The sequence below is a fragment of the Podarcis vaucheri genome (genome assembly GCF_965113315.1).
Source record: "Podarcis vaucheri genome assembly, chromosome: 6".
Classification (NCBI taxonomy): Eukaryota; Metazoa; Chordata; class Lepidosauria; order Squamata; family Lacertidae; genus Podarcis; species Podarcis vaucheri.
In genome coordinates, this window is record NC_138764.1 from 7853416 (window position 1) to 7997594 (window position 144179).

A 144179-nucleotide genomic window follows, 5' to 3' on the forward strand; every position below is an offset into this window, starting at 1 on the left:
AGACTCTTGAGAGTCCCATGGACTGCAAGAAGATCAAACGCATCCATTCTTAAGGAAATCAGCCCTGAGTGCTCACTGGAAGGACAGATCGTGAAGCTGAGGCTCCCGTACTTTGGCCACCTCATGAGAAGAGGAGACTCCCTGGAGAAGACACTGATGTTGGGAAAGATGGAGGGCACAAGGAGAAGGGGGCGACAGAGGACGAGATGGTTGGATAGTGTTTTCGAGGTTACCAGCATGAGTTTGACCAAACTGCGGGAGGTAGTGGAGGACAGAGGTGCCTGGCATGCTCTGGTCCATGGGGTCACGAAGAGTCGGACACGACTAAACAACTAAACAACAACATCTTTAGTTTGAGGAGGTAGTTTGTGAGAAAGGAAATACGTTTTCTGGTGTAATGAAGAGACTTTCTTCATATAAAGTATAAGTAGGATTCCTAATTCCTTCTGCATTCTGTTTCTTTTACTATCCCTCAAGATTCAGAAACATAGGGAACCAAGTCATGGTTAGATTAGTTTATAAAGATTGGCTGCGTGAGCTGCTGGTCTCCTGCTGTCACGTGCCAAAGATCCATCCCCTGGTCTGTGAGGAGGAGGAGGAAGAGATATTGGAAGAGAAATGGGAGGATGAAGTGATGGTTATGAAGATCAGAAGGAATCTTTAGTGAAGGTGAAAACAATTTATGTAAGACCAAGCGACCAGGGGATGGATGCCACCGATCTATAGATGGGGAGTGTTGATCTTTGGGGATCAGGGAGGCCAGAGAGAATCTGGATCACTGGGATGGGGGGAGGCAGCTCCATGATTCAAGAAGAGTTCAGGGATGGGATGAGGAAGGGAGGAAGGGAGAATAACGCAAGCCACCTGGAGATCCTTGCAGGAAAGATGGGCCATCAATGTAGTAATCAATGAAAAAATTAAGAATTTTTTCTCTTCATTTCTCTTCATTTCTCTTCATTTCTCTTCATTTCTCTTCATTTCTCTTCATTTCTCTTCATTTCTCTTCATTTCTCTTCCAGGCAGCGATAGCAGTGAGGCCAGCAGCTCCAGTACAGCTCTACGCCTCTCCAAGACCCAGTTCTCCCTTCGCTCCAAACCCAAGTATCTAAATAAATAAATAATAGGGATGCGGGTGGCGCTGTGGGTTAAACCACAGAGCCTAGGACTTGCCTATCAGAAGGCTGGCGGTTCGAATCCCCACGACAGAGTGAACTCCCGTTGCTCGGTCCCTGCTCCTGCCAACCTAGCAGTTCAAAAGCACATCAAAGTGCAAGTAGATAAATAGGTACCACTACGGCGGGAAGGTAAAGGGCGTTTCTGTGCGCTGCTCTGGTTCAGAAGCAGCTTAGTCATGCTGGCCACATGACCCGGAAGCTGTTCATGACCGGTCCACCAATAAAGCGAGATGAGCGCTGCAACCCCAGAGTCGGCCACGACTGGACCTAATGGTCAGGAGTCCCTTTACCTTGATATATTTCAAAAACACTGAGTCTCCAGTGTGGTCTCTCGTCACAAGGAAACAGACTTTATAAAGAGGCAACCTTTCAAACTTCTTATAAATGGAAACTGGGGAAAGCCCCCTCCAAAAGAATAGACTGTGCCCAGTGACTAGCTGATCCACATGCCTGTTCAGTTGACGCTCTAGATGCCTACTCAGTTGTTCTCCAAGGCTGTTGAAAGAGAGAATGGCCAGTGTGGCAGGCTGTGCGAGCTGCTGGCCTCCTGCTGTCGTGCCCCTAAAATCCACCCCCTGGTCTGCGAGGAGGAGGAGGAAGAGATATCGGAAGAGAAATGGAATGAGGAAGTAAATGTAATTAAAGAAAGGGAGAATAGCGTAAGCCACCTGGAGATCCTTGAAGGAAAGATGGGTTGTCAACAGAATAAGAAATGGAAAGATTAAAAATATTTTCTCTTCTTCTCTCTTCCGGGCAGCGACAGCAATGAGGCCAGCAACTCCAGCACAGATCTCCCTCCCCACCAAGACCCAGTTCCCCCCTTCCCCACAAACCCAAATAGAAAAATAAAATAAAAATCATCATCATCATTATTATTCTAATCAAGTTCCTTTACAAACATGCTATTCTGTGATCATCCTTTTATCCTAGGCGGTGCTTTTTCCTACGTTTGTGAGCATGAGTGGAAATCCTGAGTCTCGCTGCAGGAGTTGACAGTTTGGCTCCTTCCCTTGTTGTTGCTCCTAGATGGAACTGCGCATGTGCGAAGACAAGACAGAGACTTCCAAACTGGATCAATAAATGTGTCACCCGTTGTCTGAAAACCACTGTCCTAATCACATGCCAGATTGTCTTTTTTGAATGAAATAAAATTCTTTCAAATAGTTTTTTAATGCTGTCTTTTGTCTGTCTTGAGAAGCAATGGAGTGCGCCTCTGGGGGTGAGGTCAAAAGTCAAGCAACGGTGTCAGCAGTCCCAAAGTGACCTCTCCAGGGAGCAAGACTGGGCAGTGTGTCTGCAGGTCCTGGGCTTCCCAGATGACAAGACTCCCTCTCTTGGCTTTGCAGATGTGTCTCCAAGGAAAGCAGAGTTAGGCACCAGTTGGGCTGCAGGAGTTGTCAGAAGGGGTTGTAAACGGCGCCATCCAACCGCCTGAGGGACTCCACTCCAGATTTGTGTAGGCTTTACTCCTTAGCCTTTTCAGCTCCCAAAGATATCCCACAAGGCAAATTAGGATCAGAGTTTTCCTTCTCTTCGATGGGCTATCTTTATAGGTGGATGAGCCCCATCTGCCCCTCACTTCCCTCCACAGCATTGCAGAAACCACCTTCTTGACCACTGGGCCCACGCTTGGTCTTGTCCGCTCAATCTTCTGGAGCCTGTCTTGGCACACAGGGGAAATTCCTGAGCATTTGAGACTCTTTGGCTGCTCTCACCTGGTTTAGGTGGCCAGTCAAACCGTTCCCAGGATGTGGCCTCTGTCACATGCTGACCGTTTCTAGGAGCAAGAGAACAAACTTTTTATTAAAGAATGGAAATGGTTGAATGAATAGTTACAAACTGTAACAAACTGTAAACAGATAAGAACATTGGCAGGATTATTGGAATAACCTGCAGTTGAATAAGATTATCTATTTATAGCAGATGCATAAATGAAGAAATTGAGGTAATTTGGATATGCATAAGATATGGAGAATCAATTTAAAGAACTGCAGAAAGAGGGGGAAGGAAGTCAAGTTTTGAAATGCTAAAATGACTGCAAAATTATTGAAATGTATAAACTTGAAAATCATATTTTTTTATTTTTTTATAATGTTTTTTATTGCGTTTCTTTTCATAGGTTCATACATTCCAGAAAATACAAAAAAAAAAAACAAAGCAAGAAACATTTTTTTTTTAACAAAAAGATACAAAAAAGATTATGAATATGTAATAATTCAACTGTCCATAAATCCCTGTTGGACTTCCCCACACCTTCCAGATCTGCGTTCTTTATATTAAACAATGTCAGCAATTTGTTACCTTGTTTCATACCTTATTGTAACTTTCAATTATTATGTTTCCAAATTCATTATGTTGTAACTCAGTTTTAATACCTTTAAAATAAACATAGTATGTTTGATTCACATTGTCTCTTTTTCTCTTTTATAACTTATTTTACCGTTTACTTAATCATATTGCTATAGCATAACATTTTCTAATCGTGCACTATCTCAAGATTCATACAACTTATAGTATTTTTGCAAATAATCTTTAAATTTTTTCCAATCCACCTCAATTGTTTCTTCGTCCAAATCTCGGATTCTGCCAGTCATTTCGGCTAATTCCATATAGTCCATCAACTGCGTCTGCCATTCCTCCAGCGTGGGTAAATCTTGTGTCTTCCAATGCTTTGCGATGAGTATTCTTGCTGCTGTACTAGCATACATAAACAAAGTTCTGTCCTTCTTTAACACCTTCTGGTCCACCATGCCCAGCAGGAAGGCCTCTGGTTTCTTGGGGAAGGTATACCTAAATACCTTTTTCAATTCATTATATATCATTTCCCAGAAGGCCTTCACTTTTGGACAGGTCCACCAGAGGTGAAAAAAAGTCCCTTCTGCCTCCTTACATTTCCAACATTTGTTGTCAGACAGATGATATATCTTAGCTAACTTGACTGGGGTCATGTACCACCGGTATATCATTTTCATAATATTTTCCTTCAAGGCACTACATGCCGTGAATTTCATTCCGGTGTTCCATAACCTTTCCCAGTCTTCAAACATAATGTTATGTCCAACATCCTGTGCCCATTTTATCATGGCAGATTTAACTGTCTCATCCTGTGTATTCCACTTAAGCAGCAAGTTATACATTCTCGATAGTATCTTAGTCTTTGGTTCTAACAATTCTGTCTCCAATTTCGATTTTTCCACCTGGAAACCAACTTTTTTATCCATTTTAAAAACCTCTTGAATTTGAGCATAATGTAACCAATCTCGCACCTTATTTTTTAATTTATCTTGGCTCTGCAATTTCCATTTGTCTCCAATTCTTTCAATTATTTCCCAATATTTCGGCCAGTAGGCCTCCATATTGGGTCTTTTTCGAGCCTTGGCCTCCTCCTTTTTTTAAAAAAAAAAAAAATTCGCCAAAAATCAGACGTCATCCGTCTCGCTCCCAACTGGAGCCAAAGGACACAGGCCTGGCCAGGACAGCTTTCCAGTTATAGCTTTTGCGGTGATGAGGCATGTGAGCCTCAACTGTCCTGCATCTACTCCAGCTGAGGAATCACACACCTCCTCCCCAAGCTAGCGAGCCCCACCTGGGCTGTGGGTCCTTGCCTTCCGTCCCTCCCAACTGACAGTTGTTAGTTCTGGAATCCTGAGCTTGAGGGGGGGTACATCCCATTTCGCCCCGTGGGACACTCACCACCCCTTAGCCACCTGCCTTTGGCGCTGCAGCAGTGATGGCTTTGGTCCCTGAAAGAGCATGCAAGATCTCTCCCAAATCTCAATACATATTTTGCTCTCCTGGACATCTTGCAAGACTTCAATGAGATCTCACAAGATCTTGCAGAAAATCTCCAATCTGTTTACCTGCAAGCACACACCTTTAATTTTTTTTTCTTATTTAGTACAAATTTCTCAATCTAACAGATTTGCACATAGGATTCTGTATCACATGAAACGGCACATTTGTTTTGTTCTATTGTTACATTATTTGTGGCCTTCTAACACTTTGGGAGAAGCCTTCTCTCCCTTTTCCCTTAAAAAAGGAGGATCTATGCTTTACACTCAGCAGGGAGGCCCATTTAAAAGGAAACATGTAGTTGTTTTGCTGCTGCTTTTTTGTGTTCTCAGGTGTCCAAGTTAGCCTCCTGGCCCTGCTCCTCCACTATACCACAGCAACATCCCCCACTAGGAATCCCTACTTGGGCTTTCATTGGCCATCAGCAATATCCGGTGGAGCCAGGTGGAGAGAAATGCCCCATCTTGCCCATCTTTGGGGTTTCAAGAGGTATAGCCTCTGTGCATGTACAGAATTCATGATTCAGCAAATCTATTAGACCATTGAAAGAGTTATTTCCTCTGATTAAATTACCAAAGGAAGAAAGCAGGATTGGCTTTTCTCCCCAGGGACACAAGGAAGGGGAAGGTGTATGTTTAAGAAATCAAATTCCCCAAGGGCTGAAACTCTGTTCAGCCAGTTAAAAAACCCAAATTCTCTCTGTACAGTGCTTCACATCTGGCGGGCAGGGCTTGTGTGCTTTGCTCATGATCCCTTGGATGTCCTGAGGCTGTTAGAGCAGCAGCCATAAGTATTGGGGCTCTGGGAGTGAGAAATTGTCTCTGAAGGCAAAGAGTAACTGAGGTTCCCTTTTCTCTCCCTTGGAGGCCCTGAACCAGGAGCTGGCCAGTTCAGGGCCTCCATGGGAGAGAAAAGGGGGGCCAGCACTTGTGCTCAAATGAGCTTTCATACACGGTCATCCTGCCCCACACTCACATTCCAAAATATCTGCATGCTCACCTATCCAAGAGGTGGTTGGTCTTGGGCTGGGGGGTCCCAGAAGGCAGAATAAGTTGAGAAGCAAAGCCCAAGAAGTTGGAGGCATCCTCTTCGCATCCACCCAAACCCAATCTAAACAGCTTTGCTCCAGAACCAGCCCCTCCCTTCAGTTCTGTTCAGTTCAGAATGTCAGTTAAGAGGGACCACCTGTATTTTCTTGATTCTTGCCTGAGGTCATAATGGGCATGCACACTGGTATCTGTTTACCTGTAAGCACACACCTTTAGTTTATCTTTTAAAAAATAAGAATAAAATACTAGTTTCTCAGTCTACCAGCTTTGCACAAAACAGCAGCCGTTTTGTGATCCACGGCAGTGAAAACCCCACGTTTTATGGCGCCCCCCCCCAAATGAGGCGTCAGTGCCCTAACCCACAGGTCACTATTTTCCAAAGGTCCAATGTCATCTGATTCACTCCAAAGCAGCACCAAACACCCAGAGAATGCCCCCTGAAACATTGGGGGGGGGGCTTTGAAAACACTACATTTCCCATTGTTAGAGTGGCATACGAAGGATGAACAAGTTAAATCAGTGATGATAGATTGGGCAAGACATGTAGGACATAATATAATGTTTGAGGATTGGGAAAGATTGTGGAAGAAAGGGGTCAAGTTCACTGCATGTACTGTACTAAAGGAAAACATAATGAAAATGATGTATAGATGGTATCCGACCCCAGTTAAATTAGCAAAGATTTATCATAACTGTGATAACCATTGCTGGAAATGTAAAGAAAACGAAGGTACTTTCTATCATATGTGGTGGACCTGCCCCAAGGTGAAAGACTTCTGGGAAAAGATTTATAATGAATTGAAAAAAAATGTTGAAATATACATTTATAAAGAAACCAGAGGCCTTTCTTCTTGGAATAACAGGTTTGGAATTGCCCCCAAAAGATGTTCAATTATACACTGGGCAACAATTTTTTACCTTTTGAATGTTGTCTAGATTTCTACAATTGGTTTAGGGTCTTTTTGCACTGCTGAATCAGGAAATGGCATCCGTTTCTCTCCATCAGGTCAGGTTGTTGTGCTTTGTTGATTTGTAAAAAATCAGATCTTGTGACAAAACCGATTACATTTTGTGGCATTATCAGCTGATTTTTGTCAACACATATCATCCTAAATATGTTTTTAAGAGAAAATAATGTTTTTCCAACAACATCTATTGATTACCTGATAGAAACATCGATTACTGTAAACTGAATGGTGGGCATTGATAAAGGTAAGAACACATAAATTGCACGTTGCTTCACCATTTTTCAAACTTCAGGGCTTGAACTTCCGTTTCTTGGAACTCCTGGAATGCTCAGCGGCAGGGAGGTCTCTCTTCAGAGTCCAACAGTAGTCAGCCATCATGACTGCGTCCCAGCGACCCTGATACCTGGTCTCCATCTCTTTCATGTCCTGATGGAATCTCTCCCCCTGCTCGTCACTCATTGAACCCAGGTTCTCAGGAAACCGGTCCATATGTGAAAATAGGTAGTGCATTTCGACGCTCATGTTGCAGCCCAGGTTTCTGAAAGCAGTCAGCATGTTGTTGACAAGTTCTGCATAGTTTCTGACCTTATTGTTGCTTAGAAAGTTCTTCACTACCAGAACAAATGCCTTCCACGCTTCCAGTTCCATTTCGTTCATTGAGTTTCGGAACTCTGGATCTCTGATGAGCTGACGGATCTGAGGACTGTCAAAGATGCCAGCTTTCAACTTCTCCAAGGTCAATCCTGGCACAAGTGAAGCAGTCACCATCCTTGTCCAGAGCCTTTGGTGAACTGCTTGATTAAGCCGAGCTTGATGTGCAGCGGTGGGAAGAGTATTCTGTCTCTGTCCACCAGAGGGTCGTTGATGATGTTCCTTTCTTTGCAAGGCACCAATTCCTCCCGCAGAGGCCAGTCCTTCTTCGTGTAATGCTGAGCACTGTCCCTACTATCCCACATGCACAGAAAACATGGGTACTTGTTGAAGCCAGACTGTTGTCCCAACAAAAAGTTCACCATCTTCAGGTCAACACAAATAAACCACTTATGCTGACCATAACCAATTTTCTCCAGCACATACTCCACTGCTTCATAGTTCTCCTTCAGTGTAGTCGAGTGAGCCAGGGGTATAGAGGCAAACTGGTTGCCGTTGTGTAGCAGAACACATTTCAGTGATCGCTTGCTGCTGTCAATGAACAGTCTCCAATCTTTGGGTTCTTAGTTGGAACATCAACGGTGGTAACTCCCCGGAAAAAAGGAGAAGAATATTTCCCATATGAAGGAAAGAGCAACGGGACATTATCTGCTTGCAGGAAACGCATGTGACTAGGCTCCACAGGAAAGTGTTAGTCAACCAGAGATGAGGCCAAGAGTTTATATCATCGGACAGAGTCAAGAAAAGAGGAGTGGTGATTTACGCAAAGGAGAGCCTAGCACCAAAATTTTTATTTAAAGATGAGCAAGGAAGAATCTTGGCAATTGAGATACAAGCACAAGGCGAAAAGGTTTTGATATTGGGAATTTATGCTCCAAATGAGGGGAAGTCAGAATTTTATAAGAAGCTGCATGAGACATTGCTGGATTTTTTGGATTACAATAACATCATCATGATGGGAGATATGAATGGGGTGGTATCTACCAACATGGACAAATCACAAAACCAAAACTTGACAAAAGACAGCAGACTACCTAAAACTTTTTTTGAGCTAACTGACAATCTGGACTTGATTGACATTTGGAGGACAAAGAACCCCCTAGGAAGAGAAGGAACATTCTTCTCTGAAGCTCATCTGTCCTGGACAAGAATCGACCAAATATGGATAACTCGAGGACTGGCACCGAAGACTAGAAAAGTGGAAATCTGCCCAAAAACTTGCTCCGACCATAACGCTATGAAAATGGAAATGAGACTAACTCCAACCGGCTCCTTCAGATGGAGAATGAATGACACCTTGTTTAGAGATCAGGAAGTTATTAAGAAGGCCCAAATGACATTAAGAGACTATTTTGAAATAAATCTGAACACTACAGTGGAAAAAAGAGTAATCTGGGACGCAAGCAAAGCTGTTATGAGGGGTTTTTTGATACAACAGAACTCCATTAAGAAAAAAGCACAGAATGAGAGAAAAGATAAGATTTTGGAGAAAATAAGAGAAGGAGAAAAAAAGTTGAGACTGAAACCAAAGTCGCAGGAGATTTTGAGAGAAATTAAATTTCATCAAGCTCAATATACCAAATTGGTAAATCAAGAAGTGGAGTGGAAAATCAAATTAATGAAACAAAAGACATTTGAGTCAGCAGATAAATGTGGGAAGCTGCTAGCATGGCAGCTGAAGAAGAGACAAAAACTGAACACGGTGACAAATTTAGAAAATGAAGGGAGAAATATACAAAACCCCGAAGAGATTAGAAAGTGTTTCCAGAGATACTTTAAACAACTCTATACGCAAGGGCCACAAAAAGAAACAGAGATTGATCAATTTCTAAAGAAGAATGGACTACCAAAATTAACTCAGGAAAAGAGGTCAATCCTAAATTGCAAAATAACACAACAAGAAATTGAAGGTGCCATTCAGAATATGCAACTTGGCAAGTCTCCAGGGCCAGATGGACTTACCTCAAAATATTATAAGACATTGAAAGACTATCTGACACAACCACTTTTGGAGGTTTGTAATGAGATCTTGGAGGGGAAGAAGGCACCGGAATCGTGGAAAGAAGCTTTCATCACATTGATACCTAAATTGGAAGCTGAAAAGACCCAACTTAAGAACTACCGTCCCATTTCGCTCCTGAATGTGGATTACAAAATTTTTGCTGGCATTTTGGCAAGTAGATTTAAAAAAGTGCTAAACGAAGTAATTCATAAAGATCAGGCAGGCTTTCTCCCAGGTAGACATTTGTTTGATAACACGAGGAACATTATTGACATTTTGGAACTTTTACAGACGAATATCAATACTAAAGCAGTGTTAATTTTTATAGATGCGGAGAAAGCATTTGATAATATTTCATGGAAGTTTATGAAGAAAAATTTGGAAGGGATGGGAGTGGGACGGGGGTTCGAAAATGGAATAGAGGCAATTTATTCAGAGCAAAAAGCTAAACTGATAGTTAACAATGTGGTGACAGAAGAGTTTATGATTGAAAAAGGAACACGACAAGGTTGCCCTATCTCCCCTCTGTTATTTATCTCGGTTCTGGAGGTTCTTTTGAACATGATTAGAGGGGACCGGTTGGTGGAAGGGATACAGGTCGGAGCCAAACAGTACAAATTAAAGGCGTTTGCAGATGACTTGGTTTTAACATTACAGGAGCCAGAATCTAGTACGAAAAGAGCTTTAGAATTGATTCATGAATTTGGTCGGTTGGCGGGATTTAAATTAAACAAGCAGAAAACTAAGGTGTTGGAAAAAAATTTGACATCCATGGAAACAGAGAGGTTTCAGAAGGAGACTGATTTAAATGTGGTTAAAAAAGTGAAATACCTAGGGGTCAACTTGTCTGCGAAAAATGTTGGTCAGAAATTAAAAAAGACTTAGAAATTTGGACAAGATTGAAACTTTCCTTGTTGGGCCGAATAGCCGCTATAAAGATGAATGTGTTGCCAAAAATGTTGTTCTTGTTTCAGGCCCTACAGATCGTGGACAGAGTGGAATGTTTTGGAAAGTGGCAGAAAGATATTTCTAAGTTTATCTGGCAGGGCAAAAAGCCCAGAATAAAATTTAAAATTTTGACCGATGCAAAGGAAAGAGGGGGGTTTGCCCTGCCGGATTTAAGGTTGTATTATGAAGCTGCAGCTTTCTGCTGGATGAAAGATTGGTTACTCCTTGAGAACACTGATGTCCTGGATCTGGAGGGGGTTAATAATGCTTTTGGTTGGCATGCTTATTTGTGGTACGACAAGGTAAAGATTCATAAAACTTTCAAGAACCATATTGTCAGGAAAGCAATATTTAATGTCTGGTCAAAATACAAGGATTTGTTAGAAAACAAGACTCCAAGGTGGTTGTCACCTATGGAGGCTAAGGCTCGGAAAAGACTCAATATGGAGGCTGAATGGCCGAAATATTGGGAAATAATTGAAAAGGTCGGAGAAACCTAGAGGTTGCGGAGCTTGGAGAAACTGGAGGGTAAAGTGCGAGATTGATTACATTATGCCCAGGTTAAGGAGGTTTTCAATATGGATAAAAAGATAGGATTCCAGGTGGAAAAATCGAAATTAGAAACAGAATTGTTAGAACCTAAGACCAAGGTAATTTCAAGAATGTATAATCTGCTGTTGAAATGGAACACACAAGATGAAACAGTTAAATCAGCTATGATAAAATGGGCACAGGATATTGGATATAACATCATGTTTGCTGACTGGGAAAGGTTATGGACCACCGGTGTGAAGTTTACGGCATGTAATGCTTTGAAAGAAAATATTATGAAAATGATATACAGGTGGTACATGACCCCAGTCAAGCTTGCAAAAATATATCACCTGCATGATAACAAATGTTGGAAATGTAAGGAGACTGAAGGAACGTTTTTTCACCTGTGGTGGACCTGCCCGAAAGTGAAGGCCTTCTGGGAAGTGATTTACAATGAGTTAAAAAAGGTATTTAAGTATACCTTCCCTAAGAAGCCAGAGGCCTTCCTTTTGGGTATTGTCGACCAGAAGGTGTTAAAAAAAGACAGAGTTTTTTTAATGTATGCAACAACAGCAGCAAGAATACTCATTGCAAAATACTGGAAGTTACAAGATTTACCCACACTGGAAGAATGGCAAACGCAACTGATAGACTACATGGAGCTGGCTGAGATGACTGGCAGAATTCGAGACCTGGGAAAAGAGGAGGTGGAAGAGGACTGGAAGAAGTTTAAAGACTATTTACAAAAATTATATAAATTGCATGAATGTTAAGAAGGTGCATGAAAGGAAAGACTATGGCATCAGAAGTTTAAATGAGATATGGATGAGAATAAGTTGAAATACAAAGATGAGATTTGAAGTAAAGTTATGCCAAAACTAAGCACTTAAATATTTGATGGAAATACTTACTAGAGGCATAATACATTAGAATTAGAACATAAAATTGGAAAGAAGGTAATAATTTGCTAAACATAACTTTTCTATGGAGAACGCAGGAAAGGGAAATGTGAGGAAGTCTAGTTGGTTATGGAAAATATGTATGGAAAACTGTGAGTTTTTTCTTTTCTTCTTTATATATTGTTGATAGCTATGTGTGTTGTGTCTGATATATGTTTTGCTATCTTCTTCTCTTAAAAATTCAATAAAAATATTTTTTAAAAAAAAACAATCTGGATGCCAACAGTTCGGCAGAGTCCTTTGACAAGCTGAGGTCGCGAACTAGATCATTCAACTCCTTTTGGGAAAATGGATGTGGAGCATCATCTTCAAGAACCACTTCTTCTTCGTGTCCTTCAGCACTGGAGGCATCTTTGTCACTAATGTCAGGAAGTTCTCCGAAGACAGGCACTGGAATTTCATCACAATGGGGCAGGGCTCTTGAGGAGGAGGAGAAAGGGGAGGGAACTGGGAGGGGAATATATGCTCTGCGCAAATGGCTGTGAACTCATGCTTCTTTTGTGAATCTATCACAGTTGCTCCTTCTGCCACCCTGGATGGCAGAATAAAGCTTTTCTCTGAAACTATTCCTTGAGTGTCTGTTGACTCCCATTTCCCCGTCCCGGGCGCAAAGCTCTTCTCACCTGAGGCTAAAAAGGCTACCAGCAGAGTCTGTAACCTGAAGTGTATGTTAACCCGAGGTAACACTGTATCATTGAATTTGTCCATGGCAAGTCTGCGTTTATCTGCAGGTTGTTCATATGTGGTGAGTTTGTAGAAGTCTTCAATCCAATCATAGAAGGGAGACACATTTTTATTTTTCCAGCTCACCAGTATCAGTCTTTTTACTGTGGTAAGGGCACAGAGAGTCCACTTGTATTGTCCCTTTGTCAGGTTCCATGTGCTGGGTGTATAATTCGAAAGGATATTTTGCTCGGTAAAGGTACATTTGGCCTCAGCGATGGGAGTCCAGCAAGGAATCATTTAGCTAGTGCAAAGGAGGAGGAAGAGGTTGAAAATGCGAGACTTACTGGCACCTGTAGCAGCAGCAGCAAAAACAAAATGAGCCCTCGACGCCGTAACCCACATGGTTGTCAGGGGCTGGACTGAGGAGGAATGGTGGGAGCCCCCCCCCCCTCGAGGACCTGCTCCACAACTCCAATTTATAAAGATTATAATCCAAGTTAACGAGATCTTCTTGCAATTAGAGGTCAAGAGATATGTAAAAGTCAGTGCTTTATATGATTCAGCCACATGGTAGAGCAATACACAAAGATTAAGGAAGCCATGATAGCCAGCTCTGAAAAGCTGGGATGGTTTGTGTCTTCAAAGGCATGGCAGTGTGGCTTGAAGTTAATGACTTGTAACACCTCACAGTCATCATCATAATATAATAATAATAATTTATTATTTATACCCAGCCACTCTGGGCGGCTTCCAACAAAATATTAAAATAAAAAAGTCTGTCAAACATTCAAAGCTTCCCAGAACAGGGCTGCCTTCAGATGTCTTCTAAATGTCAGGTAGCTGTTTATCTCTTTGACATCTGGTGGGAGGGGGTTCCACAGGGCAGGCACCACTACCCTGTAACTTGGCTTCTCGTAGGGAGGGAACCGCCAAAAGGCCCTCAGCGCTGGACCTCAGTGTCCAGGCAGAATGATGGGGGTGGAGGCGCTCCTTCAGGTATACTGGGCCTTTGAGGCCGTTTAGGGCTTTAAAGGTCAGCACCAACACTTTGAATTGTGCCCGGAAACATACTGGGAGCCAATGTAGGTCTCGGGGGCCACTCCCAGTCACCAGTCTAGCTGCCGCATTCTGGATTAGTTGTAGTTTCCGGGTCACCTTCAAAGGTAGCCCCACGTAGAGCGCATTGCAGTAGTCCAAGCGGGAGATAACCAGAGCATGCACCACTCTGGCGAGGCAATCCGCAGGCAGATAGGGTCTCAGCCTGCGTACTAGATGAAGCTGCTCAACAGCTGCCCTGGACACAGAATTGACCTGCGCCTCCATGGACACCATGAACTGAAAGGTCCCGGGGGCGTTACCCTGAGCCTCAGCCACAAGGAATGTGCAGCAGCAGAAAATGGTAACGCTGTTCTAGATTGCATCTATGGAAGTCCAGGGTCCCGATGAAAGGAAGTCCAAGTCCTACTCTCTCCTACCTTGGTCAGGCCACACCTGGAGTCCTGTGTCCAGTTCTGGGCATCATCATACAAGAAGGATGTTGACAAGCTGGAATGTGTGCAGAGGAGGGCAACCAAGACAACCAAGGGTCTGGAAACTAAGATTGAAGAGAAACACTGGAAGGAGCTGGGGAGGTTTGGCCTGGAAAAGAGGAAACTGAGAGGAGATCTGACAGCCATCTTCCAATATCTTAAGGGCTGTCACATGGAAGAGGGAACAAGCTTCTTTTCTCCTGCTCTAGATGGTAGGACTCGAACCCATGGATTCAAGTTATAAGAAAGGAGATTCCAACTAAACATTCATAAAAACTTTCTGACAGTAAGGGCTGTTTGGCATTGGAACAGATTCCCACGAGAGGTGGTGGACTCTCCTTCCTTGGAGGTTACTAAGCAGAGGTTGGATGGCCGTCTGCCATGGATGCTTTTGCTGAGATTGCTGCATCACAGGGGGTTGGACTAGATGACCCTTGGTGTCCCTTCCAGCTATAAGTTTCTATGATTCTATGAAATTGATCTGGATTAATGACAGCCATCCACCAGTTTCATATGCAAAACTGCTTCCCACCCCACCCCCTTACTGATTAATATATATATAAAAAATACATTAAAGTAGACAAATAATAACTTACAAAAAGGATCAATAAACGTGTCACCTTTATTATATAAACTGTTATCATAATCACATGTCAAAATTTCTTTTGTGAATGAAATAAAATGGTTTCAATCAGTTTTTAATAACCAACAATCAAATGTAGTGCTTGGGTTACAGCTTAGATCAATTCCCCCGATGTTCAGTGTCCAGGGGTTCAGTGCCTGGCACCCAGAAACTCATGGCAAAGGGGAGTCTGGCACCAAGTAACTCATAACATTTCACTTCCTTGCAAGCTAAGGAAAGCTGTTGATTGGCAGAAGACACTGGGCAGAAACAGAAAGAAACAGGGTGATGAGGGGGTCTAAGGGTGAAGTCCTGCTCCTGTCCATCCTAATACTGGACAGATTATTACAGGATGTTGAGAAGGGTCATTTTTTACTATGAATTGAGAAACAGCAGCCATAGTCTCGGCCAGGAGTGTTTTTCCTTGGTGACACCGCCATGTTGAAAAGTGTGTGTTTGCAAGGTGTTTCCTGTCCTGTCCAGAAATGCACCGTGCTGGATGAAGCCAGCTCTAGATCCTTCCTAAAAAAATAAAATAAAAACCCACTGGATGATATATTTGAAAAATTAATGTTAAGGGGAACAATTCACATTGTTAAGCAAGGTAGCTAAAGCAACAGGGTCATGTCCTCCATTGTGACACCTCCCCCTGCTGAGTGACTTGGCTGAGGACTTTGGGAAGAGCAACTACTTGAGGATAGTTCAGGAGAAAGGAGGTGGTTTGTGAGAAGTAATGATGTTTTCCGGCAAAATAAAGATTTCTTCTTCTTGAGTGTAAGTAGGATGTCTAATTCTTTCTGCGTTCTGCTTCTTTTGCTCTCCCTCAAGATTTAGAAACATAGGGCAGTAAGGCAGATCTGGAAAAAGCCTAGGTAAAGGTACAGGGACCCCTGACCGTTAGGTCCAGTCACGGACGACTCTAGGGTTGCGCGCTCATCTCGCTCTATAGGCTGAGGGAGCCGGCGTACAGCTTCCGGGTCATGTGGCCAGGATGACGAAGCCGCTTCTGGCAAAAGCAGAGCAGTGCACGGAAAGGCTGTTTACCTTCCCGACAGAACGGCACCTACCGTATTTTTCGCTCTATAGGACGCACCGGACCATAAGACGCACCGGATCATAGGAGGGGGAGAACGGGGGGGGGGGAATTCTCTCCCTCTCTGCTCAGTGTCCCTTCAGCGAAGCGGCAGGAGAAACGGAGCCCCTTCGATTTCTCCTCCCGCTTCACTGAAGGGGCGCTGCGCAGAGAGGGAAAACTGTGCACCGACCTCTCTCGCTCTCCAGGCTCTCCACCCCGCTGCCCTGCGGAGGCTTTGTGCAGCCATCCCCAAGCTAGAACAGTGAGACGGAGCACCGCGCAGTGAGACGGAGCATCGCTCTCCACCCTGCTGCCCTGCGGAGGCTTTGTGCAGCCATCCCCAAGCTAGAACAGTGAGACGGAGCACCGTGCAGTGAGCTCCGCCTCACTGTTCTGGCTTCGGGGACGGCCTTTGAAGCCTTCGCAGGGCAGCAGGGGGCCTTCACCCGGCTGCCCTGCGGAGGCTTTGCGCAGCTAACCCCAAGCTAGAACAGCGAGACGGAGCGCTGTGCAGCGCTCCTTCTGCCTGCTCTGGCTTTGGGCTTAGCTGCGCAGCCTGCATTCACTCCATAGGGCGCAAAACAATTTTTCCCTTAATTTTTGTTTTTTTTATAATATATTTTTTATTAGCAAACCAATCAAATCAAAATAGTTCCAAATTACAAAACCGAATTTTAAATTTTGGTTGGGGGTACCCATGCTTCGAGCTCTTAAAGGGATCCAATCATCTCTTATTTCTGCTGCTTTGATCATTTCCCCTTAATTTTTGGAGGGGGAAAAGTGCGTCCTATAGAGTGAAAAATACGGTATTTATCTACTTCCACTTTTGAACTGCTAGGTGACTTCAGGTGGCTATCCGCAAGCCTTCGAAGTACAGCGGGAACTCCTGCTGCGCTCCGAAAGCTTGCAGATAGCTGCCTGAAGCCAACGGGTGCAGCCTTTGAAGCCTCTGCAGAGCAGCGGGGTGAAGGCACCCCGCTGTCCTGCAGAGGCTTTGCGCAGCCATCCCCAAGCTAGAACAGTGAGACGGAGCGCTGCGTAGCGCTCCGCCTCACTGTACTGGCTTCGGGGACGGCCTTTGAAGCCTTCGCAGGGCAGCAGGGGACCTTCACTCTGCTGCCCTGCGGAGGCTTTGCACAGCTAACCCCATGCTAGAACAGCGAGATGGGGCGCTGCGCAGCGCTCCTTCTGCCTGCTCTGGCTTTGGGCTTAGCTGCGCAGCCTGCATTCACTCCATAGGGCGCACACAAATTTTCCCTTAATTTTTGTTTTTTTTATAATATATTTTTTATTAGCAAACCAATCAAATCACATTAGTTCCAAATTACAAAACCGAATTTTAAATTTTTGTTGGGGGTACCCATGCTTTGAGCTCTTAAAGGGATCCAATCATCTCCTATTTCTGCCTCTTTGATCATTTCCCCTTAATTTTTGGAGGGGGGAAATTGCTTCCTATAGAGTGAAAAATACGGTATTTATCTACTTCCACTTTGTGCTTTCGAACTTCTAGGTTGGCAGGTGCTGGGACCGAGCAGCAGGAGCTCACCCCGTCATGGGGATTCGAACTGCCGACCTTCTGATCAGCAAGCCCTAGGCTCTGTGGCCACCCGTGTCCCTACGGAAAAAGCCGATTGCAGACCAAATCCCCCTTCCAAACCTGGTATGTAAGGGCTTCCGGTTTTTCCGTCCTCCGTTGTGGATGTGCTTCGCGGGTTCTCCGTGCCTAGCAGCTGTTAGAGGGAACTTTGGAGGGCAACGCGGAGGCTACACGACCCCCAAAAAGGCTCTGGGCGTGGCCCAGGGCTGACATTGTCCGGCAGCGTCAAAAAAGGAACCCTTCGAAGCCCACGTCCTAACCAGGAGGTGAGTCGACAGAGAGTACCTAGACGCAAGGACACGAGCAATCCTCAGCAGCAAGCCTCCAAGTCCCAAAGGGTAAGAACGGCAGCTAACAAGGAGAGCTTGAGGAGAAGAGGGTCTGTGAGACTTATTTATACAAACTGAACTGCTCAGAAACAGACCCAAAAGACTAGCACATAAAGAGTAAAGAACGGGAGATTTTATCTTAAACATATTGGAAATCTTTCTCATTATACGTAACCATAAGCAAAGATTTCTCTAACAAGTACCAGTAAGAAAAGGAAGACAGATTCAAATTTCACTCTGCAGCTGCAGTACTAGCCCATTAAAAGAAGCGGAATTCAAGGACTTAACTTGTTTTTTACTTTGAAGTGGCGTGAGCCCAGCGAAAGAGACTGAGTTAAAAGACTTGGATTGTCAGCGCTGTTTGGGGTAAAAGAGTGGAAGTTACTGGAAAACAAAGGTAAAAGAGAAGGCAACACTTTTAATATTGAACTTATATTAAACACTAACCTATAAAGATGGCAAAGATGGCGTAGCGTGGTCTAGGAGAAGGAGGAGGTGGTTTGTGAGAAAGGAAATACGTTTTCTGGTGTAATGAAGAGACTTTCTTCATCTAAAGTATAAGTAGGATTCCTAATTCCTTCTGCATTCTGTTTCTTTTACTATCCCTCAAGATTCAGAAACATAGGGAACCATGTCATGGTTAGATTAGTTTATAAAGATTGGCTGCGTGAGCTGCTGGTCTCCTGCTGTCACGTGCCAAAGATCCATCCCCTGGTCTGTGAGGAGGAGGAGGAAGAGATATTGGAAGAGAAATGGGAGGATGAAGTGATGGTTATGAAGATCAGAAGGAATCTTTAGTGAAGGTGAAAATAATTTATGTAAGACCAAGCGACCAGGGGATGGATGCCACTGATACCAATTTAGATGGTGAGTGTTGATCTTTGTTCATCAGGAACAGGGAGGCCAGAGAAAATCCCGCTCGCTGGGGAGCGGGGAGGCAGCTCCCTCATTCAAGAAGAATTCAGGGATGGGATGAGGACTTTGGGATGAGAAACTATTTGAGGATAGTTCAGACGAGAGGAGGAAGATTTTGAGGAAGCAAACATGTTTTTTAGCGCAACGAATTGACTTTCTTCATCTAAAGCGTAAGTAGAATGCCCAAATCACTGTGCTACATGAAAAGGAAGAGGTATCGAACTTTTTAAAATAAACAAAGCAAAACTGCTTAACCCACTAAAATATATATTTTTTTAAAATGAACATTAAAGGGAGCCATGTCCCTTGTAAAGCCAGGTAGCTAAAGTGACGGTGTCATGTCCTCCATTGTGACACGTTCTCCGGCTGACTGACTTGGCTGACAACTTTGGGAAGAGCAACTATTTGAGGATAGTTCAAATAAAATAGGTTGTTGGTGTGAATTGTGTTTTCTGAAAAATGAAAATTTATTCATCTCGTGCATACGTAGGATCTCTTATTCTTCCTGCATTTTGCTTCATTTGCTATCCCTCAAGATTCAGATATATAAGGAACCATATCATGGTTAGATTAATTTTTAAAGATTGACCTCAGGACCCTCTTAGATCCTTTGAGGGAAATGGCTTGCCTTCTCCCTTGCGGGCATCACCACAAGAAAGGGATCTCCCAGTTCTGGAGGGTCTCTTGACAAGATGCCCTCCTCTCTGGTTTCAGCTGCTTGCTGCAATCGCCATGAGAGGTTTCGGAAAGTAGGTTTATCTGCCAGATAAAGAGGATCAAGGAAGCATCTAGAACCCATTTCCTGACTATTTTCCCTCTTCTTCCCTAGATTCTGCAGTCTGAGAAGGCTGGGTGAGCTGCTGGTCTCCTGCTGTCGTGCCACAAAAATCCATCCCCTGGTCTGTGAGGAGGAGGACACAGTGAGTGTAATGAAGGATGGAAAGGAAAGAAGGGTAAAGGTGAGAACGATCTACGTAAGGCCAAGGGACCAGAGGATGGATACCACAGATGCTACTACCAATGGTGAGTGTTGATCTTTGTTCAGGAGGAACAGGGAGGCCAGAGAGAATCTGGATCACTGAGGGTGGGGGGAGGCAGCTCCCTCATTCAAGAAGAGTTCAGGGATGGGATGAGGAAAGGAGGAAGGGAGAATAACGCAAGCCACCTGGAGATCCTTGCAGGAAAGATGGGTCATCAATGTAATAATTAATGAAAAAATTAAGAATCTTTTCTCTTCATTTCTCTTCAGGCAGTGATAGCAGTGAGGCCAGCAGCTCCAGTACAGCTCTACCCCGCTCCAAGACTCAGTTCTCCCTTCGCCCAAAATCCAAGTATCTAAATAAATAAATAATAGGGGTGCGGGTGGCGCTGTGGGTTAAACCACAGAGCCTAGGACTGGCGGTTCGAATCCCCACGACGGAGTGAACTCCCGTTGCTCGGTCCCTGCTCCTGCCACCCTAGCAGTTCGAAAGCACGTCAAAGGGCAAGTACATAAAAAGGTAATGCTCTGGCGGGAAGGTAAAGGGCGTTTCCGTGCGCTGCTCTGGTTCAGAAGCAGCTTAGTCATGCTGGCCACATGACCCGGAAGCTGTTCATGACCGGTCCGCCAATAAAGCGCTGCAACCCCAGAGTCGGCCACGACTGGACCTAATGGTCAGGGGTCCCTTTACCTTGATATATTTCAGTGTGGTCTCTCGTCACAAGGAGACCACACTTTATAAAGAGGCAACCTTTCAAACTTCTTATAAATGGAAACTGGGGAAAGCCCCCTCCAAAAGAATAGACTGTGCCCAGTGACTAGCTGATCCACATGCCTGTTCAGTTGACGCTCTAGATGCCTACTCAGTTGTTCTCCAAGGCTGTTGAAAGAGAGAATGGCCAGTGTGGCAGGCTGTGCGAGCTGCTGGCCTCCTGCTGTCGTGCCCCTAAAATCCACCCCCTGGTCTGCGAGGAGGAGGAGGAAGAGATATTGGAAGAGAAATGGAATGAGGAAGTAAATGTAATTAAAGAAAGGGAGAATAGCGTAAGCCACCTGGAGATCCTTGAAGGAAAGATGGGTTGTCAACATAATAATAAATGGAAAGATTAAAAATATTTTCTCTTCTTCTCTCTTCCGGGCAGCGACAGCAGTGAGGCCAGCAACTCCAGGACAGATCTCCCTCCCCACCAAGACCCAGTCCCCCCCTTCCCCACAAACCCAAATAGAAAAATAAAATAAAAATCATCATCATCATCATCATTATTCTAATCAAGTTCCTTTACAAACATGCTATTCTGTGATCATCCTTTTATCCTAGGTGGTGCTTTTTCCTACGTTTGTGAGCATGAGTGGAAATCCTGAGTCTCGCTGCAGGAGTCAACAGTTTGGCTCCTTCCCTTGTTGTTGCTCCTAGATGGAACTGCGCATGTGCGAAGACAAGACAGACTTCCAAACTGGATCAATAAACGTGTCACCCGTTGTCTGAAAACCACTGTCCTAATCACATGCCAGATTGTCTTTTGTGAATGAAATAAAATTCTTTCAAATAGTTTTTTAATGTTGGCATTTGTCTGTCTTGAGAAGCAATGGAGTGCGCCTCCAGGGGTGAGGTCAAAAGTCAAGCAAGGGTGTCAGCAGTCCCAAAGTGACCTCTCCAGGGAGCAAGACTGGGCAGTGTGTCTGGAGGTCCTGGGCTTCCCAGATGACAAGACTCCCTCTCTTGGCCTTGCAGAAGTGTCTCCAAGGAAAGCAGAGTTAGGCACCAGTTGGGCTGCAGGAGATGTCAGAAGGGGTTGTAAACGGCGCCATCCACCCGCCTGAGGGACTCCACTCCAGATTTGTGTAGGCTTTACTCCTTAGCCTTTTCAGCTCCCAAAGATATCCCACAAGGCAAATTAGGATCAGAGTTTTCCTTCTCCTCGATGGGCTATCTTTATAGGTGGATGAGCCCCATCTGCCCCTCACTTCCCTCCACAGCATTGCAGAAACCACCTTCTTGACCACTGGGCCCACGCTTGGTCTTGTCCGCTCAATCTTCTGGAGCCTGTCTTGGCACACAGGGGAAGTTCCTGAGCATTTGAGACTCTTTGGCTGCTCTCACCTGGTTTAGGTGGCCAGTCAAACCGTTCCCAGGATGTGGCCTCTGTCACATGCTGACCATTTCTAGGAGCAAGAGAACAAACTTTTTATTAAAGAATGGAAATGGTTGAATGAATAGTTACAAACTGTAAACAGATAAGAACATTGGCAGGATTATTGGAATAACCTGCAGTTTAATAAGATTATCTATTAAAGCAGATGCATAAATGAAGAAATTGAGGTAATTTGGATATGCATAAGATATGAAGAATCAATTTAAAGAACTGCAGAAAGAGGGGGAAGGAAGTCAAGTTTTGAAATGTTAAAATGACTGCAAAATTATTGAAATGTATAAACTTGAAAATCATAATTTTTTTTAAAATAAATATTTCACCAAAAATCAGACGTCATCCGTCTCACTCCCAACTGGAGCCAAAGGACACAGGCCTGGCCAGGACAGCTTTCCAGTTATAGCTTTTGCAGTGATGAGGTATGTAAGCCTCAACTGTCCTGCATCTACTCCAGCTGAGGAATAACACACCTCCTCCCCAAGCTAGCGAGCCCCACCTGGGCTGTGGGTCCTTGCCTTCCGTCCCTCCCAACTGACAGTTGTTAGTTCTGGAATCCTGAGCTTGAGGGGGGGGTACATCCCATTTCGCCCCGTGGGACACTCACCACCCCTTAGCCACCTGCCTTTGGCGCTGCAGCAGTGATGGCTTTGGTCCCTGAAAGAGCATGCAAGATCTCTCCCAAATCTCAATACATATTTTGCTCTCCTAGACATCTTGCAAGACTTCAATGAGATCTCACAAGATCTTACAGAAAATCTCCAATCTGTTTACCTGCAAGCACACACCTTTATTTATTTTTTCTTATTTAGTACAAATTTCTCAATCTAACAGATTTGCACATAGGATTCTGTATCACATGAAACGGCACCTTTGTTTTGTTCTATTGTTACATTATTTGTGGCCTTCTAACACTTTGGGAGAAGCCTTCTCTCCCTTTTCCCTTAAAAAATAAGGATCTATGCTTTACACTCAGCAGGGAGGCCCATTTAAAAGGAAACATGTAGTTGTTTTGCTGCTGCTTTTTTGTGTTCTCAGGTGTCCAAGTTAGCCTCCTGGCCCTGCTCCTCCACTATACCACAGCAACATCCCCACTAGGAATCCCTACTTGGGCTTTCATTGGCCATCAGCAATATCCGGTGGAGCCAGGTGGAGAGAAATGCCCCATCTTGCCCATCTTTGGGGTTTCAAGAGGTATAGCCTCTGTGCATGTACAGAATTCATGATTCAGCAAATCTATTAGACCATGGAAAGAGTTCTTTCCTCTGATTAAATTACCAAAGGAAGAAAGCAGGATTGGCTTTTCTCCCCAGGGACACAAGGAAGGGGAAGGTGTATGTTTAAGAAATCAAATTCCCCAAGGGCTGAAACTCTGTTCAGCCAGTTAAAAAACCCAAATTCTCTCTGTACAGTGCTTCACATCTGGCGGGCAGGGCTTGTGTGCTTTGCTCATGATCCCTTGGATGTCCTGAGGCTGTTAGATCAGCAGCCGTAAGTCTTGGGGCTCTGGGAGGGAGACATTTTCCTCAGAAGGCAAAGAGTAACTGAGGTTCCCTTTTCTCTCCCTTGGAGGCCCTGAACCAGGAGCTGGCCAGTTCAGGGCCTCCATGGGAGAGAAAAGGGGGGCCAGCACTTGTGCTCAAATGAGCTTTCATACGCGGTCATCCTGCCCCACACTCACATTCCAAAATATCTGCATGCTCACCTATCCAAGAGGTGGTTGGTCTTGGGCTGGGGGGTCCCAGAAGGCAGAATAAGTTGAGAAGCAAAGCCCAAGAAGTTGGAGGCATCCTCTTCGCATCCACCCAAACCCAATCTAAACAGCTTTGCTCCAGAACCAGCCCCTCCCTTCAGTTCTGTTCAGTTCAGAATGTCAGTTAAGAGGGACCACCTGTATTTTCTTGATTCTTGCCTGAGGTCATAATGGGCATGCACACTGGTATCTGTTTACCTGTAAGCACACACCTTTAGTTTATCTTTTTAAAAATAAGAATAAAATACTAGTTTCTCAGTCTACCAGCTTTGCACAAAACAGCAGCTGTTTTGTGATCCACGGCAGTGAAAACCCCACGTTTTATGGCGCCCCCCAAAAAAATGAGGCGTCAGTGCCCTAACCCACAGGGTCACGATTTCTCCAAAGGTCCAATGTCATCTGATTCACTCCAAAGCAGCACCAAACACCCAGAGAATGCCCCCTGAAACATTGGGGGGGGGCTTTGAAAACACTACATTTCCCATTGTTAGAGTGGCATGCGAAGGATGAACAAGTTAAATCAGTGGTGATAGATTGGGCAAGACATGTAGGACATAACATAATGTTTGAGGATTGGGAAAGATTGTGGAAGAAAGGGGTCAAGTTCACTGCATGTACTGTACTAAAGGAAAACATAATGAAAATGATGTATAGATGGTATCTGACCCCTGTTAAATTATCAAAGATTTATCATAACTGTGATAACCATTGCTGGAAAGGTAAAGAAAACGAAGGTACTTTCTATCATATGTGGTGGACCTGCCCCAAGGTGAAAGACTTCTGGGAAAAGATTTATAATGAATTGAAAAAAATGTTGAAATATACATTTATAAAGAAACCAGAGGCCTTTCTTCTTGGAATAACAGGTTTGGAATTGCCCCCAAAAGATGTTAAATTATACACTGGGCAACAATTTTTTACCTTTTGAATGTTGTCTAGATTTCTACAATTGATTTAGGGTCTTTTTGCACTGCTGAATCAGGAAATGGCATCCGTTTCTCTCCATCAGGTCAGGTTGTTGTGCTTTGTTGATTTGTAAAAAATCAGATCTTGTGACAAAATCGATTACATTTTGTGGCATTATCAGCTGATTTTTGTCAACACATATCATCCTAAATATGTTTTTAAGAGAAAATAATGTTTTTCCAACAACATCTACTGATTACCTGATAGAAACATCGATTACTGTAAACTGAATGCTGGGCATTGAGAAAGGTAAGTACACATAAGTTGCATGTTGCTTCACCATTTTTCAAACTTCAGGGCTTGAACTTCCGTTTTTTGGAACTCCTGGAATGCTCAGCGGCAGGGAGGTCTCTCTTCAGAGTCCAACAGTAGTCAGCCATCATGACTGCGTCCCAGCGACCCTGATACCTGGTCTCCATCTCTTTCATGTCCTGATGGAATCTCTCCCCCTGCTCGTCACTCATTGAACCCAGGTTCTCAGGAAACCGGTCCATATGTGAAAATAGGCAGTGCATCTTGATGCTCATGTTGCAGCCCAGGTTTCTGAAAGCAGTCAGCATGTTGTTGACAAGTTCTGCATAGTTTCTGACCTTATTGTTGCTTAGAAAGTTCTTCACTACCAGAACAAATGCCTTCCACGCTTCCAGTTCCATTTCGTTCATTGAGTTTCGGAACTCTGGATCTCTGATGAGCTGACGGATCTGAGGACCGTCAAAGATGCCAGCTTTCAACTTCTCCATGGTCAATCCTGGCACAAGTGAAGCAGTCACCATCCTTGTCCAGAGCCTTTGGTGAACTGCTTGATTAAGCCGAGCTTGATGTGCAGCGGTGGGAAGAGTATTCTGTCTCTGTCCACCAGAGGGTCGTTGATGACGTTCCTTTCTTTGCAAGGCACCAATTCCTCCCGCACAGGCCAGTCCTTCTTCGTGTAATGCTGAGCACGGTCCCTACTATCCCACATGCACAGAAAACATGGGTACTTGTTGAAGCCAGACTGTTGTCCCAACAAAAAGTTCACCATCTTCAGGTCAACACAAATAAACCACTTATGCTGACCATAACCAATTTTCTCCAGCACATACTCCACTGCTTCATAGTTCTCCTTCACTGTAGTCGAGTGAGCCAGGGGTATAGAGGCAAACTGGTTGCCGTTGTGTAGCAGAACACATTTCAGTGATCGCTTGCTGCTGTCAATGAACAGTCTCCAATCTTTGGGTTCTTAGCTGGAACATCAACGGTGGTAACTCCCCGGAAAAAAGGAGAAGAATATTTCACATATGAAGGAAAGAGCAACGGGACATTATCTGCTTGCAGAAAACGCATGTGACTAGGCTCCACAGGAAAGTGTTCGTCAACAAGAGATGAGGCCAAGAGTTTATATCATCGGACAGAGTCAAGAAAAGAGGAGTGGTGATTTACGCAAAGGAGAGCCTAGCACCAAAATTTTTATTTAAAGATGAGCAAGGAAGAATCTTGGCAATTGAGATACAAGCACAAGGCGAAAAGGTTTTGATATTGGGAATTTATGCTCCAAATGAGGGGAAGTCAGAATTTTATAAGAAGCTGCATGAGACATTGCTGGATTTTTTGGATTACAATAACATCATCATGATGGGAGATATGAATGGGGTGGTATCTACCAACATGGACAAATCACAAAACCAAAACTTGACAAAAGACAGCAGACTACCTAAAACTTTTTTTGAGCTAACTGACAATCTGGACTTGATTGACATTTGGAGGACAAAGAACCCCCTAGGAAGAGAAGGAACATTCTTCTCTGAAGCTCATCTGTCATGGACAAGAATCGACCAAATATGGATAACTCGAGGACTGGCACCGAAGACTAGAAAAGTGGAAATCTGCCCAAAAACTTGCTCCGACCATAACGCTATGAAAATGGAAATGAGACTAACTCCAACCGGCTCCTTCAGATGGAGAATGAATGACACCTTGTTTAGAGATCAGGAAGAGTAATCTGGGACGCAAGCAAAGCTGTTATGAGGGGTTTTTTGATACAACAGAACTCCATTAAGAAAAAAGCACAGAATGAGAGAAAAGATAAGATTTTGGAGAAAATAAGAGAAGGAGAAAAAAAGTTGAGACTGAAACCAAAGTCGCAGGAGATTTTGAGAGAAATTAAATTTCATCAAGCTCAATATACCAAATTGGTAAATCAAGAAGTGGAGTGGAAAATCAAATTAATGAAACAAAAGACATTTGAGTCAGCAAATAAATGTGGGAAGCTGCTAGCATGGCAGCTGAAGAAGAGACAAAAACTGAACACGGTGACAAATTTAGAAAATGAAGGGAGAAATATACAAAACCCCGAAGAGATTAGAAAGTGTTTCCAGAGATACTTTAAACAACTCTATACGCAAGGGCCACAAAAAGAAACAGAGATTGATCAATTTCTAAAGAAGAATGGACTACCAAAATTAACTCAGGAAAAGAGGTCAATCCTAAATTGCAAAATAACACAACAAGAAATTGAAGGTGCCATTCAGAATATGCAACTTGGCAAGTCTCCAGGGCCAGATGGACTTACCTCAAAATATTATAAGACATTGAAAGACTATCTGACACAACCACTTTTGGAGGTTTGTAATGAGATCTTGGAGGGGAAGAAGGCACCGGAATCGTGGAAAGAAGCTTTCATCACATTGATACCTAAATCGGAAGCTGAAAAGACCCAACTTAAGAACTACCGTCCCATTCCGCTCCTGAATGTGGATTACAAAATTTTTGCTGGCATTTTGGCAAGTAGATTTAAAAAAGTGCTAAACGAAGTAATTCATAAAGATCAGGCAGGCTTTCTCCCAGGTAGACATTTGTTTGATAACACGAGGAACATTATTGACATTTTGGAACTTTTACAGACGAATATCAATACTAAAGCAGTGTTAATTTTTATAGATGCGGAGAAAGCATTTGATAATACTTCATGGAAGTTTATGAAGAAAAATTTGGAAGGGATGGGAGTGGGACGGGGGTTCGAAAATGGAATAGAGGCAATTTATTCAGAGCAAAAAGCTAAACTGATAGTTAACAATGTGGTGACAGAAGAGTTTATGATTGAAAAAGGAACACGACAAGGTTGCCCTATCTCCCCTCTGTTATTTATCTCGGTTCTGGAGGTTCTTTTGAACATGATTAGAGGGGACCGGTTGGTGGAAGGGATACAGGTCGGAGCCAAACAGTGCAAATTAAAGGCGTTTGCAGATGACTTGGTTTTAACATTACAGGAGCCAGAATCTAGTACGAAAAGAGCTTTAGAATTGATTCATGAATTTGGTCGGTTGGCGGGATTTAAATTAAACAAGCAGAAAACTAAGGTGTTGGGAAAAAAATTGACATCCATGGAAACAGAGAGGTTTCAGAAGGAGACTGATTTAAATGTGGTTAAAAAAGTGAAATACCTAGGGGTCAACTTGTCTGCGAAAAATTTGAATTTGTTTAAAGATAACTATGAAAAATGTTGGTCAGAAATTAAAAAAGACTTAGAAATTTGGACAAGATTGAAACTTTCCTTGTTGGGCCGAATAGCCGCTATAAAGATGAATGTGTTGCCAAAAATGTTGTTCTTGTTTCAGGCCCTACAGATCGTGGACAGAGTGGAATGTTTTGGAAAGTGGCAGAAAGATATTTCTAAGTTTATCTGGCAGCGCAAAAAGCCCAGAATAAAATTTAAAATTTTGACCGATGCAAAGGAAAGAGGGGGGTTTGCCCTGCCGGATTTAAGGTTGTATTATGAAGCTGCAGCTTTCTGCTGGATGAAAGATTGGTTACTCCTTGAGAACACTGATGTCCTGGATCTGGAGGGGGTTAATAATGCTTTTGGTTGGCATGCTTATTTGTGGTACGACAAGGTAAAGATTCATAAAACTTTCAAGAACCATATTGTCAGGAAAGCAATATTTAATGTCTGGTCAAAATACAAGGATTTGTTAGAAAACAAGACTCCAAGGTGGTTGTCACCTATGGAGGCTAAGGCTCGGAAAAGACTCAATATGGAGGCTGAATGGCCGAAATATTGGGAAATAATTGAAAAGGTCGGAGAAACCTGGAGGTTGCGGAGCTTGGAGAAACTGGAGGGTAAAGTGCGAGATTGGTTACATTATGCCCAGGTTAAGGAGGTTTTCAATATGGATAAAAAGATAGGATTCCAGGTGGAAAAATCGAAATTAGAAACAGAATTGTTAGAACCTAAGACCAAGGTAATTTCAAGAATGTATAATCTGCTGTTGAAATGGAACACACAAGATGAAACAGTTAAATCAGCTATGATAAAATGGGCACAGGATATTGGATATAACATCATGTTTGCTGACTGGGAAAGGTTATGGACTGGGAAAGGTTATGGAAGTTTACGGCATGTAATGCTTTGAAAGAAAATATTATGAAAATGATATACAGGTGGTACATGACCCCAGTCAAGCTTGCAAAAATATATCACCTGCATGATAACAAATGTTGGAAATGTAAGGAGACTGAAGGAACGTTTTTTCACCTGTGGTGGACCTGCCCGAAAGTGAAGGCCTTCTGGGAAGTGATTTACAATGAGTTAAAAAAGGTATTTAAGTATACCTTCCCTAAGAAGCCAGAGGCCTTCCTTTTGGGTATTGTCGACCAGAAGGTGTTAAAAAAAGACAGAGTTTTTTTAATGTATGCAACAACAGCAGCAAGAATACTCATTGCAAAATACTGGAAGTTACAAGATTTACCCACACTGGAAGAATGGCAAACGCAACTGATAGACTACATGGAGCTGGCTGAGATGACTGGCAGAATTCGAGACCTGGGAAAAGAGGAGGTGGAAGAGGACTGGAAGAAGTTTAAAGACTATTTACAAAAATTATATAAATTGCATGAATGTTAAGAAGGTGCATGAAAGGAAAGACTATGGCATCAGAAGTTTAAATGAGATATGGATGAGAATAAGTTGAAATACAAAGATGAGATTTGAAGTAAAGTTATGCCAAAACTAAGCACTTAAATATTTGATGGAAATACTTACTAGAGGCATAATACATTAGAATTAGAACATAAAATTGGAAAGAAGGTACTAATTTGCTAAACATAACTTTTCTATGGAGAACGCAGGAAAGGGAAATGTGAGGAAGTCCAGTTGGTTATGGAAAATATGTATGGAAAACTGTGAGTTTTTTCTTTTCTTCTTTATATATTGTTGATAGCTATGTGTTTTGTGTCTGATATATGTTTTGCTATCTTCTTCTCTTAAAAATTCAATAAAAATATTAAAAAAAAAAACCAATCTGGATGCCAACAGTTTGGCAGAGTCCTTTGACAAGCTGAGGTCGCGAACTAGATCATTCAACTCCTTTTGGGAAAATGGATGTGGAGCATCATCTTCAAGAACCACTTCTTCTTCTTGTCCTTCAGCACTGGAGGCATCTTCGTCACTAATGTCAGGAAGTTCTCCGAAGACAGGCACTGGAATTTCATCACAATGGGGCAGGGCTCTTGAGGAGGAGGAGAAAGGGGAGGGAACTGGGAGGGGAATATATGCTCTGCGCAAATGGCTGTGAACTCATGCTTCTTTTGTGAATCTATCACACTTGCTCCTTCTGCCACCCCGGATGGCAGAATAAAGCTTTTCTCTGAAACTATTCCTTGAGTGTCTGTTGACTCCCATTTCCCCGTCCCGGGCGCAAAGCTCTTCTCACCCGAGGCTAAAAAGGCTACCAGCAGAGTCTGTAACCTGAAGTGTATGTTAACCCGAGGTACCACTGTATCATTGAATTTGTCCATGGCAAGTCTGCGTTTATCTGCAGGTTGTTCATATGTGGTGAGTTTGTAGAAGTCCTCAATCCAATCATAGAAGGGAGACGCATTTTTATTTTTCCAGCTCACCAGTATCAGTCTTTTTACTGTGGTAAGGGCACAGAGAGTCCACTTGTATTGCCCCTTTGTCAGGTTCCATGTGCTGGGTGTATAATTCGAAAGGATATTTTGCTCGGTAAAGGTACATTTGGCCTCAGCGATGGGAGTCCAGCAAGGAATCATTTAGCTAGTGCAATGGAGGAGGAAGAGGTTGAAAATGCGAGACTTACTGGCACCTGTAGCAGCAGCAGCAGCAGCAGCAGCTGGAGCATGGCCGGCAGTGCCACCTGGTGGCCCACCTCGGAACTTCCATGCCCATCCCAGATTTAAAGCTTTAGGCATGTGTTTTACACACACACACACACACACACACACACACACACACAAATAATAATTCACAAGCAGGAAATATCCCAAACAGCTCTTCCCCTGAAATATACTCGGAGTCGAGAGTGGATTTCATGCTCTATATTCAGCTCATAGTAGCGAGGAATGAAAGTTCCCCCACAATATCTGCTTTATATACATTATTTACACAATGGGCTGCACGTGATTGGCTAATTCTGGGATTCTCCTGTAGCCCAATCAGGTTGTGGATTCACTTCCACCTGGAGCTGGATTGAGTGGCTCCTGCGGACCAATCAGACTGCTGCATGTTGGATCCTATTGTTCTAGGACCAATCAGACTGTAGCATTTTGGATCCTATTCAACTCAGTACATAACATCCCCACAAACCACCCCCAAATCCCCCAGCATAGGAATAATGTGAGAGGAGGCTGGGTGCACCACATTGGAGACCCCAGGCAAAGTAGTAGGGGAATCTCATCCTTTACTTCCACACAAGGGTGACAGGCCAAATCATCTATCAGGATAGATATGGCGGCCACGATTTCGCTGAAAAACCGATGTCTTAGGATTCACAACAAAGCAACGGCAAACACCTACTAAAGACCCCCTGAAATGTTTGGCGGTGAAAACCCCACATTTCATGGTACCCCCAAAAATGAGCCTTTGGCGCCCTAACTCACGGGATCCCAATTTCTCCAAAAGTCAGACGTTGTCCGATTCACTCCAACGTGGCGCCAAACACCCAGAGAATGCCCCCTGCAAGGTTTGGGGGTGAAAACACTACGTTTCACATCGCCCCACAAAATGAGCCATCGACGCCGTAACCCACATGGTTGTCAGGGGCTGGACTGAGGAGGAATGGTGGGAGCCCCCCCCTCTCGAGGACCTGCTCCACAACTCCAATTTATAAAGATTATAATCCAAGTTAACGAGATCTTCTTGCAACTAGAGGTCAAGAGATATGTAAAAGTCAGTGCTTTATATGATTCAGCCACATGGTGGAGCAATACACAAAGATTAAAGAAGCCATGATAGCCAGCTCTGAAAAGCTGGGGTGGTTTGTGTCTTCAAAGGCATGGCAGTGTGGCTTGAAGTTAATGACTTGTAACACCTCACAGTCATCATCATAATATAATAATAATAATTTATTATTTATACCCAGCCACTCTGGGCGGCTTCCAACAAAATATTAAAATAAAAAAGTCTCTCAAACATTCAAAACTTCCCAGAACAGGGCTGTCCAGGGTCCTGATGAAACGAAGTCCAAGTCCTACTCTCTCCTACCTTGGTCAGGCCACACCTGGAGTCCTGTGTCCAATTCTGGGCATCATCATACAAGAAGGATGTTGACAAGCTGGAATGTGTGCAGAGGAGGGCAACCAAGACAACCAAGGGTCTGGAAACTAAGATGGAAGAGAAACACTTGAAGGAGCTGGGGAGGTTGGGCCTGGAAAAGAGGAAACTGAGAGGAGATCTGACAGGCATCTTCCAATATCTTAAGGGCTGTCACATGGAAGAGGGAACAAGCTTCTTTTCTCCTGCTCTAGATGGTAGGACTCGAACCCATGGATTCAAGTTATAAGAAAGGAGATTCCAACTAAACATTCATAAAAACTTTCTGACAGTAAGGGCTGTTTGGCATTGGAACAGATTCCCACGAGAGGTGGTGGACTCTCCTTCCTTGGAGGTTACTAAGCAGAGGTTGGCTGGCCGTCTGCCATGGATGCTTTTGCTGAGATTGCTGCATCCCAGGGGCTTGGACTAGATGACCCTTGGTGTCCCTTCCAGTTATAAGTTTCTATGATTCTATGAAATTGATCTGGATTAATGACAGCCATCCACCAGTTTCATATGCAAAACTGCTTCCCACCCCACCCCCTTACTGATTAATATATATAAAAAATACATTAAAGTAGACAAATAATAACTTACAAAAAGGATCAATAAACGTGTCACCTTTATTATATAAACTGTTATCATAATCACATGTCAAAATTTCTTTTGTGAATGAAATAAAATGGCTTCAATCAGTTTCTAATAACCAACAATCAAATGTAGTGCTTGGGGTACAGCTTAGATAAATTCCCCCGATGTTCAGTGTCCAGGGGTTCAGTGCCTGGCACCCAGAAACTCATGGCAAAGGGGAGTCTGGCACCAAGTAACTCATAACATTTCACTTCCTTGCAAGCTAAGGAAAGCTTTTGATTGGCAGAAGACACTGGGCAAAAACAGAAAGAAACAGGGGGATGAGGGGGTCTAAGGGTGAAGTCCTGCTCCTGTCCATCCTAATACTGGACAGATTATTACAGGATGTTGAGAAGGGTCATTTTTTACTATGAATTGAGAAACAGCAGCCATAGTCTAGGCCAGGAGTGTTTTTCCTTGGTGACACCGCCATGTTGAAAAGTGTGTGTTTGCAAGGTGTTTCCTGTCCTGTCCAGAAATGCACCGTACTGGATGAAGCCAGCTCTAGATCCTTCCTAAATAAATAAAATAAAAACCCACGGGAAGATATATTTGAAAAATTAATGTTAAGGGGAACAATTCACATTGTTAAGCAAGGTAGCTAAAGCAACAGGGTCAGGGCCTCCATTGTGACACGTCCCCCTGCTGAGTGACTTGGCTGAGGACTTTGGGAAGAGCAACTACTTGAGGATAGTTCAGGAGAAAGGAGGTGGTTTGTGAGAAGTAATGATGTTTTCCGGCAAAATAAAGATTTCTTCTTCTTGAGTGTAAGTAGGATGTCTAATTCTTTCTGCATTCTGCTTCTTTTGCTCTCCCTCAAGATTTAGAAACATAGGGCAGTAAGGCAGATCTGGAAAAAGCCTAGGTAAAGGTACAGGGACCCCTGACCGTTAGGTCCAGTCGAGGACGACTCTAGGGTTGCGCGCTCATCTCGCCCTATAGGCTGAGGGAGCCGGCGTACAGCTTCCGGGTCATGTGGCCAGGATGACGAAGCCGCTTCTGGCAAAAGCAGAGCAGTGCACGGAAAGGCTGTTTACCTTCCCGACAGAACGGCACCTACAGTATTTTTGGCTCTATAGGACGCACCGGACCATAAGACGCACCGGATTATAGGAGGGGGAGAACAGGGGGGGGATTCTCTCCCTCTCTGCTCAGTGTCCCTTCAGCGAAGCGGCAGGAGAAATGGAGCCCCTTCCATTTCTCCTCCCGCTTCGCTGAAGGGGCGCTGCGCAGAGAGGGAAAACTGTGCACCGACCCCTCTCGCTCTCCAGGCTTCAGACGGCTATCCGCAAGCCTTCTGAGTGCAGCGGGAACTCCTGCTGCGCTTGGATGGCTTACGGATAGCTGCCTGAAGCCCCCAGAGTGCAGCCTTTGAAGCCTCCGCAGAGCAGCGGGCTGAAGGCACCCCACTGCCCTGCGGAGGCTTTGTGCAGCCATCCCCAAGCTAGAACAGTGAGCCGGAGCACCGCGCAGCGCTCCTTCTGCCTGCTCTGGCTTTGGGCTTAGCTGCGCAGCCTGCATTCACTCCATAGGGCGCACACAAATTTTCCCTTAATTTTTGTTTTTTTTATAATATATTTTTTATTAGCAAACCAATCAAATCACAATAGTTCCAAATTACAAAACCGAATTTTAAATTTTGGTTGGGGGTACCCATGCTTCGAGCTCAGAAAGAGATCCAATCATCTCTTATTTCTGCTCCTTTGATCATTTTCCCTTAATTTTTGGAGGGGGAAAAGTGTGTCCTATAGAGTGAAAAATACGGTATTTATCTACTTCCACTTTCGAACTGCTAGGTGACTTCAGGTGGCTATCCGCAAGCCTTCGAAGTACAGCGGGAACTCCTGCTGCGCTCCGAAAGCTTGCGGATAGCTGCCTGAAGCCAACGGAGTGCAGCCTTTGAAGCCTCTGCAGAGCAGCGGGGTGAAGCCACCCCGCTGTCCTGCGGAGGCTTTGCGCAGCCATCCCCAAGCTAGAACAGTGAGACCGAGCGCTGTGCAGCGCTCCGCCTCACTGTTCTGGCTTCGGGGACGGCCTTTGAAGCCTTCGCAGGGCAGCAGGGGGCCTTCACTCTGCTGCCATGCGGAGGCTTTGCGCAGCTAACCCCAAGCTAGAACAGCGAGACGGAGCGCTGCGCAGTGCTCCTTCTGCCTGCTCTGGCTTTGGGCTTAGCTGCGCAGCCTGCATTCACTCCATAGGGCGCACACAAATTTTCCCTTAATTTTTGTTTTTTTTATAATATATTTTTTATTAGCAAACCAATCAAATCACATTAGTTCCAAATTACAAAACCGAATTTTAAATTTTTGTTGGGGGTACCCATGCTTTGAGCTCTTAAAGGGATGCAATCATCTCTTATTTCTGCTGCTTTGATCATTTCCCCTTAATTTTTGGAGGGGGGAAATTGCGTCTTATAGAGCGAAAAATACGGTATTTATCTACTTCCACTTTGTGCTTTCGAACTGCTAGGTTGGCAGGTGCTGGGACCGAGCAGAGGGAGCTCACCCCGTCGCGGGGATTCGAACTGCCGACCTTCTGATCAGCAAGCCCTAGGCTCTGTGGCCACCCGTGTCCCTACGGAAAAAGCCTATCGCAGACCAAATCCCCCTCCCAAACCTGGTATGGAAGGGCTTCCGGTTTTTCCGCCCTCCGTTGTGGATGTGCTTCGCGGGTTCTCCGCGCCTAGCAGCTGTTAGAGGGAACTTTGGGGGGCAACGCAGAGGCTACACGACCCCCAAAAAGGCTCTGGGCGTGGCCCAGGGCTGACATTGTCCGGCAGCGTCAAAAAAGGAACCCTTCAAAGCCCACGTCCTAACCAGGAGGTGAGTCGACAGAGAGTACCTAGACGCAAGGACACGAGCAATCCTCAGCAGCAAGCCTCAAAGTCCCAAACGGTAAGAACGGCAGCTAACAAGGAGAGCTTGAGGAGAAGAGGGTCTGTGAGACTTATTTATACAAACTGAACTGCTCAGAAACAGACCCAAAAGACTAGCACATAAAGAGTAAAGAACGGGAGATTTTATCTTAAACATATTGGAAATCTTTCTCATTATAAGTAAGCATAAGCAAAGATTTCTCTAACAAGTACCAGTAAGAAAAGGAAGACAGATTCAAATTTCACTCTGCAGCAGCAGTACTAGCCCATTAAAAGAAGCGGAATTCAAGGACTTAACTTGTTTTTTACTTTGAAGTGGCATGAGCCCAGCAAAAGAGACTGAGTTAAAAGACTTGGATTGTCAGCGCTGTTTGCGGTAAAAGAGTGGAAGTTACTGGAAAACAAAGGTAAAAGAGAAGGCAACACTTTTAATATTGAACTTATATTAAACACTAACCTATAAAGATGGCAAAGATGGCATAGCGTGGTCTAGGAGAAATGGCTGGACTAATTGGAGAATCGGGAAGAGAAGAAAAGTGGCGAAAGGAGGGGCAGAACTGCACAAAAGAGGAAAGGGACTATAAAATTAAAGATGAGCATCTTTAGCTTGAGGAGGTAGTTTGTGAGAAAGGAAATACGTTTTCTGGTGTAATGAAGAGACTTTCTTCATATAAAGTATAAGTAGGATTCCTAATTCCTTCTGCATTCTGTTTCTTTTACTATCCCTCAAGATTCAGAAACATAGGGAACCTAGTCATGGTTAGATTAGTTTATAAAGATTGGCTGCGTGAGCTGCTGGTCTCCTGCTGTCACGTGCCAAAGATCCATCCCCTGGTCTGTGAGGAGGAGGAGGAAGAGATATTGGAAGAGAAATGGGAGGATGAAGTGATGGTTATGAAGATCAGAAGGAATCTTTAGTGAAGGTGAAAACAATTTATGTAAGACCAAGCGACCAGGGGATGGATGCCACCGATCTATAGATGGGGAGTGTTGATCTTTGTTCTTGAGGAACAGGGAGGCCAGAGAGAATCTGGATCACTGGGATGGGGGGAGGCAGCTCCCTGATTCAAGAAGAGTTCAGGGATGGGATGAGGAAGGGAGGAAGGGAGAATAACGCAAGCCACCTGGAGATCCTTGTAGGAAAGATGGGTCATCAATGTAGTAGTAATCAATGTAAAAATTAAGATTTTTTTCTCTTCATTTCTCTTCCAGGCAGCAATTGCACTGAGGCCAGCAGCTCCAGTACAGCTCCACCCCACTCCAAGACCCAGTTCTCCCTTCGCTCCAAACCCAAGTATCTAAATAAATAAATAATAGGGATGCGGGTGGCGCTGTGGGTTAAACCACAGAGCCTAGCACTTGCCTATCAGAAGGCTGGCGGTTCGAATCCCCATGATGGACTGAACTCCCGTTGCTCGGTCCCTGCTCCTGCCAACCTAGCAGTTCAAAAGCACGTCAAAGTGCAAGTAGATAAATAGGTACCGCTACGGCGGGAAGGTAAAGGGCGTTTCTGTGTGCTGCTCTGGTTCAGAAGCAGCTTAGTCATGCTGGCCACATGACCCGGAAGCTGTTCATGACCGGTCCGCCAATAAAGCAAGATGAGCGCTGCAACCCCAGAGTCGGCCACGACTGGACCTAATGGTCAGGAGTCCCTTTACCTTGATATATTTCAAAAACACAGAGTTTCCAGTGTGGTCTCTCGTCACAAGGAAACAGACTTTATAAAGAGGCAACATTTCAAACTTCTTATAAATGGAAACTGGGGAAAGCCCCCTCCAAAAGAATAGACTGTGTCCAGTGACTAGCTCATCCACATGCCTGTTCAGTTGACGCTCTAGATGCCTACTCAGTTGTTCTCCAAGGCTGTTGAAAGAGAGAATGGCCAGTGTGGCAGGCTGTGCGAGCTGCTGGCCTCCTGCTGTCGTGCCCCTAAAATCCACCCCCTGGTCTGCAAGGAGGAGGAGGAAGAGATATTGGAAGAGAAATGGAATGAGGAAGTAAATATAATGAAAGAAAGGGAGAATCGCGTAAGCCACCTGGAGATCCTTGAAGGAAAGATGGGTTGTCAACATAATAAGAAATGGAAAGATTAAAAATATTTTCTCTTCTTCTCTCTTCCCGGCAGCGACAGCAGTGAGGCCAGCAACTCCAGCACAGATCTCCCTCCCCACCAAGACCCAGTCCCCCCCTTCCCCACAAACCCAAATAGAAAATAAAAAATAAAAAAATCATCATCATCATTATTATTCTAATCAAGTTCCTTTACAAACATGCTATTCTGTGATCATCCTTTTATCCTAGGCGGTGCTTTTTCCTACGTTTGTGAGCATGAGTGGAAATCCTGAGTCTCGCTGCAGGAGTCGACAGTTTGGCTCCTTCCCTTGTTGTTGCTCCTAGATGGAACTGCGCATGTGCGAAGACAAGACAGAGCCTTCCAAACTGGATCAATAAACGTGTCACCCGTTGTCTGAAAACCACTGTCCTAATCACATGCCAGATTGTCTTTTGTGAATGAAATAAAATTCTTTCAAATAGTTTTTTAATGTTGGCATTTGTCTGTCTTGAGAAGCAATGGAGTGCGCCTCCAGGGGTGAGGTCAAAAGTCAAGCAACAGTGTCAGCAGTCCCAAAGTGACCTCTCCAGGGAGCAAGACTGGGCAGTGTGTCTGGAGGTCCTGGGCTTCCCAGATGACAAGACTCCCTCTCTTGGCTTTGCAGATGTGTCTCCAAGGAAAGCAGAGTTAGGCACCAGTTGGGCTGCAGGAGTTGTCAGAAGGGGTTGCAAACGGCGCCATCCAACCGCCTGAGGGACTCCACTCCAGATTTGTGTAGGCTTTACTCCTTAGCCTTTTCAGCTCCCAAAGATATCCCACAAGGCAAATTAGGATCAGAGTTTTCCTTCTCCTCGATGGGCTATCTTTATAGGTGGATGAGCCCCATCTGCCCCTCACTTCCCTCCACAGCATTGCAGAAACCACCTTCTTGACCACTGGGCCCACGCTTGGTCTTGTCCGCTCAATCTGCTGGAGCCTGTCTTTGCACACAGGGGAAGTTCCTGTGCATTTGAGACTCTTTGGCTGCTCTCACCTGGTTTAGGTGGCCAGTCAAACCGTTCCCAGGATGTGGCCTCTGTCACATGCTGACCGTTTCTAGGAGCAAGAGAACAAACTTTTTATTAAAGAATGGAAATGGTTGAATGAATAGTTACAAACTGTAACAAACTGTAAACAGATAAGAACATTGGCAGGATTATTGGAATAACCTGCAGTTGAATAAGATTATCTATTTATAGCAGATGCATAAATGAAGAAATTGAGGTAATTTGGATATGCATAAGATATGGAGAATCAATTTAAAGAACTGCAGAAAGAGGGGGAAGGAAGTCAAGTTTTGAAATGCTAAAATGACTGCAAAATTATTGAAATGTATAAACTTGAAAATCATAATTCAGCTTTCCAGTTATAGCTTTTGCGGTGATGAGGCATGTGAGCCTCAACTGTCCTGCATCTACTCCAGCTGAGGAATCACACACCTCCTCCCCAAGCTAGCGAGCCCCACCTGGGCTGTGGGTCCTTGCCTTCCGTCCCTCCCAACTGACAGTTGTTAGTTCTGGAATCCTGAGCTTGAGGGGGGGGTACATCCCATTTCGCCCCGTGGGACACTCACCACCCCTTAGCCACCTGCCTTTGGCGCTGCAGCAGTGATGGCTTTGGTCCCTGAAAGAGCATGCAAGATCTCTCCCAAATCTCAATACATATTTTGCTCTCCTAGACATCTTGCAAGACTTCAATGAGATCTCACAAGATCTTGCAGAAAATCTCCAATCTGTTTACCTGCAAGCACACACCTTTAATTTTTTTTTCTTATTTAGTACAAATTTCTCAATCTAACAGATTTGCACATAGGATTCTGTATCACATGAAACGGCACATTTGTTTTGTTCTATTGTTACATTATTTGTGGCCTTCTAACACTTTGGGAGAAGCCTTCTCTCCCCTTTCCCTTAAAAAATGAGGATCTATGCTTTACACTCAGCAGGAAGGCCCATTTAAAAGGAAATATGTAGTTGTTTTGCTGCTGCTTTTTTGTGTTCTCAGGTGTCCAAGTTAGCCTCCTGGCCCTGCTCCTCCACTATACCACAGCAACATCCCCCACTAGGAATCCCTACTTGGGCTTTCATTGGCCATCAGCAATATCCGGTGGAGCCAGGTGGAGAGAAATGCCCCATTGAAAGAGTTATTTCCTCTGATTAAATTACCAAAGGAAGAAAGCAGGATTGGCTTTTCTCCCCAGGGACACAAGGAAGGGGAAGGTGTATGTTTAAGAAATCAAATTCCCCAAGGGCTGAAACTCTGTTCAGCCAGTTAAAAAACCCAAATTCTCTCTGTACAGTGCTTCACATCTGGCGGGCAGGGCTTGTGTGCTTTGCTCATGATCCCTTGGATGTCCTGAGGCTGTTAGAGCAGCAGCCGTAAGCCTTGGGGCTCTGGGAGTGAGACAGTGTCCTCAGAAGGCAAAGAGTAACTGAGGTTCCCTTTTCTCTCCCTTGGAGGCCCTGAACAAGGAGCTGGCCAGTTCAGGGCCTCCATGGGAGAGAAAAGGGGGGCCAGCACTTGTGCTCAAAGGAGCTTTCATACGCGGTCATCCTGCCCCACACTCACATTCCAAAATATCTGCATGCTCACCTATCCAAGAGGTGGTTGGCTGGGGGGTCCCAGAAGGCAGAATAAGTTGAGAAGCAAAGCCCAAGAAGTTGGAGGCATCCTCTTCGCATCCACCCAAACCCAATCTAAACAGCTTGGCTCCAGAACCAGCCCCTCCCTTCAGTTCTGTTCAGTTCAGAATGTCAGTTAAGAGGGACCAACTGTATTTTCTTGATTCTTGCCTGAGGTCATAATGGGCATGCACACTGGTATCTGTTTACCTGTAAGCACACACCTTTAGTTTATCTTTTTAAAAATAAAAATAAAATACAAGTTTCTCAATCTACCAGCTTTGCACAAAACAGCAGCCGTTTTGTGATCCATGGCAGTGAAAACCCCACGTTTTATGGCGCCCCCCCAAAAATGAGGCTTCAGTGCCCTAACCCACAGGGTCACGATTTCTCCAAAGGTCCAATGTCATCTGATTCACTCCAAAGCAGCACCAAACACCCAGAGAATGCCCCCTGAAACATTGGGGGGGGGCTTTGAAAACACTACATTTCCCATTGTTAGAGTGGCATACGAAGGATGAACAAGTTAAATCAGTGGTGATAGATTGGGCAAGACATGTAGGACATAACATAATGTTTGAGGATTGGGAAAGATTGTGGAAGAAAGGGGTCAAGTTCACTGCATGTACTGTACTAAAGGAAAACACAATGAAAATGATGTATAGATGGTATCTGACCCCTGTGAAATTATCAAAGATTTATCATAACTGTGATAACCATTGCTGGAAAGGTAAAGAAAAAGAAGGTACCTTCTATCATATGTGGTGGACCTGCCCCAAGGTGAAAGACTTCTGGGAAAAGATTTATAATGATTTGAAAAAAATGTTGAAATATACATTTATAAAGAAACCAGAGGCCTTTCTTCTTGGAATAACAGGTTTGGAATTGCCCCCAAAAGATGTTAAATTATACACTGGGCAACAATTTTTTACCTTTTGAATGTTGTCTAGATTTCTACAATTGATTTAGGGTCTTTTTGCGCTGCTGAATCAGGAAATGGCATCCGTTTCTCTCCATCAGGTCAGGTTGTTGTGCTATGTTGATTTGTAAAAAATCAGATCTTGTGACAAAACCGATTACATTTTGTGGCATTATCAGCTGATTTTTGTCAACACATATCATCCTAAATATGTTTTTAAGAGAAAATAATGTTTTTCCAACAACATCTATTGATTACCTGATAGAAACATCGATTACTTTAAACTGAATGGTGGGCATTGATAAAGGTAAGAACACATAAATTGCACGTTGCTTCACCATTTTTCAAACTTCAGGGCTTGAACTTCTGTTTCTTGGAACTCCTGGAATGCTCAGCGGCAGGGAGGTCTCTCTTCAGAGTCCAACAGTAGTCAGCCATCATGACTGCGTCCCAGCGACCCTGATACCTGGTCTCCATCTCTTTCATGTCCTGATGGAATCTCTCCCCCTGCTCGTCACTCATTGAACCCAGGTTCTCAGGAAACCGGTCCATATGTGAAAATAGGCAGTGCATCTTGACGCTCATGTTGCAGCCCAGGTTTCTGAAAGCAGTCAGCATGTTGTTGACAAGTTCTGCATAGTTTCTGACCTTATTGTTGCTTAGAAAGTTCTTCACTACCAGAACAAATGCCTTCCACGCTTCCAGTTCCATTTCGTTCATTGAGTTTCGGAACTCTGGATCTCTGATGAGCTGACGGATCTGAGGACCGTCAAAGATGCCAGCTTTCAACTTCTCCATGGTCAATCCTGCCACAAGTGAAGCAGTCACCATCCTTGTCCAGAGCCTTTGGTGAACTGCTTGATTAAGCCGAGCTTGATGTGCAGCGGTGGGAAGAGTATTCTGTCTCTGTCCACCAGAGGGTCGTTGATGACGTTCCTTTCTTTGCAAGGCACCAATTCCTCCCGCACAGGCCAGTCCTTCTTCGTGTAATGCTGAGCACGGTCCCTACTATCCCACATGCACAGAAAACATGGGTACTTGTTGAAGCCAGACTGTTGTCCCAACAAAAAGTTCACCATCTTCAGGTCAACACAAATAAACCACTTATGCTGACCATAACCAATTTTCTCCAGCACATACTTCACTGCTTCATAGTTCTCCTTCACTGTAGTCGAGTGAGCCAGGGGTATAGAGGCAAACTGGTTGCCGTTGTGTAGCAGAACACATTTCAGTGATCGCTTGCTGCTGTCAATGAACAGTCTCCAATCTTTGGGTTTACTGTGGCACTCCAAGCTTGAGCAGAAGCTGCGCAATATCTGCACAGTACACCAAGTCCTTGTCTTCTGAGAAAAAATGGAGGTACTCTTGATGCCTGTTGCGGAAGAAGCTGATGTCAGAGAGGAGTTTTTTTCCCCTTCAATCTGGATGCCAACAGTTTGGCAGAGTCCTTTGACAAGCTGAGGTCGCGAACTAGATCATTCAACTCCTTTTGGGAAAATGGATGTGGAGCATCATCTTCAAGAACCACTTCTTCTTCGTGTCCTTCAGCACTGGAGGCATCTTCGTCACTAATGTCTGGAAGTTCTCCGAAGACAGGCACTGGAATTTCATCACAATGGGGCAGGGCTCTTGAGGAGGAGGAGAAAGGGGAGGGAACTGGAAGGGGAATATATGCTCTGCGCAAATGGCTGTGAACTCATGCTTGTCTTGTGAATCTATCACACTTGCTCCTTCTGCCACCCCGGATGGCAGAATAAAGCTTTTCTCTGAAACTATTCCTTGAGTGTCTGTTGACTCCCATTTCCCCGTCCCGGGCGCAAAGCTCTTCTCACCCGAGGCTAAAAAGGCTACAAGCAGAGTCTGTAACCTGAAGTGTATGTTAACCCGAGGTACCACTGTATCATTGAATTTGTCCATGGCAAGTCTGCGTTTATCTGCAGGTTGTTCATATGTGGTGAGTTTATACCGACCCATCTCGTTATTAAATGTGGATTATAAAATTTTTGCTGACATTTTAGCAAAGAGATTGAAAAGAGTTTTGATGGAGGAGATTCATGGAGATCAAGCTGGCTTTCTCCCGAAAAGACACTTGTCGGGCAATGTAAGGAATATAATTGACATTTTGGAAAAGTTGGAAGTGGACATTAACACTAAGGCGGTTTTGATATTTGTGGATGCCGAGAAAGCCTTTGACAACATTTCTTGGAATTTTATGATGAAGAATCTCCGGGGGATGGGGGTAGGCCAAGGGTTTGAAAATGGTATAGGTGCAATATACTCTGAACAGAAAGCAAAATTAATTGTAAATAATGTGCTTACAGAAGAGTTCAAGATAGAAAAAGGAACACGTCAGGGGTGCCCAATCTCTCCATTACTTTTTATATCAGTCCTGGAGGTTTTGCTTAACATGATTAGAAGGGACCAGTTGGTAAAAGGGATTCAGGTCGGAGCTAAACAATACAAATTGAGAGCGTTTGCAGATGACCTGGTACTTACATTACAAGAACCGGACGCTAGTACGAAAAGGGTATTGGAATTAATACAAGAATTTGGCCATGTCGCAGGATTTAAATTGAACAAATTAAAAACTAAGGTATTGGAGAAAAATTTAACACCTTTTGAAAAAGAAAGGTTTCAGAATGAGACAGGGTTAAATGTGGTTAAGAAAGTGAAGTATTTGGGCATAAACATGACAGCTAAGAATGTGAATTTATTTAAAGATAACTATGAGAAAGTTTGGACAGAAGTGAAAAAAGATCTAGAAATCTGGTCGAACTTGAAGCTTTCCTTGTTGGGTCGAATTGCGGTTATAAAGATGAATGTATTGCCAAGAATGTTGTTGTTTTTTTTCAAACATTGCAGATTATTGACAAGATGGACTGTTTCAAGAAGTGGCAGAAAGATATATCTAGGTTTGTCTGGCAGGGCAAGAAGCCCAGAATTAAGTTTAAGATTTTAACTGATGCTAAGGAAAGGGGGGGGGGGTTTGCCCTGCCAGACTTCAAACTTTACTATGAAGCGGCAGCATTCTGCTGGCTGAAGGACTGGCTACTTCTTGAGAATACAGACATTTTGGATTTGGAAGGTTTTAATAACATTTTTGGGTGGCATGCATATCTGTGGTATGACAAGGTTAAAGCTCATAAAGGTTTTAAAAATCATATTGTCAGGAAAGCACTATTTAATGTTTGGACTAGATACAAAGATTTGTTGGAAAATAGAACCCCAAGATGGTTGTCACCAATGGAAGCTAAGGCTGTTAAGAAGCTTAATATGGAATCTAGATGGCCGAGATACTGTGAAATTTTAGAACACGAAGGGGACAGATCAAAATTGCAGAGTTTTGAGAAACTAAAAGGGAAAGTGAGAGATTGGCTTCACTATTACCAAATAATAGAGGTCTTTAAGATGGACAGGAAAATTGGCTTTCAGGTGAAAAAATCAAAATTGGAGTTTGAGTTGTTAGAATCCAGTACTAAAAATTTATCAAAAATGTATAACTTGCTGCTGAAATGGAATACTCAGGATGAAACGGTTAAATCGGCAATGATTAAGTGGGCTCAGGACATTGGTCATAACATTATGTTTGCTGACTGGGAAAAGTTGTGGACCACCAGGATGAAATTTACGGCATGTAATGCCTTAAGAGAAAATGTTATGAAGCTTGCAAAAATCTACCATTTGCCTGATAACAAGTGTTGGAAATGTAAAGAAAATGAAGGTGCATTCTTTCACCTTTGGTGGACATGCCCTAAGATTAAGGCTTTCTGGGAAATGATATATAATGAGTTGAAAAAGGTGTTTAAATATACCTTCCCGAAGAAACCAGAGGCCTTTCTCTTGGGTATTGTCAGCCAGGGGGTGTTAAAGAAGGATATGACTTTCTTTATGTATGCTACAACAGCAGCAAGAATACTCATCGCAAAGTACTGGAAGACACAAGATCTACCCACCTTGGAAGAATGGCAGATGAAGGCGATTGACTACATGGGTCTGGCAGAGATGACGAGCAGAATCCGAAACCAGGGAAGAGAAACGGCGCAAGAAGATTGGAAGAAATTTAAGGACTATTTAAAGAGATTTTGTAAAATTAATGAATGTTAAAATGACGTTGGATTTGAAAATAAGTGGTTATCAGCGGTATTGGATAAGTTAAAGAGAGTAAAATCAAAATTTAAGTCAAAATAAGGGAAGGACTTGCTGAATAGCTGATTAGAAATTGGAATACAGAAAGGGGAGGTATGAGGAAGTCGGGGAAGTAAGGTATAAGAAAATAAGATTTTGAAATTGTACTTGTTATATGTTTGTTGTGTTTATGGTATTGTTTTGTTTTGTCTTTGTTGTTATAAAAATTCCTAATAAAAAAAATCTATTCATATGTGGTGAGTTTGTAGAAGTCTTCAATCCAATCATAGAAGGGAGACACATTTTTATTTTTCCAGCTCACCAGTATCAGTCTTTTTACTGTGGTAAGGGCACAGAGAGTCCACTTGTATTGCCCCTTTGTGAGGTTCCATGTGCTGGGTGTATAATTCGAAAGGATATTTTGCTCGGTAAAGGTACATTTGGCCTCAGCGATGGGAGTCCAGCAAGGAATCATTTAGCCAGTGCAATGGAGGAGGAAGAGGTTGAAAATGGGAGACTTACTGGCACCTGGAGCAGCAGCAGCAGCAGCTGGAGCATGGCCTGCAGTGCCACCTGGTGGCCCACCTCGGAACCTCCATGCCCATCCCAGATTTAAAGCTTTAGGCATGTGTTTTAAAGCTTTAGGCATACACACACACACACACACACACACACACACACAGAGAGAGAGAGAGATACAATAATTCACAAGCAGGAAATATCCCAAACAGCTCTTCCCCTGAAATATACTCGGAGTCGAGAGTGGATTTCAGGCTCTATATTCAGCTCGTAGTAGCGAGGAATGAAAGTTCCCCCACAATATCTGCTTTATATACATTATTTACACAATGGGCTGCACGTGATCGGCTAATTCTGGGATTCTCCTGTAGGCCAATCAGGTTGTGGATTCACTTCCACCTGGAGCTGGATTGGGTGGCTCCTGCGGACCAATCAGACTGCTGCATTGTTCTAGGACCAATCAGACTGCTGCATGTTGGATCCTATTGTTCTAGGACCAATCAGAATGTAGCATTTTGGATCCTATTCAACTCAGTACATAACATCCCCACAAACCACCCCCAAATTCCCCAGCATAGGAATAGTGTGAGTGGAGGCTGGGTGCACCACATTGGAGACCCCAGGCGGAGTAGTAGGGGAATCTCATCCTTTACTTCCACACAAGGGTGACAGGCCAAATCATCTGTCAGGATAGATATGGTGGCCACGATTTCGCTGAAAACCCGATGTCTTAGGATTCACAACAAAGCAACGGCAAACACCTGCTAAAGACCCCCTGAAATGTTTGGCGGTGAAAACCCCACATTTCATGGCACCCAAAAAAACGAGCCTTTGGTGCCCTTACTCACGGGATCCCAATTTCTCCAAAAGTCAGACGTTGTCCAATTCACTCCAAAGTGGCGCCAAACACCCAGAGAATGCCCCCTGCAAGGTTTGGGGGTGAAAACACTACGTTTCACATCGCCCCACAAAATGAGCCCTCGACGCCGTAACCCACATGGTTGTCAGGGGCTGGACTGAGGAGGAATGGTGGGACCCCCCCCCCACTCTCGAGGACCTGCTCCACAACTCCAATTTATAAAGATTATAATCCAAGTTAACGAGATCTTCTTGCAATTAGAGGTCAAGAGATATGTAAGAGTCAGTGCTTTATATGATTCAGCCACATGGTGGAGCAATACACAAAGATTAAAGAAGCCATGATAGCCAGCTCTGAAAAGCTGGGGTGGTTTGTGTCTTCAAAGGCATGGCAGTGTGGCTTGAAGTTAATGACTTGTAACACCTCACAGTCATCATCATAAAATAATAATAATAATAATAATAATAATAATAATAATAATAATAATAATAATAATAATAATAATAATATTTTATTTATTTATTTATAATAATTTATTTATAATAATAATTTAATATTTCTACCCAGCCACTCTGGGCGGCTTCCAACAAAATATTAAAATAAAATAGTCTGTCAAACATTCAAAGCTTCCCAGAACAGGGCTGCCTTCAGATGTCTTCTAAATGTCAGGTAGCTGTTGATCTCTTTGACATCTGGTGGGAGGGGGTTCCACAGGGCAGGCACCACTACCCTGTAACTTGGCTTCTCGTAGGGAGGGAACCGCCAAAAGGCCCTCAGCGCTGGACCTCAGTGTCCAGGCAGAATGATGGGGGTGGAGGCGCTCCTTCAGGTATACTGGGCCTTTGAGGCCGTTTAGGGCTTTAAAGGTCAGCACCAACACTTTGAATTGTGCCCGGAAACATACTGAGAGCCAATGTAGGTCTTGGGGGCCACTCCCAGTCACCAGTCTAGCTGCCGCATTCTGGATTAGTTGTAGTTTCCGGGTCACCTTCAAAGGTAGCCCCACGTAGAGCGCATTGCAGTAGTCCAAGCGGGAGATAACCAGAGCATGCACCACTCTGGCGAGGCAATCCGCAGGCAGATAGGGTCTCAGCCTGCGTACTAGATGAAGCTGGTCAACAGCTGCCCTGCCACAGAATTGACCTGCGCCTCCATGGACACCATGAACTGAAAGGTCCCGGGGGCGTTACCCTGAGCCTCAGCCACAAGGAATGTGCAGCAGCAGAAAATGGTAACGCTGTTCTAGATTGCATCTATGGAAGTCCAGGGTCCTGATGAAAGGAAGTCCAAGTCCTACTTTCTCCTACCTTGGTCAGGCCACACCTGGAGTCCTGTGTCCAGTTCTGGGCACCATCCTTTAAGAAGGATGTTGACAAGCTGGAATGTGTGCAGAGGAGGGCAACCAAGACAACCAAGGGTCTGGAAACTAAGATGGAAGAGAAACACTTGAAGGAGCTGGGGAGGTTTGGCCTGGAAAAGAGGAAACTGAGAGGAGATCTGACAGCCATCTTCAAATATCTTAAGGGCTGTCACATGGAAGAGGGAACAAGCTTGTTTTCTCCTGCTCTAGATGGTAGGACTCGAACCCATGGATTCAAGTTATAAGAAAGGAGATTCCAACTAAACATTCATAAAAACTTTCTGGCAGTAAGGGCTGTTTGGCATTGGAACAGATTCCCAGGAGAGGTGGTGGACTCTCCTTCCTTGGAGGTTACTAAGCAGAGGTTGGCTGGCCGTCTGCCATGGATGCTTTTGCTGAGATTGCTGCATCACAGGGGGTTGGACTAGATGACCCTTGGTGTCCCTTCCAGCTATAAGTTTCTATGATTCTATGAAATTGATCTGGATTAATGACAGCCATCCACCAGTTTCATATGCAAAACTGCTTCCCACCCCACCCCCTTACTGATTAATATATATAAAAAATACATTAAAGTAGACAAATAATAACTTACAAAAAGGATCAATAAACGTGTCACCTTTATTATATAAACTGTTATCATAATCACATGTCAAAATTTCTATTGTGAATGAAATAAAATGGTTTCAATCAGTTTTCTAAAACCAACAATCAAATGTAGTGCTTGGGGTACAGCTTAGATCAATTCCCCTGATGTTCAGGGTCCAATGGTTCAGTGCCTGGCACCCAGAAACTCATGGCAAAGGGGAGTCTGGCACCAAGTAACTCATAACATTTCACTTCCTTGCAAGCTAAGGAAAGCTGTTGATTGGCAGAAGACACTGGGCAGAAACAGAAAGAAACAGGGGGATGAGGGGGTCTAAGGGTGAAGTCCTGCTCCTGTCCATCCTAATACTGGACAGATTATTACAGGATGTTGAGAAGGGTAATTTTTTACTATGAATTGAGAAACAGCAGCCATAGTCTAGGCCAGGAGTGTTTTTCCTTGGTGACACCGCCATGTTGAAAAGTGTGTGTTTGCAAGGTGTTTCCTGTCCTGTCCAGAAATGCACTGTGCTGGATGAAGCCAGCTCTAGATCCTTCCTAAATAAAAAAAATAAAAACCCATTGGAAGATATATTTGAAAAATTAATGTTAAGGGGAACAATTCACATTGTTAAGCAAGGTAGCTAAAGCAACAGGGTCATGTCCTCCATTGTGACACGTCCCCCTGCTGAGTGACTTGGCTGAGGACTTTGGGAAGAGCAACTACTTGAGGATAGTTCAGGAGAAAGGAGGTGGTTTGTGAGAAGTAATGATGTTTTCCGGCAAAATAAAGATTTCTTCTTCTTGAGCGTAAGTAGGATGTCTAATTCTTTCTGCATTCTGCTTCTTTTGCTCTCCCTCAAGATTTAGAAACATAGGGCAGTAAGGCAGATCTGGAAAAAGCCTAGGTAAAGGTACAGGGACCCCTGACCGTTAGGTCCAGTCGCGGACGACTCTAGGGTTGCGCGCTCATCTCGCTCTATAGGCTGAGGGAGCCGGCGTACAGCTTCCGGGTCATGTGGCCAGGATGACGAAGCCGCTTCTGGCAAAAGCAGAGCAGTGCACGGAAAGGCTGTTTACCTTCCCGACAGAACGGCACCTACCGTATTTTTGGCTCTATAGGACGCACCGGACCATAAGACGCACAGGATAATAGGAGGGGGAGAACGGGGGGGGGAATTCTCTCCCTCTCTGCTCAGTGGAGCCCCTTCCATTTCTCCTCCCGCTTCGCTGAAGGGGCGCTGCGCAGAGAGGGAAAACTGTGCACCGACCCCTCTCGCTCTCCAGGCTTCAGACGGCTATCCGCAACCCTTCTGAGTGCAGCGGGAACTCCTGCTGCGCTTGGAAGGCTTGCGGATAGCTGCCTGAAGCCCCCAGAGTGCAGCCTTTGAAGCCTCCACAGAGCAGCGGGGTGAAGGCACCCCGCTGCCCTGCGGAGGCTTTGTGCAGCCATCCCCAAGCTAGAACAGTGAGCCGGAGCACCGCGCAGCGCTCCTTCTGCCTGCTCTGGCTTTGGGCTTAGCTGCGCAGCCTGCATTCACTCCATAGGGCGCACACAAATTTTCCCTTAATTTTTGTTTTTTTTATAATATATTTTTTATTAGCAAACCAATCAAATCACAATAGTTCCAAATTACAAAACCGAATTTTAAATTTTGGTTGGGGGTACCCATGCTTCGAGCTCAGAAAGGGATCCAATCATCTGTTATTTCTGCTGCTTTGATCATTTTCCCTTAATTTTTGGAGGGGGAAAAGTGTGTCCTATAGAGTGAAAAATACGGTATTTATCTACTTCCACTTTCGAACTGCTAGGTGACTTCAGGTGGCTATCCGCAAGCTTTCGAAGTACAGCGGGAACTCCTGCTGTGCTCCGAAAGCTTGCGGATAGCTGCCTGAAGCCCCCAGAGCGCAGCCTTTGAAGCCTTTGCAGAGCAGCGGGGTGAAGGCACCCCGCTGTCCTGCGGAGGCTTTGCGCAGCCATCCCCAAGCTAGAACAGTGAGACGGAGCGCTGTGCAGCGCTCCGCCTCACTGTTCTGGCTTCGGGGACGGCCTTTGAAGCCTTTGCAGGGCAGCAGGGGGCCTTCACTCTGCTGCCCTGCGGAGGCTTTGCGCAGCTAACCCCAAGCTAGAACAGCGAGACGGAGCGCTGTGCAGCGCTCCTTCTGCCTGCTCTGGCTTTGGGCTTAGCTGCGCAGCCTGCATTCACTCCATAGGGCGCACACAAATTTTCCCTTAATTTTTGTTTTTTTAAATATATTTTTTATTAGCAAACCAATCAAATCACATTAGTTCCAAATTACGAAACCGAATTTTAAATTTTTGTTGGGGGTACCCATGCTTTGAGCTCTTAAAGGGATCCAATCATCTCTTATTTCTGCTGCTTTGATCATTTCCCCTTAATTTTTGGAGGGGGGAAATTGCGTCTTATAGAGCGAAAAATACGGTATTTATCTACTTCCACTTTGTGCTTTCGAACTGCTAGGTTGGCAGGTGCTGGGACCGAGCAGCGGGAGCTCACCCCGTCACGGGGATTCGAACTGCCGACCTTCTGATCAGCAAGCCCTAGGCTCTGTGGCCACCCGTGTCCCTACGGAAAAAGCCTATCGCAGACCAAATCCCCCTCCCAAACCTGGTATGTAAGGGCTTCCGGTTTTTCCGCCCTCCGTTGTGGATGTGCTTCGCGGGTTCTCCGCGCCTAGCAGCTGTTAGAGGGAACTTTGGGGGGCAACGCGGAGGCTACACGACCCCCAAAAAGGCTCTGGGCGTGGCCCAGGGCTGACATTGTCCGGCAGCGTCAAAAAAGGAACCCTTCGAAGCCCACGTCCTAACCAGGAGGTGAGTCGACAGAGAGTACCTAGATGCAAGGACACGAGCAATCCTCAGCAGCAAGCCTCAAAGTCCCAAAGGGTAAGAACGGCAGCTAACTAGGAGAGCTTGAGGAGAAGAGGGTCTGTGAGACTTATTTATACAAACTGAACTGCTCAGAAACAGACCCAAAAGACTAGCACATAAAGAGTAAAGAACGGGAGATTTTATCTTAAACATACTGGAAATCTTTCTCATTATACGTAACCATAAGCAAAGATTTCTCTAACAAGAACCAGTAAGAAAAGGAAGACAGATTCAAATTTCACTCTGCAGCAGTAGTAGTAGCCCATTAAAAGAAGCTGAATTCAAGCACTTAACTTGTTTTTTACTTTGAAGTGGCGTGAGCCCAGCGAAAGAGACTGAGTTAAAAGACTTGGATTGTCAGCGCTGTTTGGGGTAAAAGAGTGGAAGTTACTGGAAAACAAAGGTAAAAAAGAAGGCAACACTTGTAATATTGAACTTATATTAAACACTAACCTATAAAGATGGCAAAGATGGCATAGCGTGGTCTAGGAGAAACGGCTGGACTAATTGGAGAATCGGGAAGAGAAGAAAAGTGGCGAAAGGAGGGGCAGAACTGCACAAAAGAGGAAAGGGACTATAAAATTAAAGATGAGCCTCTTTAGTTTGAGGAGGTAGTTTGTGAGAAAGGAAATATGTTTTCTGGTGTAATGAAGAGACTTTCTTCATATAAAGTATAAGTAGGATTCCTAATTCCTAATTCCTTCTGCATTCTGTTTCTTTTACTATCCCTCAAGATTCAGAAACATAGGGAACCAAGTCATGGTTAGATTAGTTTATAAAGATTGGCTGCGTGAGCTGCTGGTCTCCTGCTGTCATGTGCCAAAGATCCATCCCCTGGTCTGTGAGGAGGAGGAGGAAGAGATATTGGAAGAGAAATGGGAGGATGAAGTGATGGTTATGAAGATCAGAAGGAATCTTTAGTGAAGGTGAAAACAATTTATGTAAGACCAAGCGACCAGGGGATGGATGCCACCGATATATAGATGGGGAGTGTTGATCTTTGTTCTTGAGGAACAGGGAGGCCAGAGAGAATCTGGATCACTGGGATGGGGGTAGGCAGCTCCCTGATTCAAGAAGAGTTCAGGGATGGGATGAGGAAGGGAGGAAGGGAGAATAACGCAAGCCACCTGGAGATCCTTGTAGGAAAGATGGGTCATCAATGTAGTAGTAATCAATGTAAAAATTAAGATTTTTTTCTCTTCATTTCTCTTCCAGGCAGCAATTGCACTGAGGCCAGCAGCTCCAGTACAGCTCCACCCCACTCCAAGACCCAGTTCTCCCTTCGCTCCAAACCCAAGTATCTAAATAAATAAATAATAGGGATGCGGGTGGCGCTGTGGGTTAAACCACAGAGCCTAGCACTTGCCTATCAGAAGGCTGGCGGTTCGAATCCCCATGATGGACTGAACTCCCGTTGCTCGGTCCCTGCTCCTGCCAACCTAGCAGTTCAAAAGCACGTCAAAGTGCAAGTAGATAAATAGGTACCGCTACGGCGGGAAGGTAAAGGGCGTTTCCGTGCGCTGCTCTGGTTCAGAAGCAGCTTAGTCATGCTGGCCACATGACCCGGAAGCTGTTCATGACCGGTCCGCCAATAAAGCAAGATGAGCGCTGCAACCCCAGAGTCGGCCACGACTGGACCTAATGGTCAGGAGTCCCTTTACCTTGATATATTTCAAAAACACAGAGTCTCCAGTGTGGTCTCTCGTCACAAGGAAACAGACTTTATAAAGAGGCAACATTTCAAACGTCTTATAAATGGAAACTGGGGAAAGCCCCCTCCAAAAGAATAGACTGTGTCCAGTGACTAGCTCATCCACATGCCTGTTCAGTTGACGCTCTAGATGCCTACTCAGTTGTTCTCCAAGGCTGTTGAAAGAGAGAATGGCCAGTGTGGCAGGCTGTGCGAGCTGCTGGCCTCCTGCTGTCGTGCCCCTAAAATCCACCCCCTGGTCTGCAAGGAGGAGGAGGAAGAGATATTGGAAGAGAAATGGAATGAGGAAGTAAATATAATGAAAGAAAGGGAGAATCGCGTAAGCCACCTGGAGATCCTTGAAGGAAAGATGGGTTGTCAACATAATAAGAAATGGAAAGATTAAAAATATTTTCTCTTCTTCTCTCTTCCCGGCAGCGACAGCAGTGAGGCCAGCAACTCCAGCACAGATCTCCCTCCCCACCAAGACCCAGTCCCCCCCTTCCCCACAAACCCAAATAGAAAATAAAAAATAAAAAAATCATCATCATCATTATTATTCTAATCAAGTTCCTTTACAAACATGCTATTCTGTGATCATCCTTTTATCCTAGGCGGTGCTTTTTCCTACGTTTGTGAGCATGAGTGGAAATCCTGAGTCTCGCTGCAGGAGTCGACAGTTTGGCTCCTTCCCTTGTTGTTGCTCCTAGATGGAACTGCGCATGTGCGAAGACAAGACAGAGCCTTCCAAACTGGATCAATAAACGTGTCACCCGTTGTCTGAAAACCACTGTCCTAATCACATGCCAGATTGTCTTTTGTGAATGAAATAAAATTCTTTCAAATAGTTTTTTAATGTTGGCATTTGTCTGTCTTGAGAAGCAATGGAGTGCGCCTCCAGGGGTGAGGTCAAAAGTCAAGCAACAGTGTCAGCAGTCCCAAAGTGACCTCTCCAGGGAGCAAGACTGGGCAGTGTGTCTGGAGGTCCTGGGCTTCCCAGATGACAAGACTCCCTCTCTTGGCTTTGCAGATGTGTCTCCAAGGAAAGCAGAGTTAGGCACCAGTTGGGCTGCAGGAGTTGTCAGAAGGGGTTGCAAACGGCGCCATCCAACCGCCTGAGGGACTCCACTCCAGATTTGTGTAGGCTTTACTCCTTAGCCTTTTCAGCTCCCAAAGATATCCCACAAGGCAAATTAGGATCAGAGTTTTCCTTCTCCTCGATGGGCTATCTTTATAGGTGGATGAGCCCCATCTGCCCCTCACTTCCCTCCACAGCATTGCAGAAACCACCTTCTTGACCACTGGGCCCACGCTTGGTCTTGTCCGCTCAATCTGCTGGAGCCTGTCTTTGCACACAGGGGAAGTTCCTGTGCATTTGAGACTCTTTGGCTGCTCTCACCTGGTTTAGGTGGCCAGTCAAACCGTTCCCAGGATGTGGCCTCTGTCACATGCTGACCGTTTCTAGGAGCAAGAGAACAAACTTTTTATTAAAGAATGGAAATGGTTGAATGAATAGTTACAAACTGTAAACAGATAAGAACATTGGCAGGATTATTGGAATAACCTGCAGTTTAATAAGATTATCTATTTAAAGCAGATGCATAAATGAAGAAATTGAGGTAATTTGGATATGCATAAGATATGGAGAATCAATTTAAAGAACTGCAGAAAGAGGGGGAAGGAAGTCAAGTTTTGAAATGTTAAAATGACTGCAAAATTATTGAAATGTATAAACTTGAAAATCATAATTTTTTTTAAAAAAAAAATATTTCGCCAAAAATCAGACGTCATCCGTCTCACTCCCAACTGGAGCCAAAGGACACAGGCCTGGCCAGGACAGCTTTCCAGTTATAGCTTTTGCGGTGATGAGGCATGTGAGCCTCAACTGTCCTGCATCTACTCCAGCTGAGGAATCACACACCTCCTCCCCAAGCTAGCGAGCCCCACCTGGGCTGTGGGTCCTTGCCTTCCGTCCCTCCCAACTGACAGTTGTTAGTTCTGGAATCCTGAGCTTGAGGGGGGGTACATCCCATTTCGCCCCGTGGGACACTCACCACCCCTTAGCCACCTGCCTTTGGCGCTGCAGCAGTGATGGCTTTGGTCCCTGAAAGAGCATGCAAGATCTCTCCCAAATCTCAATACATATTTTGCTCTCCTAGACATCTTGCAAGACTTCAATGAGATCTCACAAGATCTTGCAGAAAATCTCCAATCTGTTTACCTGCAAGCACACACCTTTAATTTTTTTTTCTTATTTAGTACAAATTTCTCAATCTAACAGATTTGCACATAGGATTCTGTATCACATGAAACGGCACATTTGTTTTGTTCTATTGTTACATTATTTGTGGCCTTCTAACACTTTGGGAGAAGCCTTCTCTCCCCTTTCCCTTAAAAAATGAGGATCTATGCTTTACACTCAGCAGGAAGGCCCATTTAAAAGGAAACATGTAGTTGTTTTGCTGCTGCTTTTTTGTGTTCTCAGGTGTCCAAGTTAGCCTCCTGGCCCTGCTCCTCCACTATACCACAGCAACATCCCCCACTAGGAATCCCTACTTGGGCTTTCATTGGCCATCAGCAATATCCGGTGGAGCCAGGTGGAGAGAAATGCCCCATCTTGCCCATCTTTGGGGTTTCAAGAGGTATAGCCTCTGTGCATGTACAGAATTCATGATTCAGCAAATCTATTAGACCACTGAAAGAGTTTACTTCCTCTGATTAAATTACCAAAGGAAGAAAGCAGGATTGGCTTTTCTCCCCAGGGACACAAGGAAGGGGAAGGTGTATGTTTAAGAAATCAAATTCCCCAAGGGCTGAAACTCTGTTCAGCCAGTTAAAAAACCCAAATTCTCTCTGTACAGTGCTTCACATCTGGCGGGCAGGGCTTGTGTGCTTTGCTCATGATCCCTTGGATGTCCTGAGGCTGTTAGAGCAGCAGCCGTAAGCCTTGGGGCTCTGGGAGTGAGACAGTGTCCTCAGAAGGCAAAGAGTAACTGAGGTTCCCTTTTCTCTCCCTTGGAGGCCCTGAACAAGGAGCTGGCCAGTTCAGGGCCTCCATGGGAGAGAAAAGGGGGGCCAGCACTTGTGCTCAAAGGAGCTTTCATACGCGGTCATCCTGCCCCACACTCACATTCCAAAATATCTGCATGCTCACCTATCCAAGAGGTGGTTGGCTGGGGGGGGTCCCAGAAGGCAGAATAAGTTGAGAAGCAAAGCCCAAGAAGTTGGAGGCATCCTCTTCGCATCCACCCAAACCCAATCTAAACAGCTTGGCTCCAGAACCAGCCCCTCCCTTCAGTTCTGTTCAGTTCAGAATGTCAGTTAAGAGGGACCAACTGTATTTTCTTGATTCTTGCCTGAGGTCATAATGGGCATGCACACTGGTATCTGTTTACCTGTAAGCACACACCTTTAGTTTATCTTTTTAAAAATAAAAATAAAATACAAGTTTCTCAATCTACCAGCTTTGCACAAAACAGCAGCCGTTTTGTGATCCATGGCAGTGAAAACCCCACGTTTTATGGCGCCCCCCCAAAAAATGAGGCTTCAGTGCCCTAACCCACAGGGTCACGATTTCTCCAAAGGTCCAATGTCATCTGATTCACTCCAAAGCAGCACCAAACACCCAGAGAATGCCCCCTGAAACATTGGGGGGGGGGCTTTGAAAACACTACATTTCCCATTGTTAGAGTGGCATACGAAGGATGAACAAGTTAAATCAGTGGTGATAGATTGGGCAAGACATGTAGGACATAACATAATGTTTGAGGATTGGGAAAGATTGTGGAAGAAAGGGGTCAAGTTCACTGCATGTACTGTACTAAAGGAAAACACAATGAAAATGATGTATAGATGGTATCTGACCCCTGTGAAATTATCAAAGATTTATCATAACTGTGATAACCATTGCTGGAAATGTAAAGAAAACGAAGGTACTTTCTATCATATGTGGTGGACCTGCCCCAAGGTGAAAGACTTCTGGGAAAAGATTTATAATGAATTGAAAAAAATGTTGAAATATACATTTATAAAGAAACCAGAGGCCTTTCTTCTTGGAATAACAGGTTTGGAATTGCCCCCAAAAGATGTTAAATTATACACTGGGCAACAATTTTTTACCTTTTGAATGTTGTCTAGATTTCTACAATTGGTTTAGGGTCTTTTTGCACTGCTGAATCAGGAAATGGCACCCGTTTCTCTCCATCAGGTCAGGTTGTTGTGCTATTTTGATTTGTAAAAAATCAGATCTTGTGACAAAATCGATTACATTTTGTGGAATTATCAGCTGATTTTGGTCAACACATATCATCCTAAATATGTTTTTAAGAGAAAATAATGTTTTTCCAACAACATCTATTGATTACCTGATAGAAACATCGATTACTGTAAACTGAATGGTGGGCATTGATAAAGGTAAGAACACATAAATTGCACGTTGCTTCACCATTTTTCAAACTTCAGGGCTTGAACTTCTGTTTCTTGGAACTCCTGGAATGCTCAGCGGCAGGGAGGTCTCTCTTCAGAGTCCAACAGTAGTCAGCCATCATGACTGCGTCCCAGCGACCCTGATACCTGGTCTCCATCTCTTTCATGTCCTGATGGAATCTCTCCCCCTGCTCGTCACTCATTGAACCCAGGTTCTCAGGAAACCGGTCCATATGTGAAAATAGGCAGTGCATCTTGACGCTCATGTTGCAGCCCAGGTTTCTGAAAGCAGTCAGCATGTTGTTGACAAGTTCTGCATAGTTTCTGACCTTATTGTTGCTTAGAAAGTTCTTCACTACCAGAACAAATGCCTTCCACGCTTCCAGTTCCATTTCGTTCATTGAGTTTCGGAACTCTGGATCTCTGATGAGCTGACGGATCTGAGGACTGTCAAAGATGCCAGCTTTCAACTTCTCCAAGGTCAATCCTGGCACAAGTGAAGCAGTCAACATCCTTGTCCAGAGCCTTTGGTGAACTGCTTGATTAAGCCGAGCTTGATGTGCAGCGGTGGGAAGAGTATTCTGTCTCTGTCCACCAGAGGGTCGTTGATGATGTTCCTTTCTTTGCAAGGCACCAATTCCTCCCGCAGAGGCCAGTCCTTCTTCGTGTAATGCTGAGCACGGTCCCTACTATCCCACATGCACAGAAAACATGGGTACTTGTTGAAGCCAGACTGTTGTCCCAACAAAAAGTTCACCATCTTCAGGTCAACACAAATAAACCACTTATGCTGACCATAACCAATTTTCTCCAGCACATACTTCACTGCTTCATAGTTCTCCTTCACTGTAGTCGAGTGAGCCAGGGGTATAGAGGCAAACTGGTTGCCGTTGTGTAGCAGAACACATTTCAGTGATCGCTTGCTGCTGTCAATGAACAGTCTCCAATCTTTGGGTTTACTGTGGCACTCCAAGCTTGAGCAGAAGCTGCGCAATATCTGCACAGTACACCAAGTCCTTGTCTTCTGAGAAAAAATGGAGGTACTCTTGATGCCTGTTGCGGAAGAAGCTGATGTCAGAGAGGAGTTTTTTCCCCCTTCAATCTGGATGCCAACAGTTCGGCAGAGTCCTTTGACAAGCTGAGGTCGCGAACTAGATCATTCAACTCCTTTTGGGAAAATGGATGTGGAGCATCATCTTCAAGAACCACTTCTTCTTCGTGTCCTTCAGCACTGGAGGCATCTTCGTCACTAATGTCTGGAAGTTCTCCGAAGACAGGCACTGGAATTTCATCACAATGGGGCAGGGCTCTTGAGGAGGAGGAGAAAGGGGAGGGAACTGGAAGGGGAATATATGCTCTGCGCAAATGGCTGTGAACTCATGCTTCTTTTGTGAATCTATCACACTTGCTCCTTCTGCCACCCCGGATGGCAGAATAAAGCTTTTCTCTGAAACTATTCCTTGAGTGTCTGTTGACTCCCATTTCCCCGTCCCGGGCGCAAAGCTCTTCTCACCCGAGGCTAAAAAGGCTACAAGCAGAGTCCGTAACCTGAAGTGTATGTTAACCCGAGGTACCACTGTATCATTGAATTTGTCCATGGCAAGTCTGCGTTTATCTGCAGGTTGTTCAGATGTGGTGAGTTTGTAGAAGTCTTCAATCCAATCATAGAAGGGAGACGCATTTTTATTTTTCCAGCTCACCAGTATCAGTCTTTTTACTGTGGTAAGGGCACAGAGAGTCCACTTGTATTGCCCCTTGGTCAGGTTCCATGTGCTGGGTGTATAATTCGAAAGGATATTTTGCTCGGTAAAGGTACATTTGGCCTCAGCGATGGGAGTCCAGCAAGGAATCATTTAGCCAGTGCAAAGGAGGAGGAAGAGGTTGAAAATGCGAGACTTACTGGCACCTGTAGCAGCAGCAGCAGCAGCTGGAGCATGGCCTGCAGTGCCACCTGGTGGCCCACCTCGGAACTTCCATGCCCATCCCAGATTTAAAGATTTAGGCATGTGTTTTACACACACACACACACACACACACACCACACACACACACACACACTAATTCACAAGCAGGAAATATCCCAAACAGCTCTTCCCCTGAAATATACTCGGAGTCGAGAGTGGATTTCATGCTCTATATTCAGCTCATAGTAGCGAGGAATGAAAGTTCCCCCACAATATCTGCTTTATATACATTATTTACACAATGGGCTGCACGTGATTGGCTATTTCTGGGGTTCTCCTGTAGCCCAATCAGGTTGTGGATTCACTTCCACCTGGAGCTGGATTGGGTGGCTCCTGCGGACCAATCAGACTGCTGCATTGTTCTAGGACCAATCAGACTGCTGCATGTTGGATCCTATTGTTCTAGGACCAATCAGACTGTAGCATTTTGGATCCTATTCAACTCAGCACAACATCCCCACAAACCACGCCCAAATTCCCCAGCATAGGAATAGTGTGAGTGGAGTCTGGGTGCACCACATTGGAGACCCCAGGCGGAGTAGTAGGGGAATATCATCCTTTACTTCCACACAAGGGTGACAGGCCAAATCATCTGTCAGGATAGATATGGTGGCCACGATTTCGCTGAAAACCCGATGTCTTAGGATTCACAACAAAGCAACGGCAAACACCTGCTAAAGACCCCCTGAAATGTTTGGCAGTGAAAACCCCACATTTCATGGCAACCCCAAAAATGAGCCTTGGGCGCCCCAACTCACGGGATCCCAATTTCTCCAAAAGTCAGACGTTGTCCAATTCACTCCAAAGCGGCGCCAAACACCCAGACAATGCCCCCTGCAAGTTTTGGGGGTGAAAACACTACGTTTCACATCGCCCCACAAAATGAGCCCTCGACGCCGTAACCCACATGGTTGTCAGGGGCTGGACTGAGGAGGAATGGTGGGAGCCCCCCCCCCAAGGACCTGCTCTACAACTTCAATTTATAAAGATTATAATCCAAGTTAACGAGATCTTCTTGCAATTAGAGGTCAAGAGATATGTAAGAGTCAGTGCTTTATATGATTCACATGGTGGAGCAATACACAAAGATTAAAGAAGCCATGATAGCCAGCTCTGAAAAGCTGGGGTGGTTTGTGTCTTCAGAGGCATGGCAGTGTGGCTTGAAGTTAATGACTTGTAACACCTCACAGTCATCATCATAATATAATAATAATAGTAGTAGTAGTAGTAGTAGTAATAATAATAATAATAATAATAATAATAATAATAATAATAATAATAATAATAATTTATTATTTATACCCAGCCACTCTGGGCGGCTTCCAACAAAATATTAAAATAAAATAGTCTGTCAAACATTCAAAGCTTCCCAGAACAGGGCTGCCTTCAGATGTCTTCTAAATGTCAGTTAGCTGTTTATCTCTTTGACATCTGGTGGGAGGGGGTTCCACAGGGCAGGCACCACTACCCTGTAACTTGGCTTCTCGTAGGGAGGGAACCGCCAAAAGGCCCTCAGCGCTGGACCTCAGTGTCCAGGCAGAATGATGGGGGTGGAGGCGCTCCTTCAGGTATACTGGGCCTTTGAGGCCGTTTAGGGCTTTAAAGGTCAGCACCAACACTTTGAATTGTGCCCGGAAACATACTGAGAGCCAATGTAGGTCTTGGGGGCCACTCCCAGTCACCAGTCTAGCTGCCGCATTCTGGATTAGTTGTAGTTTCCGGGTCACCTTCAAAGGTAGCCCCACGTAGAGCGCATTGCAGTAGTCCAAGCGGGAGATAACCAGAGCATGCACCACTCTGGCGAGGCAATCTGCAGGCAGATAGGGTCTCAGCCTGCGTACTAGATGAAGCTGGTCAACAGCTGCCCTGGACACAGAATTGACCTGTGCCTCCATGGACACCATGAACTGAAAGGTCCCGGGGGCGTTACCCTGAGCCTCAGCCACAAGGAATGTGCAGCAGCAGAAAATGGTAATGCTGTTCTAGGTTGCATCTATTGAAGTCCAGGGTCCTGCTGAAACGAAGTCCAAGTCCTACTCTCTCCTACCTTGGTCAGGCCACACCTGGAGTCCTGTGTCCAGTTCTGGGCACCATCATTTAAGAAGGATGTTGACAAGCTGGAATGTGTGCAGAGGAGGGCAACCAAGACAACCAAGGGTCTGGAAACTAAGATGGAAGAGAAACACTTGAAGGAGCTGGGTAGGTTTGGCCTGGAAAAGAGGAAACTGAGAGGAGATCTGACAGCCATCTTCCAATATCTTAAGGGCTGTCACATGGAAGAGGGAACAAGCTTGTGTTCTCCTGCTCTAGACGGTAGGACTCGAACCCATGGATTCAAGTTATAAGAAAGGAGATTCCAACTAAACATTCATTAAAACTTTCTGACAGTAAGGGCTGTTTGGCATTGGAACAGATTCACATGAGAGGTGGTGGACTCTCCTTCCTTGGAGGTTACTAAGCAGAGGTTGGCTGGCCGTCTGCCATGGATGCTTTTGCTGAGATTGCTGCATCACAGGGGGTTGGACTAGATGACCCTTGGTGTCCCTTCCAGCTATAAGTTTCTATGATTCTATGAAATTGATCTGGATTAATGACAGCCATCCACCAGTTTCATATGCAAAACTGCTTCCCACCCCACCCCCTTACTGATTAATATATATAAAAAATACATTAAAGTAGACAAATAATAACTTACAAAAAGGATCAATAAACGTGTCACCTTTATTATATAAACTGTTATCATAATCACATGTCAAAATTTCTTTTGTGAATGAAATAAAATGGTTTCAATCAATTTTTAATAACCAACAATCAAATGTAGTGCTTGGGGTACAGCTTAGATCAATTCCCCCGATGTTCAGTGTCCAGGGGTTCAGTGCCTGGCACCCAGAAACTCATGGCAAAGGGGAGTCTGGCACCAAGTAACTCATAACATTTCACTTCCTTGCAAGCTAAGGAAAGCTGTTGATTGGCAGAAGACACTGGGCAGAAACAGAAAGAAACAAGGGGATGAGGGGGTCTAAGGGTGAAGTCCTGCTCCTGTCCATCCTAACACTGGACAGATTATTACAGGATGTTGAGAAGGGTCATTTTTTACTATGAATTGAGAAACAGCAGCCATAGTCTCGGCCAGGAGTGTTTTTCCTTGGTGACACCGCCATGTTGAAAAGTGTGTGTTTGCAAGGTGTTTCCTGTCCTGTCCAGAAATGCACCGTGCTGGATGAAGCCAGCTCTAGATCCTTCCTAAATAAATAAAATAAAAACCCACTGGAAGATATATTTGAAAAATTAATGTTAAGGGGAACAATTCACCTTGTTAAGCAAGGTAGCTAAAGCAACAGGGTCAGGGCCTCCATTGTGACACGTCCCCCTGCTGAGTGACTTGGCTGAGGACTTTGGGAAGAGCAACTATTTGAGGATAGTTCAGGAGAAAGGAGGTGGTTTGTGAGAAGTAATGATGTTTTCCGGCAAAATAAAGATTTCTTCTTCTTGAGTGTAAGTAGGATGTCTAATTCTTTCTGCATTCTGCTTCTTTTGCTCTCCCTCAAGATTTAGAAACATAGGGCAGTAAGGCAGATCTGGTAAAAGCCTAGGTAAAGGTACAGGTACCCCTGACCGTTAGGTCCAGTCGCGGACGACTCTAGGGCTGCGCGCTCATCTCGCTCTATAGAGCTTCCGGGTCATGTGGCCAGGATGACGAAGCCGCTTCTGGCAAAAGCAGAGCAGTGCACGGAAAGGCTGTTTACCTTCCCGACAGAACGGCACCTACCGTATTTTTCGCTCTATAGGACGCACCGGAGCATAAGGCGCACTCTCCCTCTCGCTCAGTGTCCCTTCAGCGAAGCGGCAGGAGAAACGGAGCCCCTTCCATTTCTCCTCCCGCTTCGCTGAAGAGGTGCTGCGCAGAGAGGGAAAACTGTGCAGCGCCTCTCCAGCGAAGCGTAGCCTGGAGAGCAAGAGGGATCGGTGTGCACTGACCCCTCTCGCTCTCCAGGCTTCAGGCGGCTATCCGCAAGCCTTCTGAGTGCAGCGGGAACTCCTGCTGCGCTTGGAAGGCTTACGGATAGCTGCCTGAAGCCCCCAGAGCGCAGCCTTTGAAGCCTCCGCAGAGCAGCGGGGTGAAGGCACCCCGCTGTCCTGCGAAGGCTTTGTGCAGCCATCCCCAAGCTAGAACAGTGAGACGGAGAGCCGTGCAGTGCTCCGCCTCACTGTTCTGGCTTCGGGGACGGCCTTTGAAGCCTCCGCAGGGCAGCAGGGTGCCTTTACCCCGCTGCCCTGTGGAGGCTTTGCGCAGCTAAGCCCAAGCTAGAACAGCGAGACGGAGCGCTGTGCAGCGCTCCTTCTCCCTGTTCTGGCTTTGGGCTTAGCTGTGCAGCCTGCATTCAGTCCATAGGACGCACACACATTTCCCCTGGATTTTTTTTTTTTTTTACAAAATAATTTTTATTAGCAAACCAATCAAATCACATTAGTTCCAAATTACAAAACCGAATTTTAATTTTTTGAGCTCAGAAAGGGATCCAATCATCTCTTATTTCTGCTGCTTTGATCATTTCCCCTTAATTTTTGGAGGGGAAAAAGTGTGTCCTATAGAGCGAAAAATACGGTATATATCTACTTCCACTTTGTGCTTTCAAACTGCTAGGTTGGCAGGAGCTGGGACCGAGCAGCGGGAGCTCACCCCGTTGCGGGTATTCGAACTGCCGACCTTCTGATCAGCAAGCCCTAGGCTCTGGGGCCACCCGTGTCCCTACGGAAAAAGCCTATCGCAGACCAAATCCCCCTCCCAAACCTGGTATGTAAGGGCTTCCGGTTTTTCCGCCCTCCGTTGTGGATGTGCTTCGTGGGTTTTCCGCGCCTAGCAGCTGTTAGAGAGAACTTTGGGGGGGCAACGCGGAGGCTACACGACCCCCAAAAAGGCTCTGGGCGTGGCCCAGGGCTGACATTGTCCGGCAGCATCAAGAAAGGAACCCTTCAAAGCCCACGTCCTAACCAGGAGGTGAGTCGACAGAGAGTACCTAGACGCAAGGACACGAGCAATCCTCAGCAGCAAGCCTCAAAGTCCCAAAGGGTAAGAACGGCAGCTAACAAGGAGAGCTTGAGGAGAAGAGGGTCTGTGAGACTTATTTATACAAAGTGAACTGCTCAGAAACAGACCCAAAAGACTAGCACATAAAGAGTAAAGAACGGGAGATTTTATCTTAAACATATTGGAAATCTTTCTCATTATACGTAACCACAAGCGAAGATTTCTCTAACAAGTACCAGTAAGAAAAGGAAGACAGATTCAAATTTCACTCTGCAGCAGCAGTAGTAGCCCATTAAAAGAAGCGGAATTCAAGGACTTAACTTGTTTTTTACTTTGAAGTGGCGTGAGCCCAGCGAAAGAGACTGAGTTAAAAGACTTGGATTGTCAGCGCTGTTTGGGGTAAAAGAGTGGAAGTTACTGGAAAACAAAGGTAAAAAAGAAGGCAACACTTGTAATATTGAACTTATATTAAACACTAACCTATGAAGATGGCAAAGATGGCGTAGCGTGGTCTGGGAGAAACGGCCGGACTAATTGGAGAATCAAGAAAAGAAAAGTGGCGAAAGGAGGGGCAGAACTGGACAAAAGAGGAAAGGGACTATAAAATTAAAGATGAGCATATTTAGTTTGAGGAGGTAGTTTGTGAGAAAGGAAATACGTTTTCTGGTGTAATGAAGAGACTTTCTTCATATAAAGTGTAAGTAGGATTCCTAATTCCTTCTGCATTCTGTTTCTTTTACTATCCCTCAAGATTCAGAAATGTAGGGAACCATGTCATGGTTAGATTAGTTTATAAAGATTGGCTGCGTGAGCTGCTGGTCTCCTGCTGTCACGTGCCAAAGATCCATCCCCTGGTCTGCGAGGAGGAGGAGGAAGAGATATTGGAAGAGAAATGGGAGAATGAAGTGATGGTTATGAAGATCAGAAGGAATCTTTAGTGAAGGTGAAAACAATTTATGTAAGAACAAGCGACCAGGGGATGGATGCCACCGATCTATAGATGGGGAGTGTTGATCTTTGTTCTTGAGGAACAGGGAGGCCAGAGAGAATCTGGATCACTGGGATGGGGGGAGGCAGCTCCCTTATTCAAGAAGAGTTCAGGGATGGGATGAGGAAGGGAGGGAGGGAGAATAACGCAAGCCACCTGGAGATCCTTGCAGGAAAGATGGGCCATCAATGTAGTAGTAATCAATGAAAAAATTAAGAATTCTTTCTCTTCATTTCTCTTCCAGGCAGCAATTGCACTGAGGCCAGCAGCTCCAGTACAGCTCCACCCCACTCCAAGACCCAGTTCTCCCTTCGCTCCAAACCCAAGTATCTAAATAAATAAATAATAGGGATGCGGGTGGCGCTGTGGGTTAAACCACAGAGCCTAGGACCTGCCTATCAGAAGGTCGGCGGTTCGAATCTCCACGACGGAGTGAACTCCCGTTGCTCGGTCCCTGCTCCTGCCAACCTAGCAGTTCGAAAGCACGTCAAAGTGCAAGTAGATAAATAGGTACCGCTCCGGCGGGAAGGTAAAGGGCGTTTCCGTGCGCTGCTCTGGTTCAGAAGCAGCTTAGTCATGCTTGCCACATGACCCGGAAACTGTACGTGACCGGTCTGCCAATAAAGCGAGATGAGCGCCGCAACCCCAGAGTCGGCCACGACTGGACCTAATGGTCAGGGGTCCCTTTACCTTTATATATTTCAGAAACACTATGAGTCTCCAGTGTGGTCTCTCGTCACAAGGAAACAGACTTTATAAAGATGCAACCTTTCAAACTTCTTATAAATGGAAACTGGGGAAAGCCCCCTCCAAAAGAATAGACTGTGCCCAGTGACTAGCTGATCCACATGCCTGTTCAGTTTGACGCTCTAGATGCCTACTCAGTTGTTCTCAAAGGCTGTGGAAAGAGCGAATGGCCAGTGTGGCAGGCTGTGCGAGCTGCTGGCCTCCTGCTGTCGTGCCCCTAAAATCCACCTCCTGGTCTGCGAGGAGGAGGAGGAGGAAGAGATATTGGAAGAGAAATGGAATGAGGAAATAAGTATAATTAAAGAAAGGGAGAATAGCGTAAGCCACCTGAAGATCCTTGAAGGAAAGATGGGTTGTCAACATAATAATAAATGGAAAGATTAAAAATCTTTTGTCTTATTTTCTCTTCCGGGCAGCGACAGCAGTGAGACCAGCAGCTCCAGCACAGATCTCCCTCCCCACCAAGACCCAGTCCTCCCCCTTCCCCACAAACCCAAATAGAAAAATAAAATAAAAACCATTATTATTATTCTAATCAAGTTCCTTTACAAATATGCTATTCTGTGATCATCCTTTTATCCTAGGCGGTGCCTTTTCCTATGTTTGTGAGCATGAGTGGAAATCCTGAGTCTCGCTGCAGGAGTCGACAGTTTGGCTCCTTCCATTGATGTTGCTCCTAGATGGAACTGCACATGTGCGAAGACAAGACAGAGACTTCCAAACCAGATCAATAAACGTGTCACCCGTTGTCTGAAAACCACTTGTCCTAATCACATGCCAGATTGTCTTTTGTGAATGAAATAAAATTCTTTCAAATAGTTTTATAATGTTGGCATTTGTCTGTCTTGAGAAGCAATGGAGTGCGCCTCCGGGGATGAGGTCAAAAGTCAAGCAAGGGTGTCAGCAGTCCTAAAGGGACCTCTCCAGGGAGCAAGACTGGGCAGTGTGTCTGGAGGTCCTGGGCTTCCGAGATGACAAGACTCCCTCTCTTGGCTTTGCAGATGTGTCTCCAAGGAAAGCAGAGTTAGGCACCAGTTGGGCTGCAGGAGTTGTCAGAAGGGGTTGTAAACGGCGCCACACAACCGCCTGAGGGACTCCACTCCAGATTTGTGTAGGGTTTACTCCTTAGCCTTTTCAGCTCCCAAAGATATCCCACAAGACAAATTAGGATCAGAGTTTTCCTTCTCCTCGATGGGCTGTCTTTCTAGGTGGATGAGCCCCATCTGCCCCTCACTTCCCTCCACAGCATTGCAGAAACCACCTTCTTGACCACTGGGCCCACGCTTGGTCTTGTCCGCTCAATCTACTGGAGCCTGTCTTTGCACACAGGGGAAGTTCCTGAGCATTTGAGACTCCTTGGCTGCCCTCACCTGGTTTAGGTGGCCAGTCAACGCCGTTCCCAGGATGTGGCCTCTGTCGCATGCTGACCGTTTCTAGGAGCAAGAGAACAAACTTTTTATTAAAGAATGGAAATGGTTTAATGAATAGTTACAAACTGTAAACAGATAAGAACATTGGCAGGATTATTGGAATAACCTGCAGTTGAATAAGATTATCTATGTAAAGCAGATGCATAAATGAAGAAATTGAGGTAATTTGGATATGCATAAGATATGAAGAATCAATTTAAGGAACTGCAGAAAGAGGGAGAAGGAAGTCAAGTTTTGAAATGTTATAATGACTGCAAAATTATTGAAATGTATAAACTTGAAAATCATATTTTTTTTAAAAAAAAAAAAATTCGCCTAAAATCAGACGTCATCCGTTTCACTCCCAACTAGAGCCAAAGGACACAGGCCTGGGCAGGACAGCTTTCCAGTTATAGCTTCTGCGGTGATGAGGCATGTGAGCCTCAAGTGTCCTGAATCTACTCCAGCTGAGGAATCACACACCTCCTCCCCAAGCTAGCGAGCCCCACCTGGGCTGTGGGTCCTTGCCTTCCGGCCCTCCCAACTGACAGCTGTTAGTTCTGGAATCCTGAGCTTGAGGGGGGGGTACATCCCATTTCGCCCTGTGGGACACTCACCACCCCTTAGCCACCTGCCTTTGGCGCTGCAGCAGTGATGGCTTTGGTCCCTGAAAGAGCATGCAAGATCTCTCCCAAATCTCAATAGATATTTTGCTCTCCTAGACATCTTGCAAGACTTCAATGAGATCTTGCAGGAAATCTCCAATCTGTTTACCTGCAAGCACACACTTTTAATCCCCCCCCCCTTATTTAATACACATTTCTCAATCTAACAGATTTGCACATAGGATTCTGTATCACATGAATTGGCACATTTTTTTTGTTCTATTGTTACATTATTTGTGGCCTTTTAACACTTTGGGAGAAGCCTTCTCTCCCTTTTCCCTTTAAAAATGAGGATCTGTGCTTTACACTCAGCAGGAAGGTCCATTTAAAGGGAAACATGTAGTTGTTTTGCTGCTGCTTTTTTGTGTTCTCAGGTGTCCAAGTTAGCCTCCTGGCCCTGCTCCTCCAATATACCACAGCAACATCCCCACTAGGAATCCCTACTTGGGCTTTCATTGGCCATCAGCAATATCCGGTGGAGCCAGGTGGAGAGCAATGCCCCATCTTGCCCATCTTTGGGGTTTCAAGAGGTATAGCCTCTGTGCATGTGCAGAATTCATGATTCAGCAAATCTATTAGACCATGGAAAGAGTTCTTTCCTCTGATTAAATTACCAAAGGAAGAGAGCAGGATTGGCTTTTCTCACCAGGGACGCAAGGAAGGGGAAGGTGTATGCTTAAGAAATCAAATTCCCCAAGGGCTGAAACTCTGTTCAGCCAATTAAAAAACCCAAATTCTCTCAGGAGAGTGCTTCATATCCGGCGGGCAGGGCTTGTGTGCTTTGCTCATGATCCCTTGGATGTCCTGTTAGAGCAGCAGCCGTAAGTCTTGGGGCTCTGGGAGTGAGACATTGTCCTCAGAAGGCAAAGAGTAACTGAGGTTCCCTTTTCTCTCCCTTTTTTGGCCCTGAACAAGGAGCTGGCCAGTTCAGGGCCTCCATGGGAGAGAAAAGGGCGGCCAGCACTTGTGCTCAAATGAGCTTTCATACACGGTCATCCTGCCCCACACTCACATTCCAAAATATCTGCATGCTCCCCTATCCAAGAGGTGGTTGGTCTTGGGCTGGGGGGTCCCAGAAGGCAGAATAGGTTGAGAAGCAAAGCCCAAGAAGTTGGAGGCATCCTCTTCGCATCCACCCAAACCCAATCTAAACAGCTTTGCTCCAGAACCAGCCCCTCCCTTCAGTTCTGTTCAGTTAAGAATGTCAGTTAAGAGGGACCACCTGTATTTTCTTGATTCTTGCCTGAGGTCATAATGGGCATGCACACTGGTATCTGTTTACCTGTAAGCACACACCTTCAACATCCCCATACTCCATACTAAGGAAAAACAACTCATCCAACCTTAATAACACAACCCACAATCAGGCTAAAATCTGATACCCAACCAGCACTATGGTGGCACCAGAGCGTACTAACACCCACATCCCCACCCCAACACCCCAACAATGTTGCTCATAACATTGGCAACATTGCTTATGAACTTTATACCTGACAGTGACGTTACAAAGTCACTTCACATTGTCTCACTGATCTCCCCCTATCGCAAACAACAGGGGGGATGGCCTGTCCTTGAACACGGCCTTCCACACCAGCTGAGACCTAGGACCAACTGGCTAAATGCGAGATGGCCTAAAATACCCCAAACAAACACCTATATGACTACATATAGGAAACTCTCTACAACTTACCCCCTACTCTTTAACCCAAATCTTACTCTAATCCCATTAGCCCCCCACCAACCACACCCTAGGTCAGCGCAACCCCACTGGTTCTTTAAACAACACAAGACAACCCAAACGGGTTGGCAGGGAATCGCCCCACATAATAGATAAGCAAGATGGCTAACCTAAAAGCAATTGCATTAAATGTGAAGGGGCTGGGAAACCCCATCAAAAGAAAACGCATCACCTCATACATAAATACCATGAAACCACACATCACCTTCCTACAAGAAATACACAACCCACCCAAAGGCAGCAAACTCCTGAGCGACCCCCACTTCAGGCAACAGTGGGTCGCACGAGGCTCAGGCAAAGCTCGCGGTGTAGCCATATAATACTCAGTAGAGACCTGAACTTCACTGCCACAACAGTCCTCAAGGACAAAAAAGGCAGATTCATTTTCACTAAAGGGACACTAGATGGCAAAATCAAACTGACAATCGGCTCCATATATGCCCCAAACACGAAACAATTAGAATTCTTCCAGAAGACACTAAACAAATTCCTCTCCTTCTCTGAAGGGGAAGCAATCCTAGGACCTCAACCTAAATATGAAAGGTATATCCCTGAAAGATATCCACCCTAGAACCCCATGGGCAACCTTCCTCCGAAGGAAACCCCCAACAACTAGGAACTCTTACAAGTTACTAAAAATGCTAAATAACAGGGGTCCCTACGACATTTGGAGACATCAGCCATACATTCCAATCAGGACATCATGATACAGTGTCCAGACTGGACAGCATTCTATTCACACAGGGTCTGATCCCCTCAGTGGAATCAACAAACATAGATAACATTAAAATCACAGATCACGCCCCAGTAGAAGTCATCGTTAAAATAGGAGAAGGAACACAAACCACCCCATCATGGTCCTTCAGTCCCATCCTAACTACAAACAAACAAATTAGAGAGAGTCTCACAAAAACCCTCCAAAACTACTTCAAGGAAAACGATGTAGACAATATAACAACCCCCCTCCTATGGGACACAATGAAAGCGTCACCAGAGGAGCTTGCATAAAAGAGAAAACATTCCTTAAAAAACAAACCTCCTCATAAATTAGCAAAATCGAACAAGACATCACAGCCCTCTCAACACGCTACAAACAAACAGGATCTAAAAAACTCCTCAAACTTATAGAACAAAAAAGGAGAGAACTAGACTCCCTAGAAATTAACAAAACAATGATCAACATTCTATACTCTAAACAACGTTTCTACGAATATGGAGGGAAAAACTCCAGATTACTAGCAAATAGATGTAGGAAAAAAGCACTCAAAACAAGAATACACTGCATCACCAAAAAAGACGGCAACATAACATTCTCCCCTGAAGAAATAACCTCAGAAATTGCAGAATTCTACTCCAACCTATACACCTCCCATAACCCACCAGAGAAGGAAATCAGAACATTTCTAGCAGGACTGACCATGCCTACCCTAACTGATGAGGAACAGGAATTCATCGACAGCCCTATCACCCCAGAGGAAATAGATGCGGTCCTCAAAAACCTGAAACCACACAAAGCCCCAGGCCCAGATGGTTTCACAGCAGAATTCTATAGGAAATTCAAAGCACCCTTGATGCCCTACATGACCCGCCTATTCAATGACATCATAAAAGGGGGCCCCATCCCCCAAACCACTAAAAGACAGCCTCAAAGTAGAATCATACCGCCCAATCTCATTCATAAACCAAGACTACAAGATCTTCACATCAATCTTGGCCAACCGCCTAAAAATCTTCCTACACAAGTTAATAGCCCCAGACCAGACTGGCTTTGTCCCTGGCCGCAATATAACAGACCCCATCAGGAAACTACTGAACCTGATCGAACACAGCAAGGCAACTAAACTCCCATTGACAATTATGTCCCTAGACATCCTCAAAGCCTTTGATTGCTTAGAGTGGAAATACATATTAGCAGTACTAACTAACATGAAATTTGGCCCCAACTTCCTACAAATCCTCAAACAAATATACTCCCAAGCCTCAGCAAAATGCAGAACTAACAATATGGATTTGAATACTATAGCTATCCAAAGAGGCATGAAACAAGGATGCCCACTGTCTCCCTTCTTATTTATCCTGGCTCTGGAACCCTTAGCAATCCGCATCCGAGCAGCCACAGACATCAAGGGAGTGGAAATAAAAGGCAGAACCTATAAATTAGGGCTCTTTGCAGATGACCTAATGTCACAACACCAGACCCCATAAGCACAGCAACCTCCCTAATCAGAGAACTCAACACATTTGCAATGGTGTCGGGCCTACAGGTAAATTTTAGAAAGTCAGAAGCTATGTGCTTCAACACCCCTCCTCACACCCAAAAAGAACTCATGAAGGTCACCAAAATAAAACTTTGCCACACCAAGTTCAGATACCTAGGGGTACAAATAACCAGAAACTGCAATAAATTGTGGCAACAAACTAACAAAGACCTAAAGAGATGGAATAACATGAATTTCACTCTCTCAGACAAAATAGCCATGATCAAAATGATCACACTCCCAAAACTAACCTACCTATTCCAACCCCCCCCAATCTGGATCCCCTCAACCCAACTCCGCAGTTGGCAGAGAAAACTACACTCTTTCATCTTCTCACATAAAAAAACAAGAATAAGCCCCAAATACCTGCACCTCCCCAACTCAGAAGGAGGATGGGGAATCCCCAACATAGAAGCATATTACATTGCCAACCAAATACGCCATATAATCCCATATATACTAGAAGATGAGACAAAACAATGGGTACACCTAGAGAGGGACACAATTGAAAATACCTGCACCACAACATACCCACTCCTCCCAAACAAACTAAAGAAAATTCCCTCAACACTTAACAGGTACACACAGACCATGCTCAAAGCATGGAAAACGCAAATAGGCAAACTATCCCCAACCCCATCTCCACTAATCCCCCTGGCGTACCACCCATTATTCCACCATGCAGCACAAAACCTCCAGATAAAAACCTGGCGAACCAAAGGCTTATATTGCCTAATAGACTTTTATAAAAATAACAAACCCTTGTCAACACAAGAAACACAAGACAAACTAGAAGACACCCAAATGCCCTGGTTAACACAACACCAACTACATGCCCTCTTAAACAACCCAACAGTAAAATCAGCAGCAACTAGGCCCCTGACAACCTTCGAAAACCTCCTCCTAACAACAAAGGGAAACGGTAAAGGGACGGTATCTGCAATATAGAAAATACTACTCCAAAATCCTGCAAATCCCCTAGACGCAATCAAAAAACAATGGGAGAATGACATAGGCTATGAGATTAACCCCACTCAATGGACCAGAATGTGGTCTAAACCCCCCTTTAAATCCATATCAATGAAAAGAAAAGAACTCACACTGAAACTCACCTACAGGTGGTACCTAACACCAAGGAAATTAGCGCTAATATACCCTGGAACCTCACCAAAATGCTGGAGAGGGTACACCTCCACAGGCATATACCTCCACATGTGGTGGGAGTGTCCCAAAATCCATCTATTCTGGACAACAGCCATACAAGAAATATGTAAGATAACTAAGCAAGTATTAGACTTCACCCCACAATTGGCCCTACTAAACATCTTCCAAGACAACAATGCCCAGTTACACCACAAAGAACTCATAACCCACCTACTTTCAGCAGCCAGAAACACCATAACCAGACACTGGAGAGACCTGTCAGGAGTAAGCATGGACCAATGGTACCAAATAGTATGGGAAACAGCCCTACTAGAAAAATTAACTAATAAACTGAAACTGACACGGGGACAAACAGAAGAAGACACCTTCACCCCGGTATGGCTCCCCTTTATCACATACACAGCCCAACAGGACAATGACAATAATCCACCAACAGCATACAAATCAATATGGCTAACCTGATCCAAAACACGAAAACCAAGATCACCACAGCCAGTCACAAACAAACAATCACACCCTAGGCCAACCCCAACCTCTCTCACCACCAAAGGAACACAAGTGAACAACACAATCATGCTGACACCAAACTCTACATACATTAAGCATAATAGAAACACCGCTACCCGACCCCACCTCCATCCATCTCCCCTCCCTCCACCCCCTTTCTTTCCCCCCTTTTTTATTCTTCTCCCCCTAATGCCTCAACAAATGAAACGGATTTGTAAAAATGTTACATGGAAAAATATATATGAGGCATTACACTTACACTGTAAAACAAGAAAACCCTTAATAAAATATTTTTTTAAAAAAACAAAAAAATAATAATAAAGAGAAAAGGGTCTAACTCAAAAAAAAGAAAGGGGGCATGCACACTGGTATCTGTTTACCTGTAAGCACACACCTTTAATTTATCTTTTTAAAAATAAAAATAAAATACAAATTTCTCAATCTACCAGCTTTGCACAAAACAGCAGCCGTTTTGTGATCCATGGCAGCGAAAACCCCACATTTTATGGCGCCCCCCCCCAAGATGAGGCTTCAGTGCCCTAACCCACAGGGTCACAATTTCTCCAAAGGTCCAATGTCATCTGATTCACTCCAAAGCAGCACCAAACACCCAGAGAATGCCCCCTGCAACATTGGGGTGGGGTGGGGGTGAAAACACTACATTTCCCATTGTTAGAGTGGCATACAAAGGATGAACAAGTTAAATCAGTGATGATAGATTGGGCAAGACATGTAGGACATAACATAATGTTTGAGGATTGGGAAAGATTGTGGAAGAAAGGGGTCAAGTTCACTGCATGTACTGTACTAAAGGAAAACATAATGAAAATGATGTATAGATGGTATCTGACCCCTGTTAAATTAGCAAAGATTTATCATAACTGTGATAACCATTGCTGGAAATGTAAAGAAAAAGAAGGTACCTTCTCTCATATGTGGTGGACCTGCCCCAAGGTGAAAGACTTCTGGGAAAAGATTTATAATGAATTGAAAAAAAATGTTGAAATATACATTTATAAAGAAACCAGAGGCCTTTCTTCTTGGAATAACAGGTTTGGAATTGCCCCCCAAAGATGTTAAATTATTTCTGTATGCCACAACTGCAGCAAGAATTTTGTTAGCTAAGAACTGGAAAACGCAAGAAGTACCAACAGTGGAAGAATGGCAGATAAAGATGATGGATTTTTCGGAGCTAGCCAATCTGACTGGAAGAGTCCCTGACCAGAAGGAGGAGGAGTATCAGGAAGAATGGACAAAATTTAATGACTATTTAGTTAAATATGTTAAGTTAAATTAATTGGAAAAAGCTTGCATATAGCGGATAGGCTTAGGATTTAAATATGTAATATGTGATGAATTAATATGTTTAATACTGAACTGGGAAGTAAGAAAGATGTTAAGTGATTAAGTTAATTTTATAAGAATATTGATTTGGAAAACCATTAAAATGATATGCACTGAAATCCAACCAGGGGGATACGAGGAAGTCACTTAACAATGTTAATTAGATTAGTCTTAATAAGGTTATGATTTATGTTTGTTTGTCTATTTGTCTCTGTGTTTAAATTTTTGTGGAAAAAAACAATAATTTTTTTTTGGACATTTCAGTGATTTCCACCCAGACACTGTTTCCAACAGCCAAATCCTGGATATATCACAACCCTGACATACAATGGCCACCCTAGATTCTAACAGCTTATTCTTTTCAATGTTCCGGAAAGGACCTTATGTACAGTACCTAAAAGCAGCTAGTTTTGTTACTGTAAAAGCTAGACAAGCACAGGACATTGCAGTTTAGCTAGGCCATAAACTAAAGAAAGTGTAATAATCAAAATGATAGTCTTATGAAATTATTATTTTCTCCAACAGTGGGATGAAAATTGCTTAACATGGTGTCATCTAAAAACTCCCTGCAAACAGATCAGAATGAAGGCTCATTAAATGGCGGGTGTCAGCTAACCGCCCTGCAGACTTTGTGCAAATGCTACAGGCTGAATACTCTGAATACTCAATGAACAGGCTATCTGGGAGCAACCCTTGGTTGCTAGTGGAAAAGTTCCATACTAAGCTTCCATACTAGGCTTCCATACAAGGGCAGCACTTTGCTCCATCTTCACGACGCTTCTTTACCTGCTCCTTTTTGCATTCATTATGATCTTTCACATGATGGAAAAGCCATTTCTGAAAATCTAGTGGAATCTGGTTTCTGTGTTGTTTCCATAAAAAAACCATATTGCATTCCCATTGGCTCAGATATTGTGGGAGTTTTGCACTGATGAAATTAGGGATAGTATACTGGCACAAGGAGAAGGGGACGACAGAGGACGAGATGGTTGGACAGTGTTCTCGAAGCTACAAACATGAGTCTGACCAAACTGCGGGAGGCAGTGGAGGACAGAGGTGCCTGGCGTGCTCTGGCCCATGGGGTCACGAAGAGCCGGACACGACTAAACGGCTAAACAACAACAACATACTGGCATACAATTCTGGTAAGGTCAAGGGACCCCTGACCGTTCGGTCCAGTCGCGGACGACTCTGGGGTTGTGGCCCTTATCTCACTTTACTGGCTGAGGGAGCCAGCATACAGCTTCCGGGTCATGTGGCCAGCATGACTAAGCCGCTTCTGGGGAACCAGAGCAGCGCACAGAAACGTATATTGATCAAAAAGCCACAGTTCCATAACGCAACAAGATACTAGAGTGTAAAAAGAGCATGAGAAATTGGGGCAGAAGCACTAGCTTTATAAACCGCAGGTCTGAATGCAGCCTCAGTTTCCCCTGATAAATGTTTTCTATGTACAGAATTCACATCTGTCTATATATTTTGTCTGTAGCAGCACTCAACCTCGGGAATCCCACCTACAATCTAAAGTGAAGCAGCCCAGAAACATGTTTGCCTCCTCGTCTGCTGTTTGTGAGAACTTGGCCTGGGCTGCTAATAAATTGAGCTCCCCTTTGCCAATGCATATCTGAAGGCAGTATCCAAAACAGCAAACTTACTTACCCACCCTCAAAGAAGTGTGGGGAGGTTGGAAGATTTTGCAAGCAGTTCTGATTTTGCAGTAGATCTTCCCTTTTTCTGCTGTACCACAAATTGGCTGAATTTGTGAAGGCCTAGAGACCAGGGGTGCCAACTTGAATAAAATATTAGGTGGGGGGACCAGGTAAACCCCATCCTGTGTAATCTATCACATGACATGGTGCGCACACCATTTGAATGGCAATGCCCATCAACTTTGGGGGAAGGCGGGCCCCCTCAAATATTTTATTGGGGGGGTTGAAAGTACCTTGGTCCCTAGGAGTGGGCTCCTCTGCTAGAGGCAGGGAGAGAGGGCCAGCATCTCTTGTATTTTTTTAAAAAAATACTTTTTATTGAGTTTTCCACTTAAATCATATTCACATTTTGTTACATAATTCTATATTACTCTGTAAGTGCATCAACCTCCTTCCCTCCCTCTTTCTGACTTCCACATAACTTTCCATATTCTTCGCATTTCTATAAGCACTTATTTACCCTTTGTCAAATTATAATATTTCACCTTATTATCGGTAAATGAGTTCCTTATATTTACATTACAGAACATTTCAATTCAAGCCTGCAAACATTTTCAAATGTTTACAATTTTTTTCATATAGAATCATAGAGTTGGAAGAGACCACAAGGGCCATCGAGTCCAACACCCTGCCAAGCAGGAAACGCCATCAGAGCACTCCTGACATATGGTTGTCAAGCCTCTGCTTAAAGACCTCCAAAGGAGGAGACTCCACCACACTCCTTGGCAGCAAATTCCACTGTCGAACAGCTCTTACTGTCAGGAAGTATATAAATTTGTTCCAGTCCTTATGAAACTGTTCGTCACGTTGATTCCGGATCTTCCCCGTCAACTTGGCCATCTCTCCGTACTCCATCATCTTGACCTGCCAATCTTACAGTGTTGGAAGTTCCTGCTGCTTCCATTTCTGAGCCAGAAGTGTCCTGGCAGCAGTTGTGGCATGCATAAACATGTTTACATCACTTTTATGTATTTCCTCACCAATTAAGCCTAATTAAAATGCCTCTGGTTTTTTATTAAAATTATATTTCAAAACCTTTTTTAACTCGTTGTATATTATGTCCCAGAAGGCTTTCACTTTAGAACAAGTGGGCTGGCATCTCTTGTAACTCACATTCACTTTCATACACACCTTGTGCGCACAGTGAAATCATCGTGGGTTTTTAGTTGTTTTTCTGTTTTACAAAGACATCAGGACAGTTAATTACCAGGGACAAACACTGGCAAACAGGGTAATAACAAAAAAGAAAATTCCATTAAAATTCCATTTAAAAAAGAAAATTCCATTAAGACCTTTTCATAGTACATTACACTAAAAAGCAAGAAAAAATACTAAGTCCTCTTTCACAGATAAATCTTAACTTGCCCCACACAATTTCCCAACATAGGAATAGTGTGAGTGGAGGCTGGGTGCACCACATTGGAGACCCCAGGCGGAGTAGTAGGGGAATCTCATCCTTTACTTCCACACAAGGGTGACAGGCCAAATCATCTGTCAGAATAGCTATGGTGGCCACGATTTTGCTGAAAACCCGATGTCTTAGGATTCACAACAAAGCAACGGCAAACACCTGCTAAAGGCCCCCTGAAATGTTTGGCAGTGAAAACCCCACATTTCATGGCACCCCCAAAAATGAGCCTTTGGCGCCCTAACTCACACGATCCCAATTTCTCCAAAAGTCAGACGTTGTCCGATTCACTCCAAAGCGGTGCCAAACACCCAGAGAATGCCCCCTGCAAGGTTTGGGGGTGAAAGCACTACGTTTCACATCGCCCCACAAAATGAGCCCTCGACGCCGTAACCCACATGGTTGTCAGGGGCTGGACTGAGGAGGAATGGTGGGAGTCCTCCCCCCCTCTCGAGGACCTGCTCCACAACTCCAATTTATAAAGATTATAATCCAAGTTAACGAGATCTTCTTGCAATTAGAGGTCAAGAGATATGTAAAAGTCAGTGCTTTATATGATTCAGCCACATGGTGGAGCAATAAACAAAGATTAAAGAAGCCATGATAGCCGGCTCTGAAAAGCCGGGATGGTTTGTGTCTTCAAAGGCATGGCAGTGTGGCTTGAAGTTAATGACTTGTAACACCTCACAGTCATCATCATAATATAATAATAATAATAATTTATGATTTATACCCAGCCACTCTGGGCGGCTTCCAACAAAATATTAAAATAAAATAGTCTGTCAAACATTCAAAGCTTCCCAGAACAGGGCTGCCTTCAGATGTCTTCTAAATGTCAGGTAGCTGTTGATCTCTTTGACATCTGGTGGGAGGGGGTTCCACAGGGCAGGCACCACTACCCTGTAACTTGGCTTCTCGCAGGGAGGGAACCGCCAGAAGGCCCTCAGCGCTGGCCCTCAATGTCCAGGCAGAACGATGGGGGTGGAGGCGCTCCTTCAGGTATACTGGACTGAGGCCGTTTAGGGCTTTAAAGGTCAGCACCAACACTTTGAATTGTGCCCGGAAACATACTGGGAGCCAATGTAGGTCTCGGGGGCCACTCCCAGTCACCAGTCTAGCTGCTGCATTCTGGATTATTTGTAGTTTCAGGGTCACCTTCAAAGGTAGCCCCACATAGAGCGCATTACAGTAGTCCAAGCAAGAGATAACTAGAGCATGCACCACTCTGGTGAGACAGTCTGTGGGCAGGTAGGGTCTCAGCCTGCGTACTAGATGAAGCTGGTCAACAGCTGCCCTGGACACAGAATTGACCTGCGCCTCCATGGACACCATGAACAGAAAGGTCCCGGGGGCGTTACCCTGAGCCTCAGCCACAAGGAATGTGCAGCAGCAGAAAATGGTAACGCTGTTCTAGGTTGCATCTATGGAAGTCCAGGGTCCTGATGAAATGAAGTCCAAGTCCTACTCTCTCCTACCTTGGTCAGGCCACACCTGGACTCCTGTGTCCAGTTCTGGGCACCATCATTTAAGAAGGGTGTTGACAAACTGGAATGTGTACAGAGGAGTGCAACCAAGACAACCAAGGGCCTGGAAACTAAGATTGAAGAGAAACCCTTGAAGGAGCTGGGTAGGATTGGCCTGGAAAAGAGGAAACTGAGAGGAGATCTGACAGCCATCTTCAAATATCTGAAGGGCTGTCACATGGAAGAGGGAACAAGCTTGTTTTCTCCTGCTCTAGACGGTAGGACTCGAACCCATGGATTCAAGTTATAAGAAAGGAGATTTCAACTAAACATTCATAAAAACTTTCTGACAGTAAGGGCTGTTTGGCGTTGGAACAGATTCCCACGAGAGGTGGTGGACTCTCCTTCCTTGGAGGTTACTAAGCAGAGGTTGGGTGGCCGTCTGCCATGGATGCTTTTGCTGAGATTCCTGCATCCCAGGGGGTTGGACTAGATGACCCTTGGTGTCCCTTCCAGCTATAAGTTTCTATGATTCTATGAAATGGATCTGGATTAATGACAGCCATCCACCAGTTTCATATGCAACACTGCTTCCCACCCCACCCCCTTACTGATTAATATATATATATAAAATACATTAAAGTAGACAAATAATAACTTACAAAAAGGATCAATAAACGTGTCACCTTTATTATATAAACTGTTATCATAATCACATGTCAAAATTTCTTTTGTGAATGAAATAAAATGGTTTCAATCAGTTTTTAATAACCAACAATCAAATGTAGTGCTTGGGGTACAGCTTAGATCAATTCCCCCGATGTTCAGTGTCCAGGGGTTCAGTGCCTGGCACCCAGAAACTCATGGCAAAGGGGAGTCTGGCACCAAGTAACTCATAACATTTCACTTCCTTGCAAGCTAAGGAAAGCTGTTGATTGGCAGAAGACACTGGGCAGAAACAGAAAGAAACAGGGTGATGAGGGGGTCTAAGGGTGAAGTCCTGCTCCTGTCCATCCTAATACTGGACAGATTATTACAGGATGTTGAGAAGGGTCATTTTTTACTATGAATTGAGAAACAGCAGCCATAGTCTCGGCCAGGAGTGTTTTTCCTTGGTGACACCGCCATGTTGAAAAGTGTGTGTTTGCAAGGTGTTTCCTGTCCTGTCCAGAAATGCACCGTACTGGATGAAGCCAGCTCTAGAGCCTTCCTAAATAAATAAAATAAAAACCCACGGGAAGATATATTTGAAAAATTAATGTTAAGGGGAACAATTCACATTGTTAAGCAAGGTAGCTAAAGCAACAGGGTCAGGGCCTCCATTGTGACACGTCCCCCTGCTGAGTGACTTGGCTGAGGACTTTGGGAAGAGCAACTATTTGAGGATAGTTCAGGAGAAAGGAGGTGGTTTGTGAGAAGTAATGATGTTTTCCGACAAAATAAAGATTTCTTCTTCTTGAGTGTAAGTAGGATGTCTTAATTCTTTCTGCATTCTGCTTCTTTTGCTCTCCCTCAAGATTTAGAAACATAGGGCAGTAAGGCAGATCTGGAAAAAGCCTAGGTAAAGGTACAGGGACCCCTGACCGTTAGGTCCAGTCGCGGACGACTCTAGGGTTGCGCGCTCATCTCGCCCTATAGGCTGAGGGAGCCGGCGTACAGCTTCCGGGTCATGTGGCCAGGATGACGAAGCCGCTTCTGGCAAAAGCAGAGCAGTGCACGGAAAGGCTGTTTACCTTCCCGACAGAACGGCACCTACCGTATTTTTGGCCCTATAGGACGCACCGGACCATAAGACGCACCGGATTATAGGAGGGGGAGAACAGGGGGGGGGATTCTCTCCCTCTCTGCTCAGTGTCCCTTCAGCGAAGCGGCAGGAGAAATGGAGCCCCTTCCATTTCTCCTCCCGCTTTGCTGAAGGGGCGCTGCGCAGAGAGGGAAAACTGTGCACCGACCCCTCTCGCTCTCCAGGCTTCAGACGGCTATCCGCAAGCCTTCTGAGTGCAGCGGGAACTCCTGCTGCGCTTGGAAGGCTTGCGGATAGCTGCCTGAAGCCCCCAGAGTGCAGCCTTTGAAGCCTCCACAGAGCAGCGGGGTGAAGGCACCCCGCTGCCCTGCGGAGGCTTTGTGCAGCCATCCCCAAGCTAGAACAGTGAGCCGGAGCACCGCGCAGCGCTCCTTCTGCCTGCTCTGGCTTTGGGCTTAGCTGCGCAGCCTGCATTCACTCCATAGGGCACACACAAATTTTCCCTTAATTTTTGTTTTTTTTATAATATATTTTAAATTAGCAAACCAATCAAATCACAATAGTTCCAAATTACAAAACCGAATTTTAAATTTTGGTTGGGGGTACCCATGCTTCGAGCTCAGAAAGGGATCCAATCATCTCTTATTTCTGCTGCTTTGATCATTTTCCCTTAATTTTTGGAGGGGGAAAAGTGTGTCCTATAGAGTGAAAAATACGGTATTTATCTACTTCCACTTTCGAACTGCTAGGTGACTTCAGGTGGGTATCCGCAAGCCTTCGAAGTACAGCGGGAACTCCTGCTGCACTCCGAAAGCTTGCGGATAGCTGCCTGAAGCCAACGGAGTGCAGCCTTTGAAGCCTCTGCAGAGCAGTGGGGTGAAGGCACCCCGCTGTCCTGCGGAGGCTTTGCGCAGCCATCCCCAAGCTAGAACAGTGAGACGGAGCGCTGTGCAGCGCTCCGCCTCACTGTTCTGGCTTCGGGGACGGCCTTTGAAGCCTTCGCAGGGCAGCAGGGGACCTTCACTCTGCTGCCCTGCGGAGGCTTTGCGCAGCTAACCCCAAGCTAGAACAGCGAGACGGAGCGCTGTGCCGCGCTCCTTCTGCCTGCTCTGGCTTTGGGCTTAGCTGCGCAGCCTGCATTCACTCCATAGGGCGCACACAAATTTTCCCTTAATTTTTGTTTTTTTTAAATATATTTTTTATTAGCAAACCAATCAAATCACATTAGTTCCAAATTACGAAACCGAATTTTAAATTTTTGTTGGGGGAAAACATGCTTTGAGCTCTTAAAGGGATCCAATCATCTCTTATTTCTGCTGCTTTGATCATTTCCCCTTAATTTTTGGAGGGGGGAAATTGCGTATTATAGAGCGAAAAATACGGTATTTATCTACTTCCACTTTGTGCTTTCGAACTGCTAGGTTGGCAGGTGCTGGGACCGAGCAGCGGGAGCTCACCCCGTCGCGGGGATTCGAACTGCCGACCTTCTGATCAGCCAGCCCTAGGCTCTGTGGCCACCCGTGTCCCTACGGAAAAAGCCTATCGCAGACCAAATCCCCCTTCCAAACTGTGAGACTTATTTATACAAACTGAACTGCTCAGAAACAGACCCAAAAGACTAGCACATAAAGAGTAAAGAACGGGAGATTTTATCTTAAACATATTGGAAATCTTTCTCATTATACGTAACCATAAGCAAAGATTTCTCTAACAAGTACCAGTAAGAAAAGGAAGACAGATTCAAATTTCACTCTGCAGCAGCAGTACTAGCCCATTAAAAGAAGCGGAATTCAAGGACTTAACTTGTTTTTTACTTTGAAGTGGCGTGAGCCCAGCAAAAGAGACTGAGTTAAAAGACTTGGATTGTCAGCGCTGTTTGTGGTAAAAGTGTGGAAGTTACTGGAAAACAAAGGTAAAAGAGAAAGCAACACTTTTAATATTGAACTTATATTAAACACTAACCTATAAAGATGGCAAAGATGGCATAGCGTGGTCTAGGAGAAATGGCTGGACTAATTGGAGAATTGGGAAGAGAAGAAAAGTGGCGAAAGGAGGGGCAGAACTGCACAAAAGAGGAAAGGGACTATAAAATTAAAGATGAGCATCTTTAGTTTGAGGAGGTAGTTTGTGAGAAAGGAAATACGTTTTCTGGTGTAATGAAGAGACTTTCTTCATATAAAGTATAAGTAGGATTCCTAATTCCTAATTCCTTCTGCATTCTGTTTCTTTTACTATCCCTCAAGATTCAGAAACATAGGGAACCAAGTCATGGTTAGATTAGTTTATAAAGATTGGCTGCGTGAGCTGCTGGTCTCCTGCTGTCATGTGCCAAAGATCCATCCCCTGGTCTGTGAGGAGGAGGAGGAAGCGATATTGGAAGAGAAATGGGAGGATGAAGTGATGGTTATGAAGATCAGAAGGAATCTTTAGTGAAGGTGAAAACAATTTATGTAAGACCAAGCGACCAGGGGATGGATGCCACCGATCTATAGATGGGGAGTGTTGATCTTTCTTCTTGAGGAACAGGGAGGCCAGAGAGAATCTGGATCACTGGGATGGGGGGAGGCAGCTCCCTGATTCAAGAAGAGTTCAGGGATGGGATGAGGAAGGGAGGAAGGGAGAATAACGCAAGCCACCTGGAGATCCTTGCAGGAAAGATGTAGTAATCAATTTTTCCGCTTCATTTCTCTTCCAGGCAGCGATAGCAGTGAGGCCAGCAGCTCCAGTACAGCTCTACCCCACTCCAAGGCCCAGTTCTCCCTTCGCCCAAAACCCAAGTATCTAAATAAATAAATAATAGGGATGCGGGTGGCGCTGTGGGTTAAACCACAGAGCCTAGGACTGGCGGTTCGAATCCCCACGACGGAGTGAACTCCCGTTGCTCGGTCCCTGCTCCTGCCAACCTAGCACTTCGAAAGCACGTCAAAGGGCAAGTAGATAAATAGGTACCGCTACGGTGGGAAGGTAAAGGGCGTTTCCGTGCGCTGCTCTGGTTCAGAAGCAGCTTAGTCATGCTGGCCACATGACCCGGAAGCTGTACATGACAGGTCCACCAATAAAACGAGATGAGCGCTGCAACACCAGAGTCGGCCACGACTGGACCTAAGGGTCAGGGGTCCTTTTACCTTTATATATTTCAAAAACACTATGAGTCTCCAGTGTGGTCTCTCGTCACAAGGAAACAGACTTTATAAAGAGGCAACCTTTCAAACTTCTTATAAATGGAAACTGGGGAAAGCCCCCTCCAAAAGAATAGACTGTGCCCAGTGACTAGCTGATCCACATGCCTGTTCAGTTGACGCTCTAGATGCCTACTCAGTTGTTCTCCAAGGCTGTTGAAAGAGAGAATGGCCAGTGTGGCAGGCTGTGCGAGCTGCTGGCCTCCTGCTGTCGTGCCCCTAAAATCCACCCCCTGGTCTGCGAGGAGGAGGAGGAAGAGATATTGGAAGAGAAATGGAATGAGGAAGTAAATATAATGAAAGAAAGGGAGAATAGCGTAAGCCACCTGGAGATCCTTGAAGGAAAGATGGGTTGTCAACATAATAAGAAATGGAAAGATTAAAAATATTTTCTCTTCTTCTCTCTTCCGGGCAGCGACAGCAGTGAGGCCAGCAACTCCAGCACAGATCTCCCTCCCCACCAAGACCCAGTCCCCCCCTTCCCCACAAACCCAAATAGAAAAATAAAATAAAAATCATCATCATCATTATTATTCTAATCAAGTTCCTTTACAAACATGCTATTCTGTGATCATCCTTTTATCCTAGGCGGTGCTTTTTCCTACATTTGTGAGCATGAGTGGAAATCCTGAGTCTCGCTGCAGGAGTCAACAGTTTGGCTCCTTCCCTTGTTGTTGCTCCTAGATGGAACAGCGCATGTGCGAAGACAAGACAGAGCCTTCCAAACTGGATCAATAAACGTTTCACCCGTTGTCTGAAAACCACTGTCCTAATCACATGCCAGATTGTCTTTTTTGAATGAAATAAAATTCTTTCAAATAGTTTTTTAATGTTGTCATTTGTCTGTCTTGAGAAGCAATGGAGTGCGCCTCCGGGGGTGAGGTCAAAAGTCAAGCAAGGGTGTCAGCAGTCCCAAAGTGACCTCTCCAGGGAGCAAGACTGGGCAGTGTGTCTGGAGGTCCTGGGCTTCCCAGATGACAAGACTTCCTCTCTTGGCTTTGCAGATGTGTCTCCAAGGAAAGCAGAGTTAGGCACCAGTTGGGCTGCAGGAGATGTCAGAAGGGGTTGTAAACGGCGCCATCCAACCGCCTGAGGGACTCCACTCCAGATTTGTGTAGGGTTTACTCCTTAGCCTTTTCAGCTCCCAAAGATATCCCACAAGGCAAATTAGGATAGGAGTTTTCCTTCTCCTCGATGGGCTTTCTTTCTAGGTGGATGAGCCCCATCTGCCCCTCACTTCCCTCCACAGCATTGCAGAAACCACCTTCTTGACCACTGGGCCCACGCTTGGTCTTGTCCGCTCAATCTTCTGGAGCCTGTCTTTGCACACAGGGGAAGTTCCTGAGCATTTGAGACTCCTTGGCTGCCCTCACCTGGTTTAGGTGGCCAGTCAAACCGTTCCCAGGATGTGGCCTCTGTCACATGCTGACCGTTTCTAGGAGCAAGAGAACAAACGTTTTATTAAAGAATGGAAATGGTTTAATGAATAGTTACAAACTGTAAACAGATAAGAACATTGGCAGGATTATTGGAATAACCTGCAGTTTAATAAGATTATATATTTAAAGCAGATGCATAAATGAAGAAATTGAGGTAATTTGGATATGCATAAGAAATGAAGAATCAATTTAAGGAACTGCAGAAAGAGGGGGAAGGAAGTCAAGTTTTGAAATGTTAAAATGACTGCAAAATTATTGAAATGTATAAACTTGAAAATCATAATTTTTTTAAAAAAAATTATTTCGCCAAAAATCAGACATCATCCGTCTCACTCCCAACTGGAGCCAAAGGACACAGGCCTGGCCAGGACAGCTTTCCAGTGATAGCTTCTGCCGTGATGAGGCATGTGAGCCTCAACTGTCCTGCATCTACTCCAGCTGAGGAATCACACACCTCCTCCCCAAGCTAGCGAGCCCCACCTGGGCTGTGGGTCCTTGCCTTCCGTCCCTCCCAACTGACAGTTGTTAGTTCTGTAATCCTGAGCTTGAGGGGGGGGGGTACATCCCATTTCGCCCCGTGGGACACTCACCACCCCTTAGCCACCTGCCTTTGGCGCTGCAGCAGTGATGGCTTTGGTCCCTGAAAGAGCATGCAAGATCTCTCCCAAATCTCAATACATATTTTGGTCTCCTAGACATCTTGCAAGACTTCAATGAGATCTCACAAGATCTTGCAGAAAATCTCCAATCTGTTTACCTGCAAGCACACACCTTTATTTATTTTTTCTTATTTAGTACAAATTTCTCAATCTAACAGATTTGCACATAGGATTCTGTATCACATGAAACGGCACATTTGTTTTGTTCTATTGTTACATTATTTGTGGCCTTCTAACACTTTGGGAGAAGCCTTCTCTCCCTTTTTCCTTAAAAAATGAGGATCTATGCTTTACAATCAGCAGGGAGGCCCATTTAAAAGGAAACATGTAGTTGTTTTGCTGCTGCTTTTTTGTGTTCTCAGGTGTCCAAGTTAGCCTCCTGGCCCTGCTCCTCCACTATACCACAGCAACATCCCCCACTAGGAATCCCTACTTGGGCTTTCATTGGCCATCAGCAATATCCGGTGGAGCCAGGTGGAGAGAAATGCCCCATCTTGCCCATCTTTGGGGTTTCAAGAGGTATAGCCTCTGTGCATGTACAGAATTCATGATTCAGCAAATCTATTAGACCATTGAAAGAGTTATTTCCTCTGATTAAATTACCAAAGGAAGAAAGCAGGATTGGCTTTTCTCCCCAGGGACACAAGGAAGGGGAAGGTGTATGTTTAAGAAATCAAATTCCCCAAGGGCTGAAACTCTGTTCAGCCAGTTAAAAAACCCAAATTCTCTCCGTAGAGTGCTTCATATCTGGCGGGCAGGGCTTGTGTGCTTTGCTCATGATCCCTTGGATGTCCTGAGGCTGTTAGAGCAGCAGCCGTAAGTCTTGGGGCTCTGGGAGTGAGACATTGTCCTCAGAAGGCAAAGAGTAACTGAGGTTCCCTTTTCTCTCCCTTGGAGGCCCTGAACCAGGAGCTGGCCAGTTCAGGGCCTCCATGGGAGAGAAAAGGGGGGCCAGCACTTGTGCTCAAATGAGCTTTCATACGCGGTCATCCTGCCCCACACTCACATTCCAAAATATCTGCATGCTCACCAATCCAAGAGGTGGTTGGTCTTGGGCTGGGGGGTCCCAGAAGGCAGAATAAGTTGAGAAGCAAAGCCCAAGAAGTTGGAGGCATCCTCTTCGCATCCACCCAAACCCAATCTAAACAGCTTTGCTCCAGAACCAGCCCCTCCCTTCAGTTCTGTTCAGTTCAGAATGTCAGTTAAGAGGGACTACCTGTATTTTCTTGATTCTTGCCTGAGGTCATAATGGGCATGCACACTGGTATCTGTTTCCCTGTAAGCACACACCTTTAGTTTATCTTTTTAAAAATAAAAATAAAATACTAGTTCCTCAGTCTACCAGCTTTGCACAAAACAGCAGCTGTTTTGTGATCCATGGCAGTGAAAGCCCCACGTTTTATGGTGCCCCCTCCAAAAAAATGAGGCTTCAGTGCCCTAACCCAAAGGGTCACAATTTCTCCAAAGGTCCAATGTCATCTGATTCACTCCAAAGCAGCACCAAACACCCAGAGAATGCCCCCTGCAACATTGGGGGGGGGGCTTTGAAAACACTACATTTCCCATTGTTAGAGTGGCATGCGAAGGATGAACAAGTTAAATCAGTGATGATAGATTGGGCAAGACATGTAGGACATAACATAATGTTTGAGGATTGGGAAAGATTGTGGAAGAAAGGGGTCAAGTTCACTGCATGTACTGTACTAAAGGAAAACATAATGAAAATGATGTATAGATGGTATCTGACCCCTGTTAAATTAGCAAAGATTTATCATAACTGTGATAACCATTGCTGGAAATGTAAAGAAAACGAAGGTACTTTCTATCATATGTGGTGGACCTGCCCCAAGGTGAAAGACTTCTGGGAAAAGATTTATAATGAATTGAAAAAAATGTTGAAATATACATTTATAAAGAAACCAGAGGCCTTTCTTCTTGGAATAACAGGTTTGGAATTGCCCCCAAAAGATGTTAAATTATACACTGGGCAACAATTTTTTACCTTTTGAATGTTGTCTAGATTTCTCCAATTGATTTAGGGTCTTTTTGCACTGCTGAATCAGGAAATGGCATCCGTTTCTCTCCATCAGGTCAGGTTGTTGTGCTATGTTGATTTGTAAAAAAACAGATCTTGTGACAAAATCGATTATATTTTGTGGCATTATCAGCTGATTTTTGTCAACACATATGATCCTAAATTTGAAAAAAACAAAAAATATTTTTCCTTCCAGTAGCACCTTAAAGACCAACTAAGTTAGTTCTTGGTATGAGCTTTCGTGTGCATGCACATTTCTTCAGATACTTCAGATATCTGTAACATCCTAAATATGTTTTTAAGAGAAAATAATGTTTTTCCAAGAACATATATTGATTACCTGATAGAAACATCGATTACTGTAAACTGAATGGTGGGCATTGAGAAAGGTAAGAACACATAAATTGCACGTTGCTTCACCATTTTTCAAACTTCAGGGCTTGAACTTCCGTTTCTTGGAACTCCTGGAATGCTCAGCGGCAGGGAGGTCTCTCTTCAGAGTCCAACAGTAGTCAGCCATCATGACTGCGTCCCAGCGACCCTGATACCTGGTCTCCATCTCTTTCATGTCCTGATGGAATCTCTCCCCCTGCTCGTCACTCATTGAACCCAGGTTCTCAGGAAACCGGTCCATATGTGAAAATAGGTAGTGCATCTTGACGCTCATGTTGCAGCCCAGGTTTCTGAAAGCAGTCAGCATGTTGTTGGCAAGTTCTGCATAGTTTCTGACCTTATTGTTGCTTAGAAAGTTCTTCACTACCAGAACAAATGCCTTCCACGCTTCCAGTTCCATTTCGTTCATTGAGTTTCTGAACTCTGGATCTCTGATGAGCTGACAGATCTGAGGACCGTCAAAGATGCCAGCTTTCAATTTCTCCATGGTCAATCCTGCCACAAGTGAAGCAGTCACAATCCTTGTCCAGAGCCTTTGGTGAACTGCTTGATTAAGCCGAGCTTGATGTGCAGCGGTGGGAAGAGTATTCTGTCTCTGTCCACCAGAGGGTCGTTGATGACGTTCCTTTCTTTGCAAGGCACCAATTCCTCCCGCACAGGCCAGTCCTTCTTCGTGTAATGCTGAGCACGGTCCCTACTATCCCACATGCACAGAAAACATGGGTACTTGTTGAAGCCAGACTGTTGTCCCAACAAAAAGTTCACCATCTTCAGGTCAACACAAATAAACCACTTATGCTGACCATAACCAATTTTCTCCAGCACATACTTCACTGCTTCATAGTTCTCCTTCAGTGTAGTCGAGTGAGCCAGGGGTATAGAGGCAAACTGGTTGCCGTTGTGTAGCAGAACACATTTCAGTGATCGCTTGCTGCTGTCAATGAACAGTCTCCAATCTTTGGGTTCGTACTGTGGCACTCCAAGCTTGAGCAGAAGCTGCGCAATATCTGCACAGTACATCAAGTCCTTCTCTTCTGAGAAAAAACGGAGGTACTCTTGATGCCTGTTGCGGAAGAAGCTGATGTCAGAGAGGAGTTTTTTCCCCTTCAATCTGGATGCCAACAGTTCGGCAGAGTCCTTTGACAAGCTGAGGTCGCGAACTAGATCATTCAACTCCTTTTGGGAAAATGGATGTGGAGCATCATCTTCAAGAACCACTTCTTCTTCATGTCCTTCAGCACTGGAGGCATCTTTGTCACTAATGTCAGGAAGTTCTCCGAAGACAGGCACTGGAATTTCATCACAATGGGGCAGGGCTCTTGAGGAGGAGGAGAAAGGGGAGGGAACTGGGAGGGGAATATATGCTCTGCGCAAATGGCTGTGAACTCATGCTTCTTTTGTGAATCTATCACACTTGCTCCTTCTGCCACCCCGGATGGCAGAATAAAGCTTTTCTCTGAAACTATTCCTTGAGTGTCTGTTGACTCCCATTTCCCCGGCCCGGGCGCAAAGCTCTTCTCACCCGAGGCTAAGAAGGCTACAAGCAGAGTCTGTAACCTGAAGTGTATGTTAACCCGAGGTACCACTTTATCATTGAATTTGTCCATGGCAAGTCTGCGTTTATCTGCAGGTTGTTCAGATGTGGTGAGTTTGTAGAAGTCCTCAATCCAATCATAGAAGGGAGACGCATTTTTATTTTTCCAGCTCACCAGTATCAGTCTTTTTACTGTGGTAAGGGCACAGAGAGTCCACTTGTATTGCCCCTTGGTCAGGTTCCATGTGCTGGGTGTATAATTCGAAAGGATATTTTGCTCGGTAAAGGTACATTTGGCCTCAGCGATGGGAGTCCAGCAAGGAATCATTTAGCCAGTGCAAAGGAGGAGGAAGAGGTTGAAAATGCGAGACTTACTGGCACCTGTAGCAGCAGCAGCAGCAGCAGCAGCAGCAGCTGGAGCATGGCCTGCAGTGCCACCTGGTGGCCCACCTCGGAACTTCCATGCCCATCCCAGATTTAAAGCTTTAGGCATGTGTTTTACACACACACACACACACACACACACACACACACACAATAATTCACAAGCAGGAAATATCCCAAACAGCTCTTCCCCTGAAATATACTCGGAGTCGAGAGTGGATTTCATGCTCTATATTCAGCTCATAGTAGCGAGGAATGAAAGTTCCCCCACAATATCTGCTTTATATACATTATTTACACAATGGGCTGCACGTGATTGGCTAATTCTGGGATTCTCCTGTAGCCCAATCAGGTTGTGGATTCACTTCCACCTGGAGCTGGATTGGGTGGCTCCTGCGGACCAATCAGACTGCTGCATGTTGGATCTATTGTTCTAGGACCAATCAGACTGTAGCATTTTGGATCCTATTCAACTCAGTACATAACATCCCCACAAACCACCCCCAAATTCCCCAGCATAGGAATAGTGTGAGTGGAGGCTGGGTGCACCACATTGGAGACCCCAGGCGGAGTAGTAGGGGAATCTCATCCTTTACTTCCACACAAGGGTGACAGGCCAAATCATCTGTCAGGATAGATATGGTGGCCACGATTTTGCTGAAAACCCGATGTCTTAGGATTCACAACAAAGCAACGGCAAACACGTGCTAAAGACCCCCTGAAATGTTTGGCGGTGAAAACCCCACATTTCATGGCACCCCAAAAAAACGAGCCTTTGGCGCCCTTACTCACGGGATCCCAATTTCTCCAAAAGTCAGACGTTGTCCAATTCACTCCAAAGTGGCGCCAAACACCCAGAGAATGCCCCCTGCAAGGTTTGGGGGTGAAAACACTACGTTTCACATCGCCCCACAAAATGAGCCATCGATGCCGTAACCCACATGGTTGTCAGGGGCTGGACTGAGGAGGAATGGTGGGAGCCCCCCCCTCTCGAGGACCTGCTCCACAACTCCAATTTATAAAGATTATAATCCAAGTTAACGAGATCTTCTTGCAATTAGAGGTCAAGAGATATGTAAGAGTCAGTGCTTTATATGATTCAGCCACATGGTGGAGCAATACACAAAGATTAAAGAAGCCATGATAGCCAGCTCTGAAAAGCTGGGATTGTTTGTGTCTTCAAAGGCATGGCAGTGTGGCTTGAAGTTAATGACTTGTAACACCTCACAGTCATCATCATAAAATAATAACAACAACAACAATAATAATAATAATAATAATAATAATAATAATAATAATAATAATAATAATAATAATTTAATATTTATACCCAGCCACTCTGGGCGGCTTCCAACAAAATATTAAAATAAAATAGTCTGTCAAACATTAAAAGCTTCCCAGAACAGGGCTGCCTTCAGATGTCTTCTAAATGTCAGGTAGCTGTTGATCTCTTTAACATCTGGTGGGAGGGGGTTCCACAGGGCAGGCACCACTACCCTGTAACTTGGCTTCTCGTAGGGAGGGAACCGCCAAAAGGCCCTCAGCGCTGGACCTCAGTGTCCAGTCAGAATGATGGGGTGGAGGCGCTCCTTCAGGTATACTGGGCCTTTGAGGCCGTTTAGGGCTTTAAAGGTCAGCACCAACACTTTGAATTGTGCCCGGAAACATACTGAGAGACAATGTAGGTCTTGGGGGCCACTCCCAGTCACCAGTCTAGCTGCCGCATTCTGGATTAGTTGTAGTTTCCGGGTCACCTTCAAAGGTAGCCCCACGTAGAGCGCATTGCAGTAGTCCAAGCGGGAGATAACCAGAGCATGCACCACTCTGGCGAGGCAATCCGCAGGCAGATAGGGTCTCAGCCTGCGTACTAGATGAAGCTGGTCAACAGCTGCCCTGGACACAGAATTGACCTGCGCCTCCATGGACACCATGAACTGAAAGGTCCCGGGGGCGTTACCCTGAGCCTCAGCCACAAGGAATGTGCAGCAGCAGAAAATGGTAACGCTGTTCTAGATTGCATCTATGGAAGTCCAGGGTCCTGATGAAAGGAAGTCCAAGTCCTACTCTCTCCTACCTTGGTCAGGCCACACCTGGAGTCCTGTGTCCAGTTCTGGGCACCATCATTTAAGAAGGATGTTGACAAGCTGGAATGTGTGCAGAGGAGGGCAACCAAGACAACCAAGGGTCTGGAAACTAAGATGGAAGAGAAACACTTGAAGGAGCTGGGGAGGTTTGGCCTGGAAAAGAGGAAACTGAGAGGAGATCTGACAGCCATCTTCAAATATCTTAAGGGCTGTCACATGGAAGAGGGAACAATCTTGTTTTCTCCTGCTCTAGATGGTAGGACTCGAACCCATGGATTCAAGTTATAAGAAAGGAGATTCCAACTAAACATTCATAAAAACTTTCTGACAGTAAGGGCTGTTTGGCATTGGAACAGATTCACATGAGAGGTGGTGGACTCTCCTTCCTTGGAGGTTACTAAGCAGAGGTTGGATGGCCGTCTGCCATGGATGCTTTTGCTGAGATTGCTGCATCACAGGGGGTTGGACTAGATGACCCTTGGTGTCCCTTCCAGCTATAAGTTTCTATGATTCTATGAAATTGATCTGGATTAATGACAGCCATCCACCAGTTTCATATGCAAAACTGCTTCCCACCCCACCCCCTTACTGATTAATATATATATAAAAAATACATTAAAGTAGACAAATAATAACTTACAAAAAGGATCAATAAACGTGTCACCTTTATTATATAAACTGTTATCATAATCACATGTCAAAATTTCTTTTGTGAATGAAATAAAATGGTTTCAATCAGTTTTTAATAACCAACAATCAAATGTAGTGCTTGGGGTACAGCTTAGATCAATTCCCCCGATGTTCAGTGTCCAGGGGTTCAGTGCCTGGCACCCAGAAACTCATGGCAAAGGGGAGTCTGGCACCAAGTAACTCATAACATTTCACTTCCTTGCAAGCTAAGGAAAGCTTTTGATTGGCAGAAGACACTGGGCAGAAACAGAAAGAAACAGGGGGATGCGGGGGTCTAAGGGTGAAGCCCTGCTCCTGTCCATCCTAATACTGGACAGTTTATTACAGGATGTTGAGAAGGGTCATTTTTTACTATAAATTGAGAAACAGCAGCCATAGTCTAGGCCAGGAGTGTTTTTCCTTGGTGACACCGCCATGTTGAAAAGTGTGTGTTTGCAAGGTGTTTCCTGTCCTGTCCAGAAATGCACCGTACTGGATGAAGCCAGCTCTAGAGCCTTCCTAAATAAATAAAATAAAAACCCACGGGAAGATATATTTGAAAAATTAATGTTAAGGGGAACAATTCACATTGTTAAGCAAGGTAGCTAAAGCAACAGGGTCAGGGCCTCCATTGTGACACGTCCCCCTGCTGAGTGACTTGGCTGAGGACTTTGGGAAGAGCAACTACTTGAGGATAGTTCAGGAGAAAGGAGGTGGTTTGTGAGAAGTAATGATGTTTTCCGGCAAAATAAAGATTTCTTCTTCTTGAGTGTAAGTAGGATGTCTAATTCTTTCTGCATTCTGCTTCTTTTGCTCTCCCTCAAGATTTAGAAACATAGGGCAGTAAGGCAGATCTGGAAAAAGCCTAGGTAAAGGTACAGGTACCCCTGACCGTTAGGTCCAGTCGCGGACGACTCTAGGGTTGCGCGCTCATCTCGCTCTATAGGCTGAGGGAGCCGGCGTACAGCTTCCGGGTCATGTGGCCAGGATGACGAAGCCGCTTCTGGCAAAAGCAGAGCAGTGCACGGAAAGGCTGTTTACCTTCCCGACAGAACGGCACCTACCGTATTTTCCGCTCTATAGGACGCACCGGACCATAAGACGCACCGGATCATAGGAGGGGGAGAACGGGGGGGGGATTCTCTCCCTCTCTGCTCAGTGTCCCTTCAGTGAAGCGGCAGGAGAAATGGAGCCCCTTCGATTTCTCCTCCCGCTTCACTGAAGGGGCGCTGCTCAGAGAGGGAAAACTGTGCACCGACCCCTCTCGCTCTCCAGGCTTCAGGCGGCTATCAGCAAGCCTTCTGAGTGCAGCGGGAACTCCTGCTGCGCTTGGAAGGCTTGCGGATAGCTGCCTGAAGCCCCCAGAGCACAGCCTTTGAAGCCTCCGCAGAGCAGCGGGGTGAAGGCACCCCGCTGCCCTGCGGAGGCTTTGTGCAGCCATCCCCAAGCTAGAACAGTGAGACGGAGCACCGCGCAGTGAGCTCCGCCTCACTGTTCTGGCTTCGGGGATGGCCTTTGAAGCCTCCGCAGGGCGGCAGGGTGCCTTCACCCCGCTGCCCTGCGGAGGCTTTGTGCAGCCATCCCCAAGCTAGAACAGCGAGATGGGGCGCTGTGCAGCGCTCCTTCTGCCTGCTCTGACTTTGGGCTTAGCTGCGCAGCCTGCATTCACTCCATAGGGCGCACACAAATTTTCCCTTAATTTTTGTTTTTTTTATACTATATTTTTTATTAGCAAACCAATCAAATCACATTAGTTCCAAATTACAAAACCGAATTTTAAATTTTGGTTGGGGATACCCATGCTTCGAGCTCAGAAAGGGATCCAATCATCTCTTATTTCTGCTGCTTTGATCATTTCCCCTTAATTTTTGGAGGGGAAAAAGTGCGTCCTATAGAGTGAAAAATATGGTATTTATCTACTTCCACTTTCGAACTGCTAGGTGACTTCAGATGGCTATCCGCAAGCCATCGAAGTACAGCGGGAACTCCTGCTGCGCTCTGAAAGCTTGCGGATAGCTGCCTGAAGCCAACGGGTGCAGCCTTTGAAGCCTCTGCAGAGCAGCGGGGTGAAGGCACCCCGCTGCCCTGCGGAGGCTTTGTGCAGCCATCCCCAAGCTAGAACAGTGAGCCGGAGCACCGCGCAGCGCTCCTTCTGCCTGCTCTGGCTTTGGGCTTAGCTGCGCAGCCTGCATTCACTCCATAGGGCGCACACAAATTTTCCCTTAATTTTTGTTTTTTTATAATATATTTTTTATTAGCAAACCAATCAAATCACATTAGTTCTAAATTACAAAACCGAATTTTAAATTTTTGTTGGGGGTACCCATGCTTTGAGCTCTTAAAGGGATCCAATCATCTCTTATTTCTGCTGCTTTGATCATTTCCCCTTAATTTTTGGAGGGGGGAAATTGCGTCCTATAGAGCGAAAAATACGGTATTTATCTACTTCCACTTTGTGCTTTCGAACTGCTAGGTTGGCAGGTGCTGGGACCGAGCAGCGGGAGCTCACCCCGTCGTGGGGATTTGAACTGCCGACCTTCTGATCAGCAAGCCCTAGGCTCTGTGGCCACCCGTGTCCCTACGGAAAAAGCCTATCGCAGACCAAATCCCCCTTCCAAACCTGGTATGTAAGGGCTTCCGGTTTTTCCGCCCTCCGTTGTGGATGTTCTTCGCGGGTTCTCCACGCCTAGCAGCTGTTAGAGGGAACTTTGGGGGGCAACGCGGAGGCTACACGACCCCCAAAAAGGCTCTGGGCATGGCCCAGGGCTGACATTGTCCGGCAGCGTCAAAAAAGGAACCCTTCGAAGCCCACGTCCTAACCAGGAGGTGAGTCGACAGAGAGTACCTAGACGCAAGGACACGAGCAATCCTCAGCAGCAAGCCTCAAAGTCCCAAAGGGTAAGAACGGCAGCTAACAAGGAGAGCTTGAGGAGAAGAGGGTCTGTGAGACTTATTTATACAAACTGAACTGCTCAGAAACAGACCCGAAAGACTAGCACATAAAGAGTAAAGAACGGGAGATTTTATCTTAAACATATTGGAAATCTTTCTCATTATACGTAAGCATAAGCAAAGATTTCTCTAACAAGTACCAGTAAGAAAAGGAAGACAGATTCAAATTTCACTCTGCAGCAGCAGTAGTAGCCCATTAAAAGAAGCGGAATTCAAGGACTTAACTTGTTTTTTACATTGAAGTGGCGTGAGCCCAGCAAAAGAGACTGAGTTAAAAGACTTGGATTGTCAGCGCTGTTTGTGGTAAAAGAGTGGAAGTTAATGGAAAACAAAGGTAAAAGAGAAGGCAACACTTTTAATATTGAACTTATATTAAACACTAACCTATAAAGATGGCAAAGATGGCATAGCATGGTCTAGGAGAAACGGCTGGACTAATTGGAGAATCGGGAAGAGAAGAAAAGTGGCGAAAGGAGGGGCAGAACTGCACAAAAGAGGAAAGGGACTATAAAATTAAAGATGAGCATCTTTAGTTGGTTTCGTACAAAGATTACCATAATAAAGGACCAAAGTGGTAAGGACCTAACAGAAGCAGAAGACATCAAGAAGAGGTGGCAAGAATACACAGAGGAATTATACCAGAAAGATATGGATGTCTCGTACACCCCAGGTAGTGTGGTTGACCTTGAGCCAGACATCCTGGAAAGTGAAGTCAAATGGGCCTTAGAAAGCACTGCAAATAACAAGGCCAGTGGAAGTGATGGTATTCCAGTTGAACTATTTAAAATTTTAAAAGATGATGCTGTTAACGTGCTACACTCAATATGCCAGCAAATTTGGAAAACTCAGCAGTGGCCAGAAGATTGGAGAAGATCAGTCTACATCCCAATCCCAAAGAAGGGCAGTGCCAAAGAATGCTCCAACTACCGCACAATTGCACTCATTTCACACGCTAGCAAGGTTATGCTTAAAATTCTACAAGGAAGGCTCAAGCAGTATGTGGATCGAGAACTCCCAGAAGTGCAAGCTGGATTTAGAAGAGGCAGAGGAACCAGAGACCAAATTGCAAACATGCGCTGGATTATGGAGAAAGCTAGAGAGTTCCAGAAAGACATCTACTTCTGCTTCATTGACTATGCAAAAGCCTTTGACTGTGTCGACCACAGCAAACTATGGCAAGTTCTTAAAGAAATGGGAGTGCCTGATCACCTCATCTGTCTCCTGAGAAATCTCTATGTGGGACAAGAAGCTACAGTTAGAACTGGATATGGAACAACTGATTGGTTCAAAATTGGGAAAGGAGTACGACAAGGCTGTATTTTGTCTCCCTGCTTATTTAATTTATATGCAGAATACATCATGCGAAAGGCTGGGCTGGATGAATCCCAAACTGGAATTAAGATTGCCGGAAGAAATATCAACAACCTCAGATATGCAGATGACACAACCTTGATGGCAGAAAGTGAGGACCTTTAAAGAACCTCTTAATGAATTAAAGAACCTTTTAATGAGGGTGAAAGAGGAGAGCGCAAAATATGGTCTGAAGCTCAACATCAAAAAAACGAAGATCATGGCCACTGGTCCCATCACCTCCTGGCAAATAGAAGGGGAAGAAATGGAGGCAGTGAGAGATTTTACTTTCTTGGGCTCCATGATCACTGCAGATGGTGACAGCAGCCACGAAATTAAAAGACGCCTGCTTCTTGGGAGAAGGGCAATGACAGGCCTAGACAGCATCTTGAGAAGTAGCGACGTCACCTTGCCAACAAAGGTCCGTATAGTTAAAGCCATGGTTTTCCCAGTAGTGATGTATGGAAGTGAGAGCTGGACCATAAAGAAGGCTGATCGCCGAAGAATTGATGCTTTTGAATTATGGTGCTGGAGAAGACTCTTGAGAGTCCCATGGACTGCAAGAAGATCAAACGCATCCATTCTTAAGGAAATCAGCCCTGAGTGCTCACTGGAAGGACAGATCGTGAAGCTGAGGCTCCCGTACTTTGGCCACCTCATGAGAAGAGAAGACTCCCTGGAGAAGACACTGATGTTGGGAAAGATGGAGGGCACAAGGAGAAGGGGGCGACAGAGGACGAGATGGTTGGATAGTGTTTTCGAGGTTACCAGCATGAGTTTGACCAAACTGCGGGAGGTAGTGGAGGACAGAGGTGCCTGGCATGCTCTGGTCCATGGGGTCACAAAGAGTCGGACACGACTAAACAACTAAACAACAACATCTTTAGTTTGAGGAGGTAGTTTGTGAGAAAGGAAATACGTTTTCTGGTGTAATGAAGAGACTTTCTTCATATAAAGTATAAGTAGGATTCCTAATTCCTTCTGCATTCTGTTTCTTTTACTATCCCTCAAGATTCAGAAACATAGGGAACCAAGTCATGGTTAGATTAGTTTATAAAGATTGGCTGCGTGAGCTGCTGGTCTCCTGCTGTCACGTGCCAAAGATCCATCCCCTGGTCTGTGAGGAGGAGGAGGAAGAGATATTGGAAGAGAAATGGGAGGATGAAGTGATGGTTATGAAGATCAGAAGGAATCTTTAGTGAAGGTGAAAACAATTTATGTAAGACCAAGCGACCAGGGGATGGATGCCACCGATATATAGATGGGGAGTGTTGATCTTTGTTCTTGAGGAACAGGGAGGCCAGAGAGAATCTGGATCACTGGGATGGGGGGAGGCAGCTCCCTGATTCAAGAAGAGTTCAGGGATGGGATGAGGAAGGGAGGAAGGGAGAATAACGCAAGCCACCTGGAGATCCTTGCAGGAAAGATGGGCCATCAATGTAGTAATCAATGAAAAAATTAAGAATTCTTTCTCTTCATTTCTCTTCATTTCTCTTCATTTCTCTTCATTTCTCTTCATTTCTCTTCATTTCTCTTCCAGGCAGCGATAGCAGTGAGGCCAGCAACTCCAGTACAGCTCTACGCCTCTCCAAGACCCAGTTCTCCCTTCGCTCCAAACCCAAGTATCTAAATAAATAAATAATAGGGATGCGGGTGGCGCTGTGGGTTAAACCACAGAGCCTAGGACTTGCCTATCAGAAGGCTGGCGGTTCGAATCCCCACAACGGAGTGAACTCCCGTTGCTCGGTCCCTGCTCCTGCCAACCTAGCAGTTCGAAAGCACGTCAAAGTGCAAGTAGATCAATAGGTACCGCTACGGCGGGAAGGTAAAGGGCGTTTCCGTGCGCTGCTCTGGTTCAGAAGCAGCTTAGTCATGCTGGCCACATGACCCGGAAGCTGTACATGACCGGTCCACCAATAAAGCGAGATGAGCGCCGCAACCCCAGAGTCGGCCACAACTGGACCTAAGGGTCAGGGGTCCTTTTACCTTTATATATTTCAAAAACACTATGAGTCTCCAGTGTGGTCTCTCGTCACAAGGAAACAGACTTTATAAAGAGGCAACCTTTCAAACTTCTTATAAATGGAAACTGGGGAAAGCCCCCTCCAAAAGAATAGACTGTGCCCAGTGACTAGCTGATCCACATGCCTGTTCAGTTGACGCTCTAGATGCCTACTCAGTTGTTCTCCAAGGCTGTTGAAAGAGAGAATGGCCAGTGTGGCAGGCTGTGCGAGCTGCTCGCCTCCTGCTGTCGTGCCCCTAAAATCCACCCCCTGGTCTGCGAGGAGGAGGAGGAAGAGATATTGGAAGAGAAATGGAATGAGGAAGTAAATGTAATTAAAGAAAGGGAGAATAGTGTAAGCCACCTGGAGATCCTTGAAGGAAAGATGGGTTGTCAACATAATAAGAAATGGAAAGATTAAAAATATTTTCTCTTCTTCTCTCTTCCGGGCAGCGACAGCAGTGAGGCCAGCAACTCCAGCACAGATCTCCCTCCCCACCAAGACCCAGTCCCCCCCTTCCCCACAAACCCAAATAGAAAAATAAAATAAAAATCATCATCATCATCATTATTCTAATCAAGTTCCTTTACAAACATGCTATTCTGTGATCATCCTTTTATCCTAGGCGGTGCTTTTTCCTACGTTTGTGAGCATGAGTGGAAATCCTGAGTCTCGCTGCAGGAGTCGACAGTTTGGCTCCTTCCCTTGTTGTTGCTCCTAGATGGAACTGCGCATGTGCGAAGACAAGACAGAGACTTCCAAACTGGATCAATAAACGTGTCACCCGTTGTCTGAAAACCATTGTCCTAATCACATGCCAGATTGTCTTTTGTGAATGAAATAAAATTCTTTCAAATAGTTTTTTAATGTTGGCATTTGTCTGTCTTGAGAAGCAATGGAGTGCGCCTCCAGGGGTGAGGTCAAAAGTCAAGCAACGGTGTCAGCAGTCCCAAAGTGATCTCTCCAGGGAGCAAGACTGGGCAGTGTGTCTGGAGGTCCAGGGCTTCCCAGGTGACAAGACTCCCTCTCTTGGCTTTGCAGATGTGTCTCCAAGGAAAGCAGAGTTAGGCACCAGTTGGGCTGCAGGAGATGTCAGAAGGGGTTGTAAACGGCGCCATCCAACCGCCTGAGGGACTCCACTCCAGATTTGTGTAGGCTTTACTCCTTAGCCTTTTCAGCTCCCAAAGATATCCCACAAGGCAAATTAGGATCAGAGTTTTCCTTCTCCTCGATGGGCTTTCTTTCTAGGTGGATGAGCCCCATCTGCCCCTCACTTCCCTCCACAGCATTGCAGAAACCACCTTCTTGACCACTGGGCCCACGCTTGGTCTTGTCCGCTCAATCTTCTGGAGCCTGTCTTTGCACACAGGGGAAGTTCCTGTGCATTTGAGACTCCTTGGCTGCCCTCACCTGGTTTAGGTGGCCAGTCAAACCGTTCCCAGGATGTGGCCTCTGTCACATGCTGACCGTTTCTAGGAGCAAGAGAACAAACTTTTTATTAAAGAATGGAAATGGTTGAATGAATAGTTACAAACTGTAAACAGATAAGAACATTGGCAGGATTATTGGAATAACCTGCAGTTTAATAAGATTATCTATTTAAAGCAGATGCATAAATGAAGAAATTGAGGTAATTTGGATATGCATAAGATATGAAGAATCAATTTAAAGAACTGCAGAAAGAGGGGGAAGGAAGTCAAGTTTTGAAATGTTAAAATGACTGCAAAATTATTGAAATGTATAAACTTGAAAATCATAATTTTTTAAAAAAAAATATTTCGCCAAAAATCAGACGTCATCCGTCTCACTCCCAACTGGAGCCAAAGGACACAGGCCTGGCCAAGACAGCTTTCCAGTTATAGCTTTTGCGGTGATGAGGCATGTGAGCCTCAACTGTCCTGCATCTACTGCAGCTGAGGAATCACACACCTCCTCCCCAAGCTAGCGAGCCCCACCTGGGCTGTGGGTCTTTGCCTTCCGTCCCTCCCAACTGACAGTTGTTAGTTCTGGAATCCTGAGGTTGAGGTGGGGGGGTACATCCCATTTCGCCCCGTGGGACACTCACGACCCCTTAGCCACCTGCCTTTGGCGCTGCAGCAGTGATGGCTTTGGTCCCTGAAAGAGCATGCAAGATCTCTCCCAAATCTCAATAAATATTTTGCTCTCCTAGACATCTTGCAAGACTTCAATGAGATCTCACAAGATCTTGCAGAAAAGCTCCAATCTGTTTACCTGCAAGCACACACCTTTAATTTTTTTTTCTTATTTAGTACAAATTTCTCAATCTAACAGATTTGCACATAGGATTCTGTATCACATGAAACAGCACATTTGTTTTGTTCTATTGTTACATTATTTGTGGCCTTCTAACACTTTGGGAGAAGCCTTCTCTCCCTTTTCCCTTAAAAAATGAGGATCTATGCTTTACACTCAGCAGGAAGGCCCATTTAAAAGGAAACATGTAGTTGTTTTGCTGCTGCTTTTTGTGTTCTCAGGTGTCCAAGTTAGCCTCCTGGCCCTGCTCCTCCACTATACCACAGCAACATCCCCCACTAGGAATCCCTACTTGGGCTTTCATTGGCCATCAGCAATATCCGGTGGAGCCAGGTGGAGAGAAATGCCCCATCTTGCCCATCTTTGGGGTTTCAAGAGGTATAGCTTCTGTGCATGTACAGAATTCATGATTCAGCAAATCTATTAGACCACTGATAGAGTTTATTTCCTCTGATTGAATTACCAAAGGAAGAAAGCAGGATTGGCTTTTCTCCCCAGGGACACAAGGAAGGGGAAGGTGTATGTTTAAGAAATCAAATTCCCCAAGGGCTGAAACTCTGTTCAGCCAGTTAAAAAACCCAAATTCTCTCCGTACAGTGCTTCACATCTGGCGGGCAGGGCTAGTGTGCTTTGCTCATGATCCCTTGGATGTCCTGAGGCTGTTAGAGCAGCAGCCGTAAGTCTTGGGGCTCTGGGAGTGAGACATTGTCCTCAGAAGGCAGAGTAACTGAGGTTCCCTTTTCTCTCCCTTGGAGGCCCTGAACCAGGAGCTGGCCAGTTCAGGGCCTCCATGGGAGAGAAAAGGGGGGCCAGCACTTGTGCTCAAATGAGCTTTCACACGCGGTCATCCTGCCCCACACTCACATTCCAAAATATCTGCATGCTCACCTATCCAAGAGGTGGTTGGTCTTGGGCTGGGGGGTCCCAGAAGGCAGAATAAGTTGAGAAGCAAAGCCCAAGAAGTTGGAGGCATCTTCTTCGCATCCACCCAAACCCAATCTAAACAGCTTTGCTCCAGAACCAGCCCCTCCCTTCAGTTCTGTTCAGTTCAGAATGTCAGTTAAGAGGGACCACCTGTATTTTCTTGATTCTTGCCTGAGGTCATAATGGGCATGCACACTGGTATCTGTTTACCTGTAAGCACACACCTTTAGTTTATCTTTTTAAAAATAAAAATAAAATACAAGTTTCTCAATCTACCAGCTTTGCACAAAACAGCAGCCGTTTTGTGATCCATGGCAGTGAAAACCCCACGTTTTATGCCCCCCCCCAAATGAGGCTTCAGTGCCCTAACCCACAGGGTCACGATTTCTCCAAAGGTCCAATGTCATCTGATTCACTCCAAAGCAGCACCAAACACCCAGAGAATGCCCCCTGCAACATTGGGGGGGGGGCTTTGAAAACACTACATTTCCCATTGTTAGAGTGGCATACGAAGGATGAACAAGTTAAATCAGTGATGATAGATTGGGCAAGACATGTAGGACATAACATAATGTTTGAGGATTGGGAAAGATTGTGGAAGAAAGGGGTCAAGTTCACTGCATGTACTGTACTAAAGGAAAACATAATGAAAATGATGTATAGATGGTATCCGACCCCAGTTAAATTAGCAAAGATTTATCATAACTGTGATAACCATTGCTGGAAATGTAAAGAAAACGAAGGTACTTTCTATCATATGTGGTGGACCTGCCCCAAGGTGAAAGACTTCTGGGAAAAGATTTATAATGAATTGAAAAAAATGTTGAAATATACATTTATAAAGAAACCAGAGGCCTTTCTTCTTGGAATAACAGGTTTGGAATTGCCCCCAAAAGATGTTAAATTATACACTGGGCAACAATTTTTTACCTTTTGAATGTTGTCTAGATTTCTACAATTGATTTAGGGTCTTTTTGCACTGCTGAATCAGGAAATGGCATCCGTTTCTCTCCATCAGGTCAGGTTGTTGTGCTTTGTTGATTTGTAAAAAATCAGATCTTGTGACAAAATCGATTACATTTTGTGGCATTATCAGCTGATTTTTGTCAACACATATCATCCTAAATATGTTTTTAAGAGAAAATAATGTTTTTCCAACAACATATATTGATTACCTGATAGAAACATCGATTACTGTAAACTGAATGCTGGGCATTGAGAAAGGTAAGTACACATAAGTTGCATGTTGCTTCACCATTTTTCAAACTTCAGGGCTTGAACTTCCGTTTCTTGGAACTCCTGGAATGCTCAGCGGCAGGGAGGTCTCTCTTCAGAGTCCAACAGTACTCAGCCATCATGACTGCGTCCCAGCGACCCTGATACCTGGTCTCCATCTCTTTCATGTCCTGATGGAATCTCTCCCCCTGCTCGTCACTCATTGAACCCAGGTTCTCAGGAAACCGGTCCATATGTGAAAATAGGTAGTGCATTTCGACGCTCATGTTGCAGCCCAGGTTTCTGAAAGCAGTCAGCATGTTGTTGACAAGTTCTGCATAGTTTCTGACCTTATTGTTGCTTAGAAAGTTCTTCACTACCAGAACAAATGCCTTCCACGCTTCCAGTTCCATTTCGTTCATTGAGTTTCGGAACTCTGGATCTCTGATGAGCTGACGGATCTGAGGACTGTCAAAGATGCCAGCTTTCAACTTCTCCATGGTCAATCCTGGCACAAGTGAAGCAGTCACCATCCTTGTCCAGAGCCTTTGGTGAACTGCTTGATTAAGCCGAGCTTGATGTGCAGCGGTGGGAAGAGTATTCTGTCTCTGTCCACCAGAGGGTCGTTGATGATGTTCCTTTCTTTGCAAGGCACCAATTCCTTCCGCAGAGGCCAGTCCTCCTTCGTGTAATGCTGAGCACTGTCCCTACTATCCCACATGCACAGAAAACATGGGTACTTGTTGAAGCCAGACTGTTGTCCCAACAAAAAGTTCACCATCTTCAGGTCAACACAAATAAACCACTTATGCTGACCATAACCAATTTTCTCCAGCACATACTCCACTGCTTCATAGTTCTCCTTCAGTGTAGTCAAGTGAGCCAGGGGTATAGAGGCAAACTGGTTGCCGTTGTGTAGCAGAACACATTTCAGTGATCGCTTGCTGCTGTCAATGAACAGTCTCCAATCTTTGGGTTCTTAGTTGGAACATCAACGGTGGTAACTCCCCGGAAAAAAGGAGAAGAATATTTCACATATGAAGGAAAGAGCAACGGGACATTATCTGCTTGCAGGAAATGCATGTGACTAGGCTCCACAGGAAAGTGTTAGTCAACAAGAGATGAGGCCAAGAGTTTATATCATCGGACAGAGTCAAGAAAAGAGGAGTGGTGATTTACGCAAAGGAGAGCCTAGCACCAAAATTTTTATTTAAAGATGAGCAAGGAAGAATCTTGGCAATTGAGATACAAGCACAAGGCGAAAAGGTTTTGATATTGGGAATTTATGCTCCAAATGAGGGGAAGTCAGAATTTTATAAGAAGCTGCATGAGACATTGCTGGATTTTTTGGATTACAATAACATCATCATGATGGGAGATATGAATGGGGTGGTATCTACCAACATGGACAAATCACAAAACCAAAACTTGACAAAAGACGGCAGACTACCTAAAACTTTTTTTGAGCTAACTGACAATCTGGACTTGATTGACATTTGGAGGACAAAGAACCCCCTAGGAAGAGAAGGAACATTCTTCTCTGAAGCTCATCTGTCCTGGACAAGAATCGACCAAATATGGATAACTCGAGGACTGGCACCGAAGACTAGAAAAGTGGAAATCTGCCCAAAAACTTGCTCCGACCATAACGCTATGAAAATGGAAATGAGACTAACTCCAACCGGCTCCTTCAGATGGAGAATGAATGACACCTTGTTTAGAGATCAGGAAGTTATTAAGAAGGCCCAAAAGACATTAAGAGACTATTTTGAAATAAATCTGAACACTACAGTGGAAAAAAGAGTAATCTGGGACGCAAGCAAAGCTGTTATGAGGGGTTTTTTGATACAACAGAACTCCATTAAGAAAAAAGCACAGAATGAGAGAAAAGATAAGATTTTGGAGAAAATAAGAGAAGGAGAAAAAAAGTTGAGACTGAAACCAAAGTCGCAGGAGATTTTGAGAGAAATTAAATTTCATCAAGCTCAATATACCAAATTGGTAAATCAAGAAGTGGAGTGGAAAATCAAATTAATGAAACAAAAGACATTTGAGTCAGCAAATAAATGTGGGAAGCTGCTAGCATGGCAGCTGAAGAAGAGACAAAAACTGAACACGGTGACAAATTTAGAAAATGAAGGGAGAAATATACAAAACCCCGAAGAGATTAGAAAGTGTTTCCAGAGATACTTTAAACAACTCTATACGCAAGGGCCACAAAAAGAAACAGAGATTGATCAATTTCTAAAGAAGAATGGACTACCAAAATTAACTCAGGAAAAGAGGTCAATCCTAAATTGCAAAATAACACAACAAGAAATTGAAGGTGCCATTCAGAATATGCAACTTGGCAAGTCTCCAGGGCCAGATGGACTTACCTCAAAATATTATAAGACATTGAAAGACTATCTGACACAACCACTTTTGGAGGTTTGTAATGAGATCTTGGAGGGGAAGAAGGCACCGGAATCGTGGAAAGAAGCTTTCATCACATTGATACCTAAATCGGAAGCTGAAAAGACCCAACTTAAGAACTACCGTCCCATTTCGCTCCTGAATGTGGATTACAAAATTTTTGCTGGCATTTTGGCAAGTAGATTTAAAAAAGTGCTAAACGAAGTAATTCATAAAGATCAGGCAGGCTTTCTCCCAGGTAGACATTTGTTTGATAACACGAGGAACATTATTGACATTTTGGAACTTTTACAGACGAATATCAATACTAAAGCAGTGTTAATTTTTATAGATGCGGAGAAAGCATTTGATAATATTTCATGGAAGTTTATGAAGAAAAATTTGGAAGGGATGGGAGTGGGACGGGGGTTCGAAAATGGAATAGAGGCAATTTATTCAGAGCAAAAAGCTAAACTGATAGTTAACAATGTGGTGACAGAAGAGTTTATGATTGAAAAAGGAACACGACAAGGTTGCCCTATCTCCCCTCTGTTATTTATCTCGGTTCTGGAGGTTCTTTTGAACATGATTAGAGGGGACCGGTTGGTGGAAGGGATACAGGTCGGAGCCAAACAGTACAAATTAAAGGCGTTTGCAGATGACTTGGTTTTAACATTACAGGAGCCAGAATCTAGTACGAAAAGAGCTTTAGAATTGATTCATGAATTTGGTCGGTTGGCGGGATTTAAATTAAAGAAGCAGAAAACTAAGGTGTTGGGAAAAAAATTGACATCCATGGAAACAGAGAGGTTTCAGAAGGAGAGTGATTTAAATGTGGTTAAAAAAGTGAAATATCTAGGGGTCAACTTGTCTGCGAAAAATTTGAATTTGTTTAAAGATAACTATGAAAAATGTTGGTCAGAAATTAAAAAAGACTCAGAAATTTGGACAAGATTGAAACTTTCCTTGTTGGGCCGAATAGCCGCTATAAAGATGAATGTGTTGCCAAAAATGTTGTTCTTGTTTCAGGCCCTACAGATCGTGGACAGAGTGGAATGTTTTGGAAAGTGGCAGAAAGATATTTCTAAGTTTATTTGGCAGGGCAAAAAGCCCAGAATAAAATTTAAAATTTTGACCGATGCAAAGGAAAGAGGGGGGTTTGCCCTGCCGGATTTAAGGTTGTATTATGAAGCTGCAGCTTTCTGCTGGATGAAAGATTGGTTACTCCTTGAGAACACTGATGTCCTGGATCTGGAGGGGGTTAATAATGCTTTTGGTTGGCATGCTTATTTGTGGTACGACAAGGTAAAGATTCATAAAACTTTCAAGAACCATATTGTCAGGAAAGCAATATTTAATGTCTGGTCAAAATACAAGGATTTGTTAGAAAACAAGACTCCAAGGTGGTTGTCACCTATGGAGGCTAAGGCTCGGAAAAGACTCAATATGGAGGCTGAATGGCCGAAATATTGGGAAATAATTGAAAAGGTTGGAGAAACCTGGAGGTTGCGGAGCTTGGAGAAACTGGAGGGTAAAGTGCGAGATTGGTTACATTATGCCCAGGTTAAGGAGGTTTTCAATATGGATTAAAAGATAGGATTCCAGGTGGAAAAATCGAAATTAGAAACAGAATTGTTAGAACCTAAGACCAAGGTAATTTCAAGAATGTATAATCTGCTGTTGAAATGGAACACACAAGATGAAACAGTTAAATCAGCTATGATAAAATGGGCACAGGATATTGGATATAACATCATGTTTGCTGACTGGGAAAGGTTATGGACCACCGGTGTGAAGTTTACGGCATGTAATGCTTTGAAAGAAAATATTATGAAAATGACATACAGGTGGTACATGACCCCAGTCAAGCTTGCAAAAATATATCACCTGCATGATAACAAATGTTGGAAATGTAAGGATACTGAAGGAACGTTTTTTCACCTGTGGTGGACCTGCCCGAAAGTGAAGGCCTTCTGGGAAGTGATTTAGGTAAAGGTAAAGGTACCCCTGCCCGTACGGGCCAGTCTTGACAGACTCTGGGGTTGGTGCGCCCATCTCACTCTATAGGCCGGGGGCCAGCGCTTTCCGGAGACACTTCCGGGTCACGTGGCCAGCGTGACATCGCTGCTCTGGCGAGCCAGAGCCGCACACGGAAACGCCGTTTACCTTCCCGCTAGAAAGCGGTCCCTATTAATCTACTTGCACCCGGGGGTGCTTTCGAACTGCTAGGTTGGCAGGCGCTGGGACCGAGCAACGGGAGCGCACCCCGCCGCGGGGATTCGAACCGCCGACCTTTCGATCGGCAAGCCCTAGGAGCTGAGGCTTTTACCCACAGCGCCACCCGCGTCCCTACGGGAAGTGATTTACAATGAGTTTAAAAAGGTATTTAAGTATACCTTCCCTAAGAAGCCAGAGGCCTTCCTTTTGGGTATTGTCGACCAGAAGGTGTTAAAAAAAGACAGAGTTTTCTTATGTATGCAACAACAGCAGCAAGAATACTCATTGCAAAATACTGGAAGTTACAAGATTTACCCACACTGGAAGAATGGCAAACGCAACTGATAGACTACATGGAGCTGGCTGAGATGACTGGCAGAATTTGAGACCTGGGAAAAGAGGAGGTGGAAGAGGACTGGAAGAAGTTTAAAGACTATTTACAAAAATTATATAAATTGCATGAATGTTAAGAAGGTGCATGAAAGGAAAGACTATGGCATCAGAAGTTTAAATGAGATATGGATGAGAATAAGTTGAAATACAAAGATGAGATTTGAAGTAAAGTTATGCCAAAACTAAGCACTTAAATATTTGATGGAAATACTTACTAGAGGCATAATACATTAGAATTAGAACATAAAATTGGAAAGAAGGTAATAATTTGCTAAACATAACTTTTCTATGGAGAATGCAGGAAAGGGAAATGTGAGGAAGTCCAGTTGGTTATGGAAAATATGTATGGAAAACTGTGAGTTTTTTCTTTTCTTCTTTATATATTGTTGATAGCTATGTGTTTTGTGTCTGATATATGTTTTGCTATCTTCTTCTCTTAAAAATTCAATAAAAATATTAAATAAAAAAAAACCAATCTGGATGCCAACAGTTCGGCAGAGTCCTTTGACAAGCTGAGGTCGCGAACTAGATCATTCAACTCCTTTTGGGAAAATGGATGTGGAGCATCATCTTCAAGAACCACTTCTTCTTCATGTCCTTCAGCACTGGAGGCATCTTCGTCACTAATGTCAGGAAGTTCTCCGAAGACAGGCACTGGAATTTCATCACAATGGGGCAGGGCTCTTGAGGAGGAGGAGAAAGGGGAGGGAACTGGGAGGGGAATATATGCTCTGCGCAAATGGCTGTGAACTCATGCTTCTTTTGTGAATCTATCACACTTGCTCCTTCTGCCACCCCGGATGGCAGAATAAAGCTTTTCTCTGAAACTATTCCTTGAGTGTCTGTTGACTCCCATTTCCCCGTCCCGGGCGCAAAGCTCTTCTCACCCGAGGCTAAAAAGGCTACCAGCAGAGTCTGTAACCTGAAGTGTATGTTAACCCGAGGTACCACTGTATCATTGAATTTGTCCATGGCAAGTCTGCGTTTATCTGCAGGTTGTTCATATGTGGTGAGTTTGTAGAAGTCCTCAATCCAATCATAGAAGGGAGACGCATTTTTATTTTTCCAGCTCACCAGTATCAGTCTTTTTACTGTGGTAAGGGCACAGAGAGTCCACTTGTATTGCCCCTTTGTCAGTTTCCATGTGCTGGGTGTATAATTCGAACGGAAATTTTGCCCGGTAAAGGTAAATTTGGCCTCAGCGATGGGAGTCCAGCAAGGAATCATTTAGCTAGTGCAAAGGAGGAGGAAGAGGTTGAAAATGCGAGACTTACTGGCACCTGTAGCAGCAGCAGCAGCAGCAGCAGCTGGAGCGTGGCCTGCAGTGCCACCTGGTGGCCCACCTCGGAACTTCCATGCCCATCCCAGATTTAAAGCTTTAGGCATGTGTTTTACACATACACACACACACACACACACACACAGACACAAATAATAATTCACAAGCAGGAAATATCCCAAACAGCTCTTCCCCTGAAATATACTCGGAGTCGAGAGTGGATTTCATGCTCTATATTCAGCTCATAGTAGCGAGGAATGAAAGTTCCCCCACAGTATCTGCTTTATATACATTATTTACACAATGGGCTGCACGTGATTCGCTAATTCTGGGATTCTCCTGTAGCCCAATCAGGTTGTGGATTCACTTCCACCTGGAGCTGGATTGAGTGGCTCCTGCGGACCAATCAGACTGCTGCATGTTGGATCCTATTGTTCTAGGACCAATCAGACTGTAGCATTTTGGATCCTATTCATCTCAGTGCATAACATCCCCACAAACCACCCCCAAATCCCCCAGCATAGGAATAGTGTGAGTGGAGGCTGGGTGAACCACATTGGAGACCCCAGGCAGAGTAGTAGGGGAATCTCATCCTTTACTTCCACACAAGGGTGACAGGCCAAATCATCTATCAGGATAGATATGGCGGCCACGATTTCGCTGAAAAACCGATGTCTTAGGATTCACAACAAAGCAACGGCAAACACCTACTAAAGACCCCCTGAAATGTTTGGCGGTGAAAACCCCACATTTCATGGTACCCCCAAAAATGAGCCTTTGGCGCCCTAACTCACGGGATCCCAATTTCTCCAAAAGTCAGACGTTGTCCGATTCACTCCAAAGTGGCGCCAAACACCCAGAGAATGCCCCCTGCAAGGTTTGGGGGTGAAAACACTACGTTTCACATCGCCCCACAAAATGAGCCCTCGACGCCGTAACCCACTTGGTTGTCAGGGGCTGGACTGAGGAGGAATGGTGGGAGCCCCCCCCCAAGGACCTGCTCTACAACTTCAATTTATAAAGATTATAATCCAAGTTAACGAGATCTTCTTGCAATTAGAGGTCAAAAGATATGTAAAAGTCAGTGCTTTATATGATTCAGCCACATGGTGGAGCAATACACAAAGATTAAAGAAGCCATGATAGCCAGCTCTGAAAAGCTGGGGTGGTTTGTGTCTTCAAAGGCATGGCAGTGTGGCTTGAAGTTAATGACTTGTAACACCTCACAGTCATCATCATAATATAATAATAATAATTTATTATTTATACCCAGCCACTCTGGGCGGCTTCCAACAAAATATTAAAATAAAAAAGTCTCTCAAACATTCAAAACTTCCCAGAACAGGGCTGTCCAGGGTCCTGATGAAACGAAGTCCAAGTCCTACTCTCTCCTACCTTGGTCAGGCCACACCTGGAGTCCTGTGTCCAATTCTGGGCATCATCATACAAGAAGGATGTTGACAAGCTGGAATGTGTGCAGAGGAGGGCAACCAAGACAACCAAGGGTCTGGAAACTAAGATGGAAGAGAAACACTTGAAGGAGCTGGGGAGGTTGGGCCTGGAAAAGAGGAAACTGAGAGGAGATCTGACAGCCATCTTCCAATATCTTAAGGGCTGTCACATGGAAGAGGGAACAAGCTTCTTTTCTCCTGCTCTAGATGGTAGGACTCGAACCCATGGATTCAAGTTATAAGAAAGGAGATTCCAACTAAACATTCATAAAAACTTTCTGACAGTAAGGGCTGTTTGGCATTGGAACAGATTCCCACGAGAGGTGGTGGACTCTCCTTCCTTGGAGGTTACTAAGCAGAGGTTGGCTGGCCGTCTGCCATGGATGCTTTTGCTGAGATTGCTGCATCCCAGGGGCTTGGACTAGATGACCCTTGGTGTCCCTTCCAGCTATAAGTTTCTATGATTCTATGAAATTGATCTGGATTAATGACAGCCATCCACCAGTTTCATATGCAAAACTGCTTCCCACCCCACCCCCTTACTGATTAATATATATAAAAAATACATTAAAGTAGACAAATAATAACTTACAAAAAGGATCAATAAACGTGTCACCTTTATTATATAAACTGTTATCATAATCACATGTCAAAATTTCTTTTGTGAATGAAATAAAATGGCTTCAATCAGTTTCTAATAACCAACAATCAAATGTAGTGCTTGGGGTACAGCTTAGATAAATTCCCCCGATGTTCAGTGTCCAGGGGTTCAGTGCCTGGCACCCAGAAACTCATGGCAAAGGGGAGTCTGGCACCAAGTAACTCATAACATTTCACTTCCTTGCAAGCTAAGGAAAGCTTTTGATTGGCAGAACACACTGGGCAAAAACAGAAAGAAACAGGGGGATGAGGGGGTCTAAGGGTGAAGTCCTGCTCCTGTCCATCCTAATACTGGACAGATTATTACAGGATGTTGAGAAGGGTCATTTTTTACTATGAATTGAGAAACAGCAGCCATAGTCTAGGCCAGGAGTGTTTTTCCTTGGTGACACCGCCATGTTGAAAAGTGTGTGTTTGCAAGGTGTTTCCTGTCCTGTCCAGAAATGCACCGTACTGGATGAAGCCAGCTCTAGACCCTTCCTAAATAAATAAAATAAAAACCCACGGGAAGATATATTTGAAAAATTAATGTTAAGGGGAACAATTCACATTGTTAAGCAAGGTAGCTAAAGCAACAGGGTCAGGGCCTCCATTGTGACACGTCCCCCTGCTGAGTGACTTGGCTGAGGACTTTGGGAAGAGCAACTACTTGAGGATAGTTCAGGAGAAAGGAGGTGGTTTGTGAGAAGTAATGATGTTTTCCGGCAAAATGAAGATTTCTTCTTCTTGAGTGTAAGTAGGATGTCTAATTCTTTCTGCATTCTGCTTCTTTTGCTCTCCCTCAAGATTTAGAAACATAGGGCAGTAAGGCAGATCTGGAAAAAGCCTAGGTAAAGGTACAGGGACCCCTGACCGTTAGGTCCAGTCGCGGACGACTCTAGGGTTGCGCGCTCATCTCGCCCTATAGGCTGAGGGAGCCGGCGTACAGCTTCCGGGTCATGTGGCCAGGATGACGAAGCCGCTTCTGGCAAAAGCAGAGCAGTGCACGGAAAGGCTGTTTACCTTCCCGGCAGAACGGCACCTACAGTATTTTTGGCTCTATAGGACGCACCGGACCATAAGACGCACCGGATTATAGGAGGGGAAGAACAGGGGGGGGATTCTCTCCCTCTCTGCTCAGTGTCCCTTCAGCGAAGCGGCAGGAGAAATGGAGCCCCTTCCATTTCTCCTCCCGCTTCGCTGAAGGGGCGCTGCGCAGAGAGGGAAAACTGTGGACCGACCCCTCTCGCTCTCCAGGCTTCAGACGGCTATCCGCAAGCCTTCTGAGTGCAGCGGGAACTCCTGCTGCGCTTGGATGGCTTACGGATAGCTGCCTGAAGCCCCCAGAGTGCAGCCTTTGAAGCCTCCGCTGAGCAGCGGGCTGAAGGCACCCCGCTGCCCTGCGGAGGCTTTGTGCAGCCATCCCCAAGCTAGAACAGTGAGCCGGAGCACCGCGCAGCGCTCCTTCTGCCTGCTCTGGCTTTGGGCTTAGCTGCGCAGCCTGCATTCACTCCATAGGGCGCACACAAATTTTCCCTTAATTTTTGTTTTTTTTATAATATATTTTTTATTAGCAAACCAATCAAATCACAATAGTTCCAAATTACAAAACCGAATTTTAAATTTTGGTTGGGGGTACCCATGCTTCGAGCTCAGAAAGAGATCCAATCATCTCTTATTTCTGCTGCTTTGATCATTTTCCCTTAATTTTTGGAGGGGGAAAAGTGTGTCCTATAGAGTGAAAAATACGGTATTTATCTACTTCCACTTTCGAACTGCTAGGTGACTTCAGGTGGCTATCCGCAAGCCTTCGAAGTACAGCGGGAACTCCTGCTGCGCTCCGAAAGCTTGCGGATAGCTGCCTGAAGCCAACGGAGTGCAGCCTTTGAAGCCTCTGCAGAGCAGCGGGGTGAAGGCACCCCGCTGTCCTGCGGAGGCTTTGCGCAGCCATCCCCAAGCTAGAACAGTGAGACGGAGCGCTGTGCAGCGCTCCGCCTCACTGTTCTGGCTTCGGGTACGGCCTTTGAAGCCTTCGCAGGGCAGCAGGGGGCCTTCACTCTGCTGCCCTGCGGAGGCTTTGCGCAGCTAACCCCAAGCTAGAACAGCGAGACGGAGCGCTGCGCAGTGCTCCTTCTGCCTGCTCTGGCTTTGGGCTTAGCTGCGCAGCCTGCATTCACTCCATAGGGCGCACACAAATTTTCCCTTAATTTTTGTTTTTTTTATAATATATTTTTTATTAGCAAACCAATCAAATCACATTAGTTCCAAATTACAAAACCGAATTTTAAATTTTTGTTGGGGGTACCCATGCTTTGAGCTCTTAAAGGGATCCAATCACCTCTTATTTCTGCTGCTTTGATCATTTCCCCTTAATTTTTGGAGGGGGAAAATTGCGTCTTATAGAGCGAAAAATACGGTATTTATCTACTTCGACTTTGTGCTTTCGAACTGCTAGTTTGGCAGGTGCTGGGACCGAGCAGCGGGAGCTCACCCCGTCGCGGGGATTCAAACTGCCGACCTTCTGATCAGCAAGCCCTAGGCTCTGTGGCCACCCGTGTCCCTACGGAAAAAGCCTATCGCAGACCAAATCCCCCTTCCAAACCTGGTATGTAAGGGCTTCCGGTTTTTCCGCCCTCCATTGTGGATGTGCTTCGCGGGTTCTCCGCGCCTAGCAGCTGTTAGAGGGAACTTTGGGGGGCAACGCGGAGGCTACACGACCCCCAAAAAGGCTCTGGGCGTGGCCCAGGGCTGACATTGTCCGGCAGTGTCAAAAAAGGAACCCTTCGAAGCCCACGTCCTAACCAGGAGGTGAGTCGACAGAGAGTACCTAGACGCAAGGACACGAGCAATCCTCAGCAGCAAGCCTCAAAGTCCCAAAGGGTAAGAACGGCAGCTAACAAGGAGAGTTTGAGGAGAAGAGGGTCTGTGAGACTTATTTATACAAACTGAACTGCTCAGAAACAGACCCAAAAGACTAGCACATAAAGAGTAAAGAACGGGAGATTTTATCTTAAACATATTGGAAATCTTTCTCATTATACGTAAGCATAAGCAAAGATTTCTCTAACAAGTACCAGTAAGAAAAGGAAGACAGATTCAAATTTCACTCTGCAGCAGCAGTACTAGCCCATTAAAAGAAGCGGAATTCAAGGACTTAACTTGTTTTTTACTTTGAAGTGGCGTGAGCCCAGCGAAAGAGATTGAGTTAAAAGACTTGGATTGTCAGCGCTGTTTGTGGTAAAAGTGTGGAAGTTACTGGAAAACAAAGGTAAAAGAGAAGGCAACACTTTTAATATTGAACTTATATTAAACACTAACCTATAAAGATGGCAAAGATGGCATAGCGTGGTCTAGGAGAAACGGCTGGACTAATTGGAGAATCGGGAAGAGAAGAAAAGTGGCGAAAGGAGGGGCAGAACTGCACAAAAGAGGAAAGGGACTATAAAATTAAAGATGAGCATCTTTAGTTGGTTTCGTACAAAGATTACCATAATAAAGGACCAAAGTGGTAAGGACCTAACAGAAGCAGAAGACATCAAGAAGAGGTGGCAAGAATACACAGAGGAATTATACCAGAAAGATATGGATGTCTCGTACACCCCAGGTAGTGTGGTTGACCTTGAGCCAGACATCCTGGAAAGTGAAGTCAAATGGGCCTTAGAAAGCACTGCAAATAACAAGGCCAGTGGAAGTGATGGTATTCCAGTTGAACTATTTAAAATTTTAAAAGATGATGCTGTTAACGTGCTACACTCAATATGCCAGCAAATTTGGAAAACTCAGCAGTGGCCAGAAGATTGGAGAAGATCAGTCTACATCCCAATCCCAAAGAAGGGCAGTGCCAAAGAATGCTCCAACTACCGCACAATTGCACTCATTTCACACGCTAGCAAGGTTATGCTTAAAATTCTACAAGGAAGGCTCAAGCAGTATGTGGATCGAGAACTCCCAGAAGTGCAAGCTGGATTTAGAAGAGGCAGAGGAACCAGAGACCAAATTGCAAACATGCGCTGGATTATGGAGAAAGCTAGAGAGTTCCAGAAAGACATCTACTTCTGCTTCATTGACTATGCAAAAGCCTTTGACTGTGTCGACCACAGCAAACTATGGCAAGTTCTTAAAGAAATGGGAGTGCCTGATCACCTCATCTGTCTCCTGAGAAATCTCTATGTGGGACAAGAAGCTACAGTTAGAACTGGATATGGAACAACTGATTGGTTCAAAATTGGGAAAGGAGTACGACAAGGCTGTATTTTGTCTCCCTGCTTATTTAATTTATATGCAGAATACATCATGCGAAAGGCTGGGCTGGATGAATCCCAAACTGGAATTAAGATTGCCGGAAGAAATATCAACAACCTCAGATATGCAGATGACACAACCTTGATGGCAGAAAGTGAGGACCTTTAAAGAACCTCTTAATGAATTAAAGAACCTTTTAATGAGGGTGAAAGAGGAGAGCGCAAAATATGGTCTGAAGCTCAACATCAAAAAAACGAAGATCATGGCCACTGGTCCCATCACCTCCTGGCAAATAGAAGGGGAAGAAATGGAGGCAGTGAGAGATTTTACTTTCTTGGGCTCCATGATCACTGCAGATGGTGACAGCAGCCACGAAATTAAAAGACGCCTGCTTCTTGGGAGAAGGGCAATGACAGGCCTAGACAGCATCTTGAGAAGTAGTGACGTCACCTTGCCAACAAAGGTCCGTATAGTTAAAGCCATGGTTTTCCCAGTAGTGATGTATGGAAGTGAGAGCTGGACCATAAAGAAGGCTGATCGCCGAAGAATTGATGCTTTTGAATTATGGTGCTGGAGAAGACTCTTGAGAGTCCCATGGACTGCAAGAAGATCAAACGCATCCATTCTTAAGGAAATCAGCCCTGAGTGCTCACTGGAAGGACAGATCGTGAAGCTGAGGCTCCCGTACTTTGGCCACCTCATGAGAAGAGAAGACTCCCTGGAGAAGACACTGATGTTGGGAAAGATGGAGGGCACAAGGAGAAGGGGGCGACAGAGGACGAGATGGTTGGATAGTGTTTTCGAGGTTACCAGCATGAGTTTGACCAAACTGCGGGAGGTAGTGGAGGACAGAGGTGCCTGGCATGCTCTGGTCCATGGGGTCACGAAGAGTCGGACACGACTAAACAACTAAACAACAACATCTTTAGTTTGAGGAGGTAGTTTGTGAGAAAGGAAATACGTTTTCTGGTGTAATGAAGAGACTTTCTTCATATAAAGTATAAGTAGGATTCCTAATTCCTTCTGCATTCTGTTTCTTTTACTATCCCTCAAGATTCAGAAACATAGGGAACCAAGTCATGGTTAGATTAGTTTATAAAGATTGGCTGCGTGAGCTGCTGGTCTCCTGCTGTCACGTGCCAAAGATCCATCCCCTGGTCTGTGAGGAGGAGGAGGAAGAGATATTGGAAGAGAAATGGGAGGATGAAGTGATGGTTATGAAGATCAGAAGGAATCTTTAGTGAAGGTGAAAACAATTTATGTAAGACCAAGCGACCAGGGGATGGATGCCACCGATATATAGATGGGGAGTGTTGATCTTTGTTCTTGAGGAACAGGGAGGCCAGAGAGAATCTGGATCACTGGGATGGGGGGAGGCAGCTCCCTGATTCAAGAAGAGTTCAGGGATGGGATGAGGAAGGGAGGAAGGGAGAATAACGCAAGCCACCTGGAGATCCTTGCAGGAAAGATGGGCCATCAATGTAGTAATCAATGAAAAAATTAAGAATTCTTTCTCTTCATTTCTCTTCATTTCTCTTCATTTCTCTTCATTTCTCTTCATTTCTCTTCATTTCTCTTCATTTCTCTTCCAGGCAGCGATAGCAGTGAGGCCAGCAGCTCCAGTACAGCTCTACGCCTCTCCAAGACCCAGTTCTCCCTTCGCTCCAAACCCAAGTATCTAAATAAATAAATAATAGGGATGCGGGTGGCGCTGTGGGTTAAACCACAGAGCCTAGGACTTGCCTATCAGAAGGCTGGCGGTTCGAATCCCCACGACAGAGTGAACTCCCGTTGCTCGGTCCCTGCTCCTGCCAACCTAGCAGTTCAAAAGCACATCAAAGTGCAAGTAGATAAATAGGTACCACTACGGCGGGAAGGTAAAGGGCGTTTCCGTGCGCTGCTCTGGTTCAGAAGCAGCTTAGTCATGCTGGCCACATGACCCGGAAGCTGTTCATGACCGGTCCACCAATAAAGCGAGATGAGCGCTGCAACCCCAGAGTCGGCCACGACTGGACCTAATGGTCAGGAGTCCCTTTACCTTGATATATTTCAAAAACACTGAGTCTCCAGTGTGGTCTCTCGTCACAAGGAAACAGACTTTATAAAGAGGCAACCTTTCAAACTTCTTATAAATGGAAACTGGGGAAAGCCCCCTCCAAAAGAATAGACTGTGCCCAGTGACTAGCTGATCCACATGCCTGTTCAGTTGACGCTCTAGATGCCTACTCAGTTGTTCTCCAAGGCTGTTGAAAGAGAGAATGGCCAGTGTGGCAGGCTGTGCGAGCTGCTGGCCTCCTGCTGTCGTGCCCCTAAAATCCACCCCCTGGTCTGCGAGGAGGAGGAGGAAGAGATATTGGAAGAGAAATGGAATGAGGAAGTAAATGTAATTAAAGAAAGGGAGAATAGCGTAAGCCACCTGGAGATCCTTGAAGGAAAGATGGGTTGTCAACAGAATAAGAAATGGAAAGATTAAAAATATTTTCTCTTCTTCTCTCTTCCGGGCAGCGACAGCAATGAGGCCAGCAACTCCAGCACAGATCTCCCTCCCCACCAAGACCCAGTTCCCCCCTTCCCCACAAACCCAAATAGAAAAATAAAATAAAAATCATCATCATCATTATTATTCTAATCAAGTTCCTTTACAAACATGCTATTCTGTGATCATCCTTTTATCCTAGGCGGTGCTTTTTCCTACGTTTGTGAGCATGAGTGGAAATCCTGAGTCTCGCTGCAGGAGTTGACAGTTTGGCTCCTTCCCTTGTTGTTGCTCCTAGATGGAACTGCGCATGTGCGAAGACAAGACAGAGACTTCCAAACTGGATCAATAAACGTGTCACCCGTTGTCTGAAAACCACTGTCCTAATCACATGCCAGATTGTCTTTTTTGAATGAAATAAAATTCTTTCAAATAGTTTTTTAATGCTGTCTTTTGTCTGTCTTGAGAAGCAATGGAGTGCGCCTCTGGGGGTGAGGTCAAAAGTCAAGCAACGGTGTCAGCAGTCCCAAAGTGACCTCTCCAGGGAGCAAGACTGGGCAGTGTGTCTGCAGGTCCTGGGCTTCCCAGATGACAAGACTCCCTCTCTTGGCTTTGCAGATGTGTCTCCAAGGAAAGCAGAGTTAGGCACCAGTTGGGCTGCAGGAGTTGTCAGAAGGGGTTGTAAACGGCGCCATCCAACCGCCTGAGGGACTCCACTCCAGATTTGTGTAGGCTTTACTCCTTAGCCTTTTCAGCTCCCAAAGATATCCCACAAGGCAAATTAGGATCAGAGTTTTCCTTCTCTTCGATGGGCTATCTTTATAGGTGGATGAGCCCCATCTGCCCCTCACTTCCCTCCACAGCATTGCAGAAACCACCTTCTTGACCACTGGGCCCACGCTTGGTCTTGTCCGCTCAATCTTCTGGAGCCTGTCTTGGCACACAGGGGAAATTCCTGAGCATTTGAGACTCTTTGGCTGCTCTCACCTGGTTTAGGTGGCCAGTCAAACCGTTCCCAGGATGTGGCCTCTGTCACATGCTGACCGTTTCTAGGAGCAAGAGAACAAACTTTTTATTAAAGAATGGAAATGGTTGAATGAATAGTTACAAACTGTAAACAGATAAGAACATTGGCAGGATTATTGGAATAACCTGCAGTTGAATAAGATTATCTATTTATAGCAGATGCATAAATGAAGAAATTGAGGTAATTTGGATATGCATAAGATATGGAGAATCAATTTAAAGAACTGCAGAAAGAGGGGGAAGGAAGTCAAGTTTTGAAATGCTAAAATGACTGCAAAATTATTGAAATGTATAAACTTGAAAATCATATTTTTTTATTTTTTTATAATGTTTTTTATTGCGTTTCTTTTCATAGGTTCATACATTCCAGAAAATACAAAAAAAAAAAACAAAGCAAGAAACAATTTTTTTTAACAAAAAGATACAAAAAAGATTATGAATATGTAATAATTCAACTGTCCATAAATCCCTGTTGGACTTCCCCACACCTTCCAGATCTGCGTTCTTTATATTAAACAATGTCAGCAATTTGTTACCTTGTTTCATACCTTATTGTAACTTTCAATTATTATGTTTCCAAATTCATTATGTTGTAACTCAGTTTTAATACCTTTAAAATAAACATAGTATGTTTGATTCACATTGTCTCTTTTTCTCTTTTATAACTTATTTTACCGTTTACTTAATCATATTGCTATAGCATAACATTTTCTAATCGTGCACTATCTCAAGATTCATACAACTTATAGTATATTTGCAAATAATCTTTAAATTTTTTCCAATCCACCTCAATTGTTTCTTCGTCCAAATCTCGGATTCTGCCAGTCATTTCGGCTAATTCCATATAGTCCATCAACTGCGTCTGCCATTCCTCCAGCGTGGGTAAATCTTGTGTCTTCCAATGCTTTGCGATGAGTATTCTTGCTGCTGTACTAGCATACATAAACAAAGTTCTGTCCTTCTTTAACACCTTCTGGTCCACCATGCCCAGCAGGAAGGCCTCTGGTTTCTTGGGGAAGGTATACCTAAATACCTTTTTCAATTCATTATATATCATTTCCCAGAAGGCCTTCACTTTTGGACAGGTCCACCAGAGGTGAAAAAAAGTCCCTTCTGCCTCCTTACATTTCCAACATTTGTTGTCAGACAGATGATATATCTTAGCTAACTTGACTGGGGTCATGTACCACCGGTATATCATTTTCATAATATTTTCCTTCAAGGCACTACATGCCGTGAATTTCATTCCGGTGTTCCATAACCTTTCCCAGTCTTCAAACATAATGTTATGTCCAACATCCTGTGCCCATTTTATCATGGCAGATTTAACTGTCTCATCCTGTGTATTCCACTTAAGCAGCAAGTTATACATTCTCGATAGTATCTTAGTCTTTGGTTCTAACAATTCTGTCTCCAATTTCGATTTTTCCACCTGGAAACCAACTTTTTTATCCATTTTAAAAACCTCTTGAATTTGAGCATAATGTAACCAATCTCGCACCTTATTTTTTAATTTATCTTGGCTCTGCAATTTCCATTTGTCTCCAATTCTTTCAATTATTTCCCAATATTTCGGCCAGTAGGCCTCCATATTGGGTCTTTTTCGAGCCTTGGCCTCCTCCTTTTTTTTTAAAAAAAAAATATTTCGCCAAAAATCAGACGTCATCCGTCTCGCTCCCAACTGGAGCCAAAGGACACAGGCCTGGCCAGGACAGCTTTCCAGTTATAGCTTTTGCGGTGATGAGGCATGTGAGCCTCAACTGTCCTGCATCTACTCCAGCTGAGGAATCACACACCTCCTCCCCAAGCTAGCGAGCCCCACCTGGGCTGTGGGTCCTTGCCTTCCGTCCCTCCCAACTGACAGTTGTTAGTTCTGGAATCCTGAGCTTGAGGGGGGGTACATCCCATTTCGCCCCGTGGGACACTCACCACCCCTTAGCCACCTGCCTTTGGCGCTGCAGCAGTGATGGCTTTGGTCCCTGAAAGAGCATGCAAGATCTCTCCCAAATCTCAATACATATTTTGCTCTCCTGGACATCTTGCAAGACTTCAATGAGATCTCACAAGATCTTGCAGAAAATCTCCAATCTGTTTACCTGCAAGCACACACCTTTAATTTTTTTTTTCTTATTTAGTACAAATTTCTCAATCTAACAGATTTGCACATAGGATTCTGTATCACATGAAACGGCACATTTGTTTTGTTCTATTGTTACATTATTTGTGGCCTTCTAACACTTTGGGAGAAGCCTTCTCTCCCTTTTCCCTTAAAAAAGGAGGATCTATGCTTTACACTCAGCAGGGAGGCCCATTTAAAAGGAAACATGTAGTTGTTTTGCTGCTGCTTTTTTGTGTTCTCAGGTGTCCAAGTTAGCCTCCTGGCCCTGCTCCTCCACTATACCACAGCAACATCCCCCACTAGGAATCCCTACTTGGGCTTTCTTTGGCCATCAGCAATATCCGGTGGAGCCAGGTGGAGAGAAATGCCCCATCTTGCCCATCTTTGGGGTTTCAAGAGGTATAGCCTCTGTGCATGTACAGAATTCATGATTCAGCAAATCTATTAGACCATTGAAAGAGTTATTTCCTCTGATTAAATTACCAAAGGAAGAAAGCAGGATTGGCTTTTCTCCCCAGGGACACAAGGAAGGGGAAGGTGTATGTTTAAGAAATCAAATTCCCCAAGGGCTGAAACTCTGTTCAGCCAGTTAAAAAACCCAAATTCTCTCTGTACAGTGCTTCACATCTGGCGGGCAGGGCTTGTGTGCTTTGCTCATGATCCCTTGGATGTCCTGAGGCTGTTAGAGCAGCAGCCATAAGTATTGGGGCTCTGGGAGTGAGAAATTGTCCTCAGAAGGCAAAGAGTAACTGAGGTTCCCTTTTCTCTCCCTTGGAGGCCCTGAACCAGGAGCTGGCCAGTTCAGGGCCTCCATGGGAGAGAAAAGGGGGGCCAGCACTTGTGCTCAAATGAGCTTTCATACACGGTCATCCTGCCCCACACTCACATTCCAAAATATCTGCATGCTCACCTATCCAAGAGGTGGTTGGTCTTGGGCTGGGGGGTCCCAGAAGGCAGAATAAGTTGAGAAGCAAAGCCCAAGAAGTTGGAGGCATCCTCTTCGCATCCACCCAAACCCAATCTAAACAGCTTTGCTCCAGAACCAGCCCCTCCCTTCAGTTCTGTTCAGTTCAGAATGTCAGTTAAGAGGGACCACCTGTATTTTCTTGATTCTTGCCTGAGGTCATAATGGGCATGCACACTGGTATCTGTTTACCTGTAAGCACACACCTTTAGTTTATCTTTTTAAAAATAAGAATAAAATACTAGTTTCTCAGTCTACCAGCTTTGCACAAAACAGCAGCCGTTTTGTGATCCACGGCAGTGAAAACCCCACGTTTTATGGCGCCCCCCCCCAATGAGGCGTCAGTGCCCTAACCCACAGGTCACTATTTTCCAAAGGTCCAATGTCATCTGATTCACTCCAAAGCAGCACCAAACACCCAGAGAATGCCCCCTGAAACATTGGGGGGGGGGCTTTGAAAACACTACATTTCCCATTGTTAGAGTGGCATACGAAGGATGAACAAGTTAAATCAGTGATGATAGATTGGGCAAGACATGTAGGACATAATATAATGTTTGAGGATTGGGAAAGATTGTGGAAGAAAGGGGTCAAGTTCACTGCATGTACTGTACTAAAGGAAAACATAATGAAAATGATGTATAGATGGTATCCGACCCCAGTTAAATTAGCAAAGATTTATCATAACTGTGATAACCATTGCTGGAAATGTAAAGAAAACGAAGGTACTTTCTATCATATGTGGTGGACCTGCCCCAAGGTGAAAGACTTCTGGGAAAAGATTTATAATGAATTGAAAAAAAAATGTTGAAATATACATTTATAAAGAAACCAGAGGCCTTTCTTCTTGGAATAACAGGTTTGGAATTGCCCCCAAAAGATGTTCAATTATACACTGGGCAACAATTTTTTACCTTTTGAATGTTGTCTAGATTTCTACAATTGATTTAGGGTCTTTTTGCACTGCTGAATCAGGAAATGGCACCCGTTTCTCTCCATCAGGTCAGGTTGTTGTGCTTTGTTGATTTGTAAAAAATCAGATCTTGTGACAAAACCGATTACATTTTGTGGCATTATCAGCTGATTTTTGTCAACACATATCATCCTAAATATGTTTTTAAGAGAAAATAATGTTTTTCCAACAACATCTATTGATTACCTGATAGAAACATCGATTACTGTAAACTGAATGGTGGGCATTGATAAAGGTAAGAACACATAAATTGCACGTTGCTTCACCATTTTTCAAACTTCAGGGCTTGAACTTCCGTTTCTTGGAACTCCTGGAATGCTCAGCGGCAGGGAGGTCTCTCTTCAGAGTCCAACAGTAGTCAGCCATCATGACTGCGTCCCAGCGACCCTGATACCTGGTCTCCATCTCTTTCATGTCCTGATGGAATCTCTCCCCCTGCTCGTCACTCATTGAACCCAGGTTCTCAGGAAACCGGTCCATATGTGAAAATAGGTAGTGCATTTCGACGCTCATGTTGCAGCCCAGGTTTCTGAAAGCAGTCAGCATGTTGTTGACAAGTTCTGCATAGTTTCTGACCTTATTGTTGCTTAGAAAGTTCTTCACTACCAGAACAAATGCCTTCCACGCTTCCAGTTCCATTTCGTTCATTGAGTTTCGGAACTCTGGATCTCTGATGAGCTGACGGATCTGAGGACTGTCAAAGATGCCAGCTTTCAACTTCTCCAAGGTCAATCCTGGCACAAGTGAAGCAGTCACCATCCTTGTCCAGAGCCTTTGGTGAACTGCTTGATTAAGCCGAGCTTGATGTGCAGCGGTGGGAAGAGTATTCTGTCTCTGTCCACCAGAGGGTCGTTGATGATGTTCCTTTCTTTGCAAGGCACCAATTCCTTCCGCAGAGGCCAGTCCTCCTTCGTGTAATGCTGAGCACTGTCCCTACTATCCCACATGCACAGAAAACATGGGTACTTGTTGAAGCCAGACTGTTGTCCCAACAAAAAGTTCACCATCTTCAGGTCAACACAAATAAACCACTTATGCTGACCATAACCAATTTTCTCCAGCACATACTCCACTGCTTCATAGTTCTCCTTCAGTGTAGTCAAGTGAGCCAGGGGTATAGAGGCAAACTGGTTGCCGTTGTGTAGCAGAACACATTTCAGTGATCGCTTGCTGCTGTCAATGAACAGTCTCCAATCTTTGGGTTCTTAGTTGGAACATCAACGGTGGTAACTCCCCGGAAAAAAGGAGAAGAATATTTCACATATGAAGGAAAGAGCAACGGGACATTATCTGCTTGCAGGAAATGCATGTGACTAGGCTCCACAGGAAAGTGTTAGTCAACAAGAGATGAGGCCAAGAGTTTATATCATCGGACAGAGTCAAGAAAAGAGGAGTGGTGATTTACGCAAAGGAGAGCCTAGCACCAAAATTTTTATTTAAAGATGAGCAAGGAAGAATCTTGGCAATTGAGATACAAGCACAAGGCGAAAAGGTTTTGATATTGGGAATTTATGCTCCAAATGAGGGGAAGTCAGAATTTTATAAGAAGCTGCATGAGACATTGCTGGATTTTTTGGATTACAATAACATCATCATGATGGGAGATATGAATGGGGTGGTATCTACCAACATGGACAAATCACAAAACCAAAACTTGACAAAAGACAGCAGACTACCTAAAACTTTTTTTGAGCTAACTGACAATCTGGACTTGATTGACATTTGGAGGACAAAGAACCCCCTAGGAAGAGAAGGAACATTCTTCTCTGAAGCTCATCTGTCCTGGACAAGAATCGACCAAATATGGATAACTCGAGGACTGGCACCGAAGACTAGAAAAGTGGAAATCTGCCCAAAAACTTGCTCCGACCATAACGCTATGAAAATGGAAATGAGACTAACTCCAACCGGCTCCTTCAGATGGAGAATGAATGACACCTTGTTTAGAGATCAGGAAGTTATTAAGAAGGCCCAAAAGACATTAAGAGACTATTTTGAAATAAATCTGAACACTACAGTGGAAAAAAGAGTAATCTGGGACGCAAGCAAAGCTGTTATGAGGGGTTTTTTGATACAACAGAACTCCATTAAGAAAAAAGCACAGAATGAGAGAAAAGATAAGATTTTGGAGAAAATAAGAGAAGGAGAAAAAAAGTTGAGACTGAAACCAAAGTCGCAGGAGATTTTGAGAGAAATTAAATTTCATCAAGCTCAATATACCAAATTGGTAAATCAAGAAGTGGAGTGGAAAATCAAATTAATGAAACAAAAGACATTTGAGTCAGCAGATAAATGTGGGAAGCTGCTAGCATGGCAGCTGAAGAAGAGACAAAAACTGAACACGGTGACAAATTTAGAAAATGAAGGGAGAAATATACAAAACCCCGAAGAGATTAGAAAGTGTTTCCAGAGATACTTTAAACAACTCTATACGCAAGGGCCACAAAAAGAAACAGAGATTGATCAATTTCTAAAGAAGAATGGACTACCAAAATTAACTCAGGAAAAGAGGTCAATCCTAAATTGCAAAATAACACAACAAGAAATTGAAGGTGCCATTCAGAATATGCAACTTGGCAAGTCTCCAGGGCCAGATGGACTTACCTCAAAATATTATAAGACATTGAAAGACTATCTGACACAACCACTTTTGGAGGTTTGTAATGAGATCTTGGAGGGGAAGAAGGCACCGGAATCGTGGAAAGAAGCTTTCATCACATTGATACCTAAATCGGAAGCTGAAAAGACCCAACTTAAGAACTACCGTCCCATTTCGCTCCTGAATGTGGATTACAAAATTTTTGCTGGCATTTTGGCAAGTAGATTTAAAAAAGTGCTAAACGAAGTAATTCATAAAGATCAGGCAGGCTTTCTCCCAGGTAGACATTTGTTTGATAACACGAGGAACATTATTGACATTTTGGAACTTTTACAGACGAATATCAATACTAAAGCAGTGTTAATTTTTATAGATGCGGAGAAAGCATTTGATAATATTTCATGGAAGTTTATGAAGAAAAATTTGGAAGGGATGGGAGTGGGACGGGGGTTCGAAAATGGAATAGAGGCAATTTATTCAGAGCAAAAAGCTAAACTGATAGTTAACAATGTGGTGACAGAAGAGTTTATGATTGAAAAAGGAACACGACAAGGTTGCCCTATCTCCCCTCTGTTATTTATCTCGGTTCTGGAGGTTCTTTTGAACATGATTAGAGGGGACCGGTTGGTGGAAGGGATACAGGTCGGAGCCAAACAGTACAAATTAAAGGCGTTTGCAGATGACTTGGTTTTAACATTACAGGAGCCAGAATCTAGTACGAAAAGAGCTTTAGAATTGATTCATGAATTTGGTCGGTTGGCGGGATTTAAATTAAACAAGCAGAAAACTAAGGTGTTGGAAAAAAATTTGACATCCATGGAAACAGAGAGGTTTCAGAAGGAGACTGATTTAAATGTGGTTAAAAAAGTGAAATACCTAGGGGTCAACTTGTCTGCGAAAAATTTGAATTTGTTTAAAGATAACTATGAAAAATGTTGGTCAGAAATTAAAAAAGACTTAGAAATTTGGACAAGATTGAAACTTTCCTTGTTGGGCCGAATAGCCGCTATAAAGATGAATGTGTTGCCAAAAATGTTGTTCTTGTTTCAGGCCCTACAGATCGTGGACAGAGTGGAATGTTTTGGAAAGTGGCAGAAAGATATTTCTAAGTTTATCTGGCAGGGCAAAAAGCCCAGAATAAAATTTAAAATTTTGACCGATGCAAAGGAAAGAGGGGGGTTTGCCCTGCCGGATTTAAGGTTGTATTATGAAGCTGCAGCTTTCTGCTGGATGAAAGATTGGTTACTCCTTGAGAACACTGATGTCCTGGATCTGGAGGGGGTTAATAATGCTTTTGGTTGGCATGCTTATTTGTGGTACGACAAGGTAAAGATTCATAAAACTTTCAAGAACCATATTGTCAGGAAAGCAATATTTAATGTCTGGTCAAAATACAAGGATTTGTTAGAAAACAAGACTCCAAGGTGGTTGTCACCTATGGAGGCTAAGGCTCGGAAAAGACTCAATATGGAGGCTGAATGGCCGAAATATTGGGAAATAATTGAAAAGGTCGGAGAAACCTAGAGGTTGCGGAGCTTGGAGAAACTGGAGGGTAAAGTGCGAGATTGGTTACATTATGCCCAGGTTAAGGAGGTTTTCAATATGGATAAAAAGATAGGATTCCAGGTGGAAAAATCGAAATTAGAAACAGAATTGTTAGAACCTAAGACCAAGGTAATTTCAAGAATGTATAATCTGCTGTTGAAATGGAACACACAAGATGAAACAGTTAAATCAGCTATGATAAAATGGGCACAGGATATTGGATATAACATCATGTTTGCTGACTGGGAAAGGTTATGGACCACCGGTGTGAAGTTTACGGCATGTAATGCTTTGAAAGAAAATATTATGAAAATGATATACAGGTGGTACATGACCCCAGTCAAGCTTGCAAAAATATATCACCTGCATGATAACAAATGTTGGAAATGTAAGGAGACTGAAGGAACGTTTTTTCACCTGTGGTGGACCTGCCCGAAAGTGAAGGCCTTCTGGGAAGTGATTTACAATGAGTTAAAAAAGGTATTTAAGTATACCTTCCCTAAGAAGCCAGAGGCCTTCCTTTTGGGTATTGTCGACCAGAAGGTGTTAAAAAAAGACAGAGTTTTTTTAATGTATGCAACAACAGCAGCAAGAATACTCATTGCAAAATACTGGAAGTTACAAGATTTACCCACACTGGAAGAATGGCAAACGCAACTGATAGACTACATGGAGCTGGCTGAGATGACTGGCAGAATTCGAGACCTGGGAAAAGAGGAGGTGGAAGAGGACTGGAAGAAGTTTAAAGACTATTTACAAAAATTATATAAATTGCATGAATGTTAAGAAGGTGCATGAAAGGAAAGACTATGGCATCAGAAGTTTAAATGAGATATGGATGAGAATAAGTTGAAATACAAAGATGAGATTTGAAGTAAAGTTATGCCAAAACTAAGCACTTAAATATTTGATGGAAATACTTACTAGAGGCATAATACATTAGAATTAGAACATAAAATTGGAAAGAAGGTAATAATTTGCTAAACATAACTTTTCTATGGAGAACGCAGGAAAGGGAAATGTGAGGAAGTCTAGTTGGTTATGGAAAATATGTATGGAAAACTGTGAGTTTTTTCTTTTCTTCTTTATATATTGTTGATAGCTATGTGTTTTGTGTCTGATATATGTTTTGCTATCTTCTTCTCTTAAAAATTCAATAAAAATATTTTTTTAAAAAAAACAATCTGGATGCCAACAGTTCGGCAGAGTCCTTTGACAAGCTGAGGTCGCGAACTAGATCATTCAACTCCTTTTGGGAAAATGGATGTGGAGCATCATCTTCAAGAACCACTTCTTCTTCGTGTCCTTCAGCACTGGAGGCATCTTTGTCACTAATGTCAGGAAGTTCTCCGAAGACAGGCACTGGAATTTCATCACAATGGGGCAGGGCTCTTGAGGAGGAGGAGAAAGGGGAGGGAACTGGGAGGGGAATATATGCTCTGCGCAAATGGCTGTGAACTCATGCTTCTTTTGTGAATCTATCACAGTTGCTCCTTCTGCCACCCTGGATGGCAGAATAAAGCTTTTCTCTGAAACTATTCCTTGAGTGTCTGTTGACTCCCATTTCCCCGTCCCGGGCGCAAAGCTCTTCTCACCCGAGGCTAAAAAGGCTACCAGCAGAGTCTGTAACCTGAAGTGTATGTTAACCCGAGGTAACACTGTATCATTGAATTTGTCCATGGCAAGTCTGCGTTTATCTGCAGGTTGTTCATATGTGGTGAGTTTGTAGAAGTCTTCAATCCAATCATAGAAGGGAGACACATTTTTATTTTTCCAGCTCACCAGTATCAGTCTTTTTACTGTGGTAAGGGCACAGAGAGTCCACTTGTATTGCCCCTTTGTCAGGTTCCATGTGCTGGGTGTATAATTCGAAAGGATATTTTGCTCGGTAAAGGTACATTTGGCCTCAGCGATGGGAGTCCAGCAAGGAATCATTTAGCTAGTGCAAAGGAGGAGGAAGAGGTTGAAAATGCGAGACTTACTGGCACCTGTAGCAGCAGCAGCAAAAACAAAATGAGCCCTCGACGCCGTAACCCACATGGTTGTCAGGGGCTGGACTGAGGAGGAATGGTGGGAGCCCCCCCCCTCGAGGACCTGCTCCACAACTCCAATTTATAAAGATTATAATCCAAGTTAACGAGATCTTCTTGCAATTAGAGGTCAAGAGATATGTAAAAGTCAGTGCTTTATATGATTCAGCCACATGGTAGAGCAATACACAAAGATTAAGGAAGCCATGATAGCCAGCTCTGAAAAGCTGGGATGGTTTGTGTCTTCAAAGGCATGGCAGTGTGGCTTGAAGTTAATGACTTGTAACACCTCACAGTCATCATCATAATATAATAATAATAATTTATTATTTATACCCAGCCACTCTGGGCGGCTTCCAACAAAATATTAAAATAAAAAAGTCTGTCAAACATTCAAAGCTTCCCAGAACAGGGCTGCCTTCAGATGTCTTCTAAATGTCAGGTAGCTGTTGATCTCTTTGACATCTGGTGGGAGGGGGTTCCACAGGGCAGGCACCACTACCCTGTAACTTGGCTTCTCGTAGGGAGGGAACCGCCAAAAGGCCCTCAGCGCTGGACCTCAGTGTCCAGTCAGAATGATGGGGTGGAGGCGCTCCTTCAGGTATACTGAGCCTTTGAGGCCGTTTAGGGCTTTAAAGGTCAGCACCAACACTTTGAATTGTGCCCGGAAACATACTGGGAGCCAATGTAGGTCTCGGGGGCCACTCCCAGTCATCAGTCTAGCTGCCGCATTCTGGATTAGTTGTAGTTTCCGGGTCACCTTCAAAGGTAGCCCCACGTAGAGCGCATTGCAGTAGTCCAAGCGGGAGATAACCAGAGCATGCACCACTCTGGCGAGGCAATCCGCAGGCAGATAGGGTCTCAGCCTGCGTACTAGATGAAGCTGCTCAACAGCTGCCCTGGACACAGAATTGACCTGCGCCTCCATGGACACCATGAACTGAAAGGTCCCGGGGGCGTTACCCTGAGCCTCAGCCACAAGGAATGTTCAGCAGCAGAAAATGGTAACGCTGTTCTAGATTGCATCTATGGAAGTCCAGGGTCCTGATGAAAGGAAGTCCAAGTCCTACTCTCTCCTACCTTGGTCAGGCCACACCTGGAGTCCTGTGTCCAGTTCTGGGCATCATCATACAAGAAGGATGTTGACAAGCTGGAATGTGTGCAGAGGAGGGCAACCAAGACAACCAAGGGTCTGGAAACTAAGATTGAAGAGAAACACTGGAAGGAGCTGGGGAGGTTTGGCCTGGAAAAGAGGAAACTGAGAGGAGATCTGACAGCCATCTTCAAATATCTTAAGGGCTGTCACATGGAAGAGGGAACAAGCTTCTTTTCTCCTGCTCTAGATGGTAGGACTCGAACCCATGGATTCAAGTTATAAGAAAGGAGATTCCAACTAAACATTCATAAAAACTTTCTGACAGTAAGGGCTGTTTGGCATTGGAACAGATTCCCACGAGAGGTGGTGGACTCTCCTTCCTTGGAGGTTACTAAGCAGAGGTTGGATGGCCGTCTGCCATGGATGCTTTTGCTGAGATTGCTGCATCACAGGGGGTTGGACTAGATGACCCTTGGTGTCCCTTCCAGCTATAAGTTTCTATGATTCTATGAAATTGATCTGGATTAATGACAGCCATCCACCAGTTTCATATGCAAAACTGCTTCCCACCCCACCCCCTTACTGATTAATATATATATATAAAATACATTAAAGTAGACAAATAATAACTTACAAAAAGGATCAATAAACGTGTCACCTTTATTATATAAACTGTTATCATAATCACATGTCAAAATTTCTTTTGTGAATGAAATAAAATGGTTTCAATCAGTTTTTAATAACCAACAATCAAATGTAGTGCTTGGGGTACAGCTTAGATCAATTCCCCCGATGTTCAGTGTCCAGGGGTTCAGTGCCTGGCACCCAGAAACTCATGGCAAAGGGGAGTCTGGCACCAAGTAACTCATAACATTTCACTTCCTTGCAAGCTAAGGAAAGCTGTTGATTGGCAGAAGACACTGGGCAGAAACAGAAAGAAACAGGGTGATGAGGGGGTCTAAGGGTGAAGTCCTGCTCCTGTCCATCCTAATACTGGACAGATTATTACAGGATGTTGAGAAGGGTCATTTTTTACTATGAATTGAGAAACAGCAGCCATAGTCTCGGCCAGGAGTGTTTTTCCTTGGTGACACCGCCATGTTGAAAAGTGTGTGTTTGCAAGGTGTTTCCTGTCCTGTCCAGAAATGCACCGTGCTGGATGAAGCCAGCTCTAGATCCTTCCTAAATAAATAAAATAAAAACACACTGGATGATATATTTGAAAAATTAATGTTAAGGGGAACAATTCACATTGTTAAGCAAGGTAGCTAAAGCAACAGGGTCATGTCCTCCATTGTGACACGTCCCCCTGCTGAGTGACTTGGCTGAGGACTTTGGGAAGAGCAACTACTTGAGGATAGTTCAGGAGAAAGGAGGTGGTTTGTGAGAAGTAATGATGTTTTCCGGCAAAATAAAGATTTCTTCTTCTTGAGTGTAAGTAGGATGTCTAATTCTTTCTGCGTTCTGCTTCTTTTGCTCTCCCTCAAGATTTAGAAACATAGGGCAGTAAGGCAGATCTGGAAAAAGCCTAGGTAAAGGTACAGGGACCCCTGACCGTTAGGTCCAGTCACGGACGACTCTAGGGTTGCGCGCTCATCTCGCTCTATAGGCTGAGGGAGCCGGCGTACAGCTTCCGGGTCATGTGGCCAGGATGACGAAGCCGCTTCTGGCAAAAGCAGAGCAGTGCACGGAAAGGCTGTTTACCTTCCCGACAGAACGGCACCTACCGTATTTTTCGCTCTATAGGACGCACCGGACCATAAGACGCACCGGATCATAGGAGGGGGAGAACGGGGGGGGGGGAATTCTCTCCCTCTCTGCTCAGTGTCCCTTCAGCGAAGCGGCAGGAGAAACGGAGCCCCTTCGATTTCTCCTCCCGCTTCACTGAAGGGGCGCTGCGCAGAGAGGGAAAACTGTGCACCGACCTCTCTCGCTCTCCAGGCTCTCCACCCCGCTGCCCTGCGGAGGCTTTGTGCAGCCATCCCCAAGCTAGAACAGTGAGACGGAGCACCGCGCAGTGAGACGGAGCATCGCTCTCCACCCTGCTGCCCTGCGGAGGCTTTGTGCAGCCATCCCCAAGCTAGAACAGTGAGACGGAGCACCGTGCAGTGAGCTCCGCCTCACTGTTCTGGCTTCGGGGACGGCCTTTGAAGCCTTCGCAGGGCAGCAGGGGGCCTTCACCCGGCTGCCCTGCGGAGGCTTTGCGCAGCTAACCCCAAGCTAGAACAGCGAGACGGAGCGCTGTGCAGCGCTCCTTCTGCCTGCTCTGGCTTTAGGCTTAGCTGCGCAGCCTGCATTCACTCCATAGGGCGCAAAACAATTTTTCCCTTAATTTTTGTTTTTTTTATAATATATTTTTTATTAGCAAACCAATCAAATCAAAATAGTTCCAAATTACAAAACCGAATTTTAAATTTTGGTTGGGGGTACCCATGCTTCGAGCTCTTAAAGGGATCCAATCATCTCTTATTTCTGCTGCTTTGATCATTTCCCCTTAATTTTTGGAGGGGGAAAAGTGCGTCCTATAGAGTGAAAAATACGGTATTTATCTACTTCCACTTTTGAACTGCTAGGTGACTTCAGGTGGCTATCCGCAAGCCTTCGAAGTACAGCGGGAACTCCTGCTGCGCTCCGAAAGCTTGCGGATAGCTGCCTGAAGCCAACGGGTGCAGCCTTTGAAGCCTCTGCAGAGCAGCGGGGTGAAGGCACCCCGCTGTCCTGCAGAGGCTTTGCGCAGCCATCCCCAAGCTAGAACAGTGAGACGGAGCGCTGCGTAGCGCTCCGCCTCACTGTACTGGCTTCGGGGACGGCCTTTGAAGCCTTCGCAGGGCAGCAGGGGGCCTTCACCCTGCTGCCCTGCGGAGGCTTTGCGCAGCTAACCCCAAGCTAGAACAGCGAGACGGAGCGCTGCGCAGCGCTCCTTCTGCCTGCTCTGGCTTTGGGCTTAGCTGCGCAGCCTGCATTCACTCCATAGGGCGCACACAAATTTTCCCTTAATTTTTGTTTTTTTTATAATATATTTTTTATTAGCAAACCAATCAAATCACATTAGTTCCAAATTACAAAACCGAATTTTAAATTTTTGTTGGGGGTACCCATGCTTTGAGCTCTTAAAGGGATCCAATCATCTCCTATTTCTGCCTCTTTGATCATTTCCCCTTAATTTTTGGAGGGGGGAAATTGCTTCCTATAGAGTGAAAAATACGGTATTTATCTACTTCCACTTTGTGCTTTCGAACTTCTAGGTTGGCAGGTGCTGGGACCGAGCAGCAGGAGCTCACCCCGTCATGGGGATTCGAACTGCCGACCTTCTGATCAGCAAGCCCTAGGCTCTGTGGCCACCCGTGTCCCTACGGAAAAAGCCGATTGCAGACCAAATCCCCCTTCCAAACCTGGTATGTAAGGGCTTCCGGTTTTTCCGTCCTCCGTTGTGGATGTGCTTCGCGGGTTCTCCGTGCCTAGCAGCTGTTAGAGGGAACTTTGGAGGGCAACGCGGAGGCTACACGACCCCCAAAAAGGCTCTGGGCGTGGCCCAGGGCTGACATTGTCCGGCAGCGTCAAAAAAGGAACCCTTCGAAGCCCACGTCCTAACCAGGAGGTGAGTCGACAGAGAGTACCTAGACGCAAGGACACGAGCAATCCTCAGCAGCAAGCCTCCAAGTCCCAAAGGGTAAGAACGGCAGCTAACAAGGAGAGCTTGAGGAGAAGAGGGTCTGTGAGACTTATTTATACAAACTGAACTGCACAGAAACAGACCCAAAAGACTAGCACATAAAGAGTAAAGAACGGGAGATTTTATCTTAAACATATTGGAAATCTTTCTCATTATACGTAACCATAAGCAAAGATTTCTCTAACAAGTACCAGTAAGAAAAGGAAGACAGATTCAAATTTCACTCTGCAGCTGCAGTACTAGCCCATTAAAAGAAGCGGAATTCAAGGACTTAACTTGTTTTTTACTTTGAAGTGGCGTGAGCCCAGCGAAAGAGACTGAGTTAAAAGTCTTGGATTGTCAGCGCTGTTTGGGGTAAAAGAGTGGAAGTTACTGGAAAACAAAGGTAAAAGAGAAGGCAACACTTTTAATATTGAACTTATATTAAACACTAACCTATAAAGATGGCAAAGATGGCGTAGCGTGGTCTAGGAGAAGGAGGAGGTGGTTTGTGAGAAAGGAAATACGTTTTCTGGTGTAATGAAGAGACTTTCTTCATCTAAAGTATAAGTAGGATTCCTAATTCCTTCTGCATTCTGTTTCTTTTACTATCCCTCAAGATTCAGAAACATAGGGAACCAAGTCATGGTTAGATTAGTTTATAAAGATTGGCTGCGTGAGCTGCTGGTCTCCTCCTGTCACGTGCCAAAGATCCATCCCCTGGTCTGTGAGGAGGAGGAGGAAGAGATATTGGAAGAGAAATGGGAGGATGAAGTGATGGTTATGAAGATCAGAAGGAATCTTTAGTGAAGGTGAAAATAATTTATGTAAGACCAAGCGACCAGGGGATGGATGCCACTGATACCAATTTAGATGGTGAGTGTTGATCTTTGTTCATCAGGAACAGGGAGGCCAGAGAAAATCCCGCTCGCTGGGGAGCGGGGAGGCAGCTCCCTCATTCAAGAAGAATTCAGGGATGGGATGAGGACTTTGGGATGAGAAACTATTTGAGGATAGTTCAGACGAGAGGAGGAAGATTTTGAGGAAGCAAACATGTTTTTTAGCGCAACGAATTGACTTTCTTCATCTAAAGCGTAAGTAGAATGCCCAAATCACTGTGCTACATGAAAAGGAAGAGGTATCGAACTTTTTAAAATAAACAAAGCAAAACTGCTTAACCCACTAAAATATATATTTTTAAAAATGAACATTAAAGGGAGCCATGTCCCTTGTAAAGCCAGGTAGCTAAAGTGACGGTGTCATGTCCTCCATTGTGACACGTTCTCCGGCTGACTGACTTGGCTGACAACTTTGGGAAGAGCAACTATTTGAGGATAGTTCAAATAAAATAGGTTGTTGGTGTGAATTGTGTTTTCTGAAAAATGACAATTTATTCATCTCGTGTATACGTAGGATCTCTTATTCTTCCTGCATTTTGCTTCATTTGCTATCCCTCAAGATTCAGATATATAAGGAACCATATCATGGTTAGATTAATTTTTAAAGATTGACCTCAGGACCCTCTTAGATCCTTTGAGGGAAATGGCTTGCCTTCTCCCTTGCGGGCATCACCACAAGAAAGGGATCTCCCAGTTCTGGAGGGTCTCTTGACAAGATGCCCTCCTCTCTGGTTTCAGCTGCTTGCTGCAATCGCCATGAGAGGTTTCGGAAAGTAGGTTTATCTGCCAGATAAAGAGGATCAAGGAAGCATCTAGAACCCATTTCCTGACTATTTTCCCTCTTCTTCCCTAGATTCTGCAGTCTGAGAAGGCTGGGTGAGCTGCTGGTCTCCTGCTGTCGTGCCACAAAAATCCATCCCCTGGTCTGTGAGGAGGAGGACACAGTGAGTGTAATGAAGGATGGAAAGGAAAGAAGGGTAAAGGTGAGAACGATCTACGTAAGGCCAAGGGACCAGAGGATGGATACCACAGATGCTACTACCAATGGTGAGTGTTGATCTTTGTTCAGGAGGAACAGGGAGGCCAGAGAGAATCTGGATCACTGAGGGTGGGGGGAGGCAGCTCCCTCATTCAAGAAGAGTTCAGGGATGGGATGAGGAAGGGAGGAAGGGAGAATAACGCAAGCCACCTGGAGATCCTTGCAGGAAAGATGGGTCATCAATGTAATAATTAATGAAAAAATTAAGAATCTTTTCTCTTCATTTCTCTTCAGGCAGTGATAGCAGTGAGGCCAGCAGCTCCAGTACAGCTCTACCCCGCTCCAAGACTCAGTTCTCCCTTCGCCCAAAATCCAAGTATCTAAATAAATAAATAATAGGGGTGCGGGTGGCGCTGTGGGTTAAACCACAGAGCCTGGGACTTGCCTATCAGAAGGTCGGCGGTTCGAATCCCCACGACGGAGTGAACTCCCGTTGCTCGGTCCCTGCTCCTGCCAACCTAGCAGTTCGAAAGCACGTCAAAGGGCAAGTACATAAAAAGGTAATGTTCTGGCGGGAAGGTAAAGGGCGTTTCCGTGCGCTGCTCTGGTTCAGAAGCAGCTTAGTCATGCTGGCCACATGACCCGGAAGCTGTTCATGACCGGTCCGCCAATAAAGCGCTGCAACCCCAGAGTCGGCCACGACTGGACCTAATGGTCAGGGGTCCCTTTACCTTTATATATTTCAGTGTGGTCTCTCGTCACAAGGAGACCACACTTTATAAACAGGCAACCTTTCAAACTTCTTATAAATGGAAACTGGGGAAAGCCCCCTCCAAAAGAATAGACTGTGCCCAGTGACTAGCTGATCCACATGCCTGTTCAGTTGACGCTCTAGATGCCTACTCAGTTGTTCTCCAAGGCTGTTGAAAGAGAGAATGGCCAGTGTGGCAGGCTGTGCGAGCTGCTGGCCTCCTGCTGTCGTGCCCCTAAAATCCACCCCCTGGTCTGCGAGGAGGAGGAGGAAGAGATATTGGAAGAGAAATGGAATGAGGAAGTAAATGTAATTAAAGAAAGGGAGAATAGCGTAAGCCACCTGGAGATCCTTGAAGGAAAGATGGGTTGTCAACATAATAATAAATGGAAAGATTAAAAATATTTTCTCTTCTTCTCTCTTCCGGGCAGCGACAGCAGTGAGGCCAGCAACTCCAGGACAGATCTCCCTCCCCACCAAGACCCAGTCCCCCCCTTCCCCACAAACCCAAATAGAAAAATAAAATAAAAATCATCATCATCATCATCATTATTCTAATCAAGTTCCTTTACAAACATGCTATTCTGTGATCATCCTTTTATCCTAGGTGGTGCTTTTTCCTACGTTTGTGAGCATGAGTGGAAATCCTGAGTCTCGCTGCAGGAGTCGACAGTTTGGCTCCTTCCCTTGTTGTTGCTCCTAGATGGAACTGCGCATGTGCGAAGACAAGACAGAGACTTCCAAACTGGATCAATAAATGTGTCACCCGTTGCCTGAAAACCACTGTCCTAATCACATGCCAGATTGTCTTTTGTGAATGAAATAAAATTCTTTCAAATAGTTTTTTAATGTTGGCATTTGTCTGTCTTGAGAAGCAATGGAGTGCGCCTCCAGGGGTGAGGTCAAAAGTCAAGCAACGGTGTCAGCAGTCCCAAAGTGACCTCTCCAGGGAGCAAGACTGGGCAGTGTGTCTGGAGGTCCTGGGCTTCCCAGATGACAAGACTCCCTCTTTTGGCTGTGCAGATGTGTCTCCAAGGAAAGCAGAGTTAGGCACCAGTTGGGCTGCAGGAGATGTCAGAAGGGGTTGTAAACGGCGCCATCCAACCGCCTGAGGGACTCCACTCCAGATTTGTGTAGGCTTTACTCCTTAGCCTTTTCAGCTCCCAAAGATATCCCACAAGGCAAATTAGGATCAGAGTTTTCCTTCTCCTCGATGGGCTATCTTTATAGGTGGATGAGCCCCATCTGCCCCTCACTTCCCTCCACAGCATTGCAGAAGCCACCTTCTTGACCACTGGGCCCACGCTTGGTCTTGTCCGCTCAATCTTCTGGAGCCTGTCTTGGCACACAGGGGAAGTTCCTGAGCATTTGAGACTCTTTGGCTGCTCTCACCTGGTTTAGGTGGCCAGTCAAACCGTTCCCAGGATGTGGCCTCTGTCACATGCTGACCGTTTCTAGGAGCAAGAGAACAAACTTTTTATTAAAGAATGGAAATGGTTGAATGAATAGTTACAAACTGTAAACAGATAAGAACATTGGCAGGATTATTGGAATAACCTGCAGTTTAATAAGATTATCTATTAAAGCAGATGCATAAATGAAGAAATTGAGGTAATTTGGATATGCATAAGATATGAAGAATCATTTAAAGAACTGCAGAAAGAGGGGGAAGGAAGTCAAATTTTGAAATGTTAAAATGACTGCAAAATTATTGAAATGTATAAACTTGAAAATCATAATTTTTTTTAAAAAAAATATTTCGCCAAAAATCAGACGTCATCCGTCTCACTCCCAACTGGAGCCAAAGGACACAGGCCTGGCCAGGACAGCTTTCCAGTGATAGCTTCTGCGGTGATGAGGCATGTGAGCCTCAACTGTCCTGCATCTACTCCAGCTGAGGAATCAAACACCTCCTCCCCAAGCTAGCGAGCCCCACCTGGGCTGTGGGTCCTTGCCTTCCGTCCCTCCCAACTGACAGTTGTTAGTTCTGGAATCCTGAGCTTGAGGGGGGGTACATCCCATTTCGCCCCGTGGGACACTCACCACCCCTTAGCCACCTGCCTTTGGCGCTGCAGCAGTGATGGCTTTGGTCCCTGAAAGAGCATGCAAGATCTCTCCCAAATCTCAATACATATTTTGCTCTCCTAGACATCTTGCAAGACTTCAATGAGATCTTACAAGATCTTGCAGAAAATCTCTATGCTTTACACTCAGCAGGGAGGCCCATTTAAAAGGAAACATGTAGTTGTTTTGCTGCTGCTTTTTTGTGTTCTCAGGTGTCCAAGTTAGCGTCCTGGCCCTGCTCCTCCACTATACCACAGCAACATCCCCCACTAGGAATCCCTACTTGGGCTTTCATTGGCCATCAGCAATATCCGGTGGAGCCAGGTGGAGAGAAATGCCCCATCTTGCCCATCTTTGGGGTTTCAAGAGGTATAGCCTCTGTGCATGTACAGAATTCATGATTCAGCAAATCTATTAGACCACTGAAAGAGTTTATTTCCTCTGATTAAATTACCAAAGGAAGAAAGCAGGATTGGCTTTTCTCCCCAGGGACACAAGGAAGGGGAAGGTGTATGTTTAAGAAATCAAATTCCCCAAGGGCTGAAACTCTGTTCAGCCAGTTAAAAAACCCAAATTCTCTCTGTACAGTGCTTCACATCTGGCGGGCAGGGCTTGTGTGCTTTGCTCATGATCCCTTGGATGTCCTGAGGCTGTTAGAGCAGCAGCCGTAAGTCTTGGGGCTCTGGGAGGGAGACATTTTCCTCAGAAGGCAAAGAGTAACTGAGGTTCCCTTTTCTCTCCCTTTTCTGGCCCTGAACCAGGAGCTGGCCAGTTCAGGGCCTCCATGGGAGAGAAAAGGGGGGCCAGCACTTGTGCTCAAAGGAGCTTTCATACGCGGTCATCCTGCCCCACACTCACATTCCAAAATATCTGCATGCTCACCTATCCAAGAGGTGGTTGGTCTTGGGCTGGGGGGTCCCAGAAGGCAGAATAAGTTGAGAAGCAAAGCCCAAGAAGTTGGAGGCATCCTCTTCGCATCCACCCAAACCCAATCTAAACAGCTTGGCTCCAGAACCAGCCCCTCCCTTCAGTTCTGTTCAGTTCAGAATGTCAGTTAAGAGGGACCACCTGTATTTTCTTGATTCTTGCCTGAGGTCATAATGGGCATGCACACTGGTATCTGTTTACCTGTAAGCACACACCTTTAGTTTATCTTTTTAAAAATAAAAATAAAATACTAGTTTCTCAGTCTACCAGCTTTGCACAAAACAGCAGCCGTTTTGTGATCCACGGCAGTGAAAACCCCACGTTTTATGGCGCCCCCCCCAAATGAGGCTTCAGTGCCCTAACCCACAGGGTCACGATTTCTCCAAAGGTCCAGTGTCATCTGATTCACTCCAAAGCAGCACCAAACACCCAGAGAATGCCCCCTGCAACATTGGGGGGGGGCTTTGAAAACACTACATTTCCCATTCTTAGAGTGGCATGCGAAGGATGAACAAGTTAAATCAGTGGTGATAGATTGGGCAAGACATGTAGGACATAACATAATGTTTGAGGATTGGGAAAGATTGTGGAAGAAAGGGGTCAAGTTCACTGCATGTACTGTACTAAAGGAAAACATAATGAAAATGATGTATAGATGGTATCTGACCCCTGTTAAATTAGCAAAGATTTATCATAACTCTGATAACCATTGCTGGAAATGTAAAGAAAACGAAGGTACTTTCTATCATATGTGGTGGACCTGCCTCAAGGTGAAAGACTTCTGGGAAAAGATTTATAATGAATTGAAAAAAATGTTGAAATATACATTTATAAAGAAACCAGAGGCCTTTCTTCTTGGAATAACAGGTTTGGAATTGCCCCCAAAAGATGTTAAATTATACACTGGGCAACAATTTTTTACCTTTTGAATGTTGTCTAGATTTCTACAATTGATTTAGGGTCTTTTTGCACTGCTGAATCAGGAAATGGCATCCGTTTCTCTCCATCAGGTCAGATTGTTGTGCTATGTTGATTTGTAAAAAAACAGATCTTGTGACAAAATCGATTACATTTTGTGGCATTATCAGCTGATTTTTGTCAACACATATGATCCTAAATTTGAAAAAACAAAAATATTTTTCCTTCCAGTAGCACCTTAAAGACCAACTAAGTTAGTTCTTGGTATGAGCTTTCCTGTGCATGCACATTTCTTCAGATACTTCAGATATCTGTAACATCCTAAATATGTTTTTAAGAGAAAATAATGTTTTTCCAAGAACATATATTGATTACCTGATAGAAACATCGATTACTGTAAACTGAATGGTGGGCATTGAGAAAGGTAAGAACACATAAATTGCACGTTGCTTCACCATTTTTCAAACTTCAGGGCTTGAACTTCCGTTTCTTGGAACTCCTGGAATGCTCAGCGGCAGGGAGGTCTCTCTTCAGAGTCCAACAGTAGTCAGCCATCATGACTGCGTCCCAGCGACCCTGATACCTGGTCTCCATCTCTTTCATGTCCTGATGGAATCTCTCCCCCTGCTCGTCACTCATTGAACCCAGGTTCTCAGGAAACCGGTCCATATGAGAAAATAGGTAGTGCATCTTGACGCTCATGTTGCAGCCCAGGTTTCTGAAAGCAGTCAGCATGTTGTTGACAAGTTCTGCATAGTTTCTGACCTTATTGTTGCTTAGAAAGTTCTTCACTACCAGAACAAATGCCTTCCACGCTTCCAGTTCCATTTCGTTCATTGAGTTTCTGAACTCTGGATCTCTGATGAGCTGACGGATCTGAGGACCGTCAAAGATGCCAGCTTTCAACTTCTCCATGGTCAATCCTGCCACAAGTGAAGCAGTCACCATCCTTGTCCAGAGCCTTTGGTGAACTGCTTGATTAAGCCGAGCTTGATGTGCAGCGGTGGGAAGAGAATTCTGTCTCTGTCCACCAGAGGACAGATGACGTTCCTTTCTTTGCAAGGCACCAATTCCTCCCGCACAGGCCAGTCCTTCTTCGTGTAATGCTGAGCACGGTCCCTACTATCCCACATGCACAGAAAACATGGGTACTTGTTGAAGCCAGACTGTTGTCCCAACAAAAAGTTCACCATCTTCAGGTCAACACAAATAAACCACTTATGCTGACCATAACCAATTTTCTCCAGCACATACTTCACTGCTTCATAGTTCTCCTTCAGTGTAGTCGAGTGGTTGCCGTTGTGTAGCAGAACACATTTCAGTGATCGCTTGCTGCTGTCAATGAACAGTCTCCAATCTTTGGGTTCGTACTGTGGCACTCCAAGCTTGAGCAGAAGCTGCGCAATATCTGCACAGTACACCAAGTCCTTCTCTTCTGAGAAAAAACGGAGGTACTCTTGATGCCTGTTGCGGAAGAAGCTGATGTCAGAGAGGAGTTTTTTCCCCTTCAATCTGGATGCCAAGAGTTTGGCAGAGTC